Source organism: Equus asinus, chromosome 3 (assembly GCF_041296235.1).
Source record: "Equus asinus isolate D_3611 breed Donkey chromosome 3, EquAss-T2T_v2, whole genome shotgun sequence".
In the NCBI taxonomy this organism is placed as follows: domain Eukaryota; kingdom Metazoa; phylum Chordata; class Mammalia; order Perissodactyla; family Equidae; genus Equus; species Equus asinus.
In genome coordinates, this window is record NC_091792.1 from 42,465,459 (window position 1) to 42,573,535 (window position 108,077).

Genomic DNA, 108,077 nt, shown 5'->3' on the forward strand with positions numbered 1-108,077 from the left:
CCTGAGAGATTAAAAGCTATGCCACTGGAGAAATACTTGAAAAAGTCACATCTCAGAGTCATAGGCCCATTAAAGACTGAGATTTAATCATAGGGTTATAGAACACTTCCCATCTCCCACGCTTTACTACTATACCAACAGGGTTCTTGTACAACAATAGTAGATTACAGTTGAAGTTGTTGCAAGATGCAGACTCTCTCTGAGGAGGAGTACTTAGGGAAGCCCAGAGTCAAGAGAGGAGATACAAACATGAACACTAAAGAAATTTGAAGCCTCTGGTACCTATAGCTAAAGCAAACATCAATCACAGTCCAATGCATATCATAACATAAATCCTCACACTAAAGGCCTATTTTCCTCAGTTTCTATTACCCAATACAACATATCCAGCTTTCTACAACAATTACAAGGCATGCCAGAAGGCAAGAAAAAACACAGTCTGAAGAAACAAGTAAAGCATCAGAAGCAGACTCAGCTGTGACAGAGATGTTGGAATTATCAGACCAGGAATTTACAAGAATTAACATTAATATGTTAAAGGCTCTAATGGAAAAAGTGGACAACATGCAAGAACAGATGGGTAATGTAGGCAGAGAGATGAAAACTCTAAGAGAGAATCAGAACATAATGGTAGAAATCAAAAATAGTGCAACACAATGAAGAATACCTTTACCTGACCCATTAGTGGAATAGGACTCAGCCAAGGAAAAAATCAGGGCGCTTGAAGATAAGTCAATGAAATCTTTACAAACTGAATGTAAAGACAAAAAAAAAGTTAAAAAACAGGAGCCACTGTGGCCGAGTGGTTAACTATGCATGCTCCGCTTTGGTGGCCCAGGGTTTCACCAGGTTCGCATCCTGGGCGCGGACATGGCACTGCTCATCAGGCCATGGTGAGGCGGCATCCCACATGCCACAACTAGAAGGACCCACAACTAAAATATACAACTATATACTGGGGGGATTTGGGGAGAGAAAAGCAGAAAAAAAAAAAAAGATTGGCAACAGTTGTTAGCTCAGGTGCCAATCTTTAAAAAGAAAAAACAAAAACAGGGGCCAGCCCCATGGCCAAGTGATTAAGTTCGCACACTCTCCCCCAGGGTTTTGCCAGTTCAGATCCTGGGCACAGACCTAGCACCGCTCATCAAGCCATGCTGAGGCAGTGTCCCACATAGCACAACTAGAAGGACCTGCAACTGAAATATACAACTACATACTGGGACCTGCAACTGGAATATACAACTATGTCCTGGGAAGCTTTAGGAAGAAGAAGAAGAAGAAAAATGATTGGTGACAGATGTTAGCTCAGGTGCCAATTTAAAAAAAATAAAAAGAATAAAGAAACAGAATAGAACATTCAAAAACTATGGAAAGCTTTCAAAAGGTATAACGTACGTCTAATTGGAACACTAGAAGAAGAAGAAAGAATGGAGCAGGAGAAATATTTGAAGTAATAATAATTGAGAACTTTCCAAAATTAATGACAGACACCAAAACCACTGATCCAGGAAGTTTAGAGAACATCAAGCAGGATATATATCAAAAGATCAATATCGTAGAATGAGTTAGGAGGTGTTCTTTCTGCTTCTATTTTCTGAAAGAGATTGTGGAGAATGGTCATCAGTTATTCCTTAAGTGTTTGGTGGGACGGACAAACTATGGTCCACTAACATAATGGAATGTTATTCAACAATAAAAATTAATGAGCTATCAAACCAAAAATGATATGGATGAATCTTAAGTGCATATAGCTAAATGAAACGTCAGTCTGAAAAGGCTACATATTGTGTGATTCCAATTATACGACATTCTATAAAATGCAACACTCTGGAAACAGTAAAAACATCAGTAGTTTCCAGGGGGAGAGTTGAATCCGTGTAGCATAGGGGGAGTTTTAGGGCTACTCTGGATGATATTTTAAAAGTGAATACATTACTATGCTTTTGAAAAATGCAGAAATTTACAGCAAAAAGAATGAAACTTAATGCATGAAAACTATAATAAAATCATTTAGGAGGGTGGAGAAATCAGAATGAAATGCGCAAAGTGACAAAATAATCTAACTATATTATAAATGTATGAAAAGACCTCACTGAATGGGATCAGGGAAACAAATGCTGACCTAAGGAACTTTGGAAATGAGCGGATTCTGTAAGAATAGGCAAAAGAAACTACATAATCATTATACTCTAGTTGATAAAGTTGCTTCCTTTGGGGATATGGATAAATAATTCTGATTCTGCTATATATACACACTGGAATTGAGCAATAAGGCAAATGGATGGCAGAAGGAAGGAGCTAGATTTCTCACTGTTGCAGTGGGAGGTTACAGGTAAGGAAATGGAAGAGGCTAAAATGATCCACATGGTAATGAATCAGAGTCAGTATAAACTCATGTTTAGCTTACCAAAGATACAGATGGTTGCATATGAAAATATTAATAGATATGAGTATATACAGTGGTTAGTATGGACACATATATTTCCTGGTTGTGTCAGCTGAGGGGCCTAAACGTGGTAACACCCTAGTAACAATGAACAAACCTAGCACCAGATCTTGGCTCCTAATATCGTTCCTCAATAAAGGGAATCAAGTCTCCTTGAAGATGACTGAATCCAGGACTGGGACAAGGAATATACATTACAACAATAGCTTGTAGCATCTTACACTGCCAGAAAGTAAGAAAGTATTGAAAAAAACAAAACAATGGATGTATGGCAACAGGACAAAGGAGCCATCTGAAAAATTTCTCAATGCCAAAGGTGGAAAAATTCATGCAATAAAATAAAGTAGTATCGGATTATAGCCCAAAGTATAAAGGAAACATCCATGAGTCTACACTAATATACATAATTTATTGAATAAATGAAGAGATGAATCTCTCATATAGAAGAGTTTCAAATCATTGCTCTCGATACTCCAGCCTCAAGAAAGTGCAGCTTAATTCCACACTAACTAAGTGTGAGCTGCACATAGAGACTTCTTCCATGCTGTACAGTAAGGAAAGGGGGTTAAAAGAGTAACTTCTAAATGGAGAAACCTGACAAACACTACTTGAACCAGATGATCAAGGTTCTCATCAACAGTGATGTCATGTTGGTAGTATGTCCCCTTGATATAATACGATGATAATGGCACTTGGCCTCTGTGATCTTCCTTCCAAAAACACACAACCGCAATCTAACCATGAGAAACACATCAGACAAATCCCGGTTGAGGGACATTCTAAAAAATACGTGGGACTTCTCAAAACTTCCAAGGTCATTGAAAAAAGGAGAATTTGAGAAATTGTCACAGCCAAAGGAACCTAAGGAGACATTACTAAATGTAATGTAGTGTCCTGGAACAGAAACAAAAAGACAGGTAAAAGCCAAGAAACTCCTTATAACGTGCAAACTTTAGTTAACAAGAATATACCAAAATTAATTGTATCAAATGTGCCGCATTGATATAGGATGTTAATAATAATAGGGGAAATTTGATGTGGAGTATATCAGAAATCTGTACTATCTTCGCTATTTTTCTAAAAATCTAAACTGTTCTAAAATAAAAAATTTTATTTAAAATTAAGAATAGCATAACCAACACGCAATATAACTGGTATACATTCACAAGCGTTAGTCAATTTTGTGTCCATCTCTGTTTCTATTATGATGTTACTAGATAGTTTTTGAAGAATTTACCTTTTCAATATGCTATTATTACACTTAGTTCTTTATAAAATTGCCTACCATCTCTTTCAAAGCAGCAGTTCATAGTCTGGGAAGACTAGTGTCCTTCATGCTTTCCCTAATAGGAAGATGTCATTTATATTGCATCTGAAAAGCGAGATGGATTATCACTGATTGTCTTTCAGATTATCCACATGTTGAAATGAAAGTCTTTTTATTGCAATAGGACACACAGTACTATAGGGCAGCGTAGCAGAAGCTGTAGGCACAAAATAAGGTCTGTCAAACCTATTCTCAATTATTATAATGCAACTGTTAATAACAATACTACATTTTAAAAGATGAGAAATTGAGACTAATGTTAATCCAACTGTGACAAAGAGATAGGCATAAACAAGAACGGTCACAGGTCAAGTGGAACACTCCTGGGTAACCCTGTACTTGTGATCTCCCTACTTTTTAATTAGCATAATTAGTGCTAGAAATGGGCTTTCATTGGCAAAGTCTGCAGTATTCAAAGATATGCGAACTGCTTAAAATATTACAGGGACCTTTTCCATCTCACCTGAGCAAACTCTAGATTCTCTAAGGTGTTCTTGAAGCTTGATCTCTAAAGGGCTGTTTGTCCAACACGCGGTAGGATTCTGGTCCTCTAATGCCGACTACGAGAGTAAGAGAGTCCTAAATGCGAATAGCTTTACAAAAGCCTCCATGAAAACTTTCATGCAAGATGTAGGAACATCTCCTAGGAGTGAAGAGAACCAGAACTTCATCAAGCTTATATACCAGTTCATAAAACTGTTTTGTGTTTGCTGGCTAATCAGGGTTTGTTTAATAAATATATGCATGTGTAACAGAATCTGGATGAGATGTGATTTCACTATAACTTGTGGTAAGGTTGTGGAAAAATAGCTGACCTACCTTGAAAGAGAACCAGCAAGGTGTGCATGATCAAGATGGCTTAGGTTGTTTATAACAATAATTTTAATGATGTTTTCCATCAGAGTAAATAACATACCAATATATTTGAACATGAGATTGTGCTGTTAAAATATCATACATAGAGTGTCAAGAGTAAAATTACAAATATCATTGGAATAAAAGTCTCACCTACTCATAATATAGTGCCTCAAATCTTATGTATAATCCCAGTAAAATACTTGTGATCTTCTTACAATATATGTGCACAACTTAATTTTTGCATTAAGTACAGTAGAAAATACTCTAGTATACTTGAAACCTTACCTAGAGTTGTCATGGAGCAGTTTTCACATTTTCCAAATATGGACAGGTATATGACAGTACAAAAGGTTATGGAATTCTCAAGTGCTTAAGATTTTAATTCTTCCTACTTCAAAAGTCTTTTATTCCACTCTCAACAATATCCCTTGGAAATTGGCATAGTACATTTTCAGATATTAAACAAAAGAGCGGTGCTACAAGACCTCCCTAAAGTGGATGTCTAAAATCTTAAATTGTCTATCAAGGCAAAGCACAGAGGATTTTTAGGGCAGTGAAAATGCTCTGTATGATACTCTAATAATGGATACGTCATTACACACGTGTCTAAACCCACAGAATTTAGAATACCAAGAGTGAACCCCAAGAAACTATGGGCTTTGGTGGATTATGTGTTGATGCTGGTTGATCAGTTGTAACATATGTACCACTCTGGTGGGGGGATGTTGATAATGGGGGAGGCTATGCATGTGTGGGGGCAGAGAGTATAGGTGAAATCTCTGTACCTTCCCCTCAATTTTGCTGTGAGCCTAAAATTATCCTGAAAAATGAAATCTTTAAAATTAATTTCAAAAATTATCTATCACAAGTAGGCCTGCCCAAGTGTAATCAATCAGATTCATCAAATGACATATTGATTGCCTACCATATGCCAGATGATGTTCTAAATGAGGTAGATATAAGGATGACTAAAGCTTTGTCTACATCTTCAAAAAAATTATCTATCACATTTAAATTCTAAAATAGTACAATTTTTATAAAAGATCACAATGATAAGCTAAACAAGTATAGGTAAAATAATGTTGCTAAACATAAAGTCCTCTTTGTTTAAACCTTCAGTCAAAATTTAGCATATGAGATCAAGGCATTTGTTACCCTGAAAATGAAATTATTTGCATTTTAAGAACTGAATTTCAGAGGGTCTGTGGAAGACATTTTTTGGATCTAGTGAAATATATAATCTCTGAAGAGGTGCTTTTGGTATAGTGATGTCCCCTTCTCATCCAAAATTCCAGTTATAAATGGAGATGACTACCAATTCTTAGGAGGTTTGTCATATGCCCATTTAAAATTCTTCCAATAGCATAAAACCAGTCAACTTTGGACTGTTTAAACCTACTTAAGACAACCTACTTGGAACAAAGTTCATTTTAGGGAAATAAGTATTTTGCGGGACTCATTTTTTTCATTCACAATTAAAGTAATATTTTTGAGTCTCATAGGAAAATTATATTTTAGCAGTACAGATTACTTTACTCAATTACGCAATAGCATGTCATTGAGGAAGTCTGTGCTATATTTTACCTAGACAACAGAATGTGAACTTTTTCTCTTTTTGAGAAGTGGCTCCCAGGAAGCCGTTTTCTAGTATATCCCCTATTTAGAGTTCCAAAGTTCATAAAAAATATCTTTCCCAGCATTATTTGATTTTATCTTTGAGGGAATCTTTTGAAACAGATTTTGTCATGGTCTCCACTTTATTTATGGAAAAACAGAGGCTCAAATGGTGACTAGTTCATGGAAACTGCAGAATTAAGGTTTCTGCTAAGTGTATTGTCCTCTGCACCACATTTACTGAGTTCCAATTGTGTACTCATGGTGCGTCAGCAGCCCTAGGGATCAGAGATAAAAAAGACATGCTACCTGACCCTCCCACAATCCAGGCCTCTCCATCCCATAGTTAAGGATACAGTAGTCTCCCCTTATCTTCCAGGGTTGTTCCAAGACCCTCAGTAGATGCCTGAAACCATGGATAGTTCCAAACCCTACCTATATGTACTATGTTTTTTCCTATACATATATATCTATGATGAAGTTTAATTTATAAATTAGGCACAGTAAGATGGACAATGACTAACAATATAATAGAACAGTTATACTGCAGTAAAAGTTATGTGAATGTGGTCTCTCTCTCAAAACATCTTATTGTACTGTACTCTCTCTTCTTCTTGCAATGATATGAGATGATACAATGCCCACAGTGATGAGATGAAGGGAGGTGAACGAAGCAAGCATTGTAACTTAGCATTATTTTCCAACCGGGATTGACCGGGGGTAAGTGAAATTGTGGAAAGCGAAACCGTGGATAAGGGGCAACTAATGTATTATTCACACTAGGCTGGGGCAAGCACAGAGGCAGGACACTGTGCAAGAAGAAATAACACCAGCTCCTTCAGCGATCCTCAGGCCAGACCACCAGAGAATGCTTGCTCTTTCACTATCTTCTAGTGCGCAGGTCTCTGCGGTGCTGGTGTAGTGGCCTCATCCTTTCCATGTGGCCATCCTATTTTCATGCTTTAGTCCTATGCCCGATGATGTATGCATGCAGATCCCATGGGACAGCCTTTCTCCACCAGTATTCCTGGCGGATTTCAGCCCTATTCTGCCATGAATAGTATAACTAATATCATTCAAGATGCCTAAGAAAGAAGAGAATTCATTATGTACAATGGATAACTTAGGGCCTTGTCGCTGAATTCTCTCCCATCTCCAGTTGAGAAGAGGAACAAGTGTAGATTCTCTGTTCTTCAGGTGAGGTGGCGTCAAGACAAGCTTGGGCTTATCTTTTTCTTTTCTTTTTATTTGTACATGTTAGGACAGGAAAAAAAAATGAATACACATTTTTAAAAAGCTAGATGTGGTTTTGAAATGGCAAGATTCATATGAAGGAAATGAATATGTCTGGAGAGTTTTACAAATCTATTTTATTTCCTTTTTAGCTATCCTGTGTGACACATCCTATTTTATAAGTGTTCCAAAAGCATTGCACAGAACTATATTCTGTTCCGAAAACATTGAAAACTCCCCTCAGGCAGGAACTTGTTCCATTTCTTTATGCCCTCTGATGGCATATGCAGAACCACATTCTGGCCTTTTACATGGCACGGGTTGTTCACAGACTTGCCTGATTTGGTTTTATTCCAAAAATTAGTCTAAATAATTATTTAGATATTTATAATGGCAACATTATTATACCTGATAATTGTGCTCCAATTTTCCCATGAGGAGTGTTGCTAATGCTAGAAGAAACAGTTTTGTCATAAATGTGCAAGTTGTTTAAAAACAGCTCTGGCTTAAAAACAATGGCAATCTTTGACCCAACAATTATATTTCTGGGAATTTATCCTTAGTAATTACTCATGAATGTTTTAAAGAAATATTTAGAGCAGTTAATAATAAAGAGAGTGTGATCCTATTTTGTCAAAAAACAAAATATGTTTTGATTTTTTGGTATTATTTGAAGTTTTTAACGTGGGCGCATGCATGAATAAAATAACAAAGATGTATCTGCCAAAATATTGCACAGCTTTGCTCTAAATGGTGAATGTTACACGAGGTTTTAATTTTTATCTTAAGCTTCTCTATAGTGATCATTTTTTCTTCAATAAGTTTGTTACATTGTCATTAAATAATAAATAAATAAATGTTATATTAAAAGTTTGAGGTTATATTGAAATTCTGAGAAGGCCAAATTATATTATCACAGTTACAGAAATAAGAGATGGATGGGGTCGAGTCACCGTTCCTAAATTCCTTGCCAGCAGGACTCAGTATCCCTGACCCGGGGCCGGTCAGCATCTGCTGGAATTTCTTCCAGTGAAAAACTTCGCAAGCTCGCTCTGTGCTCATGGGCTACGATTTTGATTATGATTTACTGTGTGAGAGAATTTTCATCCAGTAGAAACCACTGCATCTGGGGAGGATCTCGGAAACTGATTATCCCAATACAATTTATAGAATTGAAGTTGAAATGCTTTCATATAAGCCAAAAGATAGTAAAATAATCAAAAGCAATTTTAGTAACCCACTTTTGGCTTTTCCACCAAGTTCAATCACAGATTTTCACCCATTGGCATATAAAATTTGCTTGATCTTTAAAAGAGTTGATGTAACTACTTAAAAGTTGAATAGGAGAGGGTTCAAAAATTGACTTTAATAGAAATGACCAATTTACCACAACTCTGATTATAAAATCCACTGTTGGACCATGACTGCTACTTAAAGTGCAGAGGAAAACATTGGCAGCTTCAAAGAAAACGACATGAAAGAAATAACCCATTAGTCTAGCTACCTGGTAATGCATTGAGGGAAATCACAAATTAAACAAGGACTGTTAAGAAAACTATTGGAAACAATTGTAACCAGGAAAAAAAAAAGGTTACTTCAAAGAGAGTTGCAGAAATACACTTTAAGAAATCAATGGTTTGGTGAAGTTGAATATTTTATTGGAGAAGGTGCTAATTAAACAGACACGAAAACAAATGTATGCATATATAAATATACATATATGTTATACAAAATGGAGTTACATATATTATATAGAAAATTTTATATATTTACATATATTGAATTATGTAACGTATACATAATATATTGTTTTATATATAGTGTGTGTAGGGAAAGAGATCCAGAGACAAAGAGGAAAAGAGACAGAGAAGGAGAGACAGATAGACAAACAGAGACACAGATTGAAAAAGTGAGAGAGAGAGAGAAAACAGAGAGAACTATAAGTCCAAAAAGAGTTTTACAGCCAGTGGCTTGTAAAAGTAATAATATTGATTAGTCTGTGGTGAACACAGTATCGCTAATTTGTTTATATTGTTCAAAGATCAGCAAATATGGCAACATATATATATATATATGTCTATGCAGATGCATGAAGAAACATATCAACATAAGTGGAAATGTAAGAATAAATCAAACTTTGTTATAGACAAATTCACTTGCCAAGATTTCCCTGGTTTGGTTTGCCTAATTAGAATTTTAGGAATTTTTAAAACAGGAACTTTTTAAAAGTAATATGCCTAAAAGAAATATATAAGAAAATTATTTATTTTTAAATAATAGAAAAACGAGCATATTCTGAAATACAAAGTTCAGACCCCAGATTTGACACCATCATAACTTTTTTACATTTTTAACAAAGCCGCTGTAAATGTTATTCCCCATTTTTCACTCTGAATGTTTATTTTTGTATAAGAAATATGTTTTGATAATCAACATTCATTTCTAAATAAAAACTAGTCTTTTAATAATTTTTAACATTCTGTTACCCTTGTTTATGTGAAGCTGATTAATTTCTTTAAAATTATACTCTGCAATCAGACTTCTTGGAATGACACTGACATTTTCAATGAAAAGACAGAGCAAATTCAGTGGAAAGGAAAAGATAAAAAATAGGTTTTATTTCCATTGCCTGTGTACAGCACAAAATGAAGGGCTAATTTTATAACACTATCAATACGTCAAATGGCACAATGGTTAATGTGTTTATGACAAGACAGTCCTGAAAGCCTTCGCCAAAACTTCATGCACAAAGTAAAACTGTCCAATTGTTGAAAACTATGATGTAGTGGGTTGAACTGTAGTCCCCCAAAGATAGGTCTGCCTGCAACCTCAGAAGGTGACCTTATTTGGAATAAGGGTCTTTGCAGATATAATTAAGGTATGAATCTCATGATGAGATCATCCTGGAGCAGGGTGGGTCCTAAATCCAATGACAAATGTCTTTATAAGAGATTTAAAAGGAGAAGACATGGAGACACAGAAAGGACAGCCTTGTGAAGATGGAGCAAGAGACTGAAGTGAAGCAGCAACAAGGTAAGGAAGGCCAAGGATTGCTGGCAACAGGAAGAAATGAGCAGAGAGGCACAGAATGGATTCTCTCTCAGAACCTCCACAAGGAACCAACCCTGCTAACATCTTTTTTTTTTTTGAGAAAGATTAGCCCTGAGCTAACTACTACCAGTCCTCCTCTTTTTGCTGAGGAAGACTGGCCCTGAGCTAACATCGTGCCCATCTTCCTCTACTTTATATGCGGGATGCCTACCACAGCATGGTGTGCCAAGCGGTGCCATGTCCGCACCCGGGATCCGGGCCGGCAAACCCGGGGCTGCCAAGAAGCGGAACATGCAAACTTAACCACTGCACCACCAGGCCAGCCCTCTGCCAACATCTTGATTTCAGACTCGGCCTCCAGAACTGTGAGAGAAGAAATTTCTGCTGTTATAAGCTACCAAGTTCGTGATAATTTGTTACGGCAGCCTTAAGAAACTAATACGTTCGGTGATTCTCAGTAGCATAGACGGTCCGTAGATTTACGATTCTACAGTCCCCATCTTTAGGTTCTGTGGAATAGGAGTGAAGTTGAGTAATCATTATATAAGAAGAGGTCAACTGGCATTTAGCTTGTCCTCTTTAAATATCTAAAACAAGAGGATGTTCTAAAGGAGATTTCCAATTATCTTAAGGATAATGCTCATTTGATTAAATTTGGTTGACTAAGATGAATGTTGGGAATCTGAGTGAGTCAGTTTTGCTCTCTGGACAGCCTAAGCCTTTGGATAATTGTGCTATCTCCCCTTTTGTGTTATGATGAGCAAACGGTGCCTTTCCGTGTGGTGAAATTCATGTCCTATAATCTAAAACAAGAGTTGGAGCATTCTGAGAAGTGTTTTATCACAGCAAACATATGCTCAGTGCCAAGCACTCCCTCAAACCTTCCACAATAATCATAGACACTCATATAGATTCCTTAATATTTTCACTATGAATTCCTGAGTGTAGGAGAAAGAAACGTGATAAAAACCTGAAATTAGGGAAAACACTGGAAAAGCTGAGCCATGGCCTTCCCTGAAAATAACAGAAAACCTTCCTTCTTTCCCTACAGCAGTGAAGACATAAGTAGAAGATGAATTTCAATGCTTTGTATGACTATTCAATTTACTAGGAAATTTAGATAATCCTTAAGAGAATCCAACTATAAGAAGGTTAATGACTTAGAAAGGTTCATTCTACTTAGTTATGAAATAAAACCAAGGGTAAAGTAAGCAAATTCTAAAATCAAACTTTATACTGAAAGATGGAAAAGGAAAATTTAGACTAAATTAAGAATCTCATTTTTTAAATTTTTTTATTGAGTTTATAATAATTTACACCAATGTGAGATTTCAGTTGTACATTATTTCTTGACTGTCACCACATAAATGGTCCCCTTCACCCCCTGTACCCACCCGCCAAACCCCCATCCCCTGGTAACCACTAGACTGTTTTCTTTGTCCATGTATTTGTTTATATTCCACATATGAGCGTAATCATCTGGTGTTTGTCTTTCTCAGTCTGGCTTATCTCGCTTTGCATAATTCCCTCTAGGTCCTTCCATGTTGTTGCAAATGGGATGAGTTGTCTCTTATTATGGCTGAGTAATATTCCATTGTATGTATATACCACATCTTCTTTATCCAATCATCAGTTGATGGGCACTTGGATTGTTTCTATGTCTTAGCTATTGTGAGTAGTGCTGCAAGGAACATAGGGGTGCATATGTTACTTTGGATTGTTCATTTCAAACTGTTTGGGTAGACACCCAGTAGTCAGATAGCTGGGTTGTATGGTAGTTCTATTTTTAGTTTTTGAGTAACCTCCATACTGGTTTCCATAGTGGCTGCACCAGTTTGCATTCCCACCAACAGTGTATGAGGGTTCCCTTTTTTCCACACCCTCTCCAACATTTGTTATTTTTAGTCTTAGTGATTATAGCCATTTTAACAGGTGTAAGGTGGTATCTTAGGGTAGTTTTGATTTGCATTTCCCTGATGATTAGTGACGTTGAACATCTTTTCATGTGTTTATTGGTCATCTGTATATCTTCTTTGGAAAAATGTCTGTTCATCTCCTCTGTCCATTTTTTGATCAGATTGTGTATTTTTTTATTGTTCAGTTGTGCGAGTTCCTTAAACATTATGGAGATTAACCCCTTGTCAGATATCTGATTTGCAAGTATTTTCTGCCACTTGGTGGGTTTGTTTTGGTATCTTTGTTTTGATTCTAGTTTCTTTTGCCTTGCAGAGTCTCTTTAGTCTGATGAACTCCCACTTGTTTATTTTTTCTTTTGTTTCCCTTGTCTGAGAAGATATGATGCTTGAAAAGATCCTTTTTAGTTTGATGTCAAATAGTGTACTAACGATATTATCTTCCAGGAGTTTTATAGTTTCAGGACGTATCTTCAAGTCTTTAAGAATCTTATTTTAATTAATGAGTACTAATTCAAGTTAACAGTTGCCCCTTGTTCTTTTTCTGATTTACTGCATTGTTATAGAAAAGGCAAATGTGAATTTAAAACATGCTTCTCCTTGGATTACTTAATGTTCATAATAATCATTGTTATTTGACCTGCTCTTTCTCCTCTGAAAGAGAAGCATCAGAGAAGATGTACAAAGTATTATCCCGTATTGTTGGAAGACTATCTGCTGGAAGAAAAATTACCTAGCCCTCAAAAGGTTGAATTGTAGAGCTGGTTTGACTCCATCAAACATAACTGTCCCCAAATCATGCTTCTAGACTGTCATGGAAACTTGAGATCCCATACTCTAATATTTACCTAATAGAGTCACATTTATTTTCTTATAAAACTCCCTTTAACAAGGAGAATTATAGCTGTTACATATTTTCCTACTTTTAAAGGACTCTGCACAGTCTTTTATGCTACTTGAGTTCATTAAAATGAGACCAGTGAGTTACTAATCAGCATGTTAACTGTCAAAAAGTTGATAAGCAAAATTTTCTTCTTATGCCAAACATGGTTTATAACTATAAGTAAACGAGTAAAGTTTTACACAAAAAATTCATATTGTCAAAATTATGTCAATACTCTTGAAAATATTGAAACAAATACTTCATATAATAAGATCATTCTTGGCCTCTTTTAGTGAACATGATTAAAATGAAATAGCTTTTCGGCATAAAGAGTAAATATAAATTAAACTCATTATATGAACACAGGTATAAGAATATTTTCTAGCCTAAACAAAGGACAATATTTATCCAGTACTTCGCTTTACTTATTCTCAAAGAGTTAGCATCAATAATCCTCTCCTACCATTCCACCCCCATCTTCCTTCTCTGCTATATTTTTCTCCATATCACAAATCATCATCTGACATACTCCATATTTTATTTTTTAATTTTTTTGAGGTTTTTTTTGGTGAGGAAGTTTTGCCCTGAGCTAACACTTCTTCCAATCCTCTTCTTTTTGCTTGAGGAAGATTGGCCCTGAACTAACATCTGTGCCAATCTTTCTCTATTTTGTATGTGGGTAACCACCACAGCATGGCTTGATGAGTGGTGTAGGTCTGAGCCTGGGATCCAAACCCATGAACCTGGGCCACCAAAGCAGAGTGCACCAAACTTAACCACTATGCCACCGGGCTGGCCCCTGTTAATCTTGCTAATTGTCCATCATAGTAGAAGTACCATGACAACAATGGTTTGTTTTATTATACTGTTGAGTCTCCAGTTCCTAGAACAGAGCCTGGTGTGTGGTTGTTACTCAATAAAAATATTTTAATGAATGAATAATCTGAGGGAGTGTTTTTTCATCTTTCTTGAATGTCAGTAAACAGAAAAAAAAGAGAGGGGGCTGTAAATATAGTAAGAAGAAACAAAGCATGCATATTTTAATTTTAAATAAGTCCTCATCCTATTTGACTAGTCCTCCACCTGTGTTCTTCTTTTCTTCTTCTTCCTCTTTTTGTTTTTTGGTGAGAAAGATTGTTCCTGAGCTAACATCTTTGCCAATCTTCCTCTATTTTGTATGTGGGATGCTGTCATAGCATGGCTTGATGAATGATGTGTAGGTCCACACCTGGGATCCAAACCCATGAACCCTGGGCCACCAAACTTAACCACTACTACCACCAGGCCAGGCCCCGTGTTCTTCTTTCATTGTCCTACTATGGTCACCATAAGTTTTAACTAACTTGAAAAGAGCTATAATCAGCCCAGCACGGAGTATTAGTCTCTCTCACAGTTTCTCATTAAATTCCATTGTGATCTATAGTTTCTCACAATTTTAATCAAGAAGAATTCAGTTTAGTGGTTGATAATTTTGATGTTTCAGGTGAATATTCTAAATTTATAAGATGATCCTTCAAATGAATTAGAAAAAAACTCTAATACTTCAACCAAGGGCAAAGACATAAACAGATATTTCACAAAATAAGGGGTAGTGGTAATATTAATAATCCAGTAAGTATATAAGACATTTAAAATCACCTATGAAAGTAATATAATTAGAGATTCATTTTTCATGAAAAATGTCTAACATAAATCTCTAATAAAAAATAATAGCAACTATGTAGAACATTTGCACAATGTTGATAAGATTATAAATAGATTAAAACTTATGAAATGATCTGGAAAGTGACATTAGTAACCATAAATTAACTCATTCTCTAGAAACCAAATTCCTGGAAACGTATAAAGGAAAATATAAGGCATGTGAACAAACCCGTTTGTTTACAAAGTTCTTCATCCATTTTTAATTTATCTGTTGCAAATAACTTCAGCTTGTTTATAACTTGTCTCTTTACTCTCTCTCCAGTGTCTTTGATGAAAGGAAGTTCTTAACTTGAAATTAGTCAAACTTTAGCAATCGATTCCTTTGTTTATATTTATTCTTAACATATTACATTTTTAGTATTTTCTCTGCTCACTCTTCTGTCTTGGCTCTCAGATCATCTGATTGGAAATACTATTTTGCTAATATTTTTTCTAACAAAAATGTAGTACATTTTTAGAAATTCTTTTACTAAGGATACGTTAGTTGTAAAATCCTAATATCACCTCTCCTCACCCCATCTACCAATTCTTGAAAGTCAATTTTGCTGAATATACAATTTGAAATTGAGAATTATTTTTTTCTCAGCACTTGCTAGCACTTTGAAGATAACAGTCTATTTTCTTTTACCTTCAAGTGTTTCTGTTAAGAAGTTAGCAAATTTAGCCATCAATTGTTGTTCCATTGTAGATGATCTTCGTTTTTTTCTAGTCACTTGAAAGATCTCCTTATATTTGGTTTGATTATTTTATCAAATGCATTTATGAGTGAACTTTTTAAAAATTTATTTATCCTTCTTGGGAATTGTTGGGCTAACAAGAAGATGGATGACTGAATTAAATTCTGGAAAACCTTAGCTGATGTGCCTTTTAATATTGCCTTTCCACTGAATCCCTACTCTCTCTTGATAATATCCTTCATACATCTTAACCAGTCCCTCATATTTTCATCCAACTCTTTGTCTAAACACTGGTTATTTCTTTAGACCTATTTTCCAGTTCACTAGTATTCTCTTCACTTTTATCTAATCTGCTATTTAACTCTTCCATGAGATTTTATTTTTCATTACGATATTTTTAATTTTTGGAAGTTCTCTTTGGTTCCAGTTTTAACTGGTCAAGTTTTATATTCTAGTTCCTTTCTTATATTATGAATACATTTTATTTTAAAAAATATATTAAACACACTTAAATTCTGTCTTGAATAATTTCTACTCTTTCAGTCATTGTAGATGTGACTTTTAATTTATTGAGTTCTTCTTTCCTTTCTATCATTTACGGTGGCATTTTTCCTCATGTATTTGGTAACTTCCTTATTACAGGCTCATTTTTCCTGGGACCTTAGCTGTCAAAATTACTTGAAGGTTGTCTTTAAAGTAGATTTCCCTGGTGAGGATTTGTGTTTGCTTCTTCCAGGCTCCTGTGGCATCCCCAGCACTTGGCCACTTTAAAATAAAGGTTCTGCCTGAAGATTTTTAAGCCACTGAATTTTGATGAATTTCCAATCCAAATCTGTGGCAGTACAGGCTTGGGGTCAGGAACACTCAGAAGAGACTTGCTCCATTCTGAGTCAATACCTAAAAAGAGAAAGTATCTCGTGTGAAAACACCCTGCTCCAAGATTTCTAATAAGTGTGTGTGTTACCATTTCTTATTCTACTTGGTTTTGTCTTCTATCTCCCTTGCACAAGTTACCCAATTTCCAAAGCTCCTGCCCGCCAGTTATAGGCAGATAACCTCGGAGCAATTGCCAGCTACCATACTTACTTACCCATGATGCCCTTCTTTCTTGTTTCTAGTCTCAGCTGATTATCCTGTCTGGACATCCAACCTGGCCAAGCCTTAAAATTGTGTTTAAATTTTCATCCAGCATTGTCAGGTGTTCTGTACAGGAAAGGGTTTCTCTGCGCGTCTGCCATGGTGTGGGAAAAGGAGGGCCCCTTTTATCACTTCACTACTTTTATAATCAGACCAAAAGAGAATACTCTAAAAAGTCAGAAGAAAGAGATTTGGTAAGACACTACTTCCCATAGGTAATATCGTCAACTGTTTAAACAAAGTATTTCATAAATATAAGAGCAGCAGCCATAACTGTCATTTTCATAAAATGAGATTTCAACAAGTCTGCCTCTGCAAAATTTGCCATTTTTTAATGTCAAAACAGAGTTCTCTTTACTTTGAAACTTGAATCAGTTTCTTTTTTTAAACCGTGGCGCAGGATACGCCTTTTGGCCCCATCTGGTGAGACTATCATTTAAGAGTCTCCTTGGCTGCCTTTTGCAATTTTGAGATCTATGTGCCTTGTGCTTCACTTTTCCAAGAAGGAGAAGCATCCACAAAACACTCTTAGGAGCAAGCTCAAAGAAAACATCTTGGCTTCAGTAGTAAAGTGAAAACCAAGAGCAAAATTGATGCCCATTCATTAGATGTTTCTGGCACAGACTCATTAGCTCATTAGTACGACACATCACCAGTTGGTGAGCATCCTCCGTTAGAATAATGAAAATTACCAGACCTTACTCCCACTGGGCTGCTTAGTGAAAGGCATATCATTTTTATCATACCATATTTTGCAGCTTTAAATTATAAAAGTATCACACAGGAAGCAGAAAACGTTTTATCTGTTACAATATTTAAAAGGAGTGAGGGCACACTAACTAAAGTATACTTTTCACTTCTTTTACCATTATTTGAAAATTTACAAACATGTCTTTCCACACAGATGGCTCTCTTACCTATAGGTCAGTAGGTCATGCTGTCTTGGAATGGTTCTCCTAAAATTGAAGGCCTCATAGAAGTTCACATATTTATACTCACATATAAAAATTCTTCTCATTTTGATTAAATGCTTTCCTCTAAAAGAGATATTCTATTAAGGCTGCCACTTTTTAAAACTCTATTTCAACTCAGCTGTGCAAGACCCCCTTGAAACAGTAGACTGTCATCCTGCTGAGAAAGATGCCTGGGAGCTTCAACTACAGGGGCTCTGGGGTTGTTTATAAGTCCAGTTCCTGGAAATAGAAAGTGTTAAAGAATTTTCACCTCTCTGTAAAAGGCATTCATTTAATCAATGGTTATTTTTTAAGATGACTTGCCATGAAAAGAAGCACGAAGTCAATCTTACTGACACTTAAAGAATTGGGAGAAGGTTACATGAGTAACTTAATACTTTGTTCTTTAAGTAGCTTTATTGAATATACTTCCAACTCTTTGCCTACCTGCCTCATTAATCTTATTTCCTTCTTCCCTTCCTTCCTTCCTTCTTCCCTTTATTCCTTCTCTCCCTCTGTCTCTATATTTCTTCATCTCTCTCTTTCTATAAATGCATGGTTAAATGGAAACACACTACCTTTATTTAGTTAACCATTCTCTAGGAAATAAAGTTATCGCAACTCATGTTCTCCACTGCTCACCTGGTAGCTTAAACTAATGTCAAGTAAAGAAATTAAGAGAATACATAAACAGTTTAAAGTACAAGTGTTGAAAACCCAAGCTTATTACATAATGGTATCAGGAATGTGTACCTGCCCAAGGACTTTCTCAATAAGACAACTTTTCTACATTGAAACATTCAGTGTTCCTGAGTGTGATCTTCCACCATCAGAATGATCTACAGACGCTTGTTAAAATGCAGATATCTGGGACCTGCCAGATCCCAAAGAATCTGGTTTAATAAATCTGAACCGGCCCTTTTTATTTTGCATAATTAACAAAGTCTTTAAAGAATGAACAGAGTGACTCATACCCCAGGGTTATGAGCCAGATGACCTGAGTTTGAATCCTGCTTTTACCACTTGGTAGCTGGTAAAATTTAGTGACTTGCGGAAAGTCACTTAATCTCCCTGTAACTCAATTTTCTCCCATGTTAAGCAGATGCAATACTAGTGCTTATCTCAGAGGATTATTGGTGGAAACAAACGACCTAACACATATAGTGCTTAGAACTGTGTCTGGCACATATTTAACATTCTATAATGTTAACTATTACCATTTTTTCTTGACAATTAAGATGTTAGAACCCCAGAAAAGAATTCGTTCATCCTCCTTTTAATAACTTTGATTGTTGTTGTTGATGTTGTTTTCAGCTCTTGTTTTAAAATCAACTTTATTAGGGTAAATTTACATGCAATCAAATGGACCTATTTCAAGTGTACAGTTCGATTAATTTTGATAAATTCGTATACTCTCATAACCACACCACAACCATGGTATGGAACCTTTCCATCACCCAAAAAGTTCCTCGTGCCCTTTGCTGGCAATTTCCCACTCTGTTTCCAGGCAACTACAGATCTGCCCTCTGTCATTACAGGCTAGTTTTGCCCTTTCTAGAATTTCACATAAATTGAATCATACAGTATGTACTCTTTTGCGTCTGTTTTTTTTTTTCCTCTCAGCATAATGTTTGAGATTCACCTGTGCCACTGCATGTATCAGTAGTTTCTTCTTTTCTATTGCTGACTAGTATTCCATTATATGAACAGACTGTAATTTGCTCATCTACTCATCTGTTGCTGGACATTTGAGTTGTTTCCAGTTTGGGGCTATTAAAAATAGCTCAAATAACTTCTTTGTTGGCATCTGGCATTAGTTTTTCTATTTAAAAATTAGTAAAGTAGAAAAATCAGAAAATAGAATCTGTCTTTATATGACTAATTATTTTGGAAGGCCTAGAAATCTTGTAAAAGCAGAGTGAGAGATAGGGACTAAGCTAGACAAGAAAATGCAATATTGAAAACTAAGTGTGTTTTTGAACTAAGTTAGAATAAACACTTAAACATAGCTATGGACTCTTTTTTTACAGACATACCTTTGTATGGCTGAATTGTTTGTTTTAAACTTGTCAATTTTTACTCATGTAAAAAATCTTTTACTGGATAGAGTAGACATAGTTACATTAAATAAATACCTTTGAACAAGTTTCTCAAATCTTTATTTTGCAGTATCCATGACCTCCGTCATCTTTGGGACTTTTTATGTCATTGTTTCCAACCTATGTTTTCTTGTCAGTTTCCTGAAGTCAATGAAACGTAAGTTACTCCTATGAGGTAGCATTTTTAAAGGAGCATTAAATATTGAGGTCCATAGGGTACCATTTTGGTCTCCTCTTGAAGCACAAACAATTTATGGAATGCTAGTGCTATGTAATGATATCAGAGCTAAAAGTCAATATAAGTATTACTTTAGAACATAAAATAAGAATATGCAGATCCATTGTATCAATACATTTAGCAGATTTTTCAAATACGAGAATCGATGAAATCTCTCAGTATCGCCAAAGTACAAGGACATTGGGTTTACCTGTAAAAGAATAGCATGGCATCTTTTGCCATCTAGATAAGCTGAGTATTTCCTAAATCACCAAGTCCTGGTTCTTTTTCACTTAATAGGTCTTCCCTCAGTCTCTCTTTCCTCTCACATTTTACAACAAGCAGCAAGAAGAAACCAGGCCGTGCCTTCAATACTTGGCTTAGAAATCTTCTCCTTTATATATCCAGACTCGTCATTTCTGTACTGGCAGGCTATGATTCAACTAAGTTCTGCCACTATATAATGAGGATATCCTTTCCTCCTGTTGCCAATAACTGTTCCTCAGTTGTGTCAGAACCCTCACAGGGAGCAGTTTCAACACCCATATTTCTACCAGCCATCCCTTCATGACATATTGAGTAATCTGTAAGATGATACAGGTTTTTCTCTACCATGTTTCAGAGATCACACTAACAGAGTTAACATCCATATTCTTTCTAACAGCACATTCAAAGCAACCTAGGCTTTCTAAAAATCAGGCTCCAAAGAATTCTTCCAGCCTTTGCCATTTCCCCATTCCAAACTTGCACATTTTTAGGTATTTGTTGCAGCAGCTCTCCACTTTCCAGGACCAAAATCTATATTAGTTTCCTATTGCTGCTATAACAAATAACCACACATCTAGTTACTTAATACAAATGTATGATCTTACATTTCTGGAGGTCAGAAGTCGGCAATGAGTCTCACTGGATTAAAATGACAGTGTTAGCAGGGCCGCTTCTGTTCTGGAGCTCTAAAGGAGAATCAGTTTTCTAGCCTTATCCAACTCCTAGAGGCTGAACACATGCCTTGGTAATAACCCCTTTCCATCTTCAAAGCCAGCAATTACTGATCAAGTCTTTCTCACATTGCATCACTCTGACTCTCTCCGACTCTGACTCTCTTGCTTCCCTCTTTCATTTATAAGGACCCTTGTGATTACAACGGACCAAGAAGAATAATCTGGGATAATCTCTCCATCTCAAGGTCAGTTGATTAGCAACCCCAATTCTATGTGCAACTTTAGTTCTCCCTTGCCATACGCTATGTAACACAACATATTCGCAGGTTTCCAGGATTAGGACAATGACCTCTTTGGGCTGGGAGTGGAAGGGCATTATTCTGAGTGCCACTCAATTTACCACTAACAAATGTCAATTATTTTGAGAAAATATAGTAAGCAACACTTCTGTCACCATTGAAGTCTCTTAAAGTCCAAGCTGCTTCATGAATATCTGAACCACGATTAGAAATTTAGGGACTCCAACCTCACATGATCTGCTTTTCCTAATTAAAATTTCACATTCCAAAAAAGACATTTTGGAGAGCTAACATGGTCCCAATAATTCACCAGGGTAAAATTTATCCAACTAGGTATGCTTAAAATAAATTGAAAACAAATAATCTTAAGACAAAAAGGAGGAAGAAAGAGTAACAAAGAGGAAAAAAGATAATGAAGTTTATCTTAGTTTTCTCATGCTTGACAAGTTATCCCGATTTGAATAAATAGTACAATCAGTGCTTTTTTTGTTTGCTAAAAGATAAAGTGAAGTTGTGCCCCTGAGATATTAAAAAAAAAGTATACAACACTGTACAACATTCCTCTCATTTTTTCCCTTCTGCTGCATTCCTTCTGCCGCTTTCTCTCAATTCCCTTTGGTTTATGAATTTGTGTTTTTAGCTTATGAACTGGACCAAGAAACCAGTAGAGATGAATCTATTAGTTCATTACTTTATTTGAGCTGATATGGCAATAATATTCCAGAAAAAAGAAAGGTGTTAGTTCTAAAAAATCCCTGGTTTAAACAGATTCATACAACCCCTTTCTAGGTCTAGCCTATTTAATGAGTTGATTGTAGATGAGTGCTTCTCAAACTTTAAAATACACAGGAATGCATGAAGATTTTGTTAAATGAATATTCTGATTCAGCAGGTTTGGCGTGGGGTCTAAGCTTCTGCATTTCTGACAAGATCATCCTGCTGATGCTGCTGATACACAGACCACAGTGTGAGTAGCAAGGAATTAGAACACCTCTGGTTGCCACTGTCATTTGCAAGTGTAAAAAGAATACATATTTGAATGCTTTTCATCCACAGCCTTCCACTCTGAACACGCCCGATCTCCTTCAAAAGCTTTTGTATTGTTTTCAATTGTGGGGACAGGAAAAACAAAGCATCTTGAGAAGAAAATCTTGAGCTTTTCTGCCAGATCCTTTCTGCTGGAGCTTTTCTGACAAGGCTACCGAGGATTGCTTTAAACTGAATACTTGTCCTTGTTAACATTTTTATTAAGTTGTCATGACAACTTTCTGTTTCTCAATAAAGTGGAGGCAAGTAGGTTTTAACCTACACACCATCTACAAGACAGAAGAACGGACCTGGAAGATGATGAAATATTCAGAAATTCATTTATCCACTCAACAGTCACTTTACTGACTCCCTACTATGAAATATGTTCTTTGCTAGGCACTTAGGCTGGAAAGATTACTTCCCTAACACCAAGGAACTCAGTATTTTTCAGCGCATAGCAAACATCTAGATTAGAGCATGTCTCTCACAATCACTGTTTGGTGGTTCAAGCACCCTAGATTGGTTGCTTTCCCCATATACCCCAATGCCTGATATTAACAAAGGATGAGAGAAGGCAAATGCAAGACACTTTCTAGCTAAGAGTTTACCCTTGGTAAAACCAAATAGCCCCTGGCGGAAATTACTGAGGTTAACTGCAGTTCTTATCAAGGAGTTCCGTGTGCTATAGAATTCGAGGTTGGTAAAGGCAGAAATGAATAGGTTAAGCAAGTCATGTTCCAGGATGAAAGGAATATTGACAAGAGTCAAGCCAGTAGAGGACAACAAAAACAAAAAACAGGCTTTACACAAGCCTACAAGGCATGACAACTAGAGGACAGGCAAATAAGGCCATTTGGACCCAACTGATCTTTCTATCTTAGCTTTGTATACTTTTTTTCATGTACTTTGCATTTCTACCAAATGACATCCCTGTCTGTTTCTTGAAGATCGGTGTCATGCCGTCTCACCTCCATGCCTTTGGTCACAAGTTTTCCTCTGCCTGAAAAAAAACAAAACAAAAACAAAAACTTCCTCAATTTCTATCTTTTCCCAAAGAAGAGCAATTTTTTAAGGCCTAACTCTAAGGCTGCTTCATTATGAAATATTTTGCCTATCAGAAGATCTCTCTTCTTCCTCTGTGCTTTCATACCATTAAATCTATTTTTTTGAAAAATGGTAAGAGACCCTCTTTCAATTATGTGTTAATATTTCTTTCTGTTTTTCCTTCTAGCTCTTAAATTCTCAGTACTCTGAGGGCAAAAGCCCTACTTAGCAAAGAGACTATCAGGAGTTGGGAGTAGAGAAAGATGTTTCAGAGATGGCAGAACTAAAAAATGCAAATGTATAGCTCTGAACTTTTGCCTGATACTAAAGTAAAGTTTAGTTAAATACCTTTTTGCCCCCTTATTTAAATGTCTTTTTTTCTGTTTATTCTGACTAACGTTTGGCAAGAGGAGAACACAGTAGGCAAGGCTGGGAGGAAAATTTTCAAATGTGGTGAGCCTAAAATGGGACCAGACTTGGTGGGTTTAGGGAGAAATACAAGAATTGGAGATAACCATGAACAAGTTCTCTCAGAGTTCCTGGATATGAAGAAGGATCACGTAATCACGATTAATTGTGAATTCACAATGAAATAGCATAATGAGATTTTATTTTTAAGTCAGAAAGGTGACTCACAAACATTCATAACAGAACTTTTTTTTCTGTGCTGGAATACCCACACACACACACCCTCCCCCCCCCCCCCCCAACGAGTAGAACTCAAGATACTGAACCAAGCAGAATCAGGGCCTTACTGGAAAGAGCTAAATGTTCTACAACCATAGAATTATATTTGCAAAGGAGACGATTAGCTTTAAACCTGAAAACCAGGATAAGAAAACCATTCGTGCCGGCGTCAACTTCCCAGCAGGAATGCTGGTGTTTTTTTAACTACCATTTTTTGCGGACCAATGCATTCTAGAGAAGATTTTTTTTAAGTGGGCCAAATTTTCCTTGAGTTCCCTCCCTCTCTTTTCTTTCTCCTCTTTTGTTCCCTTCCCCTCGTCGCTCCTTCCACACTGTAACTGCTGGGATGGCGATTGGGCAGACAGAGGGGCCTGGACTCAGTTCCCCTGCTCCAGTCTGGGCATAGTGGGTGGGACTCAGCACGAAGCTGGTTTTCCACAAGCAGGTTTCTATGCAGTTTTCCTACACTTTCGCTGCTCTAGACTTGAGGCAAAAAGCAGAGAGAGGCAGGGGGAGCAGCCCCAGGCGCCCCACTCCTGCGGGGGAGGGAGCCCCGTGAGCAGCCCAGGGACCCGGGCCCTGAGTGACTTCACCATGATGCATTTTAGCCGCTACTTTCTTTTTCAGTCTTTCGGTGCAGGGAAGAGGAGGGTTCTGGAAAGAAGTCCAATGCAGTAGGAAGAGAAACTGCAAGGGATCCTTTGAGGGTCATCAGAGAGAGAGAGAGACAGACAGAGACACAGAGCGACCACAGCGAGAAGGGATTGTTTCGAAGCAGCGCGGGGAAGCGGGTTTGCGAGGCGCGGCGCGTCCCGCCCAGCCTGTTGAGCAGGTAGACAGGAGGGAGCCCAAGTGGGAGCGTCGCGGCCGCGTGCGCGCTGGGTACACTCGCGCAGGGACCGGCAGGTGCCACTGCAGGGTCCCCTCTCCCGCCCACGGCCTCCCGCCGTTGACGCCCACTCTCTTTCTGCGTTCTCAGTGCGGATTCGCGAGGCGCGCCTTGGAGCTGCTGGAGATCCGGAAACGCTGCCCCAGGCTCTGGGAAACCACCGAGTAAGTGGTCGCTGAGTGCCCACGCGGGGTTCCCCAGAGGTACGGTCCCTCTCCTCGGGCCCCCGGCCCGGACTATCCTTCTTCCTCCCTGGGAAGTCGTCCTCGTGATCCCAGCTGCCCAGCCCCGGGGGCCCGGAGCCCGGTTCCCACGCTGGGGAGGAGCGAGGGAGCAAAAGAGACAGCGCCCGGGGGCCCGGCTCGGGGCTCGGGGGACCTCCGGCGCCCGAGGGGGGAGAACTGACACGGGGTGGGCGCCAGGCCGCGCAGTGTCGTCTACAGCGCTCGCAGGACCCGGGCGTGAGAACGCGGGGGGCGCGCCCCGGCCGCAGCTCTCCCACGACCCTGGCTCCCGGCGGCGGGGTCGGCCAGCCCGGCGCAGCGCTGCGGCCTCCGGCGCACGGGAGGGCGAGCTGGAGTCGCCAAGGGACGCCCCGAGCTCACAGCCGGCGGGGCTGGAGGCCGCGCCCGGGCTTTACCGCCACTTCAGCTCGCTGGCTGCTGCGTCGGTGAGTGATTCCCCCTCCTCGAGAGCAAACAGCCAGGATCGCTGGGTTGCTTAGAGAAAGCAGCCTGCAAACTTACCTTGGAGCTGCCCGGGGGCTCAGAGTAAGTGTCTGTGTGTGTGCGTGCGTGCGTGCACGCGCGCGTGTTAATTACTGCTTGGAGGTCCGATTTCTGTTTTCATTATGACTGCCGCTCTTTGGGAAACAGTGAGCCTGGGGTTATAATCGTCTTTACGCGTCAGATCTGTGCCTGCACTCCGTGGGCTGAGGAGCCTCCTTGTGACATTTGTGTGAGGGGCACCGTTGCAATGTGTTCGTGTGATTTCAGGTTCCAGATTTCATGCATCTTTCTTTTGCTCACTTGTTTTCACATGGTAGTTCCTTCATTTTGCACTTGACAGTTTACCTCTTCTGAAGTAAACCAGAAGGTTGTACATCTCACTTAATGGTTACTCGTCGAATGCATCTTGATTTCCAACATCTGGGAGTGCTCTCTGAGTTTTAAATATAACAGGTCATATATAGAGTGTATTTGTAATTCGAGCTTCATTTATGGCATGTTTACTAGTGATTTTTCGAGCTTCGTCCTCTGATGGTGACTTCATTCAATGTTTACCTACTTACTAGAACTGGTTTTGGTAGGAACATCATTGACTTCAGTTACATATAGATAAACGTTGAAGCACTTAATGATTGTTGTAGATCTTTGTATCTTGGTTCATAATGTAGAACTAATCTGTTGCTTTTCTTAAAATGGCATATTTTTCTCTTCAGCAGTGGTCATTTCAGGTACTATGTTGTGAAGAGTGGTAAAAATCATTAACAACATCATAACAACGATATGAATGTCTAAAATTCTGAAGCAAACCTTCATTTGTTAAGAAGCCATATAAACTTAATACTCTTTCAGTGGAGGTCATCTGGGAAGTCTATGCTCTGTTCATTTACTAAACAACTCGGTCTGTGGTTTTGCTTCCGGAGGTCTTGAAGTCCCTGAAATTGTATTTAAACTTTGAGTTGCTGCATTTTTAGGGAAATAGTCCAGAGTCCTGAGATATCCAGAGGGATCTGTGACTCAATAGAAAAATAAGAACCACACAGTTAAAATATGTAAGCTACACTTTTTCTTGCCAAAACAATAGACTCTCTACATAGAGCCTGCAGACATAGAGTAATGGTAGGAAAAATTCTGGAATAGCTAAATACTGTTACAATAATTAAACATTCCATATAACGTAGACCCACTTGTGTGTTTTTAAATGGATCAGTTAGGAAACTGAGGTAGGTGAAGTTTTAGTAGAAATTTGTAATGAATAGATGGGTGTCTTCTGTTTCTTCTTGTACTGTAAGATTTCTTTCCAGTTAGACAGAGAAAGTAAAAATTGTGTTTTTCTTTCTTTGAAACCCAACAAAAATATAAAGTACTTATGCTTGGTGTGGTGTTTCATAGTGTTTACAAATAAATAGACCTGTAGAGGCACTGTTTCTGGATGTCCAGGTATAAAATAACGTTTAAGAGAGTTTTATGTCATTTAGAGAATGCAGAAAGAAATGTAAAGTTATTTTATTTATATCTGGCAACACCAAAGGAAAACGAAATGTGGAAAAAGAAGTGAAGGAAAACTTCACAATGCTTTGTACTTATATCTCTTATAACTTTGGTTTATTAAATAATCTTGTTTTAAGGCATTAATTTGAAAAACTTTTAATTAATATCATATTGTACTAAAAGCTAAAGAAGTAATTGATAACTATAATTAAATCATTTCTATTATGAATATGTTGATGAAATATTTTTGTGACTAAATATCAGTAGTTTTGTCATCACTTTTTTTGATAAATAAAGATATTGCATAACCTTGAATTTTGTCAGGAGCCATACATGGGAAATTAAATTTTGTATTTATATTTGTAGGTTGCATTATCTAACAATATGAGTGTAAGGGGGGAGAATATTGATTTTTTTACAAGTTAGTTTAAAACAACAGACGTACCCCCAAAATTTCTAATTAACCTTTTTTCCAGAAATAAATAAAAATCAAATTAGCATTAAGAATGAATCTCTCCAGGTAAAGAGAAATGGAAAGATAAACGAATATTTGGATAAACCAAATCAAAACGTATGTTCCTGATGGGAAAACATTTTGGAGTAAAATAGCTATTCAGAATGTTTTCTGTATGTCAGATTTGCCAGAAAGTTGCTTAGCTTTTCTTTTATTTGCTAGAATATACAACTTTTATAGCACAGATTTTTATACTGCTTAATTATAAATATTTACCCTAGCAGCTTTTCTTGAACATTACTATTTATTACTTTTCTGCATATTTGTAGTAACAGATATTTTTCTGTCTAAAATATTCATAATTTCAATGGTTTTTAGTCTCTAAGCCGTCTAAATTTCTTCAGTAAGTGTTTATTAGGTGGCTGTGCAATAGTTTTGTTTTAAGTATCTCCATCTCGACTTGCTACAAAAAGAGCTTTAGGCAGTTTTTAGGTCTTTAGATGAACAAATTTCGTTGCCCATAGACTAGTTGTCTTATTTGGGGGTGGAGTCATTTTTTGGCTATCCTAAATCCTATTTGCTTCCTTTATTTCTCTCGAAGAGTTTAGAAGTGTCTGACCCATTCTGTATTTTTTTCTCTCCCCTGGGTTTGGGTTCAGGCCAACAGGCTTCCTGTTCCTATAGCCTTGAGGCTCATAGAGTATGAACAGAATTATTTGTGAGGAGTGAAGATTTTAGGCCAGCTCCCCTCTCAGCCTACAGTAGGAGAGAAAGGCTGCCTCATAAACCTTGAGAAGCTCAGGGGTGTGATCTCTCCTTTCCACAAAAATGTGATTCTCACTGCTTGTAGTTACTAGCTTCAATTCCCTGGAATGCTTTCTGGCCATTAGTAATCTTTTTATTAAAATGAACCCTCCCTTTCAGAAAATCAAAGGCACCTCTAATTAATTAACTCCCATACCACCACCTCCTCCTTACCATAGCAGGAATTAGCAGGAAGCCAACTGAAGACAATGGCTTTGAGAGTGAACACCCTGGGGAAAAGGAGTCAGGCAGACCAAGGAAAACTTAATCTTGATGTTTTTTTCCAGGTCTGACCTATTCATGTATCCTCTTTCGCTATGCCGCATTACGTTGAGAGTACCTGTTTAGATGTCCCTATCTCCCACCAAACTGAAATCTCCCTGAGGATATTCATCATTGGCTCCACAGTGCCTGGCACATAGTGTCTAATCAGCTTAATTTTGTTGCCTTTGTAATTGTTGAATTAATTTTTTTGTGCTTTGATGCTATAGGTTGTTCTATTCAAGAATACAATTTGAAGATGATATTTGTTTTGCAATGACCCTACATGGTCTTGGTCATACAGAGACACTTCTGTGCTTTTCTGTCATATGGCTTGCAGCCTGTTCAGAACTGCTTCTAAACTATTATTTCTTTCACCATTGCCCAATTACCCTCTGTCTTTATGAGTTTATATCTTTCACTAGTGTTACCCTCTCTCCATTACCGGTGCTTATTGACCACCTGAATATTCCACTTTCCTCTGGAATCTAAAATAATGAAGGTTTTCCTTTCTACACTTTAATCAGCTGTTATTGTTTAAGACTTTATTCAAATCTCCATGTTCGGCTTTCACAGGACCTTAGCCTGCTCCACTTCCCTTTGGAAATGCACAGGTAGTCTCCAACCTGGGCCTTCTCATCACTCAGAATAGCCCCAGTTGAAAAAGCTGAGAATCTCATATTCTGTTTCTGACCACAACCTCCTATCCTTCAATAATTCCACTCACTCACTACCACTCAACACCTTCCTCTCCCATGATTGTCCCTTGGATACCCCCAATTTTCTCATGCTCTCCTCTCTTTGCTTACCACTAATCTTGGACAGCAGTGTCCAAGCAACCCGGTTCCAGTCCTCAAATCTCTTGCTACTGCACTTACCAGAACCTGCCTTCCCAATCTCTGCTTCATTTTCTTTAATGTCTGCTCTTCCTTCTTTGCTGTGGAATTTAGCTGGACAAAGTGATAAAACTGTATCTTTTGGCCAACTACAAATTGATTCTCTGTAACTTCAGATTAAGGAGTAGTTAACAGTGCTAGGAAGTTTCTTTATTCTTTCTTGGTTAATGCCATATCACATTCTCCATAGTACATGTTCTAGATTTTTCCAGGTTTTCCAGTCCACCCAAATTATACTCACTCTTTTCATTCTTAGCAGATGACCTTATTTCCTAATTCACAGAGAATATTAAGATCGATTTAGGCAAACTATAAAGATTCATATTGAACAGAGGAGGCATTTTTTCATTTGACCTGTTCTGAGCATAAGAACTCTTTTCTTATATTGAACTATACTAATGGCTCTATAATATTCATATCTTTATTTTTACCTCTTACAGTACTTATACAAAATGCTTCTGTATATGACAAGTCTTCTAGTCTCTATGGTAATATTCAGTGTCTTCATTTCATCCTGACTTGGTGTGGTTTGAGAGTCTCATTATTATCAGGGAATTTCTCCTTCGGATGCACCCCTGTTTTTCTTAAATGTGACTCCCCGAGCTGAACATAGAGGAGTGGACTAATATCATTGGGTATACTGGGTTATCTCGTCTAGATACTGTATAGTAAATCATCCTAAAATGTAATCCGCTCTCCTCTCACTTTTGTTTTCCTTTTTTTACATCTGTACTACACTGTTTAATTATGCATCTTTTTTGCTTACTTTTCTGCAAACATACTTCTGCCTAATTGTAAATTTGGCCACTCAGTTGGGATTCTTGAAACTACTTACTGCAATTAAATGTAATCTTTACTTTAGTATAGTTAGCCTGTTGTTCCAAAAGGTCAAGATATTTTTGGATTCTGATTCCTTGATACAGATTAGCCATTCTTCCCAAGTTAGAGGCATTAACAGATTTGATCGGGATACAGTTAACATCTTCATCCAAGTAACAGTGTAAAATGCTAAACTGGTAGGACGTTTGGCATGATCCTAGACACTTTCCTTTTGCTTTATGTGAGTCCATGAATTAGTCCTCTTGATAAGGCTGTTCAGCCAGTTAGGTAGTCAAGTAACTCTCTTTCCTCAGAGTTCACATTCCTTTGTGTAGCCCAGGAGTATACTGTGACAGACTTGGTCAGATTCCTTGCTGAAATGCATTTCCACTTTCTGCAAAATAGATATCGAGTAACTCTATTAAAAACAAAAGGAAATAACACCAGGTTAGTTTACAGTGACATGTTCCTTGTGACCTCTCACCAGCTTATAGGTCACAACACTTCACATTTTGAGTGCTCACATACCATAGTTTCAAAAATGTCTTGGGAATCATGCCTGGCGTTAATGTCACGCTTTCTAGGCTACAGCTAGTGAAATCCACCTTCTGTATTTTAAAAATTGAGACAATGGTTAGATTCCTTGTTCTCTATCAACTTTTCTCTTCATCATATTTTTAAAGATGATTTTAAGTATCCCCTTATCTCATCCACAAATGCTTTCAGTACTTTGTAATGTAATTTCTCCAAATGAATGGATTTAAATTCATTTAGAATATTTAATATCATACTATCTCTTGAGCCTTAAATTTGTTATTTTGATTTTTGTCTTACTTTTGTCAGTATGGATATTATTTTCTTGAGGAATGGAAATGAAACCAAGCAAGAATGGAGTACTTCTGCCTGTCTCGTCTTGTGCTATCGTTTGAATTTCTTCATCCCTCAGCAGTCAGTATAGTCTTCTTATATCTAATAAAAATGCCATTACCACCACTTTATCTGGTAATAATAACAAGAATTAAAAGAAGATTTTTGAATTTGTAATTCTTGAAAGCTTCAGCTTGTTTTTTATTTTATGACACTCCTCTCAGAGGTTCAGTCACTTTTTTGTGCTTCTCGCAATAAAGTTTATTACGGATTATGTTTGTCATAAGATCCAAGGAAGATCCAAGCGAAGTTTATGACACAGTCCCTGACTGGAGGGAATTTAAAGTCTGCATGTGGAGATAACAGAACCCAGAAATAGTCTCAGAATTATACATGTCAGCACTTAACCATGAGCCTAATAGTGTGGTGCAGTTTTTATGAGTTCTAAAGGACTTAAAAGAAGGGAGAGAGCTCTGCAGGATGGAAGTATTGAAGAAGGCTTTCTAGAGAAGATCTGGCACTTAGTTGAGATTTTGAAACAGGACCAGGATACTGGACTTCGCAGGACCTGTAGGATTTAAATGTAGAGAACAGTGAGAAGAGTGTTCTAGGCAGAAGAAAGGAACACTGCAGGAAGCAGGTGAGAGTGTGTGTGTTTGTTATCAAGGTATGGAGGGAGAAAGGATGACACCAAGTCTTCTCAGCCCACAGCTTTGAATTATTCCTTTGTGGGGGATATGATTCCCCCTCCCTCCTTTTCTAGATTGCCTTTCCCCTTGCTCCATCTTTGAGAGATCCATACCTACTCATCCTTTAAATCTCAGGGGAGGCTCTACCCTGATCTTTCAAGTCTGAATTGAGTGACTTGTTATGTTTTCCTGCAACTCCCTGTAATTCCCCTGATGTGATCGTTCTGTGCCACAGTTGCTTGCTGAATTGTCTGTTTTCCCCATTAGCCTGATACTCTCTGGGAGGAGGTACCATTTCTGTTTGGTTCCCATTGTATTCACAGACACCTAATAGAAGTGCTCCGTGGATCATAAGCACTCAGTAAAAATGTGTGATATGATATGGGTTTGCTTGGAGCAAGGAGGCTATGTTGGGGAATATTTATAAAAAGATTTAAGGTAGAGTGGGTTTAGATTACAGCAAGACCAGGATGTCAGGCTGAGTCTTTGCTTTATTAGGTAAGATGGAAACTTTTATGTTTTTTTGAGTTTGGAGAAAGGATAAATGGCATATGTATTACTTTTAATTAGACCTTCGTAAATCAATTCGAGCTATTCAAAGTTTGATATGCATTTCTAGTCAACTGGGAAATGACTTGGCTTCTTACCTTGCATCAGTTGTTTCCATCTGTAAGGTTGAGAAACCCTATAACTTTAATATTGTGTGTTTTTATTAGAGAAGTTTTGTACTTCACTAGTTTAATTTTATGTATATGCACTGAAATTGTTAGCTGCTTATTGTTCTCAATTTGCAATCACTTTGCAGCTTCAAATATGCTGTAAGTAGTTAAATGATATATAGTTTATATTACGTGTTAATAAAACATAGGATCAGGAATTTCAGTGTTCTGTTGGTGTAACAGAAACTTTCAAGTTGTATATTTGTGAGCATAAAGTTTAATCAAGATAGCACCATGGGTGAAGTATTTAGAAGGTTAAAAATGTAACATGGGAAAGATTTAGATAAACCCAATAACATTATCAATACTTGATAATGTAGGATTTAAAAGGAAATATTCTTACACTGGAGAAGCACTATAAATTTATAAATGTGATTAGCAAAAAGCAGTCCTCCCAGTGAAAACTGTTTGGGTAAAATTTCATTTCTTTTAATGTTTCAAAATATTTGCAACCACTAATTGTAAGTAACATTGCTCTTTGTCCACCTCTATGGCAAATAATTTAATATGCCACAACATCTATTTCTGGTTCTTTTCTGTGGTGATTACTCAGAGTAATATCCGTAAGCTCTTGCTGGGTTGTCTTATGCCAAAAAATTCAGCAGTGGTATGTAGGAAAGCTGTGGTATTTCTTGATAGAGTTTGTGCTTTGCTTGGTTAGCAAATTATCTTGGTTAGCAAACCGAAGTTATAGCCTTTCCCTTCTTTTTGTCCCCCTTTCTTGGGAGCTATAAGAGTTTATCCTGGCTTAGACTGAGTTACCACCTAGAGCTCACCTGCTGGCTTGGCCAAGAGCAAGGTCATAAATGAGGGCCATCACAAGGCCACGCTCAGCAAAAGGTTCTCTCCCGTTGGTCATGTCCCGTGGCCTAAAACTCCTTTGGATTGTACCTCTTGGAGGCCATGGGATAACTGTTTTACCCAGGGGAGCAGCACAACCTTGTTCACCCAATAGCAAAAGTCACTTTTATTATGTTACCTTCTGCCTTCAATCAAGAGCATGGTACTTGGACACGGCCTTTTAAAGTTAAGAGAAAAGGGTAACTAAAAGACCCAGCGTATGGGGCACAGATAAGAAAGGAAGCTACAAATAGGGTACATTGGGCAACAATATGGTGCTCAAACAGGAAGGGGAAGGTCAAAAGAAATTAGAGAAGGTCCTGAAAAGAGCTATTTTTTCACACTTTTGTTTCTTATTACTAGTTTTCTTCATTGCTAATGAAGAACTGTCCTAACTGGGGGTAGTTAGAACATTTTCCCTCACCGGCACATTGGATCCTTGGTTATCTATCTAAATCAAACCAGAGTGAAGTCGGTTTAGTTATTTTTATCTCAGTATTGGATCTCTTTCAGTGCATAGTGGAAATTGGTAGCTGCGTGTTGTCACAGTCTATTTTATACACAGTTAAATGGTTATGATTCTTTACATTAGATTTCCTTGATAAGCAATCATTGGTCAGTTTATCAAGAATTTTTGCTGCATGCCACGTGTTAAAGACCATTTTAAGTGTTGTGGGAATCGTGCGGTGTGTATAACCTCAAGTGGGTAATCTGACAGCCATACTTGACTGCCTTCCTCTGCTGCTCAGTGTCTTGATCATTCTCTCACTTAAATACCATGTTGCAGGCATACTGTCGTCACTGAATTTGTCACTGTGCTCTTTTTTGTTTCCCTATTTTTGTCTTTTGCACATACCTTTCTACCCCTTGGAAAAGGAGCCTTTTCTTGTATCTATGCCTTGCTATTTCATACTTATTCTGCAAGACTCAGCTTGTCATTTTTTCGAGGAAGCATTTACCATGTTAAAGTTAGATGCAGATTTTCTGTGTCCCCATCACAACATGTCGTGATAGATCATACTGAACTGAATTTGTGCATTTTTATTCTGTCTACCCCTCAACCCCTACTTGAGACGCTGCATAACCATCTTGAGCTGGCTTGGTTTTATTTGAAACCTCATCCCTTAGAATGTAGTAATAGATAATAAATATTCCTAGCATATATGAATGAATGAGTGATTGGATGGGTGGATGAATTCAGGAATTCAGGTAGACAGAAAGAGTAAAGATTCTAAGGAACAAGCAGAGTAATTATGAAGAAAGGCCCCGGAGAAAGCATGTTCTGATGGAGTCCAGAGCAGAATATAAACTTTAAAGAGGAAAGACATTGTCTTGTCCAATATTGGAGAGAAGGATGCATTGGCAGCTATAGCATTGGTGTGACGTCTAAGGTATAGCCTGTGAAAGAGCTAAATGGTGTTATCCAAATGATTAATATATTAAAACTCAAAGTGTGTAATTTGGAAGCAGTATTTATGCATTTTTTAAAAAGAACTCATGATCATTATATAAGTGGTTGAAATAAAGGTAATGCTTTTAATAAATGGCAAATTCAGGTTGTTTAGGTTGAAGTATATTAAAAAAAGTCTTAAACTGATGCATAGTTGAAAAAGGTGGAGTGGCATAATAATGTTTTCATAATTGTAGATATTTTTGTTATCAAAATTTGAGAAGTGATCATTTCTTAAAGGTTACTCGCAATGTGGAATCTGAAACCATTAAAATCCTTTGTTCCCTGAATGAATCCTTTATTCATTCATGATTTTGTAACTTCGTGGTGATTGGAAAACGCTGGTTGACTGAGCTTTGCAGGTCTTCCACATGTTGACACACTTTACACTTTACTATACAGTATCAAAAATTAACATTCATTAATATCACCCTTGCTCTCATCAGGAATGTTTTAAGCATTTAAAAGCTGTCAAGCTCACCATGGTAGATGTAGATAGAGCATATGTTGGTTGATAAAGTCTCCGAGTCTCCTCTTGTTAAGCCAAGAAACCATCTTTAAATATAAGAAAAAATATAAATACATTTTCCTTTAAGTTAAAATAAATATGATTAAATTCTAAAACAACAGTTTAAGTGAAAGTTTAAAGTCCAGAACAGTTAAAATAATTTAATATTTCTGTAAAACAACAAAGTGTAGGTACTTCTTCTGTTTACATGTATGTGCAAGAAAAACTTGGGAATTTCAAAATAATGATTTATTGGGCAATAATGAGGTTACCGAGATTATATAGCAAGTGCAACCAATGCTAGCTAGGAAGAACACAGTAGAAATTCCGAGAGCAAACTGAGTTAATCCTTGAAAATACATACATATATACCGTAAAGTTAGTACCCTAGAAAATTCCATGCAGGCACTCATTCCATTAGCTGTTAGAATGATGACATTGCTAGATGTCGTACAGTCTCTGCAAAGCTGCATTGTATACTTCTGGGAGAATGAAAGTGGAAAGAGCACATAATATCTGAGTACTGTTCTGACAATAGTTCTGACCTTGCACATCCTGTGAAAGGGGCTCGGGGATTCCCCAAGAGTTTACAGATCACACTTTGAGAACTACTGCTTTGGGTCAACCCTGCCTTGAGCTAAGTAACGTAAAGGTGCTAGAATAAATTTATATCTAATAGCAAGTAATAATAGTCAACATTTATTAAGCACATACTATATTCCAAGCATTGTTCAAACAGCATTACTTTTATTGAACCCCTTGAGAGATGTTCTACTCATCACTTATTCTACAGATGAAGAAAGAGAGTCACAGAGTAGAAAAGCAATTTGCCTAATTGTCATAACATTGAATTAGCGGTGGGACCAGTGTTTGTATCCAGGCGGGGTCCAGCCTCTTAAATACTCTGCTTTAGCATCTTTTCTGCTTATATACAAGTTTTTCTGGTGGTTTGTAATGATTTTGCGTATGATCAATAGCATTTGTTTATACAGTAGTCGAATTAGACTCTGTAACATAATGAGGTTTAGAGTTGGGTTTCAAGGACCTGTGAAGTTTGAAATAAAACAAGAAGAAAATTAATATGTTTGAAAGAGTTTTATAGAAATTCAGTCAAATTAAAATAAAGTATCTTTAAATTTTCCACCAATCTAAAATTATAATTGTAATGTTTAGGAAAAGTTTTTTTCATATTAACTCTTAAAGAATATTTTTTGGATTCATAATTTAAGGTAGACAGGTTGGGTTTTTTTGTTTTTTGTTTTCTTCCTTCAGCCTGTAAACTTTTGCTTCATTGTTTGCTAGTTTCTATGGTTTACGTGAGAAGTAAAAAATAGTATCATTTCCCCCCTCTTCATTATCTTCCTCTTTTTCAAAACTCTGGCTGTTTTTTGGGTTTTTTTTTTTTTTAATCTTTGAATTTTAGAGGTCTGATAACAATCTGCCTAGGTGTGATTTTTTTTGTATTTATCACGTGTGGGGTTTGCGGAACTTCTTGGATCTCTGGGTTAATGCTGTTATCAACTATGGAATGTTCCCAGCCACAATCTGTTCAAATATTTCTTCTCCTTCCATTTCCTCTCCTTTTTTTTTTAGGCCGCTAAATACATGGGTGTTAGACCTTTTGCTATTGTTCTACAGATTTCAGATGCTCTTCTATTTTTTACTCTTTATTCTCTTTGTGTTTCTGTTAGGATTATTTCTGTTAAACTGACTTCAAATTCATTGATCCTTTCCTCTGATGTTAAGCCAGTTAAATGGAATTTTTTATTTCTGATAGTGCAATTTTTATTTTAAGTATTTCCAATAGATTGTTTTTCTTTACTTTCCATTTCTCAATGTAAACTCTCTATTTCTGCATGCTATCCAACTATACCACTGGATTCTTGAGTATGTCTGATAACAGCAACATCTGGGCCATTTCTTGGTCTGTTTCTATTAACGGTTTCCTCTTGACCATCGGTCGCATTTTTCTTCCTCTTCATGTGTCATGTATCAGGGAGGTGTGTCATATGCCACACATATATGTTAGGTTACAAGTGTGGAAGACTGAGTCAGTCTAAGTTTTGGGGCTTTTCAGGATTTTAATCTATCATGCAGTAATGAAAAGTTTGATGAAAGTTTAACCACCTTCTTTTGACCCCTGTCTATGGGAGATTCTGTCACCTTCTACCACTTATCTGGGATGAAAATAGCCATGGGTGTCATCTCTCCTGGGGCTTGTTATTTATTTACTTACTTTGGAATCTAGTTCATTTAGGTTTCTTTGAGGCCTCAACTGAATGTTTTTTAAACAAGTTGGCTAAGATATAACTTACATACAATAAACCTCACATAAATAAAATATACAATTAGATAAGATTTGACATATGTATACCCCTGTGAAACCGCCATCACAGTCAAGATAAAAAACGTTTCTGTCATCCCTAAAGGTTTCCTTGTGTCCCTTTCTAATCAGTTCCTCCCTCCTCCTCTGTCCCCAGGCAATCATTGATCTGTTTACTGTACTTACAGACTTGTTTACAGTATCTATATTTTATGTAAAAGTAATATGACAGTAGGTACTCGTGTGTGTGTGGTCTCATTCACTTAGCATAGTTATCTACTTTGTTGCATATATCTTCTGAGTAATAGTCCTTTGTGTGTATGGCTGTACAATGTCTTTTTTATTCATTCATATGATGAAAGATGTTTGAATTGTTTCTGGTTTTTGGCTGGTACAAATGAAGTTGCTTTGAACATTTGCGTACAAGTCTTTGTTTGAATCTGTTGTTTACCTTTCTCTTGGGTAAATATCTAGAAATGGAAAAGCTGGGAGTAGTATAGGGCATGTTTAATATTTTAAGAAACCACCAAACTGTTTTTCAAAGTGGCTGTGTCTTCTTACATTCCCACCAGCAGTATATGAGAATTCCAGGTATTCCACATCATCACTAACTCTTGATATTGTCAAACTTTTAAATTTTAGACATTTTGATGGGTTTCTGCCTCATGACTAATAATATTGAAGATATTAAGAGATATTTATTGGCTTTTCATATATCTTCTTTAGTGAATGTCTCTTCAGATCTTTTGCACATTTTTAAATTGAATTGTTTTCTTATTTAGTTGTGAAATTAATTTCTTTGCTTATATGTATGTGGCAAATGTTTTCTCCCAGTGTGTAACTTGCCTTTTTGTTTATTTAATGGCATCTTTTGAAGAGCATAAGATTTTTAAATTTTGGTAAAGTTCAGTTGATCATCTTCTTTTATGTTTCGTGCCTTGTTTTTCCTATTTAAACATCTTTGCTTCATACAAGGTTACAAAGATTTTCTCCTATTTTATTCTAGAAATTTTATAGTTTAACTTCTACATTTAGGTCTGTGGTCTATTTAGAATTAACTTTTGTGTGTGATAGGAAGTATGGATTAAAATTCATGTTTTTCCATGTGGATATTCAGGTATTCCAACATCATTTATTGAAAAAGGTTTTTTTCCTCCATTGAATTGCTTTGATACATTTGTTGAATAATTGAACATACAAGTGTGGGTCTGTTTTTGGACTCTATTCATTGATCTCTATGTTACTCCTTTCAAAACACTAGCAAACTGTTTTGATTACTGTAACATTATAATAAGTTTTAAATGAGGTGTTTAAGTCTTTTAGTGTTGTTTTCCTCTTCTGTATTGATTTAGCTATTCTGTGTCTTCAGTTAAATCTTAGCATCATTTTGTCAATGCCTAACAAGACAGCTGGCTGGGATATTGATTGGGATTGCATTGAATGTATAACCTCTTTAGGGAAAACTGATACCTTAGCAATATTGAGCATGGTATGTCTCTCTATTTATTTGGCCTTCCTTAATTTATCCTACCAACATTTGTAGTTTTCAGTATAGAAGTCTTGCAAATCTTTGGTTAGGTTGCTTCCTAAGCATTTTATATTTGTTGAATTATTATAAATGGATTTTTTTAAGATATCATTTCTCAATTGTTTACTATCAGTACAGAAATTACAATGAACTTTTGTATATCAGTCTTCAATCTTGCTAAAATTGCTTCTTAGTTCTAGTTGTTATTTTGTAGATGTCTTGGAAAATCCCACATAACCAATTATAGATACATATAACAAACAGGAACAGTGTTAGTTCTCTCTTTCTAATTGTTTTGACTTTTGTTTCTTTTTCTTAACTTATTGCAACGGCACGGACCTAACTTCAGTACAGTGTTGATTAGATGTAGTGAGAGGAGGCATACATGCCTTATTCCTGATCTTACTGGGAAAGCATCCAGTCTTTCACCTTCAAGTATGATTTTAATTGTAGTGTTTTGGGGGTTTTTTTTGGTGAGGAAGACTGGCCCTGAGCTAACATCTGTTGCCAATCTTCCTCTATTTTGTATGTGGGAAGCTGCCACAACATGACTTGATGAGCAGTGTGTGGGTCCGCGCCCAAAATCTGAACCCACCGACCCTGGGCAGCTGAAGCAGAGCACGTTAGCTCAACCATTACACCACCAGGCTGGCCCCAAATTCTAGTTTTTTATAAATGCTCTCTTAATAGATTTTTTTAAACTATGATTGTGTGACTTATCGAGCTAGTTCATATTATTTGTGTTGGAGTGGAAATCTCTTGTGATTTTTATACAACCTTATCAGAAGTAGAAGACTCTATACTTTGACCTTGTTTGAGCTAACTTTGTGTACTGTATAGTAAGTATTTCCGTTTACAGAAAGCTACCAATATAGAGGTAAGAATGTAGTAATATTCTGCTAGATATATATATAGAGAGAGGGAGAGATATGGAGAGATAACATAGAAATAAAGAACAAGAGGTTTCCTATCCTCAAAATCCTTCTTTCAAACTTAATTTTTCTCAATCCGTTAGCCTTAATGTAACTTTTGCTTGATTACACTGTAGTATTTACTCACCATAACACCTTATTTCCTTTCACTTTTACTCCACTATTCTTGTTGATGTTTTTCTCATAAAAGTCATAAATGTCTTTCTAATCTAAAAATCAAATCATATTTTTTCAGTCCTCTTGCTGTGGACTGAATTCCCCCCCTGTGTCACCCACCCTCAGCTAAATTCATAAGTTGAAGCCCTAGTCACCAATGTGATAGTATTTGGAAGTGAGGTCTTTGGGAGATAATTAGGTTTAGGTGAGGTCATCAGGGTAGGGCACTCATGATGGGATTAGTGCCCTTATAAGCAGAGACAGCAGAGAGATTAGTGTCTCTTTCTGTGTCCTGTGAGGATATAGCAAGAAGGTGGCTATCTGCAAGCCAGGAATATAGACCTCACCAGAACTGGACCGTGCTGGCACCTGATCTTAGACTTCTAACCTGCAGAACTGTGAGAAAATGAATTTCTGCTATTTAAGCTACCCAGTCTATGGTATTTTGTTATGACAACCTAAGCTAAGTAATACATCCCCTTACCCTCTTCATATTCTCAGCATACACTTGTTTTTGAACATATCCTCTTCTGTGTCATTCTCATCATATTTCTCTGATTGCTGCTTCTCCATCTTAGTCATAACATGCTTCTCTAATTCTTAAATATGAACATTCTCCTGAATATTAAATTTGGCCATCTTCTCTCTCTACTTGCAGCCCTTTGATATTGAATAATTTGAATTAAACTCCTGACTTTAATGGCTTCCTCTATGTAGAGGACCACAAAGCCATATCTTTAGTCTGTTATGCTTTCCTTAAGTAAAGATTTCAGTTTTAACGTGCATCTCTATCTAGATGTCCCACCAGCAGTTCAAGATCCATGTATGCAAAACAAAATTAACATCCCCTCTCCCACCCCTACTTCTGTTACTTCTTTCTATTATTGGCACCATTATCCTTCCAGACAAACCTCAGAGTCATCTTGTTCCTCAGATCTAGTCAGTTGTCACATGATGCCAACTTTAATTTTATAATATCTCTAGCACCCATCCTTTCCTGCCCCTTCCCACAACTTCCTTCATTCCTCGTATTCACTTACACTGTTCTCCCTCGACGCCACGCCCTTTTGCTAACATCTTTATGTCCAAACCCATGGCATTTTCAAAAATAAGCTCAAATTCCATACATTCCCGGAAGCCTTCCCTGGTTATACTTTTGCTACCTCTGCCTAAAGGTGATATTTCTTGTAAACATCATTAATCCTCTATCTCTAACTATTCTCCACTTTTTATTATAGCCGTTTAAGAAAATCCAATATATATATCACCCATTCTAGACTTTGAAGAAACTTAAAGAAATGAAGAGTTTTATTCTCTTCAGAAGCTCAGCAAATATTGATTGAATTATAAATGAATTCACTTATAACTCCTTATAAAACTTTTTTCAAGAAAAACATTTTATACACTCCAATTTAACCTCATTTTACTTGTATCTTAAGGCTTTTTTTTGCCTGTGTTTTGCACTGTATATTGGTTATACTTAACAGCTTAATATTAGCATATTTTACTGACCGTAGTTAATATTTATTGAATGCTCAATAATATGTGATACCGTACTCAGTGCTTCTGATGAAACAATGAACTATAGGACCCATGTATGGTTTTTCATTTAACTAATTTCACAGTGAAGTGGAAAAGGAAGATAGGGAATTACATGAGCATCCTTGGTCTCTTTAGCAGACCTTAGTGAACTTCATAAATTTCTATGTATAATGAGATTTCTTTCTTCCAAAAAGGGTAAATAATAAAAGTAATAAAATAGGGAAAATAAATGATAAATATAATAAAACATAAAATAGCTAATAAAATAAAATAGAAAAAGGAAATATATAGGAAAACTTTTTGAAGAATTTTTCTTCTCAAGTCGTGTGTCATTTACGTATGTGTATTTGTATCTGCACATAGGAAAGATCCAGGGAAAATAAAGGCAAAAGCTTGAGTGAATTTGATAATAAGGACTTCGGCTACTAGATTCCTTCTATGTTTATACTGATGACTTCAAGCCAGTAATTCTGTCTTTAAATTTCAGCATAAAATAACTTACTAGAAGTCCAAAGTTGGATAAATTGTGATCTGCATTAGCTGGGTAGATTAAGGCCGGAAACGTACCTAATTTTCAATTAAGTGGCAAAGACAAGATAAGGAATAAGGTTATTTAGAAAATATCTTTAGGGAATTGAAAAAGGACTAAAGAGAGCTTCTTGAGAAAATACAAAAGATGATGAGACAATCATGAAAAAGAGCCTAGGAAAATATTTTAGAAACTGTAGACAACCAAAGCAATTCTAGAGTGTGTATTGTTATTAATGTGATATGTAGATGAAAAGTAAGCCTCTGATTGGACTAAGATGAAGTATTTATGCTAACTCTCAAATGATTAAGTGTGGAACTTGAATTAAAAGTATAAAGTGTTAAATTTTTCCTCAAAGTAGTCTCTGCAGTTGGGGGTCCTCAAAAGGAGGATTCAGTTGAGGAAAGTGATCAGAGTATATTAGAGTGAACTCTGGGCTCATTGTCAAACTGCCTGAGTTCCTGTCTGACCTTAATACTCAAGAGCTTTGGGGTTTGAGCCAAGATAGTAAAATCTGGACGTCTGTCATCTGCAAGTGGGAAGGATTGCAATAAATAATCTCTAACATCTCTTCTAGTTCTCTTATGTAATGCCTGTGTCTTTATGTTGACTTTTATATAAGAGATACTGAAAGGAAGAAGAAAAATTGTTTGGAGTTTACTGTGAATAGGAAAGTTTCTTTTAAATTTCCCTATTTGAATCAATCAGAGGCGAGAAGGCGTTAAAAGAATATGGTTGTGGCTTTGGATTTAACGGGAAAGAAGTCAGCCCTTCTCAACATATACTTTGTGAGTAGCCAGATATACACCTGCAAAGTACATGTTCAGAAGCCAAAATTCATTTCTGGCAATGATTTCCTCTAAACTGATCGTTATGTAAAAATTCAGAATGACTTGAATTTGTGTTGGAATTTGTTGCATTTCTTGTGCTGGCATGGTTCCAGTATAAGCATCAAGGATCTGTGTCCCAGTCTTGGTGACAAAAGGTCATTTTCTCTCTCGAGAATCAGAAAGAGCTGTGCTACTGAACTGAGAACTCAAGAGGGCCCCTGACTGCCCGTCAGTCTCTAACCAGTCAGTAACCCATTCCCCCGGGAGCTTCCAGAGACATATTTACCCAACTGTGCAAGTTGGGTGAATTGTAGAAGAAAGAGGTCTTATTCAAAATACAACTTTCTTCTGTGTTGACATTAATCTAGTTCATTTCTTTCACTTTTATTAGCCTTTTCCCTAGGACTTTAAAATAAAATTTCTCTGAAAAACATACTTTCCTATAATTTATTCCTCTGCTTTATCATAAAAATCCTTTAACTATGTCAGACACCCACAGTCTTTCTAGTTGTCTTCTAATTCTACTTTGGTTCCTAAAACTAGAGAGGTTCAAAGTAAAATTTTGCAAAATGGGGTCTCCTTAGTGCTCACTGGGAGAGTGAACTTCCACTTGAAAGAGTCTCTCACACCTGCATTTCTGGAATATCTAGGATCATTCCCCCAATTGACATACCCAACAGTCTCACCTTCCATTTCCTTTCTGTCTTCTATTTTAGCAGACAAAGTTAATCTTTCTTTTCCAAGACTATATATATTGGCAGAGGAATTTGAGTAATAATCACCATGGTATATAAAAAAACCTTCATTTATCAAGGCCACCCAGAGTATTGGCTCTCTAATCAGATAGACCTGCGTTCATTTCCTGTTTCTGCTACTCACTAGCAATGATCACAGACAAGTTAGTTACTGTATATTTCACATTCTTCTTGTGTAAGAAATACTAAAACACACAGACACACACACACATATACACCTTTTCCCCTAGGACTGTTGTGAAAATTAAATGAGATAATGTGTACGATGTCCTACATGGCCCTTTGAAGCAGAGGTCTGCAAACTGCTTCTACAAAGGACAAAATAGTAAATATTTTAGGCTTCGCTAGCCATGTGGTCTTTGTCACAGTTATTCAACTCTGCTGTTGCAGTTTGAAAGCAGCAGCCATAGGCTACACATAAATGAATGAGTCTGTAAAAGTAAAAACTCCTGTTTTTCCTCTGCTATCAGTACTTTACTTCTCACACCAAATATGTGTATTTTCCTCACCAAGCAATTCTCCAACACCAATCAGATGTCCTGTGATTTAATTCAAATCTGACACTATCTACCTGGAGTTCGTGTCAGATCTCATAGATTAAGGGCTCAGTTCCATGAGACTGTTCCCACTTCAGATGCCAATCACGAGTCCAGGCCTCTGGTACTTCTGACCAACCAGCTCTAAATTGAAGTTCCCATGACCCCCTCCTCAGGTTCGATAATATGCTGGAATAGCTCACAGAATTCAGGAAAACAATTAATTTACTGGATTATCAGTTTATTATAAAAGGATACAACTCAAGAATAGCCAGATGGAAGAGATGCATAGGGCAAGGTATGGAGCAAAGTACTTGAAGCTCATGCCCTCTCTGGGTACACAGTCCTCCCAGTACCCCCATGTGTTCATCAACCCACAAGCTGTCTCCAAAACCCCTTCAGTTAGGGTTTTTTATGGAGGTTCTCTATGGAGGCATGACTGATTAAATCATTGGCTACTGGTAACTAACCTTCTTCCCTCCCCTGAGATCTGGGTGGGACTGAAAATTCCAACTCTTTGATCACAGGGTTGCTCCCCCTGGCAACCAGACCCCATTTTGAGGCTATTCAGGAGCCCCTAGGCACCAGTTACTTATTAGCATACAAAAAGACACTTACTAACTCTGGAGAGTCCAAGGGTTTTAGGAGCTCTCTGCCAGGAAACAGGGAAAGGGGGAGGGTGGGCAGAGACCAAATATATATTTCTTATTATGTCACACCATGGCTGTGTTCCAATGGAAATTTATTTACGGACACTGAAATTTGAGTCTCATATAGTGTTCATGTATCATGAAATATTCTTTTGAATTTTATTCAACTGTTTCATAATGTGACTACCATCCTTAGCTTGAAGGCTAGACAGAAACGGACAGCAGGCCAACCCCTGCTTTAAAGGGTCCTGAGTGTCTGGTGTTCTCCTCACCGCTGCTTTAGCTTTGCCTGACCCTCCCAGTCCTGGCCCAGTGTAGGCATCTCCTCCACTGCCCACGCCTCCACCACTGATACATTTGTTCCTGTTCTCCTGGTTTTCTCTCTGCTGTTTTCCTGTGTGGTCAGGCCTACACTTCCTGATTAATTTTTTCTTGATTAGGTTGGATATTTATCTCCAGCAGTGCTTAAAAGTCTTAAGTTTTCATGGCTATATTAGTTTGTCGTTCTTTTTCTCAAGGATATTGGGAAAAGTTCTAAGGGCTGGATTAGAAAAATCATGAGGGTCATTACTGTCTTCTTCCAGAATCTTCTTTCCAAGTATGACAGGTTAGAGCCCAGATAATTTGACTTTCCTCTACTATAGGGTGAATTCTGTGCTCCTAAGCTCACCCCTTCCTTCTCATCAAGGATGAGGCCACCCTGATATCTCCTCATTGTTCAAAATGTTAATTCAATTGTTGCACAAGTGTCACAGTCAATCCCAGAATCCATTTTACTCTTGTCAGAAACCCCCTACATCTGACTTAATTTTAACCAGACTCCAGGTTAGTTACTTTGATTTCTCAAATGTCCAAAAATTAACATGCTTGTTAGTGTCTCACCTTTCTGGGCTCATCACCTAAAACTTTCTACAAAATAAGTAAATATTGAGAAGGTAAGTAGATAAAAGGGTCAACCCTTATTCAATATTGAAAAGAATAGCTTTAAAAGCAGTGATTAGAGACAAGATTCTTTGTATAACAAATACTAATCATTTGTCAATCCAGCATTCTAAGAAAAGAAAATGATATACCATAGAATTTCTGTTTCAGCTTGGTTGTTATGAGTTTATTTTCTTTAAAAAATTTTCCACATTGGGAATAATGTGCATTTATAGAAAATAGTATGTACTCCAATGACATAAGCCTTGCTTGATTTATATAATAGGTTTGATATAATGAGCAGAAAAAGAGATTTCCAATCTAACATTAGTCTCTCAATTTTTATTCTAATATTTTATTAAAGAAATCTGGCATGCAACTTATTAGCTAATGGGATTACGTAAGATAAAACCAAAATAGAATCTTACTGCGCTGGGCTGTGCGGTAAACTCTATTATTTTGTAATTGAATAAAAGCCACCCTAACTATTGACACAGATATTACTTTCTTGGTATGCATTAATGTTCTTCAAGTGAAGAATGTTTTCTATATTTCTAGAGCACCAAGCACCTGCTGTATATCAGAATTCCCTTGGCTTTGAAAAGTCATAAGAAAAAGTGTCATACATATAAAACATTAGTGGATCTGAGAAGATAGAATAAATGTGTTAATCACTTATTTAGTGATTTATGTTAGCATGATTCTCCTATAGAATGACTTCACACATATTTTCTCTAATCCTTCCCATATCCCTGTTTCATCACAATTTTGCCATTTTACAGGTAACAGGAACCCAATGAAGTTAAGAAACTTGTTCAGTGTCAAACTACTGTTTGAGTAGTAATTTTTTTTTTAACAATTAAAAAATTTTATTCGTAGGAAACTTATGCTAAGAGAGATAAATGATCTATCCATGGTTACATAGCATATGATTGGATAAACCAGATTATCTTAACTTATAGTATTTTTGCAATGTAAACAACATGATATGTGCATATCATCTACTAAAATATGCTAAGATGGCATTAGTGAGGTTTCAGTTAATCCCACTTTACAAGAATATCAGATTGATAACCAATTTCTATAGGTACAAATGGGAATATATATCAAAGGCCTTAAATATTTTCTTTCCTTTTTATTATTTATTTTATTTATTTATTGAAGTATAATTGAGATACAATATTCTGTTAGTTTTGGGTGTACATCATACTGATTAGATATTTATGGACATGGATGTTTATAGACATTATGAAATGATCACAGGGATCAGTCTAGTTACCATCTGTCACCATGCAAAGTTATTGCAGTATTATTGACTATATTCCCAATGTTGTACATTATGTCCCCATGACATTTATTTTATAACTGGAAATCTGTACCTCTTAATTCCCTTCTCCTATTTCACCTGCCCCCCAGCTTCTCCCCACTCTGGTAACCACCAGTTTGTTTTCTTGTATCTCTAAGTCTGTTTTTATTTTGTTTTGTTTGTTTGTTTTGATTTTTAGATTCCACACATAAGGAAATCATATAGTATTTGTCTTTCTCTGTCTGACTTACTTCACTTAGCATAATACCCACCAGCTCCATCTCTGTTGTCACAAATGGCAAGATTTCATTCTTTTTTTATGGCTGAGTGATATTCCATTGTATATATGTATATATATACCACATCTTCTTTATCCATTCATCTATCAGTGGATGCTTAGGTTGCTTCCATATCTTGACTATTGTAAAGAATGCTGCAGTGAACATAGGGGTGCATATATCTCTTCAAGTTAGTGTAATCCACATTTATTCATCACGTACTGTGTGCCAGGTACTTTTCTCAGTGCTTTGCATTGATTGATATTTACTTTCACAACACGTTTATGAGATAGTTGCTGTAAGTATCCCTGTTTTCCAGATGGAGAAAGTTGAGGTAAAGTTAAGTCAAGAACTTGACTAAAGGCGCAGAGCTGTTAATGGGGGAGGCAAGAAGCAAGCACAGACCATCTGGTCCTGAGGCCTGGGGTCCTCATGCTATACTAACGCCACTGCCTCAGGGCACAACTGTTCATGGCAGCAACTCTTATGTGAGCTGACTTTTCCAAATCATGAACTGTTGTACTAATCATCCTCTGCAGATGTATCTACATATATATATGTCAGATACTTAAAAAATCATCATTACAGAAGAGGGAAAATATATGTGTATGTATGCATGTATATGAAGTCAAAGATGTGCTTCCAGGACTTTCTGAGTGGCCAAAATTAAAAAGAAGAGAAAATGGAAAGATTGTAATGTCATTATTCATCAGTTTCATTCAGCCACTTAAATGAAATTTATCAATCAACTCAGCTGTTTAATCATCATGGATTTGTTTTCCTTTTGAAAGTTTCATCAGGTTATATTGCCTAAATCATAATGAGGTCTGAAAAGTCTTGGAGAATGTGACCTTATTGAGTGTTTTGCCCAGGCAGCTAAGTAGGCTTTCACTTTACTTGCAAATTTAAATCAAACATTGCTAAGAGTACAGGCATTTCTGACATAACACAAAATATGTGTTCCTGAAAGACCGTATAGGCTGCAAAACCATGCACTAATGATAAAAGGACTTATGGGAAGCAAATGTGTTAGAGTGAAACCAATCACCACTTATGAACACTAGCAAAAGCAAAACCATCCTAAAAAACACCCCAGCTTGGAGGAAAAGACAGGTTGAATTCCAATGTATACAGCACTACAGTAATTATACGCTTGAATTAAGGGAAAAACGGTGAAAGTAGCTTGATGGGCAGGGACTATAAGAAAGTGCTGAGCCTACTGAGTTATGGAGACAAGGGAAAAATAAAGGAAAACTTCGTAATAAAAACTTCCAAGATAGGGCGCATGGTCAAATTGAGCTAAGAGGAGAACTTGGCGTGGATGGGGATCTAAGCTGGCTGCTACCTGATACTGGCATCATTCATCGGTTTAGAGTTGTGTATGAGCCAATTCATGCTACAGAAAGACACAGTATTGATCTGAAAATACATACAAACAAAATGGCCTTTTGTAGGGTAAAAAGGAAATACATTTCTCCCTTAACTCGTTTCATGATAATTATTGTATTTTCAGTAAATTTATTTTTAAAGGACTAAGTCTCTGTAAGGATCTATTTTAGCAATATAACTATGGTGGGGATTATAGAAATAGCTACAGCCAGTAGTTTTATATATCTCAGGAAGAAAATATTGAAATGTTTATCCGATTTCCCCATGACCTGCATGACCTACCATAAGTGGTCATGATAAGTGGTAATGATACTTAATTTGAAGAGATAGTAACTGCGTGTTTTCAAATTTCAGTGATCATCACCCTGGGGAATTTTTAAAACATAGATATTTAGGATTTATAGTCCCAAAGCTTTTGCTCTTTAATAAGTTGTAAAACATTCTGTGAACATTTTGATGTAAGAACAGAGACTCCCCAAATGCTAACTATTAGAGTTAAAATCTCCCTACTACAGAGTGTACTAAACTTTGCTATTACTTCAAAGATGTCACAGAATTGTCCCCTAAGACCAATTTAAAAAAAGGTGTGGATCACACTCACTTTATTTTTAATAAAGAATTAATGTAGTTTATTAAACATAATTTGCATCTGGTACTGTGGCTTTAGTGACGTGGTTACCATCAGGAGATGGGGGGATTCCTGGTATTTTGGGTCCCTAGAGGTGGCATTGCCATCGCCTTTAGAATTGACCTGCTTGTTTCGGGAGGGTCACCAGTATGGGCTCTCTAGTTAGAAAAATTTAAGACATGTACCCTCCACTCTTCCTAGAGATCTCTGGAGACACCTTCCCCTTGCTTGCAAGTGCAGTCTGTTGGGAAGGTGGATGCTCTGTTCTGTAATATAAGTTGGAATCAGCTTTCCCATGTCTGGGCTTTTGAAGAGAGAGAAATTGCTTTCCAGAAGGAGATTTTAACAGTAGAATTGCAGCCCTCCAAATCCTATTAAGTGTTGTGTAATATTGAAAACCCCAAATCTGGGCTTGATTATAATGAGTGACCAAAGTCATGGGAAATGTATTATGGTCTATTTTGATTGCTCTTCATGGACCCTAGAGTCTTTCCTTGGCTGTGATATTAAGAATTAAACTCAGAGACATGTGCCCTCCCTTTTCTTTAGCCCCTTTGTCTAGTCAGTAGTCAAGGCCTGTAGATTCTATCTCTGAAATACTTCAGGAATTGATCCACCTTTTCATCCTCAGGGTCAACATTTTAGCCCAACCCAGATCAGCCTCCTGTTCAACTCTGAGCCATTTCTCATTCTGCATTCAAGTAATCTTTTAAAATCTAATCTAATCTATTCACATTCTTACTTCTTAGTCATTCATTTGATTGCCCTTAGAATAGAGTTCTAATTTGTTTAATGTGGTTTACAGAGCCCTCCAAAATCCTGACCTCTGCCTGTCTCATCAATCACCATCATCACCTTGCCCTCGCTGACCCCATCCTCTAGCCAGACTGGGATTATTTCAGTTCCTAGAACATGACTAGGTCTGTCTTGACCTCCACGTATGCTGTTCTCTCTGGAACTCTCTTCACCTGGCTCAGGGGCACAGCTCAGCTCAGCTGTCTCTTCCTTCTGGGTCTGGACCCCTGATTACTACTCCTGGAGCACTATGTGCTTCCCCCTTTTGTAGCACATGTCACACTTGGAACTGACGTGTCAGAAATAATTTTCCTGCTGGTTGTAAACTCCATGAGGGCAGGCAATGTCCTTTATTCATTGCTCTGCCCCTGCGTCTAGAAGAGTACCTGAGACATAGTAGGCCATTCATAAATATTTGTGGAATACAATGAAAAGTGAATAAATGAATGAATGAATGAAGTAGAAGGCAATCCAGTCTGTGGGAGTGGAGACTATAAAAAAAAAAAAATGCAAATGGCATGGAAAATTCCAGTATGTTAAGAGCCAAAAGATTCTTGACCTTTGAGTTTTAGGAGCTCATTGTTGAATTTAGCAAGGAGGGTTTCAGTAACATAGTGGAAGCAAAAGCCAGAGAATGGCAGACTTAGGAAGAAGTATTGTTTAAGGAAGTGAACCCAGCGCATAAGGCCTGATCTTACAAGAAATATGACTCTAGGGGGAGCAGATCACGGTAAAGCTAGGGAGGATGATGGCAGGAAAGGGTCTACATTTGCTTGTCGTTTTTCTTAGCTTACTGTGGAAAGACTTGGGTGTTCTCCCCCATTTTTCTGCTTCTTTGTCCTGCTTTCCTAATATATCATAGGAGAAAGTGTGATAAATATTTCCTGCTTCAAAGTGAAAAGAAACACATTTTAAAAGACTGATTTATGGGATTTTATTTAATATTTTTTCAATTTTTGAGGAATGAAAACTTTATGAATTTTTGGTCTACCGAAAAATTAGGCTGTTTTCTTGACATTTGTTTATGAAATTGGTTGTTCTAATTTGTACTGGAGTGTGCAAACTTTATCCTTAACTAAGACAGTTGTTTTGAAGTTCTCTCCTCCTTTCAGCTACTCTTAAATATCTAGACTTTTAGGGGTTGGCCTGGTGGTGTAGTGGTTAAGTTCACGTGCTCTGCTTTGGTGGCCCAGGGTTTGTGGATTCAGATCTGGGGCACGGACCCAAGCACCACTCTTCAATCCATGCTGTGGTGGTGTCCCACATACAAAATAGAGGAGAATTGGCACAGATGTTAGCTCAGGGATAATCTTCCTCACCAAAACAAAACAAAACAATTAGACTTTGGAATTTAATCTTAAAATACTTACTTCTCTTAAATCACAAATTTTGGCATGGCTAGGTCAGAGGTCTGATATTGGACATTAGATGCAACTATTTGCTTTTACCATGGAGACTTAATTCCCAGGCTCCACCCCCCTCACCCTACCCCTGGCGATTTCTAATTTGAAATCTGCTCTTTAAGACCTGATGTTGTAAAAGAGGCTTTCTGTGTTAGAGAGTATGTATAGGGTATTTTCCTCAGGTCTTTTTACGTGTAGAAAGCAAGATTTTTGTACTTAATTCACTCCTAGAATTTAAATGATGGGAGCCCCTCCTGTGAGCAATAATGCGTCCTGGTTATTAATATGAAGCCAATAGCTGGGTCATTATTCTCACCATAGCAGAGTTAATCACTTACTAGTAAAAGGGACAGAGCATTCAGTATATTTGGAGGCTGTTTAATCATCAACTTTGGGGATGATTAACCTCTTTGAGTTTCTGTGACCATATATCCCACTGCTGGCCAAGGCCTTGTCACCAAGTTTATTACTTTAATTAATTTGTTTTTCCCTTACCATGTTACTACCATTTCTACAACCAGCTATGTACTGAATTCAGCAGCCGACCAACCCATTTCTGAAGTCACTGCTAATGTTACATACAAAAATCATCACTAGTTTAGTTAAAGAACATATTTTGTATTCCTGGCCAGCAAACACAAGACAGACATAGGTTTCCAAGGTATCAGCACTGTGTGCATCTGTTTCATAGTGTAATTTCATCAGTTGAACAGATGAAGAATGCTCATTAGCTTGTTTATACATATGCGATTTAATGAGACTAAACACTTAACTGATCTTCAAGTAAGCAAATCTTGTTTCCTGTTGCTGTTTTTACCTTAATAAAAAACAGCGTTAGACACATTTTCTGGAAATTAGTGCTGCGCAATACAGGAGAAGAAAGAATTTCAAGGAAGATTGACTGGTCACTTGTGTCCTGCTGCAGTGGGATTAAATAGGAAGATTAGAATAAAATTATTGGGTTTGGGGACTAGAGTTGAAATCCAACGTTACTGAGAAGATTAAGCTTAATGGAAGACTTTATCATAAACTATATTATATCAAACTCCTAAGTCTAATGCTAAAATTCTAATATGCACCAGAATAATGAAGCAGTTCTATAACTTCATTAGATCCAACCTATAATCTTCTAATTTTTATTGCTTTTCTCTTTTTTTGAGTATCCTCAAAAAAAATTCTAATTATTCTTATTCTAATTTCTTCTTCTAATTATTGTAGTTATATTTTGAGATAAGTGAAATCATGGCATTCAATTAATAGACCTCTTCTTCCTGAAATTCAATACAAAATAGTGGTATTATAATTTTTATAAATAAATAGTTATTTAATATTATCTATTACACTCTCTTGTATTGCTTCCAAGTTGTATAAAACAGGATCCAAGGAGGCTGCTATATTTTGGGAGTGGGATGGGTAGAGGAGATGAAGAAGTAACTGGCCCCATAGTCAAAATTATATTTGGATTAAAATGCTTTAGTTAACTTGTTCAGCTTTTTACAACCAGGGGTCAGCAAAGTAAGGCCTGTGGGCCAAATCCTCTGCGTGTTTTTGTAGATAAAGTTTTATTGGAACACATCCGTGCCTATTCCTTTGTATATCAGCTATGGCTACTTTCATGCTGCAATGGCGGAGTTGAGTCATTGATAGAGACCTGAAGAATTCTACTCTCTGGCCCTTTACAGAAAAGTTTCATGACCACTGATCTGAACCATATATGAGGACAGGAGTTAGTAAATAGCAGCAGAGTTATGTTGAGATGTATTGAAGACTGAGAAACAGATATCTGTGGATTTGAGTCTTAAAAGAAACGTGATTGAGAGCCTTTGATTTTTAGATCTTTTGGAATGCAGGTAACCATTCTGCTTATCACCAAATTACCTTTGGGCCACTCAGTAGCGTGCTGAGCCAGACAGCTTCCTATTCTATTCTGGCAGAATATGTTTTCTGCTCATGAATATATAGGGTCTTCCTTGTACCTTCTTGAAGATTCATAAATTACATTTAATCACAGATTTTGCATATGACATTAAGTAACAGAGAGTACTGGCAGCTTCTTCTTCTGATCTGTAAGCATCCATAATCTTCCCCTTACCTAATATCCCATGACCCCTCAAGGCCTGTTGGATATTGAATTAGCTTCCTTATTTCTCCCAGTTCAGAAAACAAATTGTCCATTGTTCTGAACTTAGTAGATAACTTATTTGTGACAAATTACAAGCTGCCACTTATACATATTAAGAACATATTAAGAGCTTTGAGGCTCATAAAAAAGAAAAAAATAATTGAACTCCAGTTATAAATACTGAAATATAAGGCTTTATCATGGATGATTCAAATACCACCAACCAATGAGCAGCAGAATTATGTTCTTGTTTGCTTTCTAATGATAAACCTGTAAACCGTGTCTTTAAGCCTGATTCTTTAGAAACTAGTGTATCTTGGTGATACGAGTCTGAGTTAGTAGAAAACGCATTGGTTCTGGAGCCATATGGACCTACATTTGAACCTTAGATCTGTCACTGTCTAGCTGTTCAAATGAAAGAAAATGACCTAAACTTTTGAGCCTCTGGCCCACTGGGGATAATAATACCTGTGTCATGTGATTGCCAAGAGGATTAAACAGTTCCCGTGAGGCATAAATGTAAATACAGAGTGCCCAGCACTGTGCCAGGCCCATCGTAGGGGTAAGTAAATGGGAGTTCTCTTCCACTCTTTTTTTTTTTAAAGATTATATTTTTTTCCTTTTTCTCACCAAAGCCCCCTGGTACATAGTTGTATATTCTTCGTTGTGGGTCCTTCTAGTTGTGGCATGTGGGACGCTGCCTCAGCGTGGTTTGATAAGCAGTGCCGTGTCCGCGCCCAGGATTCAAACCAACGAAACACTGGGCCGCCTGCAGCAGAGCACGTGAACTTAACCACTCGGCCACAGGGCCAGCCCCTCTTCCACTCTTTTTTATGTTTTGTGATTTTTCTAAGAATGGAAGTAGTTGGTGGCCACAGTTAATCAAAATTGTTAGCATTGTCAGTAAGCTGAACTCACAGACAGTTCCAGTGACAAATAACTAGCAGTAAACGGGTTGTGACATCAACAAAACCAGAAGTCCAAGAGAAAATTTGGTGAAATGGCCTTGTGTACAATTTCAGTGGGACTCTGGGAAGGGAGGCCTTCTTGGTTTACTCCACTGTTGTCTAAATTCAGATCCAGAGACCCCTGCGATCCATTGGCATGTTCTTAGGGATCAGGAATTCTTTGCAAAAATATTCTGTGTTTTTTACTTTTGTATTTTTATTTTTTTTGAAGATTGGCCTTGAGCTAATGTCTCTTGCCAACCTTCCTCTTCCCCCCGACCCCAAAGCCCCAGTACATAGTTGTATATCCTAGTTATAGGTCATTCTACTTCTTCTGTGTGGGATGGCACCACAGGGTGGCCTGATGAGCAGTGTGGAGGTCTGCGCCCAGGATCCGAACTGCTGAACCCTGGGCCACTGAAGCAGAGTCAGTGGACTTAACCACTCGGCCACGGGGCCGGCACCTTTGTTTTTTATTTTGATGATATTTTTAAATTATTTTACTTATAGAGACAAGTGTCTTCTTTTGCAGTAATTGTTTCAATTAATTTTTTTTTCATCTAAAACTCAGTGTTTCAGATCTGAAAACATATACTTGGGCATCATTTACATATATATTTGTTTCTTTAGGTATGTTTGGGAGACATTGTTTATGCTGTTCTGATTTTTCAGAAGTGACAGCATAATGAGAATATAGTAGTACTAGCACTGATAAAACTTAGACTTAGATGTGGCTTCTCTCATAAAACCATGGCGTTCCACTCATGGAACAATGTGGAATCAAGCTAGACTAAATAGGTTATAAGAATGGAAATCAGTAGTTTGTGCTAAGGACATATTCCACTTGAAAAATATTAAAATATCGAAAGCAAGCATTTTACTAGTATACTAAAATGCACACATACTAAATAAAAATCTTTTCCAAATGTTCCATCCATTTTATAATTGACCTTTCCACCAGAATCTTGTTTTACTTGAAAATGCAATATGACTGTATGGTCTTTGCTTTTTCACACCTGTCTTTGTCTGTTTTCCCAAGTGTGCAGTCACTCCTCTTTCCGTTCTGACTTTCTACCGCCCATAGACACCTCAGTCACCAGTGTCCTTGATTTGCCAGCGGCTTCTATTTGAGTATCCCACGTAAGACCAACAGCTCAGTAGGAAGAGATCCACAGCAAAGTGAGAAGCCATCCACACCATGTTCTGCACGAAGCTGAAGGATCTCAAGATCACAGGGGAGTGCCCTTTCTCCTTACTGGCACCAGGGCAGGCTCCGAAAGAGCCGGCAGAGGAGGTAGCAGGAAGCTCAGAGAGCTGCAAAGCAACCCTGCCCATCTGTCAGGACGTTGCTGAGAAGAATGTACAGGGAAATCTTCCTCAAAGAAAGACCAGTCGGAGCCGGGTCTATCTTCACACGTTGGCGGAGAGCATCTGCAAACTGATCTTCCCCGAGGTGAGTACTTGCCCTTTCAAGATTTTCCTAAGATTTTGAAACTGTAAAAGAATGTTTTCTAAGGAAAATGTAAACATGTGCTTTCTCACTTTCAAGGCTAGAATAGATGTAGAATATTTTCTGGAAATATATAAAAACATTCCTTTAAGGCAATCATGTTCTTAAATTGGGTTTATCTTAGAATGTTTAAGACCATGAATTCTTTTCAAAAGCATGCTGCACTCTGACAAGCTTTATAACTTAGAACAACTGCTCTGAGGGGTTGACGGCCTTAACCTCAGCTTCCTTATCCATAAAATGGAAACAATAACAGTACCGACCCCCCTAGAGTTTTAATGAGCAATCGCTGTAGTAATCTATAGCTTTTGCCATCCCCTAAGTGCCCAGTAGTTGTTAGCTATTATTTTAAAACTAAACTCCTTGAAGAATAACTTATTTTCTGCTGTGTTTTTTTCTTCTAATTCCAAAGAGCATCATATATTCTCTGTCAATTTGTTGAGGTGGGAAAATCTCCCTTTTCTTGTTGGCTCTGAGTCTGAAGTCTCTGCTCAAGCCAGGGCTGACCTGCTCCCTGGGGTCAGTCATGGGCCTTTGATTGCTCATATCTATGTGTTATTAGCTCGGATACTTCTTGATATAGCTCTGAGAGCTGCGTAGCCCAAGGCCATTTTGAGATCTGGAGTACCTTTTGTTAATCCACCTATAGGAGAACTCTGTGGACAGGGCATGTACCTACTTAGATCAAATATCTTAGGAACAGAGAGGGCATGTAGGCAGCTCCTCTCCCCCTGCAGGGCTAGGGAGAACAGCCCCTGAAAGTCTTTATGAAGTCTTCCTGACTCAGTCGGGGTTCACAGTTTTATAGAAACTCGCTTACCCTATGAAATTAGACATTGATATAATCAGACTCCAGCTATCATAATCCATTCATGAATTTTAATTGACTCAATACCAGCCCTCAGCTTTGTGCAAAGCACCCAAGAACCACAGACTTGCTGACTCTTAGAACTGAAAGGAACTTCAGAAGTAATTTTGTTTAACTCCCAAGAAGGACTAGAGAAATTAAGTGACGACCAAAGTCACACAGGCTTCAAAGGGCAGAGCGATTACTGCTGTCATCAATATGGGCTACAGTGACTAAGAAAGAAGAGACATGAATTGAAGCTTGAAGGATGGATAAATTAGAATTAGCAGAAAGTTGAAGGAACTTATTTCAAATATAATATCAGCACAATAGTACTTTGGTTAATGGCCTTTGAAATGGAAATGTTTAATTGTCCTCTCCCTACTCTAGTCACTAGACAGCCAGTTTGGCTGGGATAAGGGATGTAGCCTTTCTCAGGGAGATGGTTGACTTCACAGTCTGGGAAGTGGTTGGGACTCTCTTCCAAGGACAGAGTGAGTTGCACAAAGATGAACAGATGGTGATGATGGAGAAGCTGGAAATCATCCATGCTTTCCATGAGTCTTGTCATTACCACGTTGGCTTCATTATTTTGTTTGATAAATTTTGAATTCCTACAATAAGAGTCACACACTTGTTGGAATCCCTTTTAAAAACATTCTGAATACCAAATATAAATGATATTTTGCTTTTTTCTCTTTTTTTATTTAGAATAATCTGTGTTGTTTGTGAACTCATAGGAATAAGCATCAGTATTTGACTGGAGTGTCATGTAGCAGAGAAGGCAAGGTTATAAGAATTCTAGGAAGCAGAAGGGGTACATTTGGCATAAATGACTAGAACTCCTCTCCAACAGCTGAGGCCATTTGCCTGATAACAGTAAATGCCCCACTGTTGGATACATTTGGACTGTATAATAATCATCTAGAGTACTTCATCAACTGTCCAAACATCTACATATTTTTGATTAAATCACACATTATTTACCAATTCTTTTCTAAGTGGACAGATTTCATTCTTAGCCTGCTGTTGAGTTTCAGGTCTATCAGTAATCCAAAATACCATTTGACAACATCATAGTTCTTATTTTAGATAATCAGATTTCACTCCCCAATTATGTTTGGGGGGGGGCAAGTATTAAAATTCATTATCCTTAGCAAAATTAGAGTAGGAGATGTCATTCCAAAGTAGTGGCATAATTGGGCTTAAAAAGGCCTTATTGATCATCTAATGCAAACTTTTCATCTCTGTTTGAAGAAATCGAGATACATAAAATTAGACCACTTGCTTTAAGTAAAAGAGAGAACTGGGGAGATAGAAAGGTCTCTCATCTCTTTCATAATCCGTTGCTCTTTCTATTATAATATTGTTTGCTTATGTTTCATCAATATTGCTCCCCAATAATCCCGTAAGCTCCTGAGCCATAGTGTCTTTAGGAACTTGCGATGTAGTGTTAGCCCCAGTTGTAACACATCAGAACCCAGTTGCTGAATTGAATCAATTGAATCAAATATGTTTATATAAATGATATTGCTCCAGATCAAAGACCTTGTGAGACTAAGAGGATCAGAGGAGAATCAGGAAGTGTCTAAATGTGTTCTAAAATATTAGGCTGCAAGAAGAATAAAAGATACAGTATTATAATTTATCCTTATGAATTGAAATATCCTTGGCCTAGAAAAACATTAAAAAACTGTAGAAAAGTTAAAGAAATAGCAACTTATCCATAAACCACACCGATGAAATTCCATTCAGAAGGCTCACAGTAATATTGCATCAAATAGAAGTTATTCCTAAAGTCTCACTATATGGTGTCTTTGTGAGAAAACTACTTGTTTTAACAATGAATTTCTATCTGTCCTTTAACAAGTCAGAAGATAATTGTGAAGTAAAGAGAAACAAACTAGAGAGCAACACTTTATTCCCTTTTGTGGACAAGTGACCCCTCTGTGAACTAGAAATTCCATGCTCCACAACACTTCTGAGTCCAAAGATTGTGAATATAAGCAGAGTCCATTCCTCCAAAATTCACAAGGGAGACTTTCCCAAATACAAGGGAGTTTGAACACTGGGTGACTAAAAATCTATAGATGACTACTACGCAAGATATGTCGAATTGTAGGGAATTAATTTTGAAAGAAATATTGGATTTAGTCCTAAAGTACCATACTAAGCTAAAAATCGATATATAGAATTGTTGAGATATGGATTATCTGACTCTTCTAGAGCAGCTCTGCAGTGGTTGATTTAATGTCATGAGGCCCCGAGATTGGCTGTGTATGACAAGTCTCACTTAAAGTTGAGTCCTGCCTATGGCTTTATTGTGGACTTGCGTCTTTCCAGGGTCTAGGCTCCGGATATATTATAGAAGCTGCAGTGCCAAGGTAGGAAACTCTATGTACCAGCAGCCTTTCCAATTAATGTTTTGCCTGGAAAGCTTGTGGGTTCTGTTTTGAACTTAGAACAGTTTTCCAGAGGAGGAATAGTATATGATGAAAGAAGATACTCACAAAAGTCTGTTAACCCGTAATATCACTAAAGCCTGCTGTTAAAGCTTTGCTAGGACTTCAGCACATTTTTTTTTAGGAAAACAAGTTCTGATTCAAAATGGAAAGTCAGGAATATATCTACTCCACCAACCCCAGCAATGGGAAGGGGGACCATTTTTCTTCCCCTCTTACAGTTACAGCATATATGTTAGGAGGAAAGGACTAGACAAAGATGCTCCTGGTGACAATGGAAAGGAAATGAAAGACCAGGAAAGATCTTGACTGAAAAGGGTAAAAGAGTGTACCTGGTGGCTTAATCAGAAAGGTAAGGAGGAAGAAAATGATGTCTCTATTAGTGTTTGGGAGAAGGAAGGAAAAATTCTTCAGTGGCAAAATTGGATGGATTTTCTTTCTTCATTGCCTGTTACAAGTTCCTGGTCAGAACAGTAGTTCATATATAAACAAATTCAAGTTATTTTAAATCGGCAACAATCAAAATTTATTTGTAAGCAAGCTAAAAGAATTACACCTCTGTACCTGGCTATATCGCTTCACTGATAAAATTTTCTATATTAAGCCTTCAAGACTGAATAGCTGACAGAGTGAGTGTTGTTCATTCAGTCATTCATTCATTCCATCAATATGTAGTGAGCATCTCCTATGGCCACGTCTCCTCTTCTAGGTGCTGGACATACAGTGGTGAACAAAACAGGTATTTCCTGCCCCTTTGGAGCCTCTGTTCTCGTGGAGGAGACACATAACAAGAAAAAAAATGTCAGGTAGCAAATGCATGAAGGAAAACTGAAGCTCATATACAAAGGCAGAGACTCTCATTTTATTGATGACCCTTTTCCCACATGAATGTGTTTTACAGAAGAAAGAGCTCACAGCAACCTGTGATTTCATAGGTTTTAATACACACTAGTATTCTGGTGTTAGTAATGCCAGAGGAACTTTCTACCGAGTAAAAGGTCCTTGAGAAATTGAAGCTTTTCAAGCCCCTTGGCTGATCTACCTCATTTACAGTCTCCAAATTAATGTTACCTTCCTCTTTCCTTGATATAAAAGACTGCTAAGAAACGTGCCCATATTTTCTTTCCTGAGCACGTTCCTCACCTGCCGGGCTTCCTGCCCTTTGCCGCCATGTAGGTCACCAGGGCCTTGCTCAGAATCTGCCCACTGTGTAAGCCCCCTGTCAATCTTTCTTTCATCATGAGGCAGATGTACCCCCGCCTCATTATCTGAACAGTCAGACAAATTGTTCTACGTTATAAATTACGTTTTCTTATCTTTCTTTTCGGCATTTGTGTTTTCTTTCAATAAATCTCAAATTTCTTTTCTGAGCTCTATATGCACTTTAAAAGTGAAAGTCCTTTTCATAACTCATTTCATTAAAACAGAAGCTTGCTCTGTTTTGCTTAACGCTGCTACCTCACTTGACCAGTGGAAATTCTAAGAGAGATATAAATAGTTCTTAAGGAAAAAGGAATTTCCCAACTTGGAACATAGCCAAAACATTCTTCACTTTCTTCTGGGTAAACTACGGAAAGAGTCAATGGTTACACATACACATATAGATACAGACGGTTTTTATATGGAACGCAAAAAATTGGCAACACTGTTATCAGTGCTCTACCCGCTTATCAACTAGTTGGAGACAATGAGCTGTTAAGAGAGATTAATAGTCAACAAGTATTTATGAAGTTTTGAGACTTACATGCAGATATCTTGCAGTATGGGAAAACTCATGAAAAAAATACTCAGAAATCAACAAAAGAGTAAGACAGTAAGTATTTGGTGAAGATTATTAGTTCAAAGAAAGGAAATTAGTACAAGTTAGGGTATTTCCAAGATTTGTTTCAAATCAACAATGAACTGACCTTAGTGAGAGATTAGATTTAAGGGAAAAAAAGAAAGGGTTAAGACAGAGATAGCTGCAGAGTTTTCTAGACCAGGAGATAGAAAGGATGTACGAAACATAAATATGCGTTTGTAGTTAGGGGCAGAGATTCACTGGGGTGGCTGGGTGTAGAGTTTGTGAAAGCAACAGGAATTTGCTTGGCTTGAGCCATGCTGACAGTGAAATAGTGGCAGCACATCCAACGGGATTTCCTGACCCCGAGGACGTGATGTCCAGGATTCCTTCATGGAAGACCTGACATTACCAAACTGGAGTCTTCTATTTGGATTCCAACTCAGCTCGACTTTGTTTTGTGGCTGTTAGTGAGACCACCCACCAACCAAAGCCAGTGGGCCACAACCCACATCCAAACTCAAATTAGTCTGAGCTCCTTGTTTCTTCCCAAGCTTGGAAAACCCATAGAAAATCAGTCCCTGTTTCCAAAGCGTGAGTTCACTATACTTACCGTTAAAGTAATAATGTTTCTGCTTCTTCAGAAGAAACTTTCAGGACAAATTTTTAAAATATATCTCTTCAAGTAAATTATTATTTAAGGGAATGTCTAAAAGTTTTCTTTTCAATTTTCAGTTTGAGCGGCTGAACCTTGCGCTTCAGAGAACATTGGCAAAACACAAAATAAAAGAAAGCAGGTAAATTGAACCTCTTTAGCTGTGTGAACTGCCTATTATAATTGCTGGTACTGTCACTAATAACCCACACCTATTGAATTTATCCACATTTTTTCAATCATGATGGTCTGCTAGAAACTAGACTAAGTGTTTTCTCTGCTCCTAATCTGAAAGTAAGTGCATTTCTTTTTCACATTTTATGTCAGTGAGCTCAGGTTTATATCAAATGTTTAGGATTTTACAGCTGTTTAGGAAAAAGCAGAACTGAATTTCAAGCCTGGCTTTTTCAGAGCGCATGATTTTAACCATGTGGCAATATACTGCAGCTTTTAACCAGCTCCCATAAGGCCTATTCTAGAAAGAAACTGGTAGAAACTAAGGTGTAATTTCGAAAATATTTAACATCAGCTAAGGCATGGATTCCAACCAATCAGAATAGACTCCTTGCCTGAAGAATACTGCCAGAAGGTTCAAGCAGGGCCTCAACAACCCCATCCCCCCCTCGCACAGATTAATCTTTTAGCTGCTGCCTCAATTGGAGGTGGAAGGATCAAAGGTATAAGAGGGGGGTGTCCCAGGGGGCTTAGGGCAGCAGCTCTTTATTAATCCTGTGAAAAGTGATTCTGTATTTTCCTAACCAGTTTGGTTATAGGAGTGTGCACTGGCTGAATATCAGTTCTGTTTATACTCTTCTTGTATTCCGTCTTTGAAATTTTCTTTAAGAAAGTTTGCCCTAGAGGCTTAATTTATAAGGTGTTTTTTTTAAAAATCTGATTTATATAGTTAATTTTTAAAATATATCTTGGCACATTTACTGCTGGTAGATCACTTGGTTGGCCTTGTTTTTGATTCCCTGAAGCCTCAAGGATTATTTCAGTTGTAAATAATAGAATGAATACTTGAGTTCAAATTTGCAGAATTGAACACTGAAGTTTTGCAAACTAATACCATTTTCGGGAATATTTTATAAATTCATTCATCTGTCTACTACTCATGAGTGGATAATCTGTTCTGTGGATTATCTGTGCTTAATTTTCCTTGCTGAGTAACTGGCCCCAGACTGCAGGCAGCAGGCAAGCCAAGATGGGTCACAGACGGGTCCAGAAGGAGACAGCGTGAATCTATGTGTCTGAGGGAAGTTTTGTTTACATGAGTGATAGGAAAAGCATTCCAGAATGCCTCTGACCTTAATTCTCAGTCAAGCTGATAAGATAGCCACAAGTCATTGTAGCTGTGCTACTGTGTCTGTCTGCTTAAGTCGTTGGCAGCCAGTTTACTGAAAATTTATTCTCAGGGCCTTGTGTTCTGAAATGTTCCTAAGCTAGATGCAGATACTCAGTTAGGATGTGTTCCCGGTAGTGTTTCTCTTTTAAAAAAATCTCAAAACTTAAAAAATAAATCGCTTTATTTGGAAATCTTAAAAAATCTTTGACTACTTCCTGATTTCTTAAAGAGCTGATCATACTTTTAAATTGCCCAAGATGTAGTTATTCAGTTGTTGAAGGAAGATCAGGGACCTTTTTTCACATAAGACTGCCTGCTGATGTGCTAAATGGCTTCTCTCTGCTTTGCTTTTTTGGTTCTTGGGTATATTCTTGGTCTCTCTGTTTTTTCCCCCATCTTCTTTTTGGCAAGTCAGCTGCCACTTCTGCTGTTCTGTTTGCCAACTGTTGAAAACACCTTAACTCCTTTTTGTGGCCTGCTTATTATCTTCTGTAACTTGAAAAGCAAAAAATCAATATATTCAACAATAAACTGTCCCTAACTGAGGGACTGGACCCCGCCCTCCCCCTTCCTCTTTTTAGGGGAATGAGTTTTAGTACAGTCATTATGATATCTCTCTGGGTTGGTTGCACAGAGAGCTTCTGCCCTGTTTCTTTTTCTAGGACCTTTTCATCACATCATTGCACGTATGAACTCATGGCTGGGGTGTGTGTGGGTGTGTATGTTACACAATACACACACACACTTCCTGGTGCACTTGTAAGCTTACACTTCCTTTTTTTTGGAGGTAAAAATAGGGAACTTATTTTGAATTGTACTACGTACTGTTTGGACTAGCTAAGCTTTGCTCACATCTCATTTCACGGCGCTGGGAATGGGCAGTATTAAGAGTTCTCTGAGCAGATTTGCTTTCATTCTTTAGATAAAAAACAGAAGCTGGTTGAATGAGAAAAAGAAGCAAATCTAAAGACTGATTAATATAAAATAATGTATAACAAGGGGTTTGGGGATCTCCACGTTCAAACTAGATATAATACTGTATAGTGACCCTTAACCAGTTTAGATAAGAAAATATTTCTACTAGTATTTTAAATAATTATGAAAAATATACCTTTGTGTGACAAAGTAGTGGACTGAGCAATTTTCCTTCTCAAAAGTATTTCCTTTTGAAACCTCTATACATGTATCATGCTTTATTGAAATCTGTTTAAAATTTTAGATTTATGCCTGTTTGTAAACTTGGCTTGCCTAATAGCAAACTGAACCACCAATAGAACTTCAGTGTCTTTTAATATGCTTTAGTAGTTTGGCAAATTTGGTCATAATCAGTCATCAGTATCAGAAATCATCAAAAACCAATTAGGCAAACATGAATCAACAAGTAGCCCTGTTGAAGTTAGCAAAACCTGTCAATCGAAATGTGTGCTATTATATTATCAACTTCTATGCTGTAGAATCCAGTGCAGTAATTGAATAAAATTTAGTTACTAATTTTTATACAAGATCAAGAATGAAAGTTTAATGTAATGATATCTGAGACTTAAATATATAGAATGTAAAACTCAAAAGCAGGATATACTATGTATTTGCTTTAGGAAAAAAGATAGTGATACTTAAAACTGAAATCCATCAGTATGTAGATTTATCTTCTTGGCTGGGTTATCAGAAAAACCCTGGTCTGATTTATTGCTATCTCCTTCTGGGCCATTTCATATTCCTGGTTTCCTACCAGTGCAAACTTCTATAGTCTTAACCTATGTAAAGTTAACGTAAAAGGTTAATGTGCTTCATAAAAACTGATGAAACACTCAATATCAGGTATCTTTTGGGGTTTTGCAACATTGTTTTGGGTTGTACGTGTCATTGCTCCTTTCCTGTAAATTTGATAGTCAAGATTTGTCTCTACAGAAAGGGTAATTTAAATTATTTTCTGTCATCATTTCTGTATGTTATAATATGAAGTTTTAGCATTCATTTGTCAGTTTATAATTTAAGATATTGAAATAATTTCAGGAAATCTTTGGAAAGAGAAGACTTTGAAAAAATAATTGCAGACCAAGCAGTTGCAGCAGGTAATAGAATTAAGTATATGCAATTAGGAGATCATTATACTTGTAGAATTAATATTTTACCTGTAAATTAATATTTTCTATTAGTGGAAAATATTTACCTGTAGAGCTAATATTTTCTTCAAAAATATTCATATTTATTTGTTGGTTTCTTCCAGTGTGAAGTGTTCAATATTATGTATTGTATTAACATAAACAATAAATCTTTTTCATACTATATATTTCTGTTTGACCTAAAACATTTCCTCTTCTTATAATGTTTATTGGCTGAGATGTAGATAAAGCTGCATGGGAGGCTGACTCATTGACATTTACGTGCTTTGGCTTTGAGCTTAGAATTAAGTGTTCTTCATTTATGCATGAAAAATTCAACACAACAAATTAAAATGAAGAATTTTTTTTTAAGTTGGAAACAATCATGGGAAAAAGGTTAACCAAATTCTCATATTAATAATTAGTTTGGGGGAAACAAGTAGATGAGTAACTTTGTCATACTGTTTTTTTCAAAGTTTGAGTATAGGGGCCCACAGATTAAATCTCTCTGAAAGTACGAGATATTAAGAATTTAATAATAATAATAATGATGATGGCTAACTTATATTGGGTCCTTCCTAGGAGCTAGACACTATTCTAAACATAATTTCCACACATCACAACAGTGCTATGAAGAGAGCATGGTTGTGTTTCCTAAGTTACAGATGAGAAAAACGTGGTACACAGAGTTTAAAAAATAAAGGTTAGGGAAGAAGAAGTTGTAGAAAGTAAATAATATATTCCAAACACATAGTCATTCAGTTAACATTAAACAACAAGAATGCTATTTTACTCAGAAAAAAATTACTTTATATCATCTCTAAAGAAAAATGACAAAATTGAGTTTCACAATCGGTGATTTCAAATTAATTCCTGTACCTGATGCGTCTACTCCTGGAGGCTCTCTAAGGGGGACAGTCACCCTTCATCAAGATGTACTATTTTTGTTAACAAGGTGGGAGAGCTTTTTCTGAAATGTACTTGATCCTGTAATTTCAATTTTTCTTTATTGTTAAGTTTAAGGGAGATAAAAAGTTGTGGATTATACTCAATCAATCATTCTTTTTTAATTAACTGATTTAGGATCTTCATTCAGTTATGAGAATTTTAGAAACTAATCTATATAGATTAGTTTTGATTGGAACTCTTACTACCAGATATTAAGGGAACTAAACCATCAAATACAATAATGTTAAAAATAGTAGTAACAGCACAGCTCCACAAAGATTGACGTATTTGATATGGTAGAAAATGTATTCTGTGCTTTCAGGAGTTCCAGTGGAAATCGTCAAAGAATCTCTTGGTGAAGAGCTTTTTAAAATATGCTATGAGGAAGATGAACATATCTTGGGTGTGGTTGGAGGAACCCTCAAAGATTTTTTAAATAGCTTCAGCACCCTTCTGAAACAGAGCAGCCACTGCCAAGAAGCAGAAAAGAGAGGCAGGCTGGAAGACGCCTCCATTCTATGCCTGGATAAAGATCACGACTTCTTAAATGTTTACTATTTCTTCCCTAAGAGAACCACGTCCCTGATTCTTCCTGGCATCATTAAGGCAGCTGCTCACACATTGTACGAAACCGAAGTGGAAGTGTCTGTGAGGCCTCCCTGCTTCCGTAACGATTGCAGCGAGTTTGTTAACCAGCCTTATTTGTTATACTCCGTTCACATCAAAAGCACCAAACCATTCCTGTCCCCCGGCAAACCCCAGTCCTCGCTGGTCATCCCTGCTTCTCTCTTCTGTAAGACATTTCCGTTCCATTTCATGTTTGACAGAGAGATGACGGTTCTGCAATTTGGCAATGGCATCAGGAGGCTGATGAACAGGAGGGACTTTCAAGGGAAGCCGAATTTTGAAGAGTACTTTGAAATTCTGACTCCAAAAATCAAGCAAACGTTTAGCGGAATCATGACTATGTTGAATATGCAGTTCATTGTTCGAGTGAGGAGATGGGATAACTCTGTGAAGAAATCTTCAAAGGTAAGAAAACATCGTCATATTTTCAGATGAAATAAATTGTTTCGTATTTAAGGACTAGAAACAAAAAAGGTAGAAATATATGCATCACTCCAAATGTGTTGATAAAATATTTATGTTTAAAACAATTCAAAAACACTTTTAAGGCTGGAATAAATTTAAAACAAAATCCTTTCTGCATTCATTTGCGTGCTTACTTGACCCACTACTTCTCAGATATTTATTGAGTGCAGTCTACCTTTGAAAATCATTACAGAATATTTTATAACTGAATTAGATAAATGTTTATAAACAATTGGTTTCAATCATCATCAAATAGCTGACTTAATTTGGAATAATGAGGTATTGTTCTACAATAAATAAAAAGTACTTGTTTCTTATAGGAGGCAACTAAATGGACTTTTTAATCAATATCTTATGGTGGGAAATTTTGGCAATTATTTAGTCTTAGGAAAGAAAGTTTGCTACATCATGGTTGATAGTACAAGCAAAGCTAATAGAAAGGCCTACTTTTAGACAGGCATAACCCCAGGAGATGCTCAATTTGTTCCCCCAAATGAAAACAGCTTCATTGCTTTTTATGATAAAAATAATATAGCTAAATATTTAAAAAATAGGTAATATTTAAAGATGTTCATTGCAGCAAAAAATCAAAAACATTAGTTATGTACATTTTTGTTTAAAACAAAAAAATGCTATTTACAACTTTTCTTTTTATCATTAAACAATATATTTTGCACATCCTGCCATGTCATTAGATATAGGTCTATTTCGCTTTTTTGAAGGCTGTGTAGTATCCTATTGTATGATTGTTCTTTACTTTCTTCAACTGGCCCCATGTTGAAGGACATTTGGATTGCTTTGACTCTGCTGCAGGGAACACACATAGACATATTTGTCCACCCTCATACAAGGAGATCTTGTGATCCAGGATGATCACTTGAAACCCCACGTCTCTCCAGGCTCCCTTGGTACAATCCTTTCTGCTCACTGCTACTATCAAAAGATTATAGTAACAAAAGCATGAGCATGCCACTTAGTGAGAAAGCCTTGAAGCAAGAATTTTTTGCATTGTTCATTGAAAAGCATGGTTTCTGTGGAGAGTATCCTCAAAGACATTTTTCAAAAGTCTGCATGCATTTTAGAACTCATAGGATATTGAAACTCTGAGAAAGCATATTGTTCTTTTCCAGCAGGTAGAGAACATAGAGTTTAAATACAAAAGGATCGTCACTATATCTACTTCCTCTCCTTTCATCTCGAAAACGTGTTGGAAACTTGAATAAACCAAAATTGGTTTGGTTTGCTTTGCTTCACAGGTTATGGACCTCAAAGGCCAAATGATCTACATTGTTGAATCTAGTGCCATCTTGTTCTTGGGGTCACCCTGTGTGGACCGATTAGAAGATTTTACAGGACGAGGGCTCTACCTCTCAGACATCCCAATTCACAATGCACTGAGGGATGTGGTCCTCATAGGCGAACAAGCCAGAGCTCAAGATGGCCTAAAAAAGAGGCTGGGCAAGCTGAAGGCCACCCTGGAGCAAGCCCACCAAGCCCTGGAGGAAGAGAAGAAGAAGACAGTCGATCTTCTGTGCTCCATATTTCCCTGCGAGGTGGCGCAGCAGCTGTGGCAAGGGCAAGTTGTACAAGCCAAGAAGTTCAGTAACGTCACCATGCTTTTCTCGGACATTGTTGGGTTCACTGCCATCTGTTCCCAGTGCTCACCACTGCAGGTCATCACCATGCTCAATGCACTCTACACTCGCTTTGACCGGCAGTGTGGAGAGCTGGATGTCTACAAGGTAGGGGTCGAACAGGGCAATGCCCATTTTAGAGGGAAAAGTCACTGAGAAAAAGCACTGCAACTAGAACCTGAGTTGTGATATCAATGAAAGGCTTTCTCTGCAGGGCCATGCAAGCCACATCCTGGGAGCAGGCACTGTGCGTTAATCCTGTGGGTGTTCTCTGGCCAGAAGTAGTTCTGAATCTGCTCAGAAATGGAGATAATTATTCCATGAAAGGACTGCTTATTCAAAGAATAAGCACAGAATGGAAGGGTGATAGATTGAGTGGAGGCTGGGATATAGGACTCATGAAAAGGTAATGTTTAAACGTCAAGAAACTTGACACTTGACTGGGAAACAGACTTGTTATTAAGCATGAAATAATTTAAAGTATGACTTGTACAGGGAAAATTTATCCTTTGTATTGGTAAAAGTAAAGAAACATGTATTATACAAATTGTCTTTAAATAGATTAATTCAGTACAGAGTTAACATGATACTTTTCATGGCTGGTTCACAGATATCCAAATCACCAACTTAAGGCAATATTGTAGAGGGGCCGGGGGCAGAGACACTCGAATAAGAGGCCCATCTTCACATCTTGTTCTCTACCTTACTTGCTTGTAAGCTGAGAAACTTAAATAACCTTCCTCATTTCTAAAACAGAGAAAATAATATCCACCCACAGAGTTTCTATGTGTAAATAACATAAATTATGTCCCTTAATCCTCATAGACAGGACTGTGATAAAGATTATGGTAAGTAATATCTGTTGTTCATCAGGCAGCAGGATTTATGTATTGAGTACGATGTACTAGGCATCATTCTAGGCACTGGGCATGCATAGTGATTGCCACTGACATGTAATAAACTGACACGTAATAAACTATTTTTTAAAGTAATTATTATCAATAAGAGATCTATTGAAGAGATTTTGTGTTCTGTTTGTTTCTGTAGAATTAAAGCATTTTTTTTTTTACTCATTTAAAGTATTTTGCATTGTTTTAGCTATTGGCAGTAAGAATAAAGCATGCTTCTCATTGGTGTGGCTTGAATCATCTTGTGACTTGCCACATAACAATTTGGCATTTCCGAGCTTAACCCAACCTGAAATAAGTAAATTATTGAGGAGGAAACAAATATTATTTATGGGAATACATAAGCCCCTGCTTTGTTCCAATCTAGATGCTAGAAGCAAAACTTTCCTTTTACAAGTTTCTAACAGGAAATTCCAGACAGAGCTATGATCCCCTTGGGAAAAAAAAGAGGTCCATGTATAATTACAGATAAAATAATTGGCTTCAGTTAGGTTAAGCTTGATGGCCTCTTGTGGAATTTACTATATTTATGTGTAGATAGTTTCTATCTTGAGAATGGCTCCTCTCTCAGAATTGTGAGAAAGAAGTCTTGCCCTCCTTTGCAAACTGCTGTGATGATTAGCAGAAGAAGTTGCCCTCTTCTACAACTTGAAACTTTTAAGAATTTGGTTATTCCTATCAAGTATCAGATTCTATGCTCCTTACTACAAGGATGGTAGCCACAGAGTTCCCTGAATAATCCAACCACAGCTCAAACTAAACAATGAATCACTTTCTCTACCAGTCCCTATATCCCCCTTCTCTTCATCTCTGATTTTGCATAGAAATACCAGGAGACAGCTGTAAATAAATAGGGAAGGGCCTTAACCATGGAATGAATGTGAGATATACAGAATATGTGATCATAGGCTGGCCGGTGAATGCAATGGTTTTCAGGGAATAGTAAAGCTTATTTATTCCAGGACTTAATTGTACTAGGACTTTAGCTTTCTTGTTTGTCTTTCAATCTTTTGGTCATTTTTCTATTTATTTCAGTATTTGTTTATCCACTGTTTCAGCAAGTATTTACTGGTCATCCAGCATTTGCCAGCATGGGTGGGCACAATCCCTGTGAGCAGAGTTTACACGTGGGGATGAGAGGGTGGCACTGACGAATGCCAGATTTCCACATGACAAGATGAATGCCCAATTCCGTTCACATCCGTACAGGGTGCTACAATGGCACAGGGAATGGACACCTAACACCGAGTAGGGGTGAGGGTACCGCTTCTCCCCATTAGTAACATTTATCGCACACCTGTGATATATTAGCCATTATGTTAAACACTTTTTATGTATTTGTTGCTGAGGAAAAGCTGATGGGAGGCCTTGCTGCCTAGTTAATTTATTAGCAAATACACTGGGCTCTGGTGATAGGGGAGTTAATAGAATGGTAGACAAACTCAGAGAACTTATGTTCTACTGGAGGAAAGACAGACAATTAAAGAAAGGAGTAAATTTATAGTATTCTGGTTGGTGTAGTATTCTGGTTGAGGTTCAGGAAGAGAAGTGCAAGGGGTAGGGGGTGATGGCTGTTTCAGAGAGAGTGGTCGGGATAGCACTTTCTCATAAGGTGAAGTTTGAGCAGGGACTGAAGGAAATGAGGGGCAAGCCAGGTGGTTATCTGCAGGAAGAGTGTTCCAGGCAAAGGAATAGCACATGGGGACAAGTTTGGTATGTTTGAGGGATAACAGGAGGCCAATGGCTTTGGGACAAAGCAGGCAAGGGGGAGACTTAGGAAATAAAGCCAGGAATTAGCAGAAAGGTCAAGAAGAGCTTTGGAGACATTTCAAGGGCATTTATTCTGAGTGAAAGGGAGAATCACTGAAGGTTTGTCTCTCTCTTTTCCTTTCTCACCTCCATCCCTCCATTTTGGCGGCTTTGGATAAGAAGAATGATATGATCTGATAAGTTCCAATAAATATTTGGAAGAGAAGAAAAATGCAACTATTACAATTTGGTGAATTATTGTGGCTTTAAATTGACTGCTAGCTTTCTGTGGTCATTATCACAGACAGATAAAAATCACCTGTAACAACAACAATAATGGCAATGATAATAATAATACTTGGAATTTATATAATAGCTTGATTTCCAGTAGCCTTCCAAGCACCATTGTTTCTCTCTCCTGGTTTGACATCTGGGTTTCTATACTTTGTGATTAATATTCATGTTGCTATGAGAACCCTGAAAATCTTTTTGAAAATGTTTCATGTCTTAGTTTTACATTGTGCATTCTTACTAAATTTGTATGACTTTGATTGAGTAGTGACTGCATTCAAAGCAGTGTATCTTATGCTGAAAGGATGTGAAATCAGTAAGTGATCCTAACATCTTTAAGCAATTTATTGTAAAACCAAAATACATCATTTGCTTCTACAAAGCCATTTTCCATAGTTAAAAAAAAAAAGGTGGAATGATCTGATGAGTCGGTGGCAAGCGTGGGAGTAGAAGCCACCTCCTGACACTGTGTTCACAGCCCTGTGCTGCCTCTCAGTGCAGTGCCCTGATCTAAGGCATCTAAACCTTGTGATTTCCTAAAAGGGAAGCCATTTCTGAAAGTATCTGATTTACTCTGATTTTCCATAGGGCACGAACACTGAGATTTCTGCTATATGATATATGCTACGATTCTTCCTGAGTTTTTATTTGTAACATGGAAAATCTGCTATGTGTAGGTGGAGACCATTGGTGATGCATATTGTGTGGCGGGGGGATTACACAGAGAAAGTGATACCCATGCTGTTCAGATAGCCCTGATGGCCCTGAAGATGATGGAGCTCTCTGATGAAGTCATGTCTCCCCATGGAGAACCCATCAAGGTAAGGCAGATCATATAGTCCAGGAGATGTCATGAGAGCAAATGCTTATTAATTAGTTCTCAAAAGAATGGTGTATTAGTTGGAGTTTAGTTGCAGAGAACAAAATGTCTAACTTGTTTAAGCAGGAAGAAATTTACTATAGGGTATTAAATGGCTTACAGAATCATTAAGAGGACTAAAGATGCCATCTGTAAGTTGATCTTTCAAACAATGGCTCCCAGAGCCACACTTCAGAACCACTGTTTTTTCTCGGATCAGAAAGCTGGCTCCTAAACTACACCACTGTAATCACAGTCAAGAAATTGCTGTGTTCAAAAAGTTGCTGCCTCTACTACTGGCTACAGAACAAAACTGCAGCTACTATAATTTGAAGCAGCAACATGGAAGTCCTGCATCATGACCCTCACAAAATGAGGGACTGGAAACTGGGCTCTCCGCTAAGCATGCCATGAAACACCCAAAGGCTTCCACAGTTGTGCTCACACTTGGAAGCGATAGAAATGCAGTCACAGCAGAAATCCTGGCTTCCAAATCTCATGCAAGGGTAGGGTATCTGATTCACCAAACTTAAATTCATCTAGAAACTGCCAGGGAATTTGGAAAATGTAATTTTTAACCTTCCAGTCCCTTCAGGGGAGAACTTTACACTAGCATGAATGTTGACTGCTAAGCCACCAACATTTTCCAGGACATATAACATTCCAAAATTTCTAGATGAGCCAGACCCCATAATAATGTATTATTGCAGATGAGAAAATAAAATCAACATGCTCAGCATTGGTTTAATAGATAGAATATGAGCAAATTGTCTTCATTTGTCCCACTTAATTTTTATACAACAGTCTTCAACTGATAACTTTCAGAAATGGGCCTTTGAAGTGATATAGGATCCTATCTGATACGCTGTAAAACATATAGAGAAGTAAAAAATATAAGAATCAAAACTGTAATATTTATAAATTTAAATATGGCTCTCTTCAATCTTAATAGAAGCCATATGTCTAAGCCTTCACAAGTATTTCGAAGTCCGCTGTCATCCCACTTATATAATTCTGTGTGATGCACTTCCCTAAATTTTGTGGTGTAAAACCAGAACCCTTTTATTATGCATGGATTCTGTGCACCAGAAGTTTTGATGAGGCACATCAGGGAAACCTTGTCTTTGTTCCACAGTATCTGGGACCTCAGCTGGAAATATTCCAATGGTTGACTGCGTTTGGAATAGTTGGAATTGGACCACTTGTAACTGGAGGACCCATTCCAAGATGGCTGCTTCTCTTACGTGCTTGGTTCCTTGGTGGAGATGGCTGAAGGCTGGTCCCAGCTGGGACTGTCAGCCCAAGTGTTTACATGTGGTGCTCCAGCAGCACAGCCTCAGAGCAGTCAAACTTCTTACATGGTGGCTCATGTCCCACTGAACAAGATTGGTAGAAGCTGCCTGGCTTTTTATGACCTTTAGGAGACACAGTGATACTTCCATTATATTCTTTTGGCCAAAGCAATCATAAGCCTGCCCAGAGAGGAGGACACTTAGACCCCATGTCTTAATAAGAAGAGTGTGAAATAACTTGCAACTATGTTTTAAAAGCATCACAGCATCTGACTTTTCCAGACTTAGTTTCTATAATTGCACTTTTTAAAAGAGGAGAATTATATATTTCTCTCTCTTTCTGTTTTTTTCATGGGTGAGGGAACTCATAGCATCAAAGTAAATGTTTAAAATATCCAGATTAGCAATAAAACCAGTGATTTCCACATAAATAGCATTTATAATTAAAGTTGGTATGTTTGGGACAGGGAGATTAGTGACATATATTTGTTATTTGTAGAAATGTATTTTTAGAGTTTTGCAATAGAAAGGGTTATTTATAACTAGTTTCAAAGATAATTACCTGGTTAATAATAGTTTAGCTCTAATGATCTGTTAAGTGAGATGTCAAACATACCTTTTTATTTGCGCTAACCTACAGTTCCTAGGAAATCTCATGGCCTTAGGAGCTACCCAAGAAATATCACAGAGACAGAAGTGAAGAGTATTTTTTGTAGAGAGAGAAAGATTAACATGTATCAGAGGGAGCATATTGTGACTTAAACACTGTCTCATTTAATCTGTACAACAACATTATGAAGAGGAATCCACAACTCACTGATGGACAAGAGCACTCAAGTCTCTTGTGCATCCAGATTTGGAGTCACGTCGATCTGGCTTCAAAGCCCAGACTTTTACTCCTTCCTACCTTGATACCCCAGGGAATGAAATCAAAGTGAAAGAATAGCAAATATTTCCTTTTTTCTTTTCAAGCTCTCTATTTTTCTGCATGTATTATGTACAAATCATCTACTCACTTATTCCTACTGATTTCCTTGCTAACATCCACCCACTCAGGCTTAGAAAACTGTAGGTGGACTGATGACAGAGACCAGAAGGCTGAATGTAGCAGTGTGGGTCAGTAAGTGTGAAGTGAACTGGGAAACAAACTTCTGGTGCCCCTCCTTTCCTATTCCCAGAGGCCTGTAATGAGAAATGGGCTATGTCAAAAGCAGTCCCCAAATAGAACACGCCCCCAGCAGGTTTCCATTCAGGGCATGCTGTGCATCGTAAACTTCGGATTTTCCTGCTCGTGAATTTGAAAAGTTGTCTGGTGAGAAAGCTTTGGAGCTGAGAGTGAGGTTCAGAACTGGAGAGGAGGGTAGGGAGAGGGAGAGCTGAATGGTAGGAACCAAAAAGCATTTGGTGTATCGTCATTGTTTGGATTTATACAAGGAGAATGTATTTGTTTATTAATATTGAAATAGAAAAATAAAACTGCTATGATCAATTTATCATAGAAAAAGCTGGAATAACTAAGTACAGAGAGAGAAACTAGTTTAACCAGAACAGTGCCCAAAGGGAGCAAAAACTTCTTAAATTAAACATGCTGAAATTGTGGCTGATATGTATAGGCAGAAAGCCTTTTCTCATTGTTTTTGTTTGTTTGTTTTTATTGTTTGGTTGTTATACATATAAAACCATATTCTCCTAAAGAAGAAAAAGCCAGATATAAGAGACATGTAAGTTTTGCTGCTGGAAGTAAAACTGTGACAAAGAAGGCACTTTAAAAATAATCTGATCCTGCATTTTATAGATGAAGGAATAGTAAGAGGGAAATAAAGAGACTTATAGAAAGTCAGACTACCAATTATTAGCAGAGTTTCATTTAGAACGTAAATCTCCTGATTCATAGTATAGTGCTTTTGTTTGAAAATAATTGCAGAATTTATGGTTTGATATCTTAAAAGCAAAGGATTCTGGACAGTTTCTAGCGAATATCTGAAATTAGCTGTAAAATGAGGTAAAACTAGTCTTCTGAATTGTAAATTACATCTAAGTTACTGAGTACTTGGCCTTTATTTAAAATGCATATATCTAATAAAACTTCTTTGAAATGGTCAACTGAACATAGGATTTGAAAATAATGAACCTGGTGTCTGATTGTCATTTAAAATATCCCCACTTTAACTTGCTTTGATGTAGAAATAATTTAATAATTTGTGTATCCTCTTAGATCGTCAAGTATGTAGATCTCCTAGAAGATCTCAGTTTAAGATCTTCTGTCTTAATTGCTGTCCAAACCATTAATAACTTTCAGAATTCTTAAACTTTTACCACAACATATTCCAGACTGCCTCTTATTTCTAGACATGCCACAACTCTGGTTTTCCATGAGTCCAGATGTTTTTAACTAACATGTATATAGTCATTGCAATGCGGGCTTCAGCATTTCCAACCTTGTGCTTCCTCTATCATTTTCTGCTTATATATTACAATTCCCTTTCTCCATTTGTTAGTCATCTGAATAGTGGAGTAGTGCTTGGCATAAAGTTCTTTTAAAGCAAAATGCCTAAAAACCCACACTTTAGATCCTGAGAGCTAGCTTCTTTTGCTCCTCTCTGGCAGTGTTTTGGGAAACAACTCCTGGAGTCCAGAAATTAGGTCTATCTCACTTGGTGGACAGAGCAGGCTCACATAAACAGTCCCTAGACACTTTGTCTGATCACCACGGTGCCTGTGATAGGTATGCGTGCAAGTTGATTTCAGATATTGAAGACAGGTGAAATAAAGATGCTTTGTGTAATAAACCTAAGTGCAAAAATGTAGAAGAGTTAAGGGGTCTGACTGATTTTGCACTAGGCATTCTTAATTGGATTTGAAGAGTAGAGGGAAATTGGCTGGAGGTTTTGAGGGAGGAGGGGTGTGGTGAGAGTGGATGGTAAAATCATTTAGACAGGGCATTCAAACAACACTGACAAGTGGGAAGTGTTTGACCAATGACGGGAACATTGTGTTCCTTTTTGCTTTCAGATGCGAATTGGACTGCATTCTGGGTCAGTTTTTGCTGGAGTTGTTGGAGTTAAAATGCCCCGTTACTGTCTTTTTGGAAACAATGTCACCTTGGCTAACAAATTTGAGTCCTGCAGTGTGCCACGGAAAATCAATGTCAGTCCAACAACTTACAGGTACGGATTGCACTGAGCACCTGAAATCTATTATTTTTATCTGCATATGATTGTCATGTGTTTTTCATTGGTTTGTTTCATTCTCCATAATTTGTTTTTGCTTAGATAATCTTAAAGGAGAAAGAAAAGCAATAGCTTTTGTCATCCTCACTTGAACCTTTTTAAAACTACTCGCTAGCTTCTTGAGAACGACTCTCTTGAGAGATTTGTAGCCCAGCTGTAATCCTTGACACACACCCTATCTTCCTCCATTATTATTATTTTCAAAGCATGTATTAGTTTTCACAGTGCTTTGACAGGAATTTTGACACCAACTAGCCTACTGCAGCACCATTCTGGCACTGACTACCCAGAGTTAGCACAGACCCTACAACTTAGAGGTCAAGGTCCCCAACAAGACTCCCTTTCATTCAGACGCCAGCTGTCTATAAATTTGATCTTGTTTTAAAAATCCAATTATATTGAAAACAAAAAAGTTTTCCGGATCTATGTGCTAGCTAATTTACACCAAGCAAATTAACTTTCCTGTTCTCAGAGACAGCTATTTTACAGCATCTTCTTTCTCCTTAAAGCTCCAATACCCTTCCTTTCCAGCTCTGACTTTAAATTGATAACTTCATTTCATATTTCACAGCAAGAAATGTTGCGGTCAAATAAACTAAACCACCTTCATGCCATCCCTCCGCATGGCTGCCCCAGTACCCTTGTCTGGGACCTTTGTTCCTGTCACAGTTCGCCACCTGCCCTGTTCCCATTTGAGATCGTCTCTTCCAGTTTTGCTCAGAGTGCTACTTCTTCTCACCTTCTCAAAACTTCTCATGAAAATAAGTGCTCTCTCTTTCTGATCAGTTTCTTGGATGGAATGATTATTCCCATAATACAGACATATCTTTCTATTAAACCTCTTAAAAAATATGTATCTTCTGGGTGGCCTGGTGGCCTAGTGCTTAAGTTTGCATGCTCCACTTCAGCAGCCCAGGGTTCGCTGGCCTGGACCCCAGGCGCGGACCTATGCACCACATATCACGCCATGCTGTGGCAGGCATCCCAGATATAAAATGGAGGAAGATGGGCACAGATGTTAGCTCAGATCCAATCTTCCTCAACAACAACAACAAAAATATATATCTATCTATCTTCCTTGTTTCCAAGTCTGTCTCAGCTACCCCCTATATTTCAGCTCCTTTTTCCAGAAGAACTCTTTACGAGAATTGCCTGTGCTCATTGTCTCTGCTTTTTCACCTCCCATTAGCTCTTTAATGGACTCTAACCAGGGTCTGTTCCTTGCATTCCTCTGAAATGGTTCTTATCAGGGTCATCGGTGGACCTTGCTAAAATCATGGTCAATTCTCTCTCCTTATCTTCCTCAACCTCTCGGTAGCAATTGAACAGCTTGAGTATTCCCTCCTTTAAACATTTTCTTCTTGAGGCTTTTGTGACACCACGGTCATCTGGTTTTCTCGTTAACCCACGGCTACCCCTTGTCAGTGTCTTTTGTTGATGCTCCTTCCCTAACGGACCTTTGAACGTTCCAGTGCCCAGAGTTCTGTCCCTGTTCTCCTCTCTGTCTGAAATTTTATGACTCACGTTTTTTACCTCTAGCTCATCCCATAATTCTCCACTGAGTAACAGATGCATATATTCCTATTCTGTATTCTACTTGGTTGGTTAATTAACATATTAAAATTAATGTGGTCATAAGTAATTTCCCACACCCACCAGCCCAACGAAACCTTCTTCCCACCCAGCCAAGCTTTATCAATCTCCTTAAAATAGCACCACCATCCACCTAGTTACTTAGACCATAAACCTCAGAGTGATCATTCCTCTTTCCCCCTCACAGCCCAACACCACCATCTATAAATTATATCCTGAATACAGCTTTTCTCACCTCCTTCAGTACTGCAGCCCACGCCAGGCCACCCTGATCTCTCCTAGCTCAGCCAACCCAGTATCACCCTCACTCTTCTTCCTGCTCACTTTCCTGCACATGTCCTCCCTACAGTTCATCCTCCACACAATAACCAGATTATCTTCCTAAAGTACAAATGAGATTTTGTCATTCCTGGGTTTAAAGCCCTCCAATGGCTCCCACTGCAACCAGAAGAAAATGTAAACTTGTGACCACAGACTAAAATGTTCTCTTTAACCAATGTCCTGCTGGCCTCTGCCACCTCATTTTCTTCCACTTTCCCTTTCATTCACTGGTCTTCTGCCTCCTTGGCCTCAGTTTTCTTCGTCAGACTTGCTAAACCAATTCCTGCATCAAGGATACTTGCGATTCCTCTGCTTTACACCTCTCTCCTGGATCATCCTGTGTCTTCCTCCTTCTCATAGCTAGACCTGAAGTCAGATGTCACCCCTTCAAAGAGATATTCCTCAACTGCCGTAGCTAGAGGAACAAGCTTCCCCTCATACACCCTCATGTTATCATCTTCTCAGCTCATATCTCTGTCTGAAATGGCTTTTATTTATGTGTTGATTGCTGCCTCCCTGTGTGGAATATCAGCCTCCTGTGGTAAGCATTCTGTGTTCCCAGCTCCTAGATCAGAGCCTGGACCACACTAGGGAAGCAATAAGTGTTTATTAATTGACTGTTGACTCTTTGACATGAAGGTGAATCAGTATATCGTGAGAACTGGAAAAGTCCCTCTGGATCATTGTCATGATAATCACCTAAGGTCAAACCAGGTGTGCCAGTTGGGGTAAGACTCAGTGCCCTCAGAGGACATGACTCTGCTCTCTGCAAGATTTGAGAGGAATCATCCTATTACAACATAGGAGTCAGTCTCTGATACCTATGCTGCTTTCTCAATTTTCAGTAACATAATATGCATCCGTATGCGTATTGAAGAGTCCTTGTGTGTATATCATTTGCATACAAAAAGTATAGCTTTCTGTTTCTCCTATTTTAATTGTTTTTAAGCAGTATGAAACTAACTCTTTCAAAAATTGTCTTTTGTTCTATGTCTCAAAGGTCTTGAGTCATGATAGGAGACATTGATATTAGCTAGTCATTTTACTCCCAAAATATAATTCAGGATCTTGGTTCTCCCAGCGGAGCAGCCTGACTTTTGGATATACATTTCCAGCAACAGGACAAGGCTCATTACTTGCGTCTTTAGATTCACTATATTGACAATGTTACTAGAAATGCACATATAGGATTTTATACTATAGATAGCGTTAACCTTTTTGTTAATAAAATATTTTTATTACAATAGTAATATATGCCCACTTTAGAAAATTTATGAAATCAGAACATTATAAAGTAAACAAAAATAATTCATAATCTCACTATCCAGAGACAATAAGTATTCACATTCTTTTCATTTCTTAGTATATGTTTATGTACACCTAAATGATAATGAAAATTTAACTTATATTGACTTTCAATAAATATACTAAAGTCATTTCTACTTTTTATAAAGTATGGCATACTGACTTTTTCCTTTTTTATTGATTTCAGTAATAATTTACTTATCTTTTATTCTTATATAAGAAATATTTATATCTTATCTAAAGGGCAAGCGATGGTTAAAATGCTTTATTTAGGCAAGAAGTAAATATTTAATGTGAAATACTTTTAATAACATTTTAAAATGCTTTCCTTTAGAAGTACTCTATAGTTAAAGTTCTGCACACTCTGCTTCAGCGGCCTGGGTTCACAAGTTTGGATCCTGGGAGCAGACGTACTCCACTCATCAGCTGTGGAGGCATCCCACATACAAAAAATAGAGGAAGATTGGCACAGACATTAGCTCAGGGCTCATCTTCCTCAAAAAAAAAAAAAAAGAGAGAGAGATTGGCAACAGATGTTCCCTTGGGGCAAATCTTCCTCACCAAAAAAAAAAAAAAAAAAAGGCAGAAGAAAGAAAATTTGAAGGGGAATAGATGATTTAAATTTCAATCAAAAGTCTATACTTTGTGAAATTTAATTAATAATTGGATTATAAAATAAAGACAAAATATTAGTTTTACTCAAAGTTCAGGACAAGCAGTAGGCTCTATTAGAAGTTGTACAAATATAAAAGGTAACTATTTCTTTGGAGAGCTTTATGGTAATACATTGAATTCTGAGATGGCATTTCTCAAATAATAAAATAATATCAAGCATAGCTTCCTTGATATATTTATGAAAAACATGTAAAGTTAGGACTCAGAGTACATTCCCAAACACACAAAAAATCCTTACCTTCAAACTTCCGCTTCCAAATTCTAATCAGTCATTTAGAATGCACCAATGTAATGACAATTATACATTCTTTTCTTTTAAACATCAGGAGGAGTTTTACTTTTTATTTTAGGGGACCATTTTCTGCATTTTGGTGTGTTTTTACTGAAGTGCAGAGAACTGACAGAGACTAGGTTAGGTAATGTTTGTGTTTCAGGTTAGGGGATTATTGAGAGGTTTATGTGGCAATCCAGGGATCATTAAAGACAAAAATGGTAGATGGGGGAATATAAATGGATGTTGTCCAAGGTGGGGGGGTAAGTTGACCTAGGAACTCCTATTTGCAGGAGGAGTCTGAGAACATAGTGCCAGAGAAGCAGGACTTGAATCCCTTAAGGAGGAAGAACACAGAGAATAAGGGAATATGGGGGAGATGACAGAAAATAGGAGAGTTGATGCACAATTTAGGGGAAATGGTGTCTGGTGTAGAGGGAGTAAAGGAAAACTTCCACCACATGTGGACGTCCGCGCTGGGACTGTTGCTGCTGTTCTCGGGTCTTACTACCATCAAGCTTTCATCTAAATGGTTTTATTTTTCCAACCTGTTTTTCTTATAAAGTCTGATCTTTTTTTAAAGATGATTTAATGAGCATTTCTAACTCCATGACATTCTAGTTGTGTTTATCTGTAAGTTTCTTTCAAAAGCGTGGGGTTTGTATTCAGAAGAATGTCTTACAGTCCCAAGTGCAGGGCTTACCAGATGCGTGATCTTGAGCAAGGCACTCAGTAAATTCAAATGATAGACTTTAAAGCAACTTCTAACTGCTGACTATTTTTATATAAATTTAAATACAAGATGATGATTATAATTACCATATTTAACAGGAAATATTGGGTGGATGTGGATAGAAAAAATAAATCCTTTATCAATCACCTATAAATTTATACTTTTTTTATTAAACGTTTATAGTGTTATACATTTTTATATTTAAATTTCTTTTTAAAGATTTTATATTTTTCCTTTTTCTCCCCAAAGCCCCCGGTACATAGTTGTATATTCTTCGTTGTGGGTCCTTCTAGTTGCGGCATGTGGGACGCTGCCTCAGCGTGGTTTGATGAGCAGTGCCATGTCCGCACCCAGGATTTGAACCAACGAAACACTGGGCCGCCTGCAGTGGAGCACGTGAACTTAGTCGCTTGGCCATGGGGCCAGCCCCTATATTTAATTTTTAAACATTTCAAACATATAGAAAAAATAGAAGAAAATATGACACCCATGTAGCCGATGGTAATATTTAACCAATGTCAACATTTTGCTGTATTTGTTTCAGATCCCTGTTTTATAAAAGAAATAAAATATTACAGTCCCCTAGCCCCCATACTCGGACACACTGCACTCTTCACCCCTTAGGGTTTGTGGGAGCAGCTGAGAACATGTACTTCCTGCGGACCGGCAGGCTCCCAAAGAGAGAGGCAGAAAGGCATTGAGTAGGGCTTGAGGTTAGCATAATGGACAAGTAGTTAGTAGCAAATAATAAAATTTGGTAGAACAGATTAATTTAAGAAGAAAAAATTTTACAAATACTAGCAGCTTCCCCCAAATTTGCCGCTAAGATATGTGGCTTCTGTTTACCTGGAAGGAAAATGGGCAGAGAGAGGCCAGGAATGTAACTCTTATTTACATTCCTCCAGATAGAAAAACAAAGCCAGGGAAAAATAGATTCCCACTCACCCTGTCCAGATCTTTTTAAGACTTGCCTTGAATCCACTCAATATTATGTTTTTGAGATTTTTTTTCTTGATGAAACGTAAATCTCGTTCATTTATTTAAACTCTTCTTAATGCAGTGGTATGCTGATAAACCAGCTTTGGGGAGTGAAGTGGAGAATTCCTGATTTCTAACATTTGCCCATTTCTGTGGTGTAAATACTCTCACCATGGCAGGTTTCAGGCTAGTGATGGTTTAAATCGCCTGCAAAATTCCTGAATTTTTAACAGTTGGCTCACACAAGCCAGTAAGAGCCAGATCTAGCGTGATATGATACATGTTCTAGGCTATGAATAATCCAGTCTGTCTTCTACCCATGGTTAACCAGAGTATATCCAGTTTTCCATTATTACAAAAAAAGTGATAAATATTCTTATACATATGTCTCTAGTGATACCTATAAGTGATTTCCAGGATCATAGGCTCTACCCAGTTCCTGCTTTACTAAGCATCAATCAGCTTCCAAACTGGTTTTACCAATCTATATTCCACCAACAGGATACGAAGGTTTCTCTTCCCTAGTGCCTGATATTATCAGACTTACTAACTGCTACCAATATAATGAGTATTATGTGATATCTAATTGATGCTTAATCAATCTTCTTTAGTCAATTTATTTAATCTTCACAATTATCCTAAGGGACATGTGTTATTATTATCCCCATTTTAAAGACTAGAAAACTGACATTTTTGCTGCTATTCAAACCTAGATCTACCAGACTTTGAAGCTTATACTATTAATACTATGGAATTCCGTAACTTTTCATTATATACTACCAGATCCTATGCCTTATAAAAATAGACACTCAAAAATATTTATAATTTCATGACTATGGCATCATTTTATTAGTTTTATTATTTTGCAGATTATATATTTATTGATGCACTGATAAAAATTAGTTAATTAAATACTCATGTGTTTTATTCTCCTGGAAGTCTGTCATTCTTGAGACCCAGATTTCTGTTTACTTGGTTTCTTCAGTACGTAGAAGGGTGTCACAGCACCAGATCTAATACAGCGTTATCATTCTATTTCATTTAGATGTGACATTGCAGACTTGTCAGTGGAGGGCCATGGTCTGGTTGGGCAGACATGAGAAGTGATTTTCTGTAGAAATTGGTTTGAAGCCCAGAACTAGTCAACATTTTTCATCCATGGCCTGAATAATGGATTAAAGAGATGCTTATTAAGCTTGTATTTGACAGAAAGCTAGGGAAGCAAATGAGAAGAGGAGCCACTAACTTTATCAATAGGATTGGGATTAAAATGAGTTTAGCATAAGGGACAAGTAGTTAGTAGCAAATAACAAAATTCGGTAAAACAGATGAATTTAAGAAGGAAAAAATACTGTAAATACTAGATAGTAAGTAGAGTGTCAATATGTACAGTGAAATCTCATTTTATTCCAACTAACCTAGAATTCATAAAAATTCTATTGAGAGACCCAAAATTTATTCTCATATTATTTTATATATCTTATATAGAACTTTTCTTTCACAACTTCTTGCCCATGATTACCTCTCCTAATCATATGTACAATATGTACAAAATGAATGAATTGATAAATGGATAATGTCTTACCTCTTTCAACTTAGGAAGCCTTATTCAATAACTTTTTTTTTTTTGCTATTATTAGACTTTTGAATTATTTGGGGTTTTTCTCCAACTACTCTGAATTGCACTGTTATATTACAGATTATAACTTTACAAAAATATTTTATACTTATTTTTCCTAATATTTTTCCCATTATTTGGTAGAATTTTTTTGTGATTGTGAATTGATTCTTCATTGTTCTTCTTCTGTGAAGATGTTTGTTAACATCATTAGGATCTTTCTCACAATCATGCTGAAAATGGCTGGTTTATTAATATTCTCAAGAATATTCATTTAGTTGTGTTGTCTTTTCTTAAGTAGACAGTTATGTCAGTGTTAAAATTTAATATTAATGTGTTTAATTTAATCTTTTCAGATTACTCAAAGACTATCCTGGTTTTGTGTTTACTCCTCGATCAAGGGAGGAACTTCCACCAAACTTCCCCAGTGAAATTCCTGGAATCTGTTATTTTCTGGAAGCTTATCAACAAGGAAAAAATTCAAAACCATGGTTCCAAAAGAAAGATGTTGAAGATGGCAATGCCAATTTTTTAGGCAAAGCATCCGGAATAGATTAGCAAAATATATACCTGATTGTTAGTCTTTGGGGTTTGGCTCCTTCAGGCATGTGTGGAACCTCTGAAAGCACTTTAGGATTGTGGATGGCTAAAGAGCAGTATTACAATTTCAGGAGCTAAGTCACGATCTACTTTTTCTTCCACTTAACGTAACAAAAATGTATTCACTTCAATACTTCAACTCTGCAGTGAAAAACGAAAAAGAGGGAAACCTCAAAAAGTGACTTTTGGGGACTATTTCTGGTATATAACAATCACTTATTACCTGTACTCGAAATTCAGCACATTGTACATATATCGGGTAATTGTAGTTAACTGTGCAACCTGCTGGAGTCACCTGCAGTGCCGTGTCCTGGTGGAATGCCATGGTTGTTCAAGTGTATTTGTGATAGTGTTGCCTTAAAAACACTTTCTGAATAGAAATTATTGTCTTTGATACCGTAAGCTCTTTGAAACTTTCAACTCTACATTTTATTACGTTTCCTCATTTAACTGTCAGCATATATAACAAAAGAGAATTTTTTTCCTATTGCACTTTTCTTTTTTTAAGAAAATAAGCAATTATGGGTTAGGTGCAATATAAATATAAAATAGTTCTTCTGTAAATATCAAAGGTTATTTTATAAAAATATTCTCCATAACCTAATGTGTCATCATAATAAATACTTCCTTTTGTTTGAAATTTTTTTAAATTCTATATATGATAAAGGCTATTTTAATTCATATTAGCAATTTAATTCCTATTAATGCATTTTTGTGTCATAATATTTAGGTTAAAAGAGGCTTATGGCCTATATTAAAATGCAATAATATTATTCTAATTGAATTTAACCAGAAGCAACATGGGGGTAAACATCCAGAGAACATACTATAAAGTACAAAAGTAAAACATTTATACACACATGCACATACACATGGAGTATTTTAATCTATTTCAGCAGACATCATCCATTGCCATGCTGAGCCATATAAAAGTTCCAATAAGAAAATCTAAGTTCGGAGGTGAGAAATAAGACTTAGTCTTTTTGCTGATAGCTTATTTTTAAGTATTTTTGTTGCACACACACAACAGAATGTTTGGTGTGTGGATATGTCCAAGGAATCATCAAGTTTTTTGTCTTATTAAGTACACATCTGTGAATTGTTTATTCTGGTTGAAATATCTCAATGATGTTTTTTAAAGAGAACGTTGATATAGATGAAGAAAATGATGCTGTGATTTCACTATGGAAATTTCCAAACATTTTTCTCAAGCTGGAACTTTTGTTTTTAATGTTAGTTTAGACTAAGACCTCTGGTGAACTCAATAACCTGCAGAGTTTGGTTTGGGGTAGGATTTGATTTTAAAAAGCTCAACTTCAAAGCCAGAGAAAGACGAACGTTATAGTTTTTAAATCAGTATTCACGGAGCCATAGATACACTGAATTCATTTGGGGTTCTAAGAAGAACTCAGTTTAAAAGTCTTTTAATTGTCTCCATTAGTGCCCAGGCTAGCTCATGATGACCTCAGGAATAAAAAGTCATTATGGATTGATCTCTCATATTCCAAGGGTACTACTATAGATATTTCCATTAGATTACTATTTACTAAATGATACCCCAATGTCTTGAAGGATTGAATGTGTCTCATTAAATACCCATCCTATTATTGGAGATTTCCACAAGCCTTGGGAAAATATAGTTATAGTCTCATAATTATATGAAGTTAATAAAAGCATTTAAAAGGAAAATAAAGACTTAAATACATTTTTCTTTCTGGAACTGAGCCCTTATTTTAGGGAATATAATAGGAAATTAAAAGCATAATAAAATGTCTTCATCAAATATTTAAGCAGACCCCAATTTGGTGATAATTTTTGTTTTAAAGTTTATAAGTTAATTAGAATTCAAAAAATATTTATGTGTCTGTGTGGACCAATGTAGGAGAATGTAAAGAATCAGAGTGAAAGCTGTATGGAATTCCTTCTACTATTCCTGCAATCTTTATGTAAGTTTGACATTTTATCTAAATAAAAAGTTACCAAAAAGTGTATTTTCCCGGAGAAATTAAATCATTTGTGATGGATTCTCTAGGCCCGCCTACAAAGGCTCCTTAATTATGGAATACTTTGTGGACCTTAAGCAGGATGAACATACATTTCCATGAGAGAATGCATTCAAAATCCACAACTTGGATGCGAAAAAATGTAAGGAATCCCTGTTCCCTCTCTGTCTTAGCCACTTTGGAAATGGAAGTATGGAGAGGTCTGGAGACATTTTCAGATCCAAACCACTGATGTAAGCCAGGGGCAGCCACCATAGAGGGTAGGTTCCCAAGGAAAGTAACGGACCAGAATAGGAGCTCTGAGGTTAGGAGTAGACTTGAGGATGGAGAAATGAATGGGCAGAGAGGGCGTATGACAAGGTTAGAGGGTGAGGGGTTCTGATTCTTGTTCTGAATCTTGTTGGCAGTTTTACTATCCTGAAAAATAATGTGGGGTCCCAAGACTGCTTCCCTACCAGCCTGTTTCTTCTGAGAATTCCAGGCGCTGTTCCTACTGTTCTGGTTTTATTGTTTCCATTCATGGCTTCCTGTCCCATCATTTCGTGACCAGTACACAAAATAAATTCCCTTTTCATACATGGTGCTCAAGGAAGCATAGAGTTCCACTGAAGTTTTCTGAAGATATTTGCATCAAGAAACAAAGAGAAATAACGATGTAAAATGCCTCTTTCCATTTTACCTTACCTTTCTATTTCCATCTAGACTTTGTAAGAAAATGCACATTTTGAACCTAAATACTAATAGATTCATTTATTCATTTTCATTTATTTATTCATCAAGCATTTACTGAATGACTACTTTGTGCCAGAAATAATGCTATTTTTGGAATTCAAAGAACTATGGCCCATTCTCTCAAGAAAGGAAAATGAAAGATGAACATAAGATAAATAATCACGAAATTCTGTGGGAGCACAAAGTACGAGACTCAGTGCTTGCAGGTGTTTCTTAGTCTTAGCATAATTCATCAAGCAGAGACGGGGAAGGACATGGTCCAGGCAAACAAACTAGTACACGCAAAGAAACGGAGTCTCAGAGATGTATAGTATGTTCCAGACAGCCAGTTGCCTGGAATGAGTAGGGAGTAAGGAGAATGACAGAAAGACCATTTGAACATAAATCATGAAAGGGGCTGTTTGCCATGTTAAGGTGTGTGATGATAAGTATTACTAATCATCATTCTTATTAATTTCCATGGAGCCCTTTGTTCAAAATAAATCTTACAAAAGAAAAAAAAAAAAAGAAAAAAAGCAGACTCGCTGGCTTCTGCTTCCCTCCCCAAGAGTTTTAAAACTGCTAGACAAGGGAGATGTCAAAGACGTTAAAGAAAGAAGACGGTATAATCAGATGTGTGTTCTTGAGCAGCAGCGTCAGAAACAGCATGGATAAGGGTGGCTATTTCCTTGCCCAGATGACTAAATGAACATTCTTCTGTGTCTCAGAGGAAAATGATTCATGCTATATCCTGGGTATTTTACCACAAGCATGAATATAAAGCTGGGATGTGTGGCATTGGAATTTCATATTACTCTCAAGGCTGTTCGTCCTTCAGGTCCTTTGATGGGAAAGAAGGGAGAATTGTTTCAGCATTTTACCAATCTTTCTTCTATATTATTTCTCCTTGATACTGTCAGTCACAGGAAGGCAGACCCTGCCCAGGCCAGTCCTATGGTTAGGTTAGAAGCAGGCAGAGGACAGAACGGGTGTTCTATAGTGGGCCGAGCAAGTGAAAGGGATGGATGAAAGGGAGTGTCATTCCAAATAGTGGCTGAGGGATAGGCGTGGCCCCCTGAGATTACCCAGCTGGGAAAGTGCAGCTTTGCATGCAAAGACCTAATGAAGCCTAGGGCTATGTAATACTTTAAACCCACATTCTAGTTCTTGTCAAAGGAAAGTTAATAGTCCCAAAGAGAAAGGGTTAATGAATTATTGTAGTAGTTTGAAGCGTGTGGATTTTACCACTATTAATAAGTGAAAAGGAATCTCTTTGACACATATTTATTGGGACCGCTCGATAGATCACTGCCCTTCACTGAACAATAAAACATCAAGAGTTTGTTTTCCCTGATTGTGCACTTTGGATGTCTGTACTTCGAAAGTTAAAGGAAGCCAGATTGGAAGGCTGGAAGGATGGAGGGATGGGACACCTGTGAGAGGTGGAAGGGCAGTCATAAAAGGGGCTAGGCCAGAGGTGTTGCAATTCCTCTAAGGAAGAACTTACCGTCTCCTGCAGAACAAAAACTCAGTGTGGTAGACACAATAAGGAAGTGCAAGTTTCTCATCTAAACGACAGGCTAAAAGGAGGGACAGCTTGCTTTATTAAACAGAGAATGCCAAAATGTAACTATAAACCAAAGTTTACAGTGTTATAATTTACATTCTTTGTTGGGATTCTTCTCAAGTCCTGGGAAATCTTCATATCCTCTAGTGAGACAGGGAAGAATCACTCCTGTTGTGAAAACCAGGAGCTTATGGAAGTAATTAGTCCCTTGTCTGTTGAGTTCAGTTTCCTTCTGCTCTTAGCCTGTTGGATTGCAGATTTTCGATAAGGTCTAGCTTCCTTTAAATGCTTCTTTTATTATGTTGATGATGTACACTCCTTTGGTATTCTTACATTAAGCCACTTCAAGCATTTTACGTTTTATTGCCATCTATATTTCTCCTGAAGCAGCTTCATTCTTAACCTGTCACACTGCATCTGTTTGACTAGCTCACATAATCCACACACTTTTTCATCCAAAACTATTCCCTTACTTATGCCCATTTCTCCCTGTATTCAACGCCTGCAAAGAAAAAAAAAAAATAGCACAGGCTTCATAAATGCATAGATTCCAATAAAAAAGATAAGCAAAAGAAAAAAAGAAGTGATATTCTAAAAGCCAGATTTTTTCATCATCAGTGAGGATTCTTTTCCATCACAATAAACTTAGCTAAAGAAAGTGTTAATGTTTTAGATTTGAACAATGGGATAGAAATCAGGACAAAATTTATATGGCAGATCTAGGACTTAATCTCAGATATCCTGGTAGAACATTTTGGATAAAATTGTGCTGCCTTTCAATTTTTTAAATATTTCATGTCAAGATATTAAATTGCAAATAAACCTTACAGAATGTGAAGAAAATTGCTTGGCGGAAAATGACTGCATAATGCACAAACCTTGAAGTATTGGCTAAGATGTTTGTTAGTCTGAAATGTTGCCAAACCCATCTGTATTGAGGAAAGAGGCATGAAGTGTCTCAGAGAAGACGAAAACAAAGCAAAACAAAATTGTTATTATGGAAGTTGGACAATCGAATGTATTACACTCCTGGAGTATGAGGGACAAAGCTGAAGCCTTTTGAACAGTTCTAGCGACAATGGTCATGGAATTCTGTGCCTTTAGAAATAGTGATGCCCAGTGATACGGGGATGTGCAGAACCCAGGCACTGTTCAATCACAGCAAGCTGCCTTCTTCCCCAAAGAAACTGTAACTTGACAAGTTGAGGTGAATGAAAATACATTGCTAGTATTTGAGAATGTACTGTTCCTTCGCCTCCTCCTACATGTAAATTAAAGATGCCCTGCAAAATCTTATGACAGAATTTGATAGTCACTAATGTAGAGCCGTGTTCTCCAACCTTTTGGATCCCTGCACATTATTAGTAAAATTTTTTAGTACACCAACATTCTAAGTACATAAAAATAAATATAAATTTTTTAATATTTATGGTTAATAAATATAATATCCTCTCAATCTAATAGACTACAATATAGCAGCATAACTTATTTTTTAAATGAGCATGAATATACATAGAAATTCTAATACTTTCTTCACTTACCCCAGTGAATCATCTTTATATTTTATTTTGGAAACTGCTACATAGGCCAGTGGGGCTTCACTTTCATTGTCATATATCACTTTGAGAACTGGATAAAAGATAAAAACCATCACCCCTCCAAAAATGTGCATGTGCTCTTATACTCCAAGACCTATATGTACTTCCAGAGGTTTGGGGACTCCCTGGAATGTACTCCTAGACCAGCTCAGTGAGGGAGCATAGACCCTCAAACTAAGAACTTATTATCTAGAAGGGAAGAAATAGTAACTAATGTTTGAAACAAGAATAGAATGAATAACCGGCAGAAGTCTGTGACTTTTGGTCTAGATGAGACCACTTTTGATTTTTGATGAATAAAGGAAATTAGAGTTTTTTGGTCATATTCTGTGGAATGATGCACGGGGCTTCATATACAAACAAATAAGTTTTCTTTTTAGCAAAATATTTAATATATGTCTCAACAAATTCTTCTCTAGCTTTTGGTCAATGTGCATTGCTATAGGTATCCCAACTTTTTTACCTAATTTAAGTACTTCTTTTCACTTTTCCTCTATGTAAAATAGGATAGCTGTTGGATCTTGCATGGAAAACCTTCTTGATGATATCAGTATTCCTTTTTATTACTGTTTTCACAGTTGCTTTAAGTAACACATTTATTTTGAGTTCTGCTTCTGGCAGAGTTGCAAAGTCTATCAAAAAGTTATCCTGTGTCTCAGGAGCTTGTTAGATATTACTGTCACATAAATATTGTAATAAAAATGTTAAATAAAAACCTTTTTAAAATTTAAAATGAGTTCTGTTTAAAAAGAAAAATGAACCATTGAATCAAGTAAAAACAATATTGTTCCAAGTCATACAAATACATTTGTTCTGATGTAGGTCTTGTTGCTACAGATAGAGGAAACCTTCAACACAACAGTGTGGAAAAACAGGACCAACAACTATTATTTCAGGCCTTTGCTGTGTACAGGTCAATGCATCCAAAACCCCTTTTCAAAAAATTATTGTTAAATGCAGTACTAATATAATCAAAATACATTTCTTTAGGTATGTGAAGCTCTTATTTGCAACAAAACCCATATTCAAGTTTTTCAAGTCACACACAAAATCAAAAGTCAAAGAAACACTAAATTTAAGAATAGTACCGTACTTGGCTTGTCCAAGTATAAGGGTTAGTAGTACAAGCTCTGCAGTCAATTTGTCTCAAATGCCTTCTGCTGGGAGACAGTTTTCCACCACTCCTCTTATATTTTATAGAGAAACAGGAGTACTGACTGCCTTTGTTCTAAACTATCTTTTCAAGGATGTTTGAACAGGAAGCAGCTTTAGAAAATAGAGATAATTTCTCCTTGCAGACCAAAGGGCAGGCATATTTCCTGCCCATTATAAAAGATTTATGTCCCTAAGTTCAGGGCTTCTCTCCTATAATGCAACCCACAGTGTGTGCAGGGGTCACTTGGCTCTCCTCACATTGTCCTGTGAAAACTGGGGCCCAGGGAGCCAGTGCAAGATACAGCTGATGCTCTCTGTCTGCTGTCATAGTTGTGAGTAATGAAGTCTTTTGTCTCTGACCAAAGAATCTTGTGTCTTCTGCCAGCATCCATGAAACTGGCCATTTAACTTGCTAACTTGCAAGTAGAGTAAATCTCACACTTCATAGTTATTGACAGTTTTGGCAGTGAGGATGGGATGCTGACCAAGACATGGCTCCCTGGAAGAAGAAGGATGAGGGTCCTGGAGGCTGATAACAGGATTTGAGGGAAGAGTCCATGAGAATCAGCAAACATGGTGACGAAATTGTATGTTCAATGGGGTGTTAAATGCTCCCCCATTTTATTGTCTGCTAGTGAGAAAGAATTAAGGAAGGTATTGCCTGTCAAGTGTCAGAAAGGAGGTTCAAAGACAGCTGCCGGAACAATGGCTTGGTTGTTACTAACACTCCTCTATGTGAAAAGACTTTCTCCCCAGTCAGGCTGCCAGCCTTCGGTCTACCTCATTGTCATAACTAGCACAAGGAACAGTCCTGGGTTAGAGGAAGGTTCTGACGCTCTTCCGACAAAAGTTATGGAGATGTACATTTACACTCAATGCAAAGGAAGGAAATCTGTGTGCTCTATGAGCAGAAACTAGGTGAATTATTAAAATTTTGGCTAGTTCACTTGGGAGATGAGCGTGCTACATACATAATGCTTATTAAGGAAGAATGGCAACAACTGGGAAGTCTTCCCAGGGAAGGCTTAGCCCTTCCTGCAGCCTCTCATGCCAACCGTAGGTCTTTTCAGAGATGATAGTCAAAGGCCTTGAAATTTTTTCCATAGTCCTGGCTGCCATAAGGGACTTTGATTCTCTTAAGGAAATTCCCCCGAGACAGAAAAACTCCCATGGAAAACCATAGATAAGGTATTGTTATGGGTTGAGTTGCATCACCTGAAAATTCATATGTTGAGGTCTCAGTCCCCAGTACATGAAAATGTGAGCTTATTTGGAAATAGGGACATAGAGGATGTAATTAGTTAATTGGAGGTCATACTGGAGTAGATAGACCCATAATCCAATATGAGTGATAGTCTTATAAAAAGGTAAACTTGGACACAGAGACACATAGGGAGAATGCCACGTGATGATGAAGGCAGAGATCAAGGTGATGCCTCTACAAGTCAAGGAATACGAATTATTGCCAAGCAACAATGAGGAGATAGGTGAGAGGTGTGGAACAGATTCTACCTCACCTCAGAAGGAACCAACCCTGCCAACACTTTGATCTTAGACTTCTAGTCTCCTGTACTGGAAGACAATAAAATTCTGCTGTTTAAGCCACCCAAATACTTTATTTCGGCAACCCAAGCAAACTAATATGGGCATTGACCTATATTTGGATCTTTAATACCCTGATTTGGATTTACGATGCTGATCAAAGTGACTCACTGGAGAATAAGAGACTGACATAGATAAATTATTGAAGGTCAACCTGCAGCCCGGAAAATTCCCCTAGACCTTGCATTTAAATTGGGTAAGATCTTAAGGATATTTTCTTGGTAATGGTGCAAGAAATGCCCCAGTTTAAGGTGATCTCCTTAAAAAGAAGTTGCTGCTATGCAAGTCAATCCCTTGTCAGCTAAAGTGAGCAAACTCCGTGCCCCTAGTTGGAATGCAATGTGGCTGTGGCTGCTGAGTCAAGGGATCCCCAAAGCTGAAACAGACGGTGTCAGTAATGAGGACCTTACCACCTGCTATAGTGTTGGGCAGGCTGAAGGCATTGGAAGCTCATTTGGTTGAGCCATGAGCTGCCGTCAGGTACTCTAAACTAAAAGTAAACATTCCTTGTTTAGTGAATTGGAGCCACTCTGTCTCTCTGCACTCCTTGACCCATCCTTCCTTCTCTACTCTGATAGCAGCTGCTTTAAAAGAGAAAGACAAGTAGGGGTGAGGCCAGGATCCCCCTGGCCCCATGGGGATCAAAGGTCAGGAGCATTTGTCTGAATATGGCGGGGGTGTACTTTGGGGAGGGGAGGGAAGGGAATCAAAATTTTGTGCCTCTGTTGTATACAAGTCACCATCCTACCAGGTTCCTTGGTAGGACACGGCATGTGAATTCAATTAATGGGATTTAGGCAGGAATCATAGTGGAGAACCTTTAGCTTGGGGCCTTTTAGGATAATTCAGTGTATTGTTGTCACATCTCTATTTGAGCGAATCTTAAGAATTGATGTGTTCCTTGCCCCGTAAGTGCCAGAGGGGGTTCTCCTGGTGCAGTAAAAGCAGCGTGCAGATAAGTGCTAGTACCTCTGGTGCCCCAGAACTCTAATGACGTCTGTCTTTGAGCTACAAGTCTCTGGTCTGATAATTTTGGTGATTAGAGCTTCTGGTAAAGGGAGTTAGCCTTCCCCAGAGGTCCTCCTTGAGGTTTAGACTTGTTGCCTCCCTGACACAGTTACTGAACAACTCTTATTATCGAGCTTCTATTAGTTTGATACTAGGCTCTTGTCATAATTGAATGCCTCACCCCTGAGGGTCTGTGACTCTCCAGCCTGATGTTCCCATTTCGGAGTGAGCTGACCTAGACTCAACGATTAACAAGCCGGGAGTTGCCCACAAGCCCCACTTGGTAGATGGAAATGGTATGTTCAAGCATGCAGCTAACTTGACCCCAGCAGCAGCTCAGCTTTACAGGAAAAAGTGGCAGCCATAACTGTGGGGAAAATTTTATCCCCCACTCTACCTCCTATAGCAAAGCTACTGCTCAGTCTGGGCCTGGTTCACTGATGATTCAGCTAAACTGAAGCCCAGCAGTGTGTTGTTATATTTTGACTTATTCTCCTGTTGCTAATGTCTTAGCTCTTTTGTCTGCTGCTTGGAAAACTACATGGTAGCAAACTAAAGGTGCCTCTCTTTGGGGCCATGAACTGTGGAAACAAGTCACAATTGCTGATTGCTGTTTGCATCACTCATGGAAATGCCTATGCTAAGGGCCTGTTCCCTAAGGATACTGACTGGAATCCAGGGGCTGAGTGAGCCTGAACTACCCTGATTCCCACCATCACTACCTGGATCCGTCATTGTACCAAACGGAGCAGCACATTTGCCATCATAGGCCAGGCAAAACAATAAGTTTCAGATTGTGCAATTACCACTGCCTGTCAGACTTGGGATTCTTGCCAAAAGTTGACCCATTTGTCACATGGTGAGAGTGGCCATATCGCTTGGAGAATTGGCTTTCCCGCAATCCTGGCAGATAGACTACATCAGACCTTCGATCCCCCTTTGAGACCATCAGTGCTGCACCGGTAATGTTGACACTTTTTTCGGGTCACAGTGTTGAAGTTTCAGCCAGATCAGTTCACTACAGTCACATTATTGTAGCCCTTGAAAATAAGCTGTATATTGTTTTCAGCTTTTTGGAACATCTACAGTCTAACAATGGTGTATTTTTTATTGCAAAAGCGACTCAACAATGTGCTGATAGTCAAATTATTCAACTGACCTTCCATGTGATAAATATATGACAAGCAGTAGGATATATTGGAGTATATGAGGAAGCCATTTAGTTTAAAACGAATTTGGCCTGACCTTGTTTTTCCAAAAGGGCCTGATGTGGCCCATGGAGCATGCATTGTACATCTGCTTTAAATATTTACTATGCCCCAAAGACAAGAAAGATGCCCTTAAACATAGGGATGTAACTTCTCCCCACATCAACATTTCTTTAAGCATAAGCATCTCTTCCTGGGAATTAAGATTAATTACCAACCTGCTGTACTCACCTTGTGACCGCTCACCTTGTGACTGCTCACCTTGTGACCGCTCACCTTGTGACCACTGACTTGTCGCCCACTGATCTGCTGTCCCAGCTAAGCATCTCATGACAATTGTAAATGGGATGTTTCTATCATATGTGATGTATGCTCTTTGTTCCAAGAAGGTATATAACCACTCTGGACACCCACAGAATCCTTAGTGCCATTCCTTCCTTGGGGAAAGAAGGTCCTGGGCTAGTCCTCAGATCTGGCTTATAATAAACTCACTCCACCCAGGCCCTCAAAGACATTCCGCTCACCCTCAACTCCCTGGTCAGGATTGTTATGAATGGTAATAAATTGCCCTAGACTTTCCCCTTGCAGGTCAAAGTGGAATCTATACAATCACTAACTTGGCCAAGTGGAGAGGTCAATACAGAAACTTGAGGAGAAAGCCACCTGGCTTTCTAAGATACACCTGGTGGTTTACAGGACTTGTTCAGCTGGTTGGGTCCAGAGCCCTGGGGGCAGGGCACGGTTAATTAAGGTCAGTACTGCGGGGTGGCCTCATTCTGCTGCTTGGAATCCTATTGGCGGTAGCTGTAATTAAATGCTGTCTGAGCCAAATTGAACAGATTTTTGCCCGGCTCTTTCAACCAGGTTTGTCAGAGTGCTAGACTCAAAAATTCACCAGAAGCCAAGATGGTGTAGAAATGAGGGGTAAATACTGTTGGAAGGCAGTTCTCCATGGATCCCTCATATTTATGCATGTCTGATGACCAGAGGCTCTGACTGCCTTTGCTGCACGCTATCTTTTCAAGAATGTTTGCATAGCAAATTGCCTTGGAAGATAAAGATAGTATCTCCCTCTGGACAAAGGGAGGCATGATTACTGACCAATATAATAGATTCAGGTTCCCTAAATTCAGGGCTCCTATCTTGTAATATAGCCACTGCGTGCACAGATGTCTCCTGGCCCTCTTTGTATCACACTGTGGGAACTGGGACTCAGGAAACTGGCTACTCTGGCTGCTGGCATTGCTGTAACTTGTATAGTCCTTAGTCCTGTCCCAGGGGTCTTTGTCTTCTACTAGTATCCTTGAAACTGTAGCAGGTTAACTTGTTAGCTTGCAAGTAGGATAAGGTTAGGAGAGGACGCCCAAATTTAAAAATCACATGATTTTGCATAGAAATCTAGATCACAAATATCACTAAGAAATTTTCAGTATATTTGGCATCACTGGGCCCACAATCTGTCCTGTCAATGAATGGCCTTCCCTGAATAGCAGCCACCTAATTTGGGCTGGGTAAATATTTACCAGGTCACTGCATTCTCCAACATTCTCTTTTTTTGAGGAAGATTAGCCTTGAGCTAACATCCGCTGCCAATCCTCCTCTATTTGCTGAGGAAGACTGGCCCTGAGCTAACATCTGTGCCTGTCTTCCTCTATTCTATATGTGAGATGCTGGCCACAGCATGGCTTAATACGCAGCACATGGGTCCACGCCGGGAATCCAAACTGGAGAACCCCGGGCCGCTGAAGCGGAGCGCGCGAAGTTAACCGCTATGCCACCAGGCCAGCCGCCCAACATTCCTTTTTATCTTAAACTTACCCAAACCACCTCATCACTTTATACTATCTGCCCAGCCCTATGGGCTTTAGAGTTTGTGCTTCTTGCATACCTCTCTAGTATAGCAAACCTGCTTTACGAAAATTATGATAAAATGGAAAGTTCAATGTGTAAAAAGAATCTTTTTTACAGAATCCCATAGTTCATATTAAGATTCCATTAAATTTCTTTCCTTGGTATATCTAAAAGCGGTTTGATTCATGGTTTTAAGAACTGTATGTAGTTGTTAGGAACACAGTTTCTCTAAAGTGAAGTTTACTTTAATAGAGTTCTCCCATAGTACTGAGATGATGTACCTGTGTGTATTTACTTTGTTGATGACACATAGTGGTAGTTTTGCATCTTGGAGCTGGCCCACTAGTACAGACCTTAGTAGCCCCAGATTCAGTCCCCAGAGTGTCATTGTGTCAACAGCTCGAATACTGTGACTCATTCTAAGCCCTCCGCCTGATGATTTTGAGACCAGATAAAGTCCCAGCTCACACCTTTGCTTCCTGTTTATGGAAGGAGTGACTCTTTTGACTGAAATCTGGATTCTTAACACAAGGGCAGTCCCACATCAGTTTGAGTGCACAGAGTATGGGAGAAATAATTTCTTCAGCTTCCCACCCTGGGAAGGCTGTATACGGTACAGAAAGCAGAGGTATCAGTAGGAAAGCAATCTTCAGTCTGCAAGGCTGTCAGTGGGTACTGTGTTAATTAAGATAGGTTAATCCTCAAACAAACAAAACCCGAAATTTTAATGGCCCACATGAGCAGTCTATTTCTCACATACTGGAGTGTGGGGAGGGGTGATACTCTACCAATCATTCAGGGCTTGGACCAACAGAGCTCTCTCATATTCAGTCTCACCCTGAGCATAGGTATCCACGGAGGAGATGGGGAAGAAAATGGGAAAGTACTTGTGGCAGCTTATATTCAGGCCTGGAGGTGACACACATCCCTTCTGTTCACTCTGTTAGCTTGCACTAAGTGACATGACCAGCCTCGCTGTGAGGGGAGTTAGGAAGAAATGGTAATCACTTGGGTGATCAGCACAATCTCTGGCACAGATATTTATTGAGGGCTTACCCAGTGCCAGGCGGTGTTCTATACTCTGTGCCACACATTTTTTAAGAGTTCCATATAATCAGGAGATTAAATGGGCCAGATCAGGTCCATCATCAGGCTTGGATGCAATGTAGCACTGAGCGTAGGTGACAATGAAAGAAGAAGGTAATGTGACAACCTATGTAATCCTCCATGGGGAGAGTTGGATGACCCCTCTTCCTTCTCCCAAATCAGGACAACCATTGGTGGTGCTCTGGATTGTGTCCATCATTTGCTGAGCCTACTAGACCAGGATCCAGAGCCCTTTAATCTCCAGGAAGAGATAAAACACGTGTGAGTTAGGAGCAAAACATGCCCCCCCATTACAAACCTGGTGGTTCCCAAGTGGAGAAGGTAGGGCACCCCTGAAAGGAGACACCCAGACAAAGAGGCCTGTTATCACCTGGCAAAGGCAGGGAAGAGTCTCTTAACTGACCGTTTGGTTAGTGTGGTTATGGGTGTCACCTCTCCTTGGCTGCAGTACGGGTGGAAAAGGAACCCTGGAGGGGTTCATTCTCTCTTAATCAGATGCTCTGGACAATCAATTCCTACAAGCAGGTTGCCTTCCCAGGATGAGTTTTACACCAAGGGCAGGAGCCCTGCTAAGCAATTGCTAACAGAAGCTCATTCCTGCCAGAACTGGAAATAGGCTGTACAACTTTCTTGTAGCTGATGCAACCTGCTTAAGAATGTCTTATAGTTTTTCACAGGGAGTTCCCTGCCTTATGGGGTGCCATTAATTTTTCAACCTTTACATCAAGTGGGAGGAGACCAGGAGTACCGCACACTAGACTTTACCCGGGAACCAGACGGTGGATTCTAAATGTGGATCATTTGCTTTAGGATCTTTGGAGGAAGAAGGTTCTTGTTAAAGTTGCTGATTCCTGGAAACAACCACAGATCTATCAACTAGAATGGCAGGGTTGGTGCCCAGGCAACTGCATTTTAAACAAACTCTTCAAGAGATTTTTATCAATGTTTTTCAATCCCAGAAGACTACTCCAGTCTTTCTCAAAGCGTTGGGATGACTCAGTGTTCACCTACTGGATGGAAAGGTCAGCTAACAGCTAACATTTTTCTAACTGAGTGGGTTGCTAGGTAAGCATTTCAACCCACAGTTCCCCTACTTACTGGACCGTGGCCATATTTAGGGAGGTATCCTTGGATTCCTTCCATTTTGCTTATTCCTAGCTCTCCCAGGCTCAGTAGGTTAGTGGGATGATAAGCATGATCTGGTACACTGAGGCTAGAGTAGAAGAGATAGGTAGACTCTAAAATGCCATATCATCCACCATCAGGTTACATCTGGGACCAAAAGTAAACAACAGTTGCTAGGAATCTGTGCCCAGGGGTGGTAGCTAAATCCAAGAGCAGAAGTTGAAATGATAGAATTTAGATCTAGAAAAGCCAATCACTGACCTACAGGGGTTTTACTGCATTTACTCTCAATCGTATCGTCAGTACCTTTGGCTCAATCCATGAGAAATAATACTTTTGATTCTTATTCAGAGGCTCATCACTGAAATGTGACATCTTCCCCTCTGGATTTTTTCCCTACCCCAAGATGAATAGTTTCGTACGCTGCTCTCTTTCTCCACTCCCGGTCTTCTAGCTTCACTGTTGGCTTTCTAAAACCTCATTCTCCACTCTCAGGATGAACTATCTCTCTCTACACATTCCTGATGTTCAAATGTAATGAAAAAAATAGAAAAATTAATTAGTGTTGGGAAACAGACCAATGATTTTGATGGTGGTGGGTGGAGGCTTTCTGGGTTTGAGAGACAGGCAGGAAAAAACAACTTTAGATCCTATAATGCACCTACCAGAATAAAGAGAAAAGATACTATTTTTAACCCCCCAAATAAAAAACTATTAAATAATGCTGCCCTTGTAAAAAGTCACCCCCTAAAAAACTACATACTTATGTAATATATGCAATACAGCTGACTCTAATTAATATCTTTTGGATCACTTCTCATGTAGAAAATGAGTAGAATTACACACGATTTAAATTTTTCCCACTATCTTTCCAGTTTTCTATGTGATTATGTGAGTTAACTCAATTTTCATAAGTTTCTTTGCTGTTTAAGTCAGCCACAGCTAGTTTCTGTGGCTTGCAATGTAGAACTTTGACTGATGGAGAGACCAACAATTTCCATGACAATTAATCCCTGGGAAACATCCTTTTTTCATATAAGCCTGTGGCTATCCATTGGGGAGGGGATGATGTCCTACATTATATATAAGCTACATCAGTGTGATGTATATGTGAAACATAACATGGCCAACAGGAGAACAAGAGATGGATACATACAGTAACGGAGTACGTATGGAACAGAGTGAGAGAATTTCTTGTCTTATTGACTCTCTGAAAGATTAACATAGAAATGTAACTTATAGGTCTGTCTTAGCTTGGGCTATTAAAATGCTATAACTGGGTGGCTTAAACAACAGACATTTACTTCTCACGGTTCTGGAGGCTAGGAAGTCCAAGATCAAGGTGCTGGCAGATTTGGTTCTTGGTGAGAACCCTCTTCCTGGCTTGCAGATGGCTGCTTTCTTGCTATGTTCTCGCTTGGCAGACTCTTCCTCTTCTTATAAGGACACTAATCCCATCATAGAGGCCGCAGTCTCATGACCTCATCTAAACCTCCCAAAGACCGCAATATCTCCTAATACCGTCACATTGGGGGTTAGGTAAGGCTTCAGCATATGAATTTTAGGGGACATGAACATCCCGAGATCTCAGAATTAGGTTCAGAAAAGATACTCAGCACAATGTATTAGTATCCTACTGCTGTTGTAACAAATTACCAGAAACATGGTGGCTTAAGACAACAGAAATTTATTACCTTACAGCTCTGGAGGTCAGAAGTTCTAAAATCAAGGTGTCAGCAGGGCTGCATTCCTTCCGGAGGTTCTAGGGAAGAATCCATTTCCTTGCCTATTCCAGAATCTAGAGGCTGCCTGCATTCTTTGATTCATGGCTCCTTCCTCACATTACCCTGGTCTCTGCTTCTATCGTCACATCTTCTCTAAATTTGACACTTCTGCCTCTCTCATAGGGACCTTTGTGATTACAGTGGGCCCACTCAGAAAATACAGCTCCTCTCCTCATATCAATATTCTTGACTTAATCACGTGTGCAAGTCCCTTTTACAATGTAAGGTAAGAAATATATTAATCGACTCTGGGGTTTGGGACATGGACGTCTTGGGGTGGGGGTAAAGGGTGGAAAGGGGAAGGCATTGTTCTGTCTACCACAGCATACTTAATGCTACATATGTGGTAAGATCCACATCACAGCTCAGGACTCCCTAACTCAGTTCACAGTTCACTCAACCGTACCATTTTTTTCAAGTGAGAAAACTTGGTTTCATTAAAATCACTTTCTCCAGGTTCGACTGAAGAAACCACAGATTTCCATAACCCATCAAAAAAGTAGGTCTGCATAGCCTTGAAAATTATGGCCCATTATTTGTGGTCTTTTTTTAATTGATTTCTTGGCAAGGATGAAAATGAAAGCAACAGAGTACAAAGAAGAAAGAAATAAGAGCAGTTCAATAAAATGAATGCACATTATTTTTGGTAGATAGAACATAAAAATATACCCCAGGGTGTTTTGATTTTCATTCAATTAGGATAATAGAATGGAACAAATCTAGAGCCACTTTATTCTGCTGACTTTGGCTCCTATCTGTGGGGCTGGAGTGGTAATAAAGGAAGGGATCAAGAAACCACGGGCTTATATTCTCAATAAGCAAGTTATCTTAACTCTAACAGCACATGTGAAAATGGACTATTTACATTTTTTATGAACACATTTCTCAAATAGATTAGAAAGTTCACCTCTGATGAGTTTTTACCACGTATCAAGCATTGTAATATGTCCTTTACATATATCATCATAATTCATCTCCACAACTACTTTCTTTTCAGAGGTTCAGGGAAGTTGAGTAACTCGTCCACAATAGAGCCAAAGGCCAGAAGTCTTACGAATCCCGTTCTCTTATCTCCTTTGTGGTATCTTCTCACATGAAGAATGTTCAAAATTAGTATAACTCCACCAGAAAATCATATAATAAAATAGCAAATCCCATGTGAATTACATTGTACTGAATATAAAATGCATTCATATATATTAACTCATTTGATTCTTACTAAAAACCCTATAGAAGGCATACAAGTTACTATTTATAATGTTCTTGTTTTACAAACAGAAGAAGTAAAGTTTAGGGAAATCATATTCATTTCCCAAATTTACAGAGTTATCAAGTTGCAGATAACTTCTCTTTTGATTTCTTTCTACTTTACTAGACATTATAATTAACAAACACCAACTGCCGATTTCTCCAGACACATAAGGGAAAGGAATGATACCATGAAGAAAGAGCTATGGGTTTAGAATTAATGAACTGCAATGGGGTCAATGAGTCGAGCCATGCCCCTTATTAATGTGAATCCCTCGCTACCCTGGGCCTCAGGTCCTCACACCTAAAATGAGCCAAATATCTTCCTCCTAGACAAGGAGATAATGTGTGTGGAAGTACTTGGTAAACTGCAAAACTTATTTAGAGGTAAGGTATTTTTTTTAACTAAATAGCATTAGAATTGTTCCAGTGGGGCAAATTTGTTTTCACACTGTAATCTTTTCAATAGGGTATTGATGCTTCTCAAGTGAAGCATCGTTAACAACCCTTTGAATCTGGTTAAACCAGTTAAGGTCTTTTCCTTTCTGGATTTCAGCTTGATGATCTTTGTCTTGTAGGGGAAACTATCATGTGGAGACACCAGAAATCATAGTTGAAGATCCTTCAAAATGCATTCTAAATGATGTTTTATTAAATATGTATATTTTATAAACATACTAGTGGGTATATTCAACGAAATTATTTTGCTTCAGATGTCAATGAAAATGAGTAAGATTTTATCACATTGGCACAGGCTAATTTCAACTTTTGTTGCTAATGAAACAGGCAGAGAGTTAACCATTGATGATTAAGTAGCTAGGAACTAAAGTTTTTTTCCTTTTTGCAATTATTGATTATAGCTGTTAGCTGTTTAACCCACCCATTGTTAAGGGCGCTGCTTAGGCAATATGCTCTCTGACTCCCACTAGGCTCCTATAGATAACATCTGCCTGGAGCCTGGGTCACCATGGTAATGGGTGTGTGAGCTGTTTTCAGGAATTAGAACCCCTTTGTGCACTTCAGGCCAGTTGAAACCACCAACTCATCAACTGGGCCCCCAAAGATGTCCGATAGGTGACCTTTAGATGTCAAGAGGCTAAAAACTCCACCCTCGGATCATGCTAATGCCGCCATTTTGTGAACATGGGTCCTATGAAGAGGCATGAAGTCTGACTATGCTTGCAAAGATAATCAATTACCTCACCTCTCCTCACCTCCAATCACCTATCTCCACATTTCAGACCACCTTGCCCCCATGCCATAAATATCCCTGAGTCCCCATTTTCGGGGAAGCAAATTTGAGGCTCATGCTCTCACTTCCTCACATGGCTGCCTTATGAGTAAATCTCTCAGCTGCAATCTCGTCTCAGTGTTTGGCTTTCTGGCTGGCGGGCAAAAATGAACCTGGTTTTGTAACACTAAGAAAGCACCTATTCGGAAAAAAAGTTCATGCTCTTGTGTAAGTGGATTAATGGACAATTTACTTCCTTTTCACTATTTTTGCATATGTTTGTTAGAAAATTTATATTATGGTATCACCTAATTTGGCTTGGGTTTATTTTATTTATTTATTTTTTGGTGAGGAAGATTGGCCCTGAACTAACATCTCTTGCCAATCTTACTCTTTTTGCTTGAGGAAGATTATCCCAGAGCTAACATCTGTGCCAATCTTCCCCTATTTCGTGTTGTGGGATGCTGCCCCAGCATGGCTTGATGAGCAGTATGTAGGTCTGCACCCCAGATTTGAACCCATGAATTCCTGGTAGCTGCAGTGGAGCACGTGAGCTTAACCACTATGCCACCGGGCAGGTCCCTGAATTTTATTTTTAATAAAAAAGAAGAGAGCAGCAATCTGAATGTGAAAAGTACATGTAGCGAAGTGATTGTCAGATTGTCACTTGTCACTTGGCTTATTCAGTTACTAATTCTATACAAACTACAGTAACAGAGTTGTGTAGCTCTTTAAAGTTTATGAGAAGCTTTCAAGCATATTGTCTCATTTGATCGCCTAGTAACTTCACTGAGAAAAGTGGGCCAGGAAACATTATCACATAAAACGGGGAATTCCAGACTCAGGTTAACTTGCAACAGGTAACTGAGAAGACTGGTCTAGATCCTGATTGCCGTGTTTCAGCTTCTTTCTCTATGCATTCACTGCCGGTGGACATATTGATTTCTGTAAGGTGGACATAAGGGTTAGTCATATTAATGGCTGATTCTAAAAACAACAAGGAATAAGCTCAAAAATAATATTAGCCAATAGTTTCTGAGTACTTAACAGATGCCACTCTTGCTTTAAGCATCACGCTTGCATTAAACCATGTGCTGTTCACGATAAACCTGTGAGATAGGTAATATTTTTAATCTGCTCAACACTGGAGTGTAGTGACTTATTTTTCCCATTTTATGATTGAGGAAACTGTACTTCAAAGAAATTAAGTAACTTGTCCAATGTTATACCTCTACTAACTGGTCAAAACAAGGCAGTCTCACTAAAGAATCTATGCAGTTAACCACTACACTGTGCTATCCCCATAGCTAACTTTGTTCTTTGCTTTTTCAATCAATAGAAGTAACCAAACAATTGAACTTGTGGCTCTTATTCTCCCCTATTTCCTTTTGTGTTGTTGATGCAAATAATCCATAATCAATCTATAAATCAAAATTGGGGTGAGTTTATTATGAGCCAGATCTGAGGACTAGCCTGGGGCCTTCCTTCCCCAAGGAAGGAATGGCACCAAAGAAGTGGGATGTACAAAGTGGCTATATACCATCTTGGAATAAAGAGCATGCATCACATATGATAGGAATGTCTCTTTTACATTTATCACAATATGCTTAGCTGGGACAGCAGATCTGTGAACACAGAAGGTGGGTAGTTACAATGTGAGTGGTCACAAGGTGAGGAAAGCAAGTTGGCAATTAATCTTTAGTTTAGGGGGAGATGTTTACCCTTAAAAAAATGCACATATAGAGTGAAGTTACATCCCTATCTTTAAGGCATGATTCTTATCTTTGGGACAAAATAAATATTTAAAGCAGATGTACAATGCATGCTCTACAGGCCACATCAGGCCGTTTTGGAAAAACAAGGTCAGGCTGAATTGGTTTTAAACCAAATGGCTTCCTCATATACCTCAATATAGCCTATTACTTTTGATTTATTCATCATTTCACCCCTTTTGATCTATAATCTTTCAATAGAAAGTACTGATGATCCTCATTGCCAGGGTGGTTGCTGCCTGCCCTCAGTCCATCATGTCCCTTGGTGCTAGGCCTTATCTCATTTATTTGCCCTGTTAGCCACATTCAGGGGAAATAAACAAGCATAGAGGTATGTATTAATGGAGGAAGCACTTCACAACTTACATAATTTTTGAATTAATTTTAGATTGTTGCAGAAACATTGTACATGTGGTTTTACATGACTCCTCATGCTCAGATATTTTACAATTAATAAAGATTCATTTAAGATATTCACCTTTTTATGTTCTTTAGCAGAGATCACACATTCAAAGATTCATCACATATAAAAACATAGCATTCAGTTTAAATGATTGCACATATACCTCCTTGGGATGTTATTAGAACATCTAAGGCCATTCTATTTTTAAGGACAACCTTTTTCATAAAAAATCTTTTAGTATTTAATAAGGCTATTCCTGCTTGACTATTGTTAAGGACTTCTTGAATAAGTTTAGTCAGGGCTTCCATATGTGAAAATGATGTCTTCTAGCCCCAAGAAAGAAACAAATATAGCCACTAGGTGGCCATACCAGTGGAACACTGAATGAGCCCATCTGGCCTTAGAGAGCAGAAGATTGGCAACAAGTGTTAGCTCAGTGCAAATCCTTTCCTGAAGCCAAGGGAAGCTCAGGGTGTGGTGTTTTAGCCATCCAGGCAGTAGCCAAGGCCAGAGATTTGTTCCACATAAACAGTGAGTTCCATTTGGAGCCACCCAATAAATGCCTGGCCTTCAAGACCAGTCTATTCCAAATCAATCACTTTCTTTAATTTGATAGTATTCTGAAAACTTAAGTGGAACAATGATAAAATAACTATATATTTTAAGCATTACAAAGGTTTAAATGAGGAGATATAAGGTTGGGAATACAGGCTTGGTTCAGAGTCTTGGGACAGCCGCCTACAACAGTTACCATCTTCTTCTCTTCCTGGTTTGGAGATATTTTGCATTGGTCAGATATCAAAATAGGAACT

General features: G+C 37.8%; 1 protein-coding gene and 1 long non-coding RNA gene across 10 annotated transcripts; one reads left to right on the forward strand and one right to left on the reverse strand.

Moving 5' to 3' along the window:
* Positions 1 to 12,136: 12,136 nt before the first annotated feature.
* On the reverse strand, positions 12,137 to 25,990 carry LOC106833006 (uncharacterized). Of its 3 annotated transcripts, XR_011501970.1 has the most exons (7): positions 25,748 to 25,990; positions 23,350 to 23,381; positions 20,985 to 22,689; positions 19,932 to 20,036; positions 17,761 to 18,036; positions 16,797 to 17,011; positions 12,137 to 16,603 (listed from the first exon to the last, which is right to left on the reverse strand). It is a non-coding gene; the product is annotated as an uncharacterized lncRNA (long non-coding RNA). The 3 variants fall into 3 exon arrangements; XR_001398534.3 differs by lacking the exon at positions 20,985 to 22,689; XR_011501971.1 differs by lacking the exons at positions 20,985 to 22,689; positions 23,350 to 23,381.
* GUCY1A1 (guanylate cyclase 1 soluble subunit alpha 1) lies at positions 24,177 to 87,883 on the forward strand. 7 transcript variants are annotated; one of them, XM_070504948.1, is made up of 10 exons: positions 24,177 to 24,557; positions 25,092 to 25,204; positions 56,179 to 56,547; positions 62,429 to 62,490; positions 65,707 to 65,765; positions 67,066 to 67,775; positions 69,092 to 69,577; positions 73,095 to 73,238; positions 77,581 to 77,735; positions 85,649 to 87,883. In XM_070504948.1, exons 3-10 carry the CDS (start codon positions 56,293 to 56,295, stop codon positions 85,848 to 85,850), a joined length of 2,073 nt encoding a protein of 690 aa, XP_070361049.1. In that variant the 5' UTR covers positions 24,177 to 24,557; positions 25,092 to 25,204; positions 56,179 to 56,292; the 3' UTR covers positions 85,851 to 87,883. The 7 variants fall into 7 exon arrangements, with proteins under 7 accessions (XP_070361049.1, XP_014699467.1, XP_044622997.1 ...); XM_014843981.3 differs by having other exon boundaries at positions 25,092 to 25,165; XM_044767062.2 differs by lacking the exon at positions 24,177 to 24,557 and adding an exon at positions 24,879 to 24,944 and having other exon boundaries at positions 25,092 to 25,165.
* Positions 87,884 to 108,077: the final 20,194 nt, after the last annotated feature.

Bases quoted from the DNA above. Each gene is read 5' to 3' on its own strand.
- GUCY1A1 (XM_070504948.1), top strand. From the start codon at position 56,293: ATGTTCTGCACGAAGCTGAAGGATCTCAAGATCACAGGGGAGTGCCCT. The intron at 65,766-67,065 runs GTAATAGAATTA...CTGTGCTTTCAG, and splicing joins AGACCAAGCAGTTGCAGCAG to GAGTTCCAGTGGAAATCGTC. The intron at 67,776-69,091 runs GTAAGAAAACAT...TTTGCTTCACAG, and splicing joins CTGTGAAGAAATCTTCAAAG to GTTATGGACCTCAAAGGCCA.